The following is a 144179-nucleotide window of genomic DNA, read 5'->3' as shown; positions in this document are numbered from 1 at the left end:
AAGCTATTCAGACGCCGAGTACAACATCACAGGTTTCAGTTCAGTATTCCTCTCAGCATTATAATACAAGGTCTGTCTGGACTCTGCCTGAGTGCAGAAAACTGGAGCTATGACTATTTCATTATATTCGGTAAACTATCCAAAACCATAGCCATTTGACTCGTTATGCTGGTTAGCCAACAATTCTTTTCTTTAATCAAAAAGAAGACGAGGTGACTCACTGTCAGCAGCTTTTATCAGTAGATGTGTTTTTGAAAGGGCATATCTTCACATAATCCAAATGTCTAATAATGGGCTGTGGATTGCAGATCCATTGCACACTTCTGTTATCATTTCATACTGACATTACACAAGCTGCATGTTAATAGCATTTTACATGACTTGGTATGTTACTCATAGACTGTTGGATGATACTAGGCTGCACATCATACACAATATACACAATATTCTGTAACTGCACAGTTAATGGTGTAGCTGTTAATATTGAAGAGTTGGGGTTATTATTAGATAGGGATGGGGGCTGCAGTGTTACCTCTTGCATTTAATATTAAAAAAAAAAAAATCATTCATTTCGTTTGCCAATAAGAAAACCTAAATGTAATTAAATGTTCACTTAACTATAACAAAGATCACTCCCCACAACAAACCTCCACTTCCCTGCACACACGCAGACACTGCAAAACGAAAGTTGGCTGCACAGTTCTCGCGCTCCCCCCGAGTAAATGCTGCTGCCATGCTCACTGATCCTGGTCCTGAAACATCTGCAGGTTTTGTCTGCGCAGGCAGACCGCAAGGACATCCGAGTTCGTACATCACGCCGGCTGACGTGCACGTAATGAGACCATTTCTTTGAAGTGGTCTCCTGCAAAAGGGTGTGTTGGTCGCATTTGTTACTCGCTCTCCTCTGAAACGTATAGTAATTCTCTGGTGGGTATTCAGATTTCACCACAGAGTCCTTCGTAATAACTAGGGAGCATAATAGAGAGCAGGGTGCAAGCATAGCTGATAATGGAGAAACTACATGTGTTAATTAGCTATTTCATACTCCTCTAGCCTGTTAGTTGAACTCAGGAAGAAGGTCAGTTGGATGTACTATATATCAAATTATCCATTATCTATTTGCAAAACCCCATCAATTGCAAACGGTATAGATTTTAAACTATGCCATAAAACTGTTTTTGGGATTAGCTGTCACATCACATCATGATTTTTTGTAACCATGGTGTTAATTATCGTCAGCGGAGGGGTGAGTGGCATAAAAGGACAAAGGAGGAACGAGTATATCTCCAAGTGAAAGCAGTTTCTGCCATTTGGCATTTGGGTGACAAGCTCCCACCATCCACCTGACACAATTCCTGACCGTATTTCTACCAGGGATGGAGCGCTCATTTCCACCACGTTGGACTCCTTACAGGCCCCATTTATGACAAGCCTCCAGCCATATCGAAATGAGATCTCAGCTGCCATGTTTTAAGTGAACAATCAAATGATCTGAACTAATTACACTTAAATTGTCTCGCAAAGTCAACCCACAAAGAATAATGACATAAATAAAAAATCTTCAGTCACTGACACTGGGTAAAAGTACAAGTTAATGCTTCTCAACGGGAAGGTCAATTTCAGTCAGTTGGACTAAACTAACCAAATTGTGTTCAAATATTCATTGTCCTCAAAGGATGAACCCCACAGTGTTTTGTGATCCCCACACAGTGACACTGTGAGGTTCACCTTTGCAGTTCAGTGTGAAATACATGAACTGTATATAAGATGGATGGATTCATAAAGAGCAGTTTTGAAACCCCGTGTGGTTGCCCCAGCCATTGCCATCTTAGTAGTTTCTGACTCAACCTAACTAGCTACTTCAGAAAATACATCTGTGAAGGTTCTCAGTAATCCAGGTCATGGTATATCCAAAAAAGCGTTTAAAAAGGCAACTGGACTTGTAGAGGTTTTTTTGAGCAGACGTTTCACCACTCATCCGAGCAGCTTCAGCTCTAGGGGACTGGAAGGAAGTTTGAGGTTTAAAACTTCCCACCAGAAAAAGGAAAGGAGATGGAGTATAACTGGAGCTGGTGTGGGCAGGTGATGTCTAGACGGACAACAACCTGTGAAGGCACCACTTTAACCCTAAGAAATTTAAAGATACTGTTCTTTCTTCTTCTGAACATTTATTTATCCTTGATTCTCAAGCTATAAATTATTTTATTTTTTCAAGGTGAACATCACCGTAGGAGTTCCTTTTCCTACCAAAATGAATAAGCTTTATGATCAAAGTTTACTTTTTCTCAGCCATTTTGAATTCAAGACGCATTCATGCTGGACGAAAATGATTTTCTCTGGTCCATCCTGCTATTTCTAAGGCCATACTAATGAGAAAATGTGCACAAAAAGGATGATTTACCTGGACAAGCTGACACTGAATGCATGAATAATGAAAGCCTTGGAAGTCCCCAATGAAAATGTTGAATATGAATGCATGCCTCTTCTTTTACCTCTGCTGTTGTGAGATGATGCCTTACTTGAACACATATGTATAATGCAGTGAGCAACAGCTTGACGTTGACATCTGAACAGCTATAAGGCAAACCCAGTGTGTTGGAATATATTTCCTTATGATTTAATGTTCCTGCTGTACACCATATGTTAGGTTTGTTGATTGGGAGGGGGGAAAAAATGTTCCTATTATAAGAGTGTGCTCAGTGAATAAAACAAAAGTCCAAAATGTTTACACACACAGAGCAAGGACAACAAATTATTTACACCTAATAGAGGAGTTGAGATGTTTAATTATTGGAGCTGGATAAAGACCTTGAGGCAGCACATAGTTCCTGTCTCCAGGCTAATAAAGTAGCGGTGCACGGAATGCTCTTAATAATGTAATGATGTTAATGGACCACCGAACCTAGTTGTAAAGACCGAGCGTGCCACCACTGTGGGCCAACCTGACCCGGCACCTAGCACCCATGTTTTTTTGCTGCCAGACCAGCAGTTACTTTGTTCTTTGATTTCAGGATGTTTTAACTAGCACCCAGCCCATGTCACAGTAAATCAATCCCAACTCAAGGTTCACACTGCTTGACATGCAGATGGCCAGAGGGTACACGACAACTGGTTGGCGTCCCATCTGCTGCGTTTGACCGCACTTCCCTGTCTGCACACACCACAGAGAGAGAGAGAGAGAGCGCCACTTCCGCTCTACCTTTATAGGCTCCCCTAAGTCCTAAAACCATCCCCGTTACACAGGCATTAATGTGTTCATCGACAAAGGTGGGGCTGATTTAAATACTACCAGGTCGTTCGTAATTCTTCCCTGGGATCAATAGTCTCACCATAGTAAATTAGAGTAAAACAGAGTTTGCTTATCCTGTGCGAATGAAACACATGAAACACAGACGTTGGGGGGTCATTTCTGAATCACATTACGTCCCAAGGTAAAAATAGTGCCCTGCAAATAGGGTTTATGGGTATGCTAGTCTTTGCAGATGATGTTGCTTTGTATATCATTCTCCCATCAACCTTTACAAAGTACTCCGTTCTTCTAACTTTGTCATTATTGCCAACTTCCGAACTACTGCAGACACAGGGCTACATAGATGCTACAAACTGCACAGGCTGATATCCTGTGTCATTCATTCATTCATTCATATTCTGCACCTGCTTATTCCTGTGAAGGGTCGCGGGGGTCTGCTGGAGCCTATCCCAGCTGTCATCGGGCGAGAGGCGGGGGTACACCCTGGACAGGTCGCCAGTCCATCGCAGATATCCTGTGTCTTGTTTTACATTTGTACCTCCGCCAGTAAGAAATATTGGACTGGACTGTTGCTGGGGTCGTACAGGGGGCAGGATGGGTCTTTTCCAAGCCAAAGCTGCAGGTTTGTGGTAGAGGGCAGCTTTTGCCAGAGAGGTGTTACAGTTCCAAGACCAAGGCCTCCTCTGCCTTGTTGGACGTGGCCCACTATGTCACCATGGAGGAGAGTAGATTTGGCCTGTTGCACAGTCGTGGCTGGGGTCCACTTCCTCCCTGTTGCTAGGGTAGGAGAGGCGCCTCTCACTACTGGGTCCCAGGAGTCGGTGGGGGACATGTCCAGCCTCACCTTGGCACACTTGAACTCTTCAACCAGGCTAGGGATTGGCAGTGAATGGGCTCCATCCCTGTAGAGTCCGATGCTGCTTAAGCATATGGGAAGTCCGAGCCACTGTCGCACATGTGAGTTCACTAGCCTTTCCAGTCCGTTGGCATGGGTTATTGAGACCTCGTACATGGTCAATGGCCACAGGAGTCTGGGTAGTAGGCCAAACTGGAAGCACCAGACCTTCAGTTTCTCTGGTAGTGCAGTGTTGTTGGTCTGCCTAAGGGCGTCAGCTGTGTCCTGCCGGAGTTGTTCAGTTGCTAGGTGTCTCTGAGGTCTGCGTTATACCATCATCCGAGACTCTTAATGGGCTTCTCTAGGACCGTTGGGATTGTTTCATTACTGATGTGCTTGACATCCATTCGTGCACATTGGATGTTTTCTTGGAGTTTCTGCAGCAAGCGTCTAGTGCATGGTTTTGTTGTTGTAGACATCCAAGTAGGGTACTTGTACATTCTTTCCTCTTGCATTGCCATCTGAGGAGCTCTGATCATCGCAGCTTTGTCAGTTGCTGCTTTATTTTGGCCTGAGGAGCCACAAGTCCCACTCTCTCCGTTTCTGTGGCCTTCCTGCACTACTTTCTCAATTGTCTTCTTCCTTTCACCAACCTATCACTTTCCTGCTGCCTCCTGGACTTCGGCTGGTTTGAAAAGTAAATGACAGAAACCATCCTGTCGTATACTTTACAGCTTTAATTCAAGTTCCATCCACCAACATGGAGGGGGTGGCGCTTATAACCGACACTGCAGCCCAGCCAGCCACCAGGGGGAGCTCTACTTGCTTTTGCTTCACTTTTGAGGAGCTGTTATGGCCTCCATTTTTTTTATACAGCCTATGGTACCAACTTGAAGAAAAGCTGTATATAAATACAAGATGGTTTACTATTACTCAATAAGGACCTGATCTTTTACTGCTTTGATCTCAATATCAATGTCAGCCTACAATTTCCTGTACTGGGGCAAATATACCAAAGCACAACACCATTGCCCTCTGTAATTTGACGTGGGTCAGTATGAACTCCTATCAATATCAACTTAATTTCTAAAATCATTTAAACTTAAATGTTTTAAATAGTTTCTATTAGTTTTCTTATTTTTTAGCCATTTTAGAATCTGTTTTGAGACGATCAGGAGACGGTTTCTTTGACTGCCACACAGACACTCCTTATAAGAGAGCTTTCAGAGAAGCCACCAATTAAAGAGACAAAAGAAGACGTGAGCACAATTTGTTTGGGCAGGATGTCTCTGCAAATCAAAGTGCCTGGGGTCAACCCACTTTCTGAGTACAACAGCAGTAAGTCTGACAGAGAAAAGCTGTTATTTGTTCACTCTGAAGTTCCCGAATGAGAAATCAGCATTGCTAATAGATTTTTCACACAGTGGTTCAAGGCAGCCTCCTGCTGGGCCTAACGTACCATTGTCAACAGTCCTTGCAGTCACACTCCCCCTCGAGATTGAAGGAGTGCCTTACACTGCATTACACAGGCGTTCTCTGACAGAAAGACTCTTCTGTTTTCTATTTCTGGTAAATCAGGGGTTTGAATATCAAGTACACTTTAATCCCACAACACGGACAAGATTAAATCAAATGATTTACTGGCTTCTAGGTCACAGGAAGTCATAACAGAAACAGGTCTATTGTTTGGTATTTCCCTGCCCTAAACTAAGTTGTTTTGTGGACTCTACCTAATTAAATCAGAGATCCGAAAACAGACAATGTCATCCACTTTATACAGCTGCGGGGGCAGAAAACATTTTCTGAAAAAGAAGAAAATATCGGCTAAGATTTTTTTTTTGTTACTGATATTGGGAGAATTGCAGGAATTTGGGACACAGCTGTAGCGTCTGATAGTTCTTGGTAAAATCCAATACCAAAGAAAAAAGTTTTCCTTGGGAGAAATTGCCATTTGTGCAGAATAAACAGGAAAAGCAATAGTTGTTACTTTTTCTGAGAAGACAGAGAATTGAGCGGCACCAAGGGAAAACTCTTCTGAACAAATGACAATGATAAAGACTTCTTCAGAAAGGGACCTCATCGGAGGTAAAAGCAAACACCTGTGTCGCTGTCTCGTGGATAAAAGCTCTCTCCGAGAAAAGATCTAGCTTTCTTTTTTCTTGGACAGCTGGGATTCATTCTCATGTACTGTCTACACTCCATTTTGAATCTCTTTACTGTCTGGTATTTTACTGTATGTGTCTCAGCTAAGGAATTATCCTGGCTCTGGGCCAAAATGGAAATCCATTTCAGTTGCCTTTATTTGCTAGAAAAATGTGTTCTTTTTTTCCCCACAATCAAAAATGTATTTTAATGAATAGAAAAGGTCAGGCAAGATTTTTAAAATAGTAAATAATCCTTTCAATCCACCACATTTATGTGCTCTCAATCTGCGGCATCAGCTTCTGTCAGCCGCTGTGCGTACAAATAGAGCAAACAAAGGACAGTCAATTAATTTTCCAGCGAATTAACGTCTGCAATCATTCTTCTTTTGTGTTTTACTTACAATCATATACCACTTAACACAAACATTTGCAAGTTAAAAATTATATATATATATATATATATATATATATATATATATACACACAGTCCTTCACTGTGCCTCACACATGGAGGCATATTTTCAATGAGACGGATGGACAGAAATCGATTTGTCTCTCTAGTGTTTGAGTAAGTAATCATCTCGGAAGCACATTAAAATATCTGACAAGGGGAATGGCCCGGAAATGACAATGCCAAGTGAATCAGCCTGCTATGAAATACACATTTGGAACAGAACTGTCATTGTTTAGCTACAGATATTGGCGAAAAAGGAAAAGAAATCTTCAAATCAAATTAATTAGTTGTGGTGTTGTCTTATTTTTTTTTTAAGAGCACAGAAATACTACAAGTCTTGCTTATAGACTATTGATTGAAATTAATGCCCGGGCTTTAGGGAATGAGCTCTAAAACAATAACCCATTACGCTGGTTAATTGATCATTTTAAAAATCTATGGCAGTCCTTTCCCAAGGCAAGAATTAATGTCTCTGAGGAATGTAATTCATTAACTGCCTGGCAAACTACTTGGCATATTTTCAAGCCCGAGAAATTGAAATGCGATGGGAGGAAAACCTCCAACTGTCCTATACATGAGGTTAGATATTTTGTCAAACAGCAATGAAAGTTCACCAACTTCTCTCGTCTTATGCATTGCCAAAATAGTCCGGTGCATGACAGAATGCTTTAAAGAGTTGCAGAATTCAAATAATTTTACATGAACATTTTACTAAAACAAATATTAATATTATTTAACTGGATTAAACTCTGCATGCATTACCAGCTTGTGTGAACCTTAATCCAGGGGATGATGCTCCCCGTCATCAAAGTTTCATGATGGCATGGACGTCTGATTTGAATCGGCGTCACGGTGGAAGAAATTCAATGATCAGCCCATGGACATTTCATGGAGGACTTGGATTGCTAATGTCGCGTCTGCCAGTTCAGGCAAATTTAACTTGCCACAATTTTGTTTTCTCAAGGAGGCAATCAAATTTCAAATGTGGGGCACATCCCTCAAGGGTGCAGGAAAGCATGCTGATAAGCCAGCAAGTGATATTGTGCTTACATTAAAAAAAAAAAATCTATCAAGACACACAGTAGGTGGGTAGTTAAGTAAGTTCTAAAGTTTAAAGATAGCACTGCATGTTCTGTTACTACTTACTGGCATTTTAACGGCATTAAAGCTAACTTACTAATTTACTATGGAAACAGCAACCACATAGGCTCAGAATCTACTGCCAGACAGGACACTTTCATCATCAGAGAGCTAAACACACACAGCCAACCTCTGATAGCGAGTTAGAAGTGTCCACTTCTGGAGCTTTCTTTTTTTTTGAAGAAAAACAACCAAAACACTTACAGGACAGGGACAAAACAGTTGGTGCAGGACACTGAACAACATAGAAGGTTATGTGCTGTGTTGTGTTGTGTGGGTGTATATGAAGTCTGGAAGGAAGTTTATGTTGTAAATGAGAGATTCAATGACAAAAACATTCAATGACAAAAACAAAAAGTAGAAATAAATGAAATGCAGAAAGTAGAGATAAACAAAGACAGAAGACGGCAAGAAATGATTGCTAATTTAGTATTTTGTAATAATATATGCATAATACTATAGTAACATTGGGGTGGGACTCGATTAAAACAATCTAATTAATTAGAGGTTTTGTAATTAATTAATCTAGATTAATCATATTTTAACAATATTTGCCCCCAAAAGCAACATTTTTTTTAATTGAAATGGATTTTAGTGGACGACTGAATCAAATAGACACAGACATGAATATTGTAAACTCAAGCTCTTTTAATCTCTGGAAAAGTGAATTTAATTGCATTTCAATTCAAAACAGACCTAAAGTTAAAGTGCCATTTTAAGTACTTTTTCAGAACAGTATTGACTTTAAACGGTTAATATATATACCAACAAAATACAAAATAATTAAATGGATGAGTTGGGCTTTTTTTATTTCGCTCAATTATATTAAGATAAATAATATTTTCAATTCGTTTAGTGGAATAGTGAAGCTTTTTTTTAGAGAAATAAAACATAAGTGACAAAACATTTAGAGGCAGTTGAAAATAAAGTTTAAATAAAAACAACTATTATAACAATTTACTATTGCTCCTAAATAAATTTCAAAGCATTTAAAGACAGAAGAAAATAACAGTAATAATAATAATGATTGTAACGAAGGGCTCAGTCATTGATATGGGGGGTACTGGAAGGGTCTGAGAACATGTGGGGGACCAGAGACACCTGATGTACCTGCATGTGCCTTTGATATTTGTAAGTGGCATGTATAGAATGAGTCGATCTGTTTGTTTTTTTTTTGTTGTTTTTTTTAATGCTATTTGTCTTTCTGTCGGAATATGATTGGATAATAGAAGGTGCCACTAAGATTGTTGTTCTGTCTTTCCCATTTAGGAGGATTGTCTTTTTAGCGACTGTTAGAGCGATCAATATGGGTTGTTCATATTTCAGTGGCGGGTCAACTGCAGAAAGGTCTCCCAGCAGACGTATCGATGGGCAGGCTGGAATACTGCGACCCAAGTATTGATGACGTTTGTCCAAAGTTTTTGAGTTGGTGGGCAGAGCCAGACGGCTGTCTTTATTGTGCAGTGTGAACAGATGTTGTTTTCTGACATTCCTATTTTGTGTAAATGCATTGGGTGAAATGGACTGTGTGCAGACTTTTGTGCTGAATAAGTTGCAATTTTTTTTGGAGTTTTGTGACATTGAGAAGGTGTTGTTGTAGATGCGCATCCAAGTTTTGATATCTATGGTTGTTCCAAGGTCTTTTTCCCAGGTCTTTTTCCCAGTCTTTTACAGATCGTGGGAGGCTATTGTCTGTGTTTATTAGGTGTTTTGTATAGTTTGAAAAGGTTTTTTTTGTCAGGGTAGATGGCAATTTAATTTGATTAAACAATGGGGGTATTTGCAGAGTGTTATTTATTATATTATTTTTCTCTTTTAGACAGTGATGCAATTGTAAATATTGCAAAAAAACAGTTATATCTCTGTTTAAGTATGTCATGGGGTATGAGTGAGTTGTGATCAAGTACGTGTTCCAAAGTAACTGCAATACGTGTTGTGTATCTTGGGCTGAATGATGTCTAAGGCTGTGATGTGAGGAGCTGTTGCTATCCTAGCCTTAGCGCTGTCATGATTTGGCTCGGGGTGTGACAAACGTGAAAGGCACTAGCGGGTCTCTTTCGGTGTCCTTTGTAAGACACAGAGATTGCCGAGACTGACAAGGAGGACGGAGCAGGCTGAGCGGCAGACAAAAACTAGTTTTGCCAACGGCTCTTGACAATAACATCGGCAAACTGCAACAAGCTGTGAGAACCATGTGCTGGTAATTTATGTAGCGCACAAGCAACTGACATCCAAACTGACTTTCAAGCCAAGTTTGAGTTGTTGATTTGCAAATTGACTGAAGTAAAGCAATCACTTTACAAGAGAGACCTCTGAGGCCAAGTTAACCAGAATGAGCTGAGGGAGCAGAAGAGTTTTATGAGACGTACAATCAATCAACTACAATTCTTATTAAAGCAGTATATTATACTATAGTTAGACCGATCAGGCATAACAATAAAATCACTGACAGTTAAAGTGAATAACATTAACCATCATGCGACAATACAACGTTCTGCTGGGAAACTTTTGGGCCTGGTATTTGTGTAGATGCTACTTAGACATGTACCACCCACCTAGACCAGACCAGGCACCCCCACCTCATAGCAATGCCACTCCTTGATAGCAGCAGCCATCCCCAGCAGGATGCAGCCTGACACAGAGACACAAAAATGGTTTAGGAACAACTCAAAAAACATGAAGAACGGCACAAGGTGTTGACCTGGCCTACAAATTCACTAGATCCCAAACTGATCAAGTATCTGTGGGATGATCCACAGAGGCCCCTCCCCTCAACCCATAGGACCCAAAGGTCCCCACTAACAACATTCTGTTGCCAGACACTACATGACATCCTCAGAAGGCCCATGTCCATTCTCTGATGAGTCACAAATGTTTTGGCACAAGAGAGACCTACACAATATAAGGAAGGTGGTCATAATGTTATGTCTGATCAGTGTACATTATGATTAACACTCCACCTATGTTTTCACACTTTATAACAGCCTATCTGTATCTACAACAACATATGTGTGTGGCCACCAAGGCCTCAGATTCAGAGGCTGTAGAATTCATTTTCTCGTGGTTTTTACTTGTGTTTCTATCAGCGTAATTGGTTTTACAGTGATCCCCGGGTGATAATGACTTGCATGACTCAATTAACTTTGCAGTCGAGCTAGCTGCGTCTTATTACTGACGAGAAAGGAATCCGGCACATTGTGCACATCCACGTCTCATCTCGCATATATTCTGCGGCATTTTTAGTCATTTTCTACATATTGGGGCATAAAGAATCATTTTTTTTCTCTACTCCACTTAATTATTCGCTAGATTTCCAGCGTGGTAAATAATGCTGTAGTACATAATGCTGTGTTGAAATTAAACACATGAGAAAAGAGAGTTGGATGAAGAGCAATAACACTTACATGAATCTGTCAGGCAAAAAAAACTAATTTACTGTAGCTAGCATAATGACTGGAAACAACAGGAAACGGCTAATCTGTCTCTGCCAAAAATTAATATTAAAGATAAAGCTTTTAATGGCTGGATAACAATTTCTTGTTAAACTGAATTCTAGCAATAACTCAGCAAAGTAAGTAGCACAGCAATTTAGTTTTCGATATTCTTCCAAAATAATTCATAAATTGTCAGCTTAATGTTGCAAACAACATAACAGGAGATTACTAGTAATTACAAAACAACGGTAGATTATGATCTTGCAGAGTGTTAACTGCTTTTAATTTCTTTCCATCAGTTCCCAGCGGCCCTATACTGTATGTTGGTGTTAACTTGTTTCATTAGTTTGGAAAAAGAATATTAATAACATTACTCCATTTTCGCACAGAAGCCACTTTCTGAGCGGATGGAATGAGGAAGACTGAAAAGAATATGGCAACATTTCAGGATGTTTAATTTAAAATACAACAACGTGACTCCAGGCGGGGTTTAATTTGTAGGTGGCTGGCCAAATGACAAGGGCTTATTTGGGCTTCAAATATTGCAGACCAGCGTTTTTATTCGATTATGTGAATTTGTCATATGGTTTAAAGGGGAATTGTCGTTTTTACAACCTGGACCTTATTTCTGGCATAAAATACGATTGTTTACTCACCCATATAACTTTGGTGTCATTTGGAGTCGTTCGGACGATATTTCCGCGTATTCGCGTATATTCATGTAGTGGGAGTGACTGGGGCACCGAAACGCAGCCTCTAAATCAGTGATCCCCAACCCCCGGGCCGCGGACCGGTACCAGTCCGTGGGTCATTTGGTACCGGGCCGCACAGAGATAATAAATTACTTCCATTATTTCCGTTTGATTTATTATCCGAGTCTGAATGATGTTTTATTTTGAAAAATGACCGGATTCTCTCCATTACATCCGTCTATGACTCACTCTTGACGCATGTCAAGGCCTTGAGACCATAGATCACGTGATACGTCCCGAGATCGCAAATGACGGGGGCCTTAAACGTCTGTTCGAGACAACAACTCTGCCGGTGTTCTGGATTAAAGTCATGGCAGAATACCCCGAGATCGCCACAACAGCACTGAAAATGCTGTTGCCATTTCCGACATCTTGTCTGTGTGAAGCAGGGTTTTCTGCAGTGACAGGAACCAAAACAAAATTACGAAGCAGACTTGACATAAGCAATACACTTCGGGTTTCATTGTCTCCCATTACCCCAAGATGGGACCGTCTTGTTGCAGCAAAACAAGCGCAGGGCTCCCACTGATTTAGTGCTATTGTGAGTAGCTAGTATTTTCATGCGCTTTTTGATTTTGTGGTGTGTCTTATTTTGAAGGCATGTTTTAACGTTACCATAGCGACCAGAGGCAGAGAGGATGTTACTCATGTCATGTTCTGTTGTTGGTGTGACGTTATGAGGACGCTGTTAATAAAGTTGTACATGAATGCACAGTGGATTTACGTTTATTATTATTTTATAGAGAAAATACTACAGCTTTTATGCCGGTCTTATCATTTTATTTTGTTTTCATCTGCTACACCTTCCGGTCCGTGAAAATACTGTCTGACATTAAACCGGTCCGTGGCGCAAAAAAGGTTGGGGGCCACTGCTCTAAATAACACGTTTTCTGCCGCGAAACTCATTCATTTCACCAATATTTTGTTATGATACGCTATTCCCCACTGAGTCCGGAGTTACCCGTTATCTATTCGCAGACGTGCAGCACAGTTCATGTAAGTAGTACGCACCCCTACAGTCTAGGTGCATACAGAACTTTAGTCACTTTAATGTTTAGCCAGCATTGGTTAGTTTAATTATTTGCAAGGGATCACAAAGAAAGCATGTTACGCAAAAAGACAACTCATTTTCATATTCGCAGAAAGGGGATTTACATCATGTGTAATTGTGAGTGCGTAAATGATTTGTCTGTCCTCTATCCCAAGCTGCCAAAGCTGCCGTTTCTTTTTCTTGTTTACTTTAACAGGCTAATTTACCTGGAACCAGTTGCAGTGTTACTTGGTACGCTGTGTTCTTTTCATATTTTCATTCTTCTTTATAAGAGAGTAAAAAAAGAGTTGGCATAAGAGTTAGCTATTGAAGAAAATATTGAAAGTCATATTCAAACGGGTGACCCAGATGTAGACATCCATTTATGGAAACTGAATCTGTATTTGATGAAGTGCCACATGGTGTCTCTTTGAGGTATAAGTCGCCCCCCCCCCCCCCCCCCAAAAAAAAAGTATATACATATCAAGCTCCCTTTTAAAAGAGTCACTTGATGAATAGCTGGATTGACTGGAGGCCAAGGAAATGTTATCAACAGAAGAGAACGTCACATTCACCTGGAACGCCAACGCACGTAGGCTCAATGCCACAAATCTGAGGGGTGCCCAAGATGAAAGAATGGCAATGCAAAGAATGTATAGAGCTCAAACACCAAGGACCCGGCCCTTAACTAGGATGCTGGTGTTCCACCACTTTGATTTTTTTATTTTTTTTTTGGGGTAGGAACAGACTGAACTACCTTTGGTGGGAAGATTATTCTATTCAGCTTTGTTCCCTTTACATTTATATATTTATGGTGCCATCTATATAAACACTGACAACCATGTATTGATTTTTTTTCCTTTGTTGATACTTAATGTCGCTTACTTAGTCGTAGAGCTCCATGCAACATATCGATTTGTTCAGCTCTTTCTTGCCCCACTCCCTCTCAGTGTCTCTTTCTCACAAACACAAAGAAATGTTTCAAACCCGATGCATTCGTGTTGACATTGACTGGTCGTCTTACATTTGTTCTTCATCTATGTACGTTTTATACAATTCTGTCAATTTAGGAGCCTACCGTTTATGCCACCAATCTCAAGCTTATATTTACTAGTATATGCCGTAGAAGCGATGTGCGTGTCCTGAATGAATCGTTCAAAACTCGAGAGTCGTTTTACTAACTCGTGAGTCGTGATTTCTCGTCTCTTTTTATTTGTTCACTGACTCGTCCCTGCTACAGCTAGCTAGCCAGCTGCAAAGAAGATGCCAGACAACTATGTCACTATTGTGCGACAGCTATTCAAACTGCATTTGTATGAATATAATTGCTGTATCAGCCCATGGGAAAAGCAGCAAAAGCTCTGGTTTTCTTGTTTCAGCTCAACTCCTCCTTTCACTCCCTGCTATGAGCTGTTAACAAACGAATCACTCAGTTGCTCACAGTAGCCTGGCCGCGCTCACAAGACAACGAATCACTCAGTTGCTCACTCTCAGCCCTGCAGCAGCGCAATCGCACTCGCTTACCACTGGGAGAGCCACTCCCATACCCGAGTTATGCTCTGCTCCAGTAGTCTCTGAGTGACGCCGTAAAAAGAGATTATTCATGATACACGTTACTTTTGCCTCGCAAAAGTAATTCGTAGGCTAAATAAAAATAAAACAAAATGTTTAGTCAGTGGGAGTGGGTGGAGCTTGTTTGGGTGCCCATGGATTTCCACACACTCTGGATGACTCACTCAGTGACTCAGATGACTCAAAAACCCGATTCTCTTTGGTGAGCGATTCATATAAACTCGAGCCAGTAAAAAATAATTGAGTTTCCCGTCACTATACCGAAGCCCTTTGTTCCAGGATTTGGTCTGTCCTGAAAAGTGGTCAACTTGTCCTCCGAGACAACTAAAAAGACAACAATCTTTTGACTACTCCCACGCTCTTTCTTTATTTAGCAACGTCTGTACCTGTGAAGTTCTTTTTTATGTCTTCGTGAACAAAGCCTGATGTATTGATCTTCTGATGGCGTGTCACTTTTAGTCTGCCTACTGTGTTACAGATCAGAGGAAACCGGGTGCACTCGTTGCTTGTAAATTCAGCAGGCACGCTTTGTTGTCGCTTCTGGCTAAATGACTTGTTTATTCTCGGTTAGGGAGGTGTTCTCAGCTAACAAGGAATCAGCAGGCTGTCGTGTCGCTTTTGGTGCTGTAAGAAGATTGGCGTCTGTCCGGAACAGACGACATGGCGAAAGAGAACCACTGTCGTGTAGTCAGAAGCCAGGGCTGCAGCAAGAGAGAAGGGTTGTCTCTGAGCAAGCACATAATCCAGGTAATACTGGATTACAGTTACTAGAGGTCCCACCTGCAGTACATCGTGCTTTTTGAAACACTCTATTCTATTATTTGACACAGAGAAATCCTTTTCACTTTTAACACTTTCACCTCATTCTAATACCATGCATGTTTCCAATATAACAACACTTAGTAAGCAATGTTCAGATCCAAGTTTGATGTATAGTCACGATTATAACAGGTGAGCAGTTGCTGCAAGTTGATTTACTTGAAAAAGACATTGATGAGTTGACTAAATTGTCTATAATACATACAACTGCCTCGATATAAACAGAAACGCCTCTTTGTAGGACATCAGAACTGTTGTCAGATGAAACACCTGCACATTCACATCTCTTCTCTGTGTCTGCTAGACTGCGACCTGTAGCTAGGCACCGAACCAATTTCTGAAGCTCAAGTCATTTACACCACAACTATCAGAACCTGGTGTGCCACTGAAAGCCGCACCGTATCACCTACTCCGGCAGGGGAGAGAGAAGGGAGCTGGCAATGTGAGCCGTCCTCTTGTAAGATGAGAAAATTAAATTACACAATGTGGAAACACAAACTGCTAAATGCCCAATCATTTCTGGGGTGAAAAAACAAACTACCGTTCCCCCAGGCATACTTGGCAAACATTTTCAGTTACAAAGAACACAGGTTTAATTTCCATCCGTCAAAACCGGTGCAGCTAATTGTACCAGGCTGTACCATTTGGGCTCCTGGAGTGTACTCAATATACCAGCCAGATTTTGCCATTGTGTGTCGGTAACGCTATGACAACATGAATGATCTGTAGGGAGTGCCAGGACGATAATGAGAACTATTTATTAACACCAATCTCCTCTGCAAGAAAATATTCTTTGAAATTATTAAAAATAAGACCACGGGTCCCAAAACTTTAAGTCTTGTAGAATCGCAGTGACACATTTACCCATTCGCTCACACAAGCGCACACGCATTCACACACCAATGCCAAGCGCTGGCAGCAACTAGGGGTTTAGTATCTTGCTCAAGGACACACGCGTGGCATGTTTTGGGGATTGAACCGCCCTCTACCTACAGACTAGCATTCCCCCAGCCATCCTGATAGAAATACATCAACCTTACTTAGTCACACAAATGATTTGAAATGGCTTCTTCCCATACCTGCAGCAGTGAGAAAGGGTAATTTATACCTGGATGATATACTGAAAGCAGTGTGTGAGAGTGATGCTGCAGTTTGAAAGAGTGCGCTGAGAGACCGGTGGTAATAAGGTTGACTCTTTTTATCTGGTGTTTGCTTGTGGTACCTGGTGGTGTATTTTAAAAGTGGTTTAACAAGCTGTCATAGACTTCACTGCTGTGAAAACTCAATTAGACTTTCATGACGTTTGCCCCCAACCACAGAACACATACTAGCGCGAGGGCCAGCAGCAATTGATATTAATTAACTTTTCCTTGATGAGCTAACCTTGAAAGAAAGTCCTGAAAATGGCTTTCACACAATTCGTCAGTGAGCAGTATTCATGCCGTCAATAAGCGCATTCTATTTGAAATCTTCCACTCCACTCAGTCCCTGACCGGTTGACCCTCGCGTGACGTAGGGTGCTTTGCTGTATCAAGTGCTGAAGGAAAGTTGAAATAAACTACTTGTAAGGGCTAGAATATCCTAGAAACACAGTCAGAAAAGTGTCAGCTTTGAAATGCAATATTTGAGGAGAAAGAGGAAAGCAGGTCATCATAGATAAGGTGAGATTTAACAGTTATTTAAATATAGGCGCACACTTTCAGACAGTTTTTCCTGGAGCACAGCCATGCCGCTGCACTCATTTGTACCCATGGGAAGTGCCAGACTTAAATGTGTAAAAAGCTTGAGAGAGAAGTTCAAACCTGGCTCCTTTCTCTCCCCCAGACAGCGACTGCCTAAAGTGTCAGATTATCAGTTTTGAAACGTTGCATCATTTGTCAGAAGAAGTTCCCCGATTCAGAACGACTGATCCAACTAGCCTAGCACTCAAAAGTAGCCTACTCACTGGTTTATCATTCATATCAACCACAGCCAGAGTGTTTACGGGCAGTTTTAAAAAACATAAACAGTAAAATACACACACTCTTCTTCTTTGTCAAAACCTGGCTCTTGCATTTCCTACGGTACAACTCGGCCACCGACAGTTCTGTCAGATATTGAGGTGATGCTAGTAGCGGCTAATGTCGCCTTTAGACAAAATGATCTGATACAAAAGGTCTTGAAATGATTGACAAGCCACCAAATTTATGAATAAGTTATTCGGTTCATCTCACCTCTTTTTGTCATGTGACAAAGTATCTCACAGTTTACCTGGGTGATACAGAACAATAGAAGTTTTCCTTGAAAGCTATCCACAGCTAGTGGCTAACAGGAAGCAGCATCGCCAGGTACAGCTGATTCCCGCTCAAAAACTGGTTAAAGAGTGCACAAAACCACCCTAGATTAGATTTAGATTTTGTTTAGCACTACACTAGTGTAGCCTAAATAGGTATTTTATAACTACTGTAGGTATTTTATACCATTTAGTTGAATTATAGGACAAACTGCAGCCGCCAAACACAGAGACTATTCATATCTGGCTACTATGAAGATATCTGATGACGTCATGTAGTCAACTGGTAGGCAGCTGAAGCACTTCTGTACTCTTTAGAAAGAGGTATAAACTGTTCACATCACATTCAGTGCACACATATACACTCATACTCATCAGCACAAGCACTTAGGTTTTTGGTTTCCTTTCAGTAATTAGAAAAAAGGCCAAAATGCTTCCAAACCAGTCGTGGTGAAGCCACCTGATCTGGTAACACTGACCAGAAGTCTGCATATGGCCCTCTTAACGTGTGTATATAACACAAGAACTTAGTGATTAATCTCTAGTTCATAAATGGAACAATCACAGGTCCTGTGTTTTCAGCATGTTCACTGTGCAAAATGCTCCCTCAGATTATTCAGTTATCCTCTAGCCTACTGAGACCACTGGACACCACAGCTAATTTAATTTGCAGCTTCAGGGCAGAGAGGTCCAACTGCTCCACTCATGCAAATGTGTTTGGGCCTTCGACAATCATCTGTCATCAAGCCAAGCAGATCTGACACGTTCTCTAGCTCATGAAGGGCTGTATAAAGACCACCAAGTCACACCAAGTTAAGCCTGGTCTGACTTGCATGTGGGCAAATTGTCAACATTTAACATTTTTAATGAAGGTACGTTGTTTTGGTGAAATTGTGCCTCTCGATGCCTTACAAAGTTTAACGTCAGACCTTTTCACTACTTTGTTTTTCACTGCAGACAGTACTCTGCCTTCTTCCTCCATTCCTGTGTTTTTATCACATTTTACATAATTACAGTGAAGGCAACCCACCGACATTGACAATGTCTGCACTTCATCAATTGACTATGGCATGTTCCCACCAGCAAGTGGCCTTTTTGTGTTCACGCTTGCTTGGAACCTGTGCAGTGTGTGATGGTTAAAATGTGAAATACTAACTACAATTAACTTGGTATGTGGCGATTACATAAATTCTTCTGCTGGAAAGGTCATGCTTTCACCCATTAAGACTGTTGGTCTCCCTTTTGACAGGAAATGTAAATCGCCTAAAGAAATATTTCCATTAAAATCTGGTGGACATATTGGACCAATTGATTGAATCTTGGTAATCACATGGATGCTGGATTTCTAACATTTTTCTCCCATTTTATTTTATGAAAAAAAAAAATAACCTAGATTCTGCTCCACATTAAAAATAAGATTCCGAAAGCTCCCAGGTGCTTTGAATGAGTTTTAACATATACTAAATTATGCACACGTCACATTAACACGTCTCAAAAAGCAAACAAACACATTAACAAGAATGACATCAGATAATTATCACATGCAGACGACGAGCAACATCGGTACATCACCCGCTTTTGTCTTCATGCGCATTAGAAATGAAGTTTCCGTTCTTTTCTCTAACTAGCATCTTATTATTTTGGAAACGGCCGCGCAAGAGACTGAATTAAATAAATCAGCTGAAATGATGTGTTGGCGCTCGCTCGGTGTTCAGAAGAAGTGGAACAGAGAGAAGATACATCTCCACCTTTCAGGAGCTGACAGCGCAGACTGAAATACAATGTCAGCCCCCCCACAGCTCCCACCCTATCCTTTTCGCTGTCATCCTGTATCCTTACCCGCTGACAGCTGTGCTCGACTTCGACACCCGAAGCAAGCGGCTCGCTATGAGTGAGAGGTGAAAAGTGGACAGAGGTCAGGAGGCCTGGCGTACTGCAAATGCAGTCTCAGTTAAGGTAAAGGTTCAACGGTGGTAGTGGTGGCTATTTCATTTTATAGATATTGAACGTGTATAGTGATATAATAAAAAGTGTGGGGTACTGTTCTAATTTTTGTAAAACAGCTGTGATACAACCTCACTCGATATAGATACTACACCTACATATCTTGGGTTACAATACACAACTAGCAGATTCAAGATTCAAGAAGCTTATTGTCACATACACAACAAAGGTTACACTGAACAATGAAGTTCTTACTTTGCGAGTTATCTTCACACAACTAAAATAAACAACTTGACTAAAATAAGGGGAAATAAACTTACTCTAAGCATAGAATTTGAATAAATAAAATAAGCAAGCACTATGTACAAAAGGGTTAGGGAGTGTGGTCGGTAGGACATTCAGAATGTGCTAATATTGTTTAGGTTGTACGAACATGCAAAAAGATATGTGTAGGTGCAGCAATTACTTTTAAAAAGTAATTAGTTATAGTTACTTAGAGCTCAAGGCTTCACATTACTTTTTTGTTGACTCCACCTTATTGGCTGGAAAACTGAGGAGGTTCATGACAGTATCGCAACTACAATAACAAGTAACTGTTTAATCCTGCATTTCTTTCTCATTGTGAGTAGTCTTAGTGCTGAATAAGCAACACCCCTTTGCAATCCACGTTACAAACATTAGCCTAATTTGCCTCTATGAAAAGAAATCTGTTGGACATCGTGTTAAAAACATGCCAAATAAACAAGACACTACACTTGGAAAACGCTGGATTCTGTACCTGATACGAAGTGATCGCTGCACAAGCCAAGTCCGCTCCTTGAGGGATCCCACCGCTCCGTTTTCTCGTGCCTTCTTCTTGAGCGTTTTATTGCAGTAATCCACATCCGCCATCTTGAAGGATCTTCAGCAATCCTACAAAACGATTTCCCCTTTGCTTGTCCCCGGCTATACTAGCATCCAGGGGCACAACGGCTGTCGACAATTTTTGGATGTGACTGGGACAAGTTAGTTAGTTGCAAGCAGTTGTCATCCGAGTAGTATTAGTAAAGTGCTTTCCTGCCAATATGGCGGTGTTGTGATTCCTGGTGCAGGGTGACGTCAGCTTACAGAGCTTCATAACGCACCATATTTAATTGTCGGTAACGGTAACTTCGTTGTAATGATATATAGTAATTAGTTAGATTACCCGTTACTGAAAAAAAAAATAAATAACGCCGTTTATTTAAAGTCGTTATTCCCATCACTGGCAATGACATGTGTGGTCAAATGTTCAAAATTGCAGTCAGTCAGATGATGGAACACTGTTTTAGCTTTGGCTTTAGCTTTAGCTTTGGCTTTAGCTTTAGCTTTATTTGGCTTTAGCTTTAGCGTGCAGGTAGATAGTGGTAGGCGTAGGTTATCCTGCTGTTAACATGAAACATTTGGCTTGGAGAGTATTGCTGATACAGCAGCAGTGCGATATGATTTTTTTATTTTAATTTATTATTATTATTATTTAAAACATTGAGCCATTCAGCCTTAACCCATCTCTCGGTGAAGACATTCAACCGGTCTTCAAAAAGACATGATGCCGGCTGCCTTGCATTGCAGATAAAATAAAGTGTTTATGACCTTACATCACATAAAAAAATTAAAAAAAAGACATTCGGCTAGCCTTTGGTTGGCATGCCGAACTCATCGTGACCAGGACCATATCAGGTGAGGAGAACACGTGGAGGACGGAGCCGAGGAGATGAGAGTGACGGACAGATGTGACACCAAAAAGATTTACTGAAGAGGAGAGTATCAGATAGACAGACAAGACAGAGTTAACTGTTTTGTTACAGTTCAGACTGTTCAAAAGAAGCCCTTGGCACACAAGGCATCAGGAGCTATAAGACCAGGTTTTCATAATTTCATATTTTTGTTATAAGTAAATAAGTAATGTTCCATTCTTTAAGATGTATTAAAAACAGATTCTCTGCCGAGGTCTAGTTCAGCTCAGACGCTGCCATTTTTGGATAAATCTATGTCCTCACGCATTTACGTCAACACAGGAGGCATGTGGAGTCAGAACGCAGACAGAAAATAATCAAGTTATATCGTCTACATGGCACAATTCCTCTTTTGATTGATTTATGAAATGTTTAAACTACCCATCTGCAACCAATTGAAATTTCAATCAGTTTGAAACTGTTTGTTCTGACCGAGGTGTTGATAATGAGCAATTTCATTCTGTCTGGGCTTTTTGACCGACTGTGCAATGTAAACATACCTCCCACTGTTGAATTGTGACACATAAGCTGTGATTAAAAAAGTTTCATCTTTCGAAGACAAAAAAACATCCAACAGTGTAATTTTTATTTATTTATTTTTTTACTATAGGTCTCTATAGGTGCCATATCAGCATTCTGACGAACTCCTGTGTCCTAATCTGGATCATGGTGGTGGGACAGTCAGACTGAGACAAGAGATTTAGTTAATAAAAGCAATTCACCAATCAAATTGGCAGGGACAAAAACTGGATTTTTAAAAATGAAGGGGGGGGGGGGGGGGGGGTGTCTGCTAATTTCATCCTTTGTGTCTCCACTGAAGATGTTTGTGTAAAAATAAAAGTGTGTTGTGTTTTAGAATCAATGTCCTTCTTGAGTGTAGAGGTGCATGAACAGCCGTCAGGGTGACCACAGGGAATGATCCTCTGAGACAGACTTGGTGAAGGTCAATTTGTCCTCTTCTGATTCCTAACCTTTGTAGGCTTAGAGACAAGGTTTATAATTAAGTGTCAGCCTAACAGTTCTGTTTCATGAAAAAATGATTTTCTAAATCTGTTTTTGCTTTCAAGACAACCTCCCCGGTCATAGGCTAGTAATAACCACTGGATTTACAGCACATTTTTTTCATTGTCGATGAGCTACATAAATATAAAGATTATTTATCCTGCGAGCGATACATTTTTCTCAGTTTCGTCAGCCTCATTCGGTTCCTGACGATTGCAGCTCTGTCTTAAAGCTGTGATCAGTGGAGGGGCTTAGGGAGTCACCCCTCAAAATCTCTAAATACCTTTGTACTGAGGTGTTAGTGTTGGAATTTTGCAAAACTTTCAAAGGTATAGCACTGAAAACCACACGTGAAAACAACACCATAGGTGTTGGGAGGAAACACCACTCCTTAACACTGCTTTACATTTCCTGCAGCGGTAAAGAAGAAAGGCTTAGCACTGACTGTGTGAGTCAGTACAGCGGGGCGAAATTGAATGCAACTCAATTGAAACCTAATGGAGAGAAAACCTGAGCAGGAGAGACTCAGATTGGTCTCTCATATGAAGAGGAGCGTGCTTCAAAGGAACCTGTGAGTTAAATGCAGAGAAAACATTTGCACCACCCTGAAGAGGAAGAGCTCTCCAAGCTGAGAGGGGTCAATGAGGACTCCTGCAGAACTGGCTTAGCCTTTGTGGACAACTTTCTCTAATTAGCTAGTGTGCAATAAGTCAGTGTATTATTGAGGGTACCATGTAAAAGCATTCGAGCAGAGGAGCGACGGCTTGACTTGTATAACATTTGGCTTTTGTCTTAAAGTGATGTCTTGTATTAAATAATACTGTATGGATTTTACAGATGGCTTTTAAAGGCTTGTCAAATCACCGCAGCAACAACACAAAACTGCCTGAGTGTGTTTCTTCTCCCCAGTGTGGCCATCACTTTTAATTTAAGGTTCTGTCTTCGCTGCATGGCCATCTGAGCAAGGAGGTGTGCTACAGTAGATCAATTGTGTCACGAACTGGAGGTCACCTCAGCTCTACTTAACGGTTTATCATCAACTCCTGTTTTGCATGCTGGAGCTACCGCTTCACGCTCACTTTAAATTCCTCAAGAATCTGATCCATAGGCGTCCGACCTTGTCTCTGTGTGCAGCCGGCGAACTAAATGGCAAAACAAGGTGTTTTAGAATACCACAACACTGGAGAAGCTGTGGCTGTGTTTTAGAATATTACTGGATATTGGGTTTAATCGAATTCAGTTCATATTTATTTCTAACTTGAATTTGAGCCTAGAGTCTAAAGCCTCTGTGCATTGGTATTCAGAGGCAGAGATACACGTTTTAAGGGAAGACCAGTAGAAATATGTGAAGATTTATAGGCAGAGGTGAAAACCGAACTGCAGAGACCATGCATTTAGCAATAAATTCAGATAATTAAGCCACTTATTTTTTTTTCCTGTTATTGATTTAATGCTCCGATATCTTCCATAACCAAATATGCTGTACCACATGGATATAACAAAAGTTCTTCCTAAAGCTAGCAAAGCAAAAGCAGCAAAATAGCTGATAGAGTACCCCCTGGTGGATTTTATGTGAATTTGCACAGATAAGGCATTTTTAAATAGTTTTAATTGCTTTGAAAATGCATGCTTTAATTTGTGATTTATTTCTCAAACTAGCCCTTGGGTGCAAATGGACAAGAGGTGTTTACTTCAAACACACATCAGCACATAACATTAAAACCACTGACAGGTGAAGTAAATATCATTGACCATCTTGTGACAACACAATGTTCTGCTGGGAAACTTTTCCACCAGGCACCCCCACCCCATATCAATGACACCCCTTGATGGCAGCATCCATCCCCAGCAGGATGCAGCCTGACACAAACACAACTGGGGAACAACTAAAAAACACATGAAAAACAGCACAAGGTGTTGACCTGGCCTCCAAATTCACTGGATCCCAAACTGAGGCCCCTCCCCTCAACCCATAGGACCCAAAGGCCCCCACTAACAACATCCTGTTGCCAGACACCACAGGACACCCTCAGAAGGCCCATGTCCATTCTCTGTTGAGTCACAACAGTTTTGGAGGCACAAGGGAGACCTACACACTATTTGGATGTATATAGCCTATTATGGTATATTAATATTTTTAGATGTGATGTATCAACACCAAAGCTGCTAACTTAAGACTGCCCAACTTATACTGTATACAAAGTTGTTCGTATTTTATTCAGCCCTGTCCAGTAATGAGTCAGTTTTAATTACATGGTAGTGTGGTCAGCCTCAAGGTAAGCCAGTTTCCTCCACCCTTGGTCCTCGTCTCTCAACAACCTCTAACTACATCAGTGCAACGCATAGTGGGAATAGAATGAGCACAAAGTAAGTTTCCATCCACTGACATCAGTACAATTCTCATAGAGAGGTGAGGGAAAGGGTTAGACAACAAAGCCTTGTCAAACTGTATAACAGTAGCACCGAACAAATTCATTTACTTGGATCCAACCTTGAGCTCTCTGCTGCGCTGCACGCTGCATAAGAGTTACGTAAACCCTCTGATGATATCGCCTTTGTTTGGGTGCAACAGAGTCATCTCCATTATGCAGGCAGGCAGGATGACAGCACAGTGCAAGCCGAGGACGCCTCTGATCTCTCATTTCACTCAATCAAATCCTGCTTTAAAGTGTAAGTGTTATGCCAAACATTTTTTTGGGGGGGGAGCGCAGTGGTAGTTGGTGTCCGGCCTGCTGACATAGCTGAACTCGGAGAAGATTGCCAGCAATTTCTTGATTCCAAAAGGCAACGCTCCAATCACAGCAACACCAGCCTCCTCGCACATACTGATTCTGGGGAATTGGCTGCGGCACAGAAGCTTTTACGGGCTCTGGCAGAGGAGCCTGGACCTGGTGAACGTCTGATAAGGGCGCTTTAAATGAGACTGCTTTCTTTTGTTTTGATTACAGGAATTATAAATATGAACAGTGACCCCACTTGATGGAGCCCTAAATTATTATATTGCAGCTATCCAAAAAAAAGAAAAGAAGAGCAGGGTTAGGTTCAGCATGACTCAATGATGCCCTCAAGTGGCTTGAGACAGGCAGCTGCATCAGACAAAAAGGGCGCCACTGCAGACAGCGGATATGTCTATTTACATTCTTGTCTTTTTGTTAAGTTTTGAATCAAGTTCCCATTTCAGCTGCACTGTCGTGAAAATCCATTATCACCATCTGCCTCGTCTTTTTCTCTGTCTGTGCCAGATGGAGGATGGAGGATGGGGTATGACATGCATAGCTGTTGCTGACAAGATAAATCTGTACATATTTTTGTGCTGATGCACTTTTTTGGGGGGTAGAGCAGCTTGAACTCATAACCATTATTTGAGCTGAAGGAATGTATAAAAGATAAAGATATGCTTTAAAATGCTCCGTGGCCTGTTGTTCTGTTACTTTAACGTTAAAATAATAATAAAAAATTAATAAAACACGTTACATTCTTGCAAATTAAACTCTGAAACACACACACACGTCCTTTTGTAATTGGATTTCCAAAGGGGGCACCCGTTCATTAAAAGTCCCAGATCTGCATTGCCGTCCCGCCCGCACACCGGTGGCCCCCCCACCCCCATTACCCACCAGGCGACTCGCCGTGCCTTTGTGTCTTTGACTACATCAGAATAATTGGATGCTTTGCACTGTGGATAATTCAGGGTCGCTACAGAGCAGTGATTCTGGGTTTATTTAGCAGAACAGACACACATGGTGACACGAGTCAGAAAGGGAAAAAGTTCTATATTATTTATTACATACCGTACAGACTTACAAGCAGTTCAACCGACGACAGATGATAGCTGTGTCACAGTGCTGGAACGGCTCCAGCACTCCAGAGATAAGATTCAGAATAAATCAGGACATAATAAGAGAAACACTCAAACAGAGACTTTATACTTGTGAATTTAACTATGATGCCAGTGACAACTGGCATCATAGTTATGATAAAATGATAAAAAAAAAACTGTACATGGCTGAGAAATGTATACAGTAGAGTGATCATAAAGTAATTAATGTTAACCTTAATGAGACTGACAGATGGGCAGGTCTCTGTTAGTTAAGTTTAGCCTTTTTATGTGTTACAGTGGAGGCTTGTTTGTCACAAATTCAAATGTCACATACACAGATCAGGCATAACATTATGACCACTGACAGGAGAAGCAAATAACATCTTGTGACAATTCAATGTTCTGCTGGACACCACAGGACACCCTCAGAAGGCCCATGTCCATTCTCTGATGAGTCCCAACTGCACAAGGGAGACCTACACAATATTAGGAAGGTGGTCGTAATGTTATGCCTGATCGGTGTAGCTGTACAACTGGAATTTAATAACGAAGAAAACATTACATTAGTAATTAAACAGAATTTATTGAAAATACAGGCACGCAGAATACTGGTCAAGCAAATAATAACATAAGGCAGCAAAAAAACAAAAGATATTAATAGATAGACATAAATTATGATGATCAGTGACCTTACCTCTTATTAAATTCATGTACAATGGAACAGAGATTTACTGACTGGAATCGATACCTGTCACACTGTGTAATTTCTGAATTTATGTTTCTCACAAATGTGAATGTTCTCACAGTAGAACCACGACAGGCGTTTTTAGTTTGTTTGCTGTCCTGTGACTGGCCTTCGAGCCCTAAAATAACATCACTGGCAGACATGGAGAAAGTTTGTGGCAGCTACGGACGTCCAGCAGCTGAAAACTGACAAAAACTGACCCACTAGCATTTCTAACCAAAACAGTTTACCCTGTAATTCTAAAAGAGGCCTTTATTTTCTTTCTGTTTTGTATTCAGATCAGTGTCCCTGGATCAGTGTCCACTCATACAATGATGAAAAACTGTATACGACTGAAAACTGTATGCGGTAGATACAGTGCAGTACCCACTACCCCACTGTTGTTATCACATTGATTCAGTCCATAGGATGCCTAGTAATGACTAAATGGTGCAGCCTCCTTCAACTCATGGTACCCCTGGTGGTTTGGCTCTGTGAAGAGATAGAGAGGGCAGTTAGGGCTAGGAAGTACCACAAATCCATCTCTTCTACATTTGCCAGTGTGTTTTAAAAGGCTCTTTTAGAAATATAGGTGATTCAGTTTGGTTTTTAGACGGAAGAAGAAAAGAAAAATACAGTTAAAAACAATACAAAGGAAATATTTTAATCTGAATTCACTGCCTAAATGTTCCTCAAACTGCTTTATATTGTCCCCTTGGCTATGACATTATTCTGTATTCAGCGAGCACTGCCAGTGCTACTTTATATACAGTATAAAGCACTTGCTATTATTTTTTCGGAAGCTATGTCAATAGTCTGGATGTCACTTAATAATTTTCTGTACATCCCAAATGATGTAGATGAAAATAGCCACTAGCAGAATGCGTTTGAGTGTGTAGATCAGTGTTGTGGTACCCAGGCTCATATTCTCCTCCACCAGAGGCCTCTTCTCGCTGCAGTTTACAACTCGTCCCTGTGCCGCTCCCAGAATAGTCATGATGTCCACTAAGTTGAGCTTCCCTTCCTCCTTGGCCTCCTCCACTTCCTCTCGAAGCTCCATCGCGGCCTCTTCGCGCTCCTCCATCTCTTCTTGGGTCAGCATTGCGTGTAAGCCTTGCCCTGCGGTGGCGTTGCCTACCTGCGGCGGCGCCAAGGAGCACAAAGCCCTCACCTGCCCGTAGGACTTCAAATGGGCCACGTTGGCACGCAAGAAGAGCAGGAGAACATTGAGGTCATTCAGTGGGCAGCCGAGCTTTCGGCGGTTGAGGAGGTCCAGCGCTGGGAGGACCTCGTACACAGAGAAGAAAGTAGTGTCCCAAACGAAGAGTCGAATGAGGCTGAAGAGGACGATGGGCGCCAGCAGGACGTAGATGGCACCGTTGGCTACGCTTATCACCTGAAAGACTAGCTGGCCGATCATTTTGCACTGAACCAGTTCAGGAACCCAGTTCTGGTCACGCAGCATCCCCGTACGGACGAAGCAGCTGAATTCATCCTGCAGGAAGGCAGAGAGGTGGAAGTAGGCCAGGTAAAGGCAGGCGGCACTCATGAAGGTCAGGAGGAGGAAACCCCGCAAGAAAAGCATGCTAACGAGGAAGTAGGAGTTTTGTTTGCACTTCATGTATCTCTCCAGGAGGGGGTACTCAAAGTACCGCTTCTTCTTGGCCCTGCAATTGGACAAGCAGAAAAAGAAACTCAGCACCATGTTCATGTTAATATAGTAACACACATTCTCTGCTGGGAGCCTCCCAACACAACCACAGTCTTCTACATTTGGCTACGAGGAGCTGCCCACCACAACACTGAGAATGCTGTAGGTTAAGAGCCTTGCTCAAGGGTGTATCAAAGGTAGTCGCACGGGGGAGAGGAAAATATCACTCTTCACTTTCCCAAACTGCGTTTTCCCAGATTATCAAGAGATTCCAACTGACAGCATAACATCATTTCTAAAAGCTTTGGGCAATATTTCTTACTGGCAGATCATCTCTGCTGGCTGCAATGACCCAATTTCTCTACGGGAATCATTTAAGATTCATTCAATATTGTAGTGTGTGGGCGAATCAAGACTCATACGACCGGGTTAAAACATAAATATGTATATGAAAAAGATTCTTTTTGAAAAAGATAACAAAGACAATCAGCATGTCTGTTACAAGCCAACATCCGTAGGTTTCTTACCTCTGCAATTCAGCCTGAAATGTGAGAGGGTTCTTAGTGTTCTGGCGCATGTCCAGAATGCTCTGGGCCAATCGGATGGAGCGGTTGTACGACTTGTCTAGTTCGTCAATTACGAAGAGCAGGTCAGAGCCCAGTGTGGGCATGACGAGCTGGCGCCAGATCAGAGCTGGCAGGTACATCAGCACGGCCATGGCCAGGAGAGAGTAAGGGAACATCTGAACAAACAAGGAGGAAATGTGACAGGAAGGAGATGCAGGAGGAGGAAAAGGAGGAAAGACAAAGAAGCTGGTGTCACAGAAATGACAGATTTACAACCTAGATTTATATATGATAAAACACTAGTCATGATTTAGTATACCTGCCCTGTTGTAATATAATTGAGCCTTGGATATCACATACACTGGGTATGAAAATATTGGAGTTTCAAGGAGAGAGAAAAAAGTACCCTGGTTCTTGTTAATGGTGCACACTGATATTTCCAACTGCAAACTTTACAAATCACACTGAGGATTTCCATCAGGTATCAGTCAATCTAGGTGGAAATAATAAGTCAAGGGAGCCTGATCGGAATCTTTAAACTTACTTTGTGCACCCAGAGGGAGCGCTCCTCGAAGTTCCCTTCACTGTCAAACTCGTGATGCATGAGAGAGTCCCAGCAGTACGTGTCCACATAGCTGGCCTGCTTGATGGTGAAATTGCTGGGAGGGAAACAGCTGATCTGAGGCCCTGCAGAATAAACAAATGTTGATGTGTAACATTATTCGCCAAGATGGGAATTACTTTCTGCAACTCCCTTTGATCGTGTTTTATCGGTTTGCCTTTAAGCTACCTTAAAGCACTTAACATCTCTCTCTCTCTCACTCACACACACACCCACACACACACACACACACAGTATGCAGCCTTGGCCGTCTTTTACCAGACACGTACATCTGAGCTTCTGCCTGCCCCTTTGCTTTCAGTGGTACAAGATTTTCACTCGCGAAATAATATGTTTCCAAATGGCAACCTGGCACTTAAAAACGCTGAGCGACTCCATTCCAAATTTGCGCTCTTCCACGTTATATTTAGTTCACCTTGATATTACCACATACAGTCTAACCACTTGAATCCGTGCTCCACACCCATCTGTCGTTTCCCGAGCGTGCTCCACCCTTAAACAGAGAGCTTGGGATAGAACACACTGAGGGTGCGCCCCACCTACCTCAGAGTCTTGCAAGGGGAACGTTCTATTTTTTACTCCTGCAATCTCCACATCTACTCGCTCCCTGTAAGTAGAAACATACTGCCACAGCTTTCCCAGTTTAGGGAGGGTGATTTATCCTACCAGTCCATGTCATTACAGGCAACTGTTGAATGTCTAATTATCCTATAGCCTTGTATGTGTGTGTGTGTAATTATTCAGCTACAGTACATTTCAACATCAACACTAGTGGCACCTAAAATATAACTGACATCAAAGTCAAACTAAACATCTGTTGTTGATGTTAATGGTAAATGGTCTTCTATTTATATAGCGCTTTTCTACCTATTAGTACTCAAACCGCATCCACCCATTCGTTCACACAAGGGCACACACGTTCACACACCAGTCTCTCCTCAAAAGATGCAGTGTTACTCAGCGTCCTTGTCCTTGTGGACTCAAACAAAATCTACGCTTCATGCCCACCTTTGCAGACACACTGACACAGAAAGACTCAAGCGGCCTTGAGGGTTTTCGAATGGTCGGCCATGTTTATTGTAACATTTATATTCTTTTATATATTTACACAGCTGCCTCCGGTCGCCATCCCCTCTATCCACGCAGCGCCCTGACCTGTGCCACAATTGCCACTACGTTGTGCTGTGGTTTGGAATAAACTGCTTGCACACAGCCAGGCACATAACTTTAAAAAAGGATGCCAAAAAGATGTCAGTCGCCGTCTGTTTTTCCAGAGTTGTCACTTAAAGGGGAACTACTGTTTTTTACGACCTGGGCCTTATTTCTGGCATAAAATATCGTCGTTTACTCACCCATATAACTTCTGTGTAATTTGTATTCCTTCGGGAGATAATTAGATCAGCGTATATCTATATAGTGGGAGTAAGTGGGGCACCGAAACGCAGCCTCTAAATAACTAATATTTTGTTATTGTGCGGTAGTGCTATTCCCCGTTGAGTCCGGAGTTACCTGTTATCATCATCTGGGGTCTGTAGGTCAATCTACAGACCCCAGATGTCTTCTGACCTGGATGATGTCGTCTCTGAGCGCCGCGCGCACCCACGACGGTCAACTTGTTTACCTGTAATTTGCTACTGCTATGGCTCGTCCACAACCTCAGAATCAGAAAAATATTCAGCCATGTTGCAAAAAAACTAGCAGTAGCAAATTACGGGTAAACAAGTTATTTAGAGGCTGCGTTTCGGTGCCCCACTCACTCCCACTACATGGATATATGCTGATCTAATTATCTCCTGAAGGAATACAAATTACACAAAAGTTACATGGGTGAGTAAATGACCGTATTTGCCAGAAATAAGGTCCAGGTCCAGCAGGCTCCACAGCAAAGCAATTAATAGTTTTCCAGTGGAATGAGGTACCAATAGCTGCTTAGGTTTAACTGAGAATGTATTAAAAATACTAACTGACTCCATTGTATGTTCCCATGCTGCTGGGGAAGGGAAGGGGAAGGGAATCTACTTTTCCTGGTTTGCTTGTGATGCACGTGTCGGCCCATGTGTTGCCAAATTTCCCAAAATAAAAAAATAACAGCGAGTGCCCTTTCATGAAGCCTTGTAAAATATTCTCACATTTAGCTCCCCGCCCTGCAAGCCATTTGGCAAAACACGGGAGTTTTCTGCCACGGCTCCCATATCCTCCTCCCAGTCCCCAATTAACATCGGCGGATCGGATCGTCGTCACATTTGTGCCTCGCACAAGGATTCTTGGCTGAGAGTCCAGGTGCAAGTAAAGCAGACTCCGCAGAGCAGTGTAATCAAGCCCTGTTGAGAAACTGACAATGCGGCAGACGTTCCGCCAAGAGGTATCGGTTGCGTTCCTCATCCTCAGCCGCCACAACATGCCTGACACCCACCCCACCCCACCCCACCCCGCCCGGGTTAATCAACATATCCTCTCATTTGACTCAACTTTAGGGGAGCTGCCACATAAGAACACCATCACGTAATTACAACGTGGCAGCGTTACGGAACGCTCCTCTCAATCAACCCTTGTGGCAATTAGCATCCAGAGCATCAGGCTGATTGCAGACCAGCTCTGGAAAGAAGACGTTTCGTTCAAAGTCAAGGGAGTCAGTCTCCTTTAGTTACAGATTTGGGTTCTGGACATGCCATGTATACTTTGGTTAGCCAGCTTTCTTTTAGCACGGTTGTGGGCGTCCTTCAAACAAATCGTGTTTTTTCCACTGTAGTCTTAAACCACTTGAGCAGAAGAAACGGCAGAGGGCTCATTCATCTACTTAATGGTGCTTTAAGCCTGTTGTTATTTTGTACTTTCAGTAATTTTGTGTTATTGCGATTCTTTTTTCCTCTTTGTGTTGAGGTCTTCACGCAGTCAGCACTTAATGTGTTCCTTTTATGATAGGTGTTGTTCAAGCGTTTTTTCCCTCTTGCAAAGAGCAGTGTAATTACCACACACTTTGCTACTGCCCTTCATATTTACCTTCCTGTGAAGTGTCAAGGACGAGGTGACGTATCAAACCGCCACGACAGACGACTGAACACTATGATCAGTTGTCATGTTAACATTTTAACTGAATAAAACACATGCGGGTCAGCGGCCGAGGTCTCGTTTCACCTTGCGGCAGAGCTTTTTTGTTTTCGCCGAGACTTTCGCATTAACTTTGAGTGGAGTTCCACGAGCCCCGGGAATAATAAGTGTTTATTTTAGTATGTATGAAATTCCTCCTTATCGTGAGTCCTAAATGCAGTTTAGCAAGCAAATAATAAGCAATTCAAGGACAAACAGTACACAAATATTATACGGAGCCGACTAACAATGCGGCTGAAGCAAAGACCACAAAGCCAAAACACAAGCGGAGGAAAAAAAAAAAAAAAGAAAAAAAAAAGGCACTCATGAATAAAAGGTATAATTAAGGGCAGAGGCAAATGGAATACAAAACTAATGTCCTAAAAGCATAGAGGCGGAAAGTGACTCACCCAGCGAGATCTCGCGGGCGAAGGCCATGCACACCAGCAACAGTGGAAGGCCGACGGACACATATTTGATGACCTTGTCCAACGGAAGCTCTAGTTCCAAGTGGGTGATCCGGTGTATCCCGGAGCTGTCCTGCAGCAGGGCATCAGATAGCATGGCCTTGGCCGCCGCCTGGGCAATGGACATCTTGAACTCCTACCCAGAGATAACAGAAAGGTTTATTTTTTTGACACGCTCAAGAAGGAACACGAGATATTGTGTGGTTGTAGTGCTCCAACTACAAATCACACTCACGGACTTTGTCACATGCTATACTGTTGGTATACGTGATATTATAAAGAAAGTAGCGGGTTGCTTTTCTAATTAGGAGACGATACAATCAGAGTGAATACTCCAAACAACATTAGATATAAGCTCAAACCATCTTACCTTTTGTCTTCCAGCCTTCTCTGCAGATACTACTAAAAAATCTGTTTGCAGAAGCAAAGACTTCCTCTAAAGGCCTGCACAGAGTTGGAAAGCTCCTTAAGTATTTAGGGAGGGCTTCGGTAAATGAGAGGTTGGATCTGGGCTGGACCACGCCGAGCCGAGTCTGGCTCTAATTACAGGGAGGACATCTGGGAGCATGTGGGCGCCCAGATGGCACTGACTGCAGCAGACCACCAGTACTCAACAGTGGGCCTTGTAGCAGTGTGTGTGTGTGTTTCTCTGGTGTGTCCACACAGTGAAGTACGCTGGCTGTGGCCCACTTCAAACAAGTGAACCAGTGGCTTTTTCAACCTCTGTCATTCTGGTTCCTTTCTTTTTTTTTTGGCTGCACTTTAGCTAAGATACACTTCTCCATACAAAAAGCACATTTCTGACCCTTGCTGTAAATGTGTTTCCAAAAGCCTTGTTTGACTGAGTGGACATGCGGGGAAGAACACTGTGGTGCAGCAGAGGGATCCAATGTAATGATATTTTATGCTTGAGGAAGGCTACATATGTCATCATGTTTGTCAGCGTTATGGATGGTTTGTTGAAGTAACTCTCCTCTCTGTTGACACAAAATCATTCCCACCCGACAAATAACAGCTACGCCATTTTTCTTTCCCAAATGCTTAAAATGTTGGATTATGTTTTCCTGACAAATTGACTCTTGTGGCTCGGTCCTCCCTCAGACGCAGAGACAGAAGTACCACATCATTGTTAGAGGAACTTTCTGACGGTCACATCCTACCAGCTTTTTAGTTACCCGAGTCAAATTCAACCTTAAATCCAGGTTTAAAAAGGTTGAGTCGCATACCCTGCACCAAAGTCACACTGCACAGGTAGATCTTATCTTCTAAATTAACATGGCTAGCATTTATAGAAAACAACGTGGAAATTCATTTGGAGTGGCTTTTGTATGCGCAATATCAATTTTGGTGCAAAATCCTCCTGTTTTTATTCCAGTGTATTCATGTTTGAAACAGTAAGTAGAGCCCACACCTGTTCAAATCTGGAATTTGACTAGACCATTTGTTCCATCTCAAAGTGGTGTATTCTCTGTTGAGTTTCAAGAACTACCTTAAAATACTGCAATGAAATTTTGAGGTTCATAGAGGCTTCTTTTGGCACCAACTGCTCTGTTCTTGGGCTGAATTTGTTTGGAGTGGCCATTCTTGGACAGCTTGGCTTGAACTCTGTGCCACTTCTAGACTATTTACCTTAGAGTATAATTAGTTCTTTCTTGAGACTCACTCATTAGACTTATCCACAACCTTTATGATTTATTTTATTTTATTTTTTTTTCCCGTAAAGGCCTTTGAGAGCTCTTTAGTTAACGATACATGGCAGACCTAATCTGGAGTGTTGTGGATTTATCCAGGGGAAGTAGGACCCAAGTGCTGGACGAAGCGTGACGAGGCAGGAATGGGCAAAGAACTGAGTTTAATTAAACAAAAGGGCAACAAAAAGCGCTGCTGAAACCACAGGAACTCCAAAGGCAAACAAAAAAAACTAAACTCTCAAGAAGACAAAAACGTAACACAAGACTGGAGACAAAACTCTGGGAACACTGGAGACACACAGAGGAGTAGTAAAAAAACAGCAGAATGACACGACAAGGAACAAAGGGGAAGGCAGGGCTATTCATGGGTTTCACCAGGTCCCTTTCCACAGGTGTTTAAAATCAAGCACCTAGATTATGAATGTAGACTGCATGGTGCTTGATTAAAACACCTGTGGAAAGGGACCTGATGAAACCCATGAATATATGCACACACGAGGAACAGAGGGGTGACGAGACACAGGTGACACAAATCAGAAGACAAGGAGGAAACCAATTACCTCATCAAAAAGGAGGGAAACACAGGGAGTAATACAACAGGAAATCAAAAACTTAACAAAATAAAACAGGAAACAGGAAGACGAGAAACATGAACGAAACTCAAAACGCGAACACAGGTGAAACAAAACCAGAGCCATCACACCCAGATTCTAATTTAACACATTAGAAGACTTGATAAATGTAAGAATATAATAATGTTTTGATGTGTCTGGTCTGTTCTTTATTTATTAATTTGATTGTTTTTGATTGTTTTAGAGAGATTCAAATGTCAAACGTGCCTGTGGAACAAGCCTGATCCAAGTGCTTTTTTTAGTTGTTCCTAAACTGTTTGTGTGTCTGCATCCTGATGGGTATGGCTGCTGCCATCGAGGAGTGTCATTGCTATGGAGTGGGGGTGTCTGGCCTGGTGTGGGTGGGTGGTACATGTCTAAGTAACATCCACACAAATGCCAGGTTAATTTTGGTTGGTTATCACTGAACTGTTTGCGTCTGAGAAACTAAATGTAGGGGCTAAAAGGAGTAGCTAAAGGACTGAGCAAATCGAATGGCTAGTAAAATGAAAGGCGGAGTGAAAACAAAAACAAAAATGTGAAGAACAAGTGTCCTTTAAAATGCCTTTTTAAAATCTGAACACTACATGAATTAGCAAATTCATTTTTTGTTGAATTAAAAATGTATTTACAAAAACAACAAATAACAGTTAATAAGTGAATCATTTAACTATTTATTGATGAATAAATCGTTCACTGGTAAATAATTTTTTATAGATGATCTATTGGATGTCCGTTAAAACATAAAATAATAAATGAAATGTAATTTAGTACTTTCATTTCTACATTAATGGGTATATTTGTAATCACATCAAGTAATGCCTGTTTCTATTGTACAATTAATTATTGGTTAGTAGAATGTTTTAATTTCACTTGTGGTCCTCCATACAAATACATATGTTTAGAAACATGTCCTGTAGTCACTGGTCATTGGGCTCATCCCATAGTGTCTTCCTCCATCTGTGTATTTGTGTCACAGGTCATCTACAAGTGTTCTAGAATATTCACTCGTTGCTTTGACGGAATTCCTTTGTCTCCTTCTTAGCTCCTTCACTCTTCTTCTTGAAGTCACTCCGTATACTTGTTTTTTGAGGATTTCCTGATTGCTTTCACTCGTTTCGTCCGACTCGTTGTGAGACATTCATCGCTGGTTTGACTATTCAGTCACCTTCGTATTTAGACACAGCAGCATCCTAGCCATGGCGTTTGCTGAAGGGAGCAGAGGCATCTACAGTCCCATCAGGGTAAGGACCGGCTCGCTTGTCTTTAGTTTGATTCTCAACATTTTCAGATGTAGTTAATAAAAAATAAGAGGAATCTGATCTGATGAACAATCTGACCTTATTTCCACAGGTGTTCTTCAACACCATGGTCTATGAGCGGCCTCTTGAGAACTGCTGGCATCCCGGCTCCTACAAGTGCTATGTAAGCTCCTCTATGGTTTCAAGTCTACTATATAATATATGTATAAAAGCTAATATATCTGAATTGTGTCCTTGTTTTGCATTTACCCATCTGATCTCTTGTGTTTTATTTAGATCGCACTTATTGCTGAACTTCTGAGGCTTCAGAAGAACGAACAGCTCTCATGCAACGTATCCGTTGAAGACATGATTGAGCTGCTGATGGAGGAGAGCAAGAAGACTCTGAGAATCCAGTGAGTACCTGAGAAACTCACGCAGAAACATATGTAACGCACCACACTTGACTTTTACTCTGCTCATAAAGAGGAACTGTAAAGATTAAACTCTTGTTTTCTTTGTGTTTGAAGGATGTGGGAATTCGAAATGGACGGCTTCCACAAGACCCATGCCAGACCTCTTGCCCAGCTGGTAAGGACACACTCTTGAAAAAACTGCACACTAGTTTCAGTTGATACATATCACTTCACTTTCTCTTATAAATGTGTTCTGCTCAACACCTCTTTTCTTTTCTTGTTTCAGATGTGGGAGGTGATGAACCACATGAAGAATGGAGATGTGGAGTTTGAAGCCAGAAGGCTCCTCCACTCTTCAGAGCCCGTGCCTCCCAACTTTCAGTAAGTTACATCTGCTGCTCATTTCTTCTTAGTCAAATTCTCTGGTTATGATGTTTGTGTAACTTCCCGAAGTGTTTTAAAGCAGCCAACTCTGATAACTGTAACCCACAGAAATCCCATGATCATCAGCCAGGCTAAGGAATATGCTAGGAGGCTGACAGAGCGACAGCTTGAGGCCCCTAGCTCCAAACTGCTAGAACCATGGGAGGTGGTGGTGGAGGTGGTCCCTAAAGTCCTGCAGGGCTTTTGGGAGCATTCTCCAACCACTTCCGTGAACATGCCCTCCAAGAAGCTGTGCGAAATGGCTATTGGAGTGACAAGAGCAGTAGAGGAGCGGGTCTACGCTGCCCTGTCCTCCGTATTCCTGCAGGTCACGTTCTCCCGCACCACCAGGGATAACATGATAAAGTCCATCCAGGAGAACGTTAGACAGGCCTACACCCAGGATGTCCTGGTCAAGAGTCTCAATAGTTTTGCAGCAGACCTGCTCAACACCATCGTTGATGTAGCAGCAGCAGAGATCTGCTCATCTTTTCATCCATCTTTCCTCACCACCACTGCTGAACCACCAGTGCTGCTGTATACCTGCCTGGGTGCAGTGGAAGAACAGGAGACCTCCGTGGCTGGGGCTCCATCACCTCCCGTCCCCTCCACCGATGGATCTCCTTCCATACCTGCAGTCCATCAAAACCAGACTGAACATGAACAGCTAGCTACGCGCAGCCCAGACCCCGAGTCTGCTGGGGCTCCGTCACCTCCACCTGGACCCGTGACCGCTCCAGCTAGTGTTCGGGTTGCATCATTGTCTTGGTTTTATTTCTTGGTCATTTGTTTTCCTTTTTATTTCATTGTTAATTTACATAGTTCGTTTTCATCGGTGCATTTTGCATCGTTTCCATTTTTGTTCATTTTAATCAGTTTCATTTCATTTTCCTTTTATTCAGTTTTATTTCATTTTTATTTTCCTCAGTTTTATTTGAATTTCATTTCCATGTACATTTTTGTTTTTATTGTTCATTTCATTTTCATTTTGTGTTATTTTGTTTGATTTTGCTGTTCATTTGTGTTACTGGTGTTGAGTAATTGGACTGCAGGTCGCCAGAACCAAAGTCTGCTCTGGCTCCATCACCTCTGTTGGCTCTTGTGAGCCCTTCAACTGAGCCACCATTGTGGAATAAATTAGACCCTGGCGGGCCGCAATAGTATTAACTTTGTATGCATGTTTTTTTTGTTTTTTTTTGGCGACTAATCGTTACAGTAGTCGATGACGAGTCGTTAGTTGCAGACCTAAACTGTTATATAGCAGTGGCGGGCTGTGCATTTTCCACCTAGGCCTTCAATGCTCCAACCTTATTCAAAACACCTCTTAATATGATTGTTATGACGCCACTGCTATAGAAACCATCAACATACGGATATGCAATAAAACGTAGACAGGAATCTCATATAGCAAGATGAATGCCATTACTAAAGTAAAAAACTCACTTAGAACAATTCAAAATGTCTCCTCTTACTCACTGCAGCCACACCTGCCACATACGTCAAATCCAGCAGAAGCACGCCGACCTAATACAACGGCAAAAACATACATAAAAGATGCAAATCGAATTCATTTTACTCTCCAGAACTTAAGAAACAATTTAGAGTTCTCCTCAGAGCCTGTCAACCAAGGTTAGCGCTCATAGTTGCTGTTGCTGTTTTCTTGGCTAGGTCAGGCTAGCTAGCTCCAGGATTGGGTGGCATTTACTCACAATATCCAGCTTTTCCTTCAAAGTCCACCGTGAAAATGTCTTGAAAATGTCCTCTCCTTCTTCCCTATCGTGAGTTCAAAAGGCAGCTATCAAAACGTTAACAGGGACGATTTGTTTGTGTAGCTTGCAACAGATGGACATGAACTGCTAGCTTGGTTTAAATGGAGCGGCTCTCTGACCCTCCAACCAGAGGACACGAAAACGCTAACACTACAGTAGGCCATAGAGAAGGTCTAAGAATATGAACTTGAAATGCGATTGGTTAAAGGAACAGCGTCATTACAATGTATTTCAAGCTTCAGCCGCCTGCAGTTTTAATTGTGAAGGCCTGGGCAAATTTAATAAGATTAATGGGAAAATATTAAAATGTAAGTCGGTAATTTTGATAAAGTTTAGGTCAGCAGAGAAGAATTCGCTGGCCCTGAAAGCCCACCACTGATATATACTAACGGAAGCCTGGTAAAGCGACTGTAAATATTTCTTGAACCCTTATATCTACTCTTTATCTAACTTGTATGGTTGCAAACTATGTAAAAGTACAAAAAGGTAAGAAAACAGTCTTGCCCCGAGATGCTGAGACATGAGATGTGATATTACTGACTGTTCATACAGGGCCACTGGCTACTCGCCTTATCTAACCTGCTGCACATGGAGTCCTGGCCATATAATTATTAAAAGAAATGTTTGGGTGTCCATAGTCTCAAGAAAGTTTTTTTTTTTTTTTTTGTTAAACCACTTGTGTAATTATGGCTGATTTTCCTCCCACATGCGAGAAAATTTGAGCATTGTCTCCAAACATCGACGCGGCATCAAGCACATAAAAAGCTCACCACATGTTGCCAGTGCCAAGCCGTTCCTGTATGGCCACTATACTTCACACTCCTCCTTCCTCCTACCAGAAAACGCGGTCCAAGGAGGAGAAAAGTAACAAAGGTGGAAAATCACACATATTTAAGTGCTGCAATTACGGTTTGACCTTTCGCAGGGGGTGGGAAACAATGCAGGGAGGCAATTACACATGTACAAGCCTTTAAAAACAATACAGCGATTACCGTTTGCTCCGAGGAAGCGGACCCTACGTTTCAGAAATCCATGGTCAAAAGCTCTGCTGGGTTCTTTTATGGAGGCTGGATGAATAGGGGGGCAAGCATTTGGGTGGGCGTCTTCCAGCAAGAGAAAATCACAGGCTTGAGCGTTAAGCAGTGGGTAGGAAGCTACACGTGTGACAGGAAAATGAGGCAAGTTAAACCACTAGACTACTGACACTGTAATTCAAGATACATCACAATGAAGCGGGGTCTGAGAGGGTTACAAAATGTCACGCATAACAAGTTTTGCTTCATTTTGACGCAGTGTAGCAAAGGATCGGTGCTTTTTGTGTCTAAATATTCTCATGAATCAAACTGTGTTCCTGTGTGGGCGTTCGCAGCCTTGCGTGGGCTCCCTGAATGAATGCAGGACTTCCATTAGTCAGAATCAGTACCTTTACATGTTTTTAATTATTAAAATTGGTCTATTGAAACACAATAGATTATGACAACAAAGCATACAAATGAAATAAGAAATATTCCCTTAGTCTGTCACTTGCTCTGGAAGATCCATTTAAAAAAAAAAAAAGAAAACAAAAAGAAGGAGAAAATGATATCAATGAGCAACATACTTCACAATGAACAATCATAACATTCAATATAACATGGGTGCTTCTTTTTCTAGACGTCTTCACATTAGAAACGAGTGATTCCGTTCGCGCGTCCGAGTACAAAACAGAGAGCTGAAATTGATTCACAGTTTCTTCAAAAGCCTTCACATAAAATGGAAAGAGGTGTCGTGGCGGGAGCTTTCGCCTCTCTTTCTCGCTTTCTTCAAAATTGTTTTTTTTCTTTTTTCTCCTCGTAAAAAGTTCGCCAGTTATGCACGGCACCGGCTCCAAAGTCACCGGGTGTCTCTGTGTGATTCCTCTCAGCTCATTCCTTGAGTCTGTCGTAGCCGGCAGGGCTCGCCAGGTGAGCTGCCCGAGACAGAATCACCCAAGGTCGTAAGAAGAAACGGAAAAAAAAAAATAAATCAAAAAAAGCACAAGCAGTTTGTCTAAGAGTCAATGGTCGGAGTCAAGTACGTGTGTGCGTGGCCACCCGCTATTCCAACAGCCTTACTCTGTCATGTTGCTCCTTGAGCTACTCTCTGAGGCCACACATACACACTCACGCGCACAAAAATAATAAATATGCAAACTTTAAAACACCAGAATGCAAACATATGAAAAAAAAATCCAATATACATACTATATGTGCAGTCAGTATACACTGGTTTACTAGTTTTTTTTTTGTTTTTTTTTGCTCATTGGAGAAGAGAGGGAAAAAAAAGATTGTTTCGAAAAGACATGCTTGATAAAAAGGTTTGCTGCAGCGGTGAGTCAAGCGTCGCGCTCGTGAGGAAGAAACACGCCGAATGGAGCGCTGTTCAACCTGAGAACCTATGAGTCATTTAAAAGGCGTGAACGACGTCCCAGCAGTGGAAGCCAAAAGAACCACGTACAGTCACTTCTGCAGATATTTGGACGGCGTTACACAACGCACCACCCGCTGCTGCTGCTGCTGCTGCTTCTTTCCTGTGGCTCCTCGCTCTTATTTCGGGAAGCAAAATGACACATTAGCTGCAAGAGTCAGAGTTGGGACTGTCAGCTGAAAACAAAGAGTACTTTATGAAATGAAAGAGAAAAAAAAAAAAGCTGCAGCCCTTTTTTTCGTCACTATTTTCTGGTGCCAAAATGATACATTCAATGAAGTAGTTGTTTACACATACAGTCAAAAGTTCTCACTGTGCAAATATTGTTCGTTTTTTTTTTTTTTTTTTTTTTGATGCGTGTGAAACTACTCCTCATTCTCATGTCCGACATTTTTATTAATCAGAATACCGTGTCGCTCTGTAAGCACCCACCAGTCCTGACTGTTGCTTCAAAGCAATTTAAATGTTCTCCAATTTAAAGCTGACAGCAGCCTCTTCAACCTTTTTTAGCCCCTGTGCCATTTCTTTCCGCAAAGAACAAGAGCTAGAGTAGAAAAACTATCCAAACATTTCAAGAGCTCACTGCATGAGAACGTACTATAGTAAAATGCAACCACACAAATTCATCGTTAAACTAATATTTGTCCTCTGTAATCATAATAATCATAGCCGTGATGATCACTGTGTCTGATTAGGCTCCGTGAAAGAGTCTCCGGTAAGGACTTAAAACGTCTTCAAATGCACTCAAGAGTAACTCGGCGCTATGGCCGCACCGGGTGAGCTCGAATGAGGTCAAAGTTTCCCCCCCCCCCGCGAGGCTACTCCAGTTCCTCTCTGTGCTCCATGCTCAGATCTCTCCTCCCGCCTCCCCTGCTGGACAGTTGCCTCCCCCGTTCGTGCTCCTCCTCTCCGTCCTCCTCCTCCTCTTCCTCCTCCATCCCTTCCTCCTCTTCCTCCTCCTCCTCCTCTTCGTCCTCCTCCTCCGTGCCGTCCATGGAGTCGTCGGCTCCCAGCATGGCCTGCTGCATGGCCAGGGTGGCCGAATCGGAGGACAGCGACTGGAGGCTGTCCATACTCAGCGGGTCTGATGGAGGAAACGACAACTGATCAGTTTGTATCACAACTTAATGCATCAGGATTTATACCAGACTCTAGGAAATCTAAATAAGTTAAAAGTCTAATAATTGCAATAGAGTTATAGTCTACTCTTAGTTTTCACTTATCTTTGGATAAAGTGCATTAACATTCATTCATTCATTTATTTTCTGTAACCGCTTGTCCTCTGGAGCGTCACAGGTGGGCTGGAGCCCATCCCAGCCGTCACTGGGCGAGAGGCGGGGTACACCCTGGACAGGTCGCCAGTCTATTGCAACCATTCACACTCACATGCACACCTACGGCCAATTTAGAATCACCAATTAACCCAATGTGCCGTCCAGCATTCAGATAAAATCCCAAAACAGACTAGACGTTAACATTTCCACGCAAAAAACGACTCAAATAATCAGCGGATCTTTACACAGTTCCTGAAAGCAGACAAAGAGAACCCAATCAAATGAATGAAGTACTTTACTTATTTAGGAAAATGAGCCAATATTACATATCAAAAGTGAATGCACCTCCAGGATTACAAGTTAATTTCGGAGCCAAATTAGAGTCCATCTGTTCAGAAGTGTTTCCAATCAGTGTAATCAGTGCAGTCCTGCGTCTAAAAAAAAGTCAGGGATTCGTCACAGACTGGTCTTCACAACACATGTTTGTGAAATTGTACGACGGCATGGACAAAGCAGATGTTTGATTGGGTTCTCTTTGTCTACTGTCGGGACTTTGGAAGGTAAAAAAAAAAACGTTTAAATGGCACTGTATATGTACTGTACATGTTGCCTCTTTAGCTGCAGTATGCTGCATGTACATGGTTCATGTAAGTGTTTAGTTGTACAGTTACACAATGACACTGTACAATAGCATTACTGTCTGAATGAAAACATACCCAGATATGACTAACTGATCAGGACCACTAGAGTTATTTATGTAAGTTAACCTTCTTCTCTTGTTTTTCTGGCATCAGATGCATCAGATCATACATATATCTGTAAAGCTAAACAGCTCCCTAGAGTGACTACCACATTTGAACTACTCTTAAAAGACTTGGACTCATCTGGGACACATCTTTCTCGACAGGGAGCCTCTTTGCCCTTGACACTAGCCCTCACATCATCTAACATAATGTAATTAAAATGAACGAGTCTGCAGTGGCACCATGTGGTTGAGGCTGAAACACACAAGCTTCATACATTTTCCATGGACGTGTTCTGTAGATTTAAAACTGCCAAGGATTATATAGGGCAGCGCTGCTGGCTTACTGTCTGAGTTGTTTCCTGTCTGAGATCTGTGCGTCTGCAAGACACCGGCCACGATGGAGTCGGGCCAGAAGCGCTGCGTCGGACGGTGCTGGGACTTCATCTTCTTTGCTTTAGGAGCCGGGTCTGGATTACTGGCATCCAACATGGGCTGGAGGATACGCCTGCGAGCGTTGATGAACCTGAGGACATACGGTTCAAATGAAGCCCATCAAGATTTGGTTAAATACATCATAGTTATACCTAATTGAGACAGAAATGTCCAAAAAATAAATACAGTTAACAATAGTGGGTCCTTGAGAAGAAGAACAATGGAAGGCCAAAACATTATGAGAACTCAAACATGAAGCCAATGACCTTGTTTAATGGTTTATGTCAATTTTCGGATATATTAAACGTGCAAGAACAGTTGGCTCTGGTAGTCGGCATGTAGGAGGTGGGAGAACTGTAAAGAAGTCAGCCACTTTGATGAGAGCCAACTTGTTATGACTTGGTAGGAAGTGCTGTTGGGCAGCAGAACTTAAATGATCTGCCCCAAACATCTTGGCATCTTCAGAGGTCTGGTGGCATCCGTGCCTTTGCAGGTCAGAGGAGTCTTGACAGCACATCAGGCAAGGTGCTCATAATGTTTTAGGCCAGGGAAGGGAAGACGAGGGAAGACACAATTTCCTGCCCGGTGCACTTGATCTACATGACCAGGAGATGGCGCCACAGTGTCAGGAATGTACCGAGGAGCTCCGAGCTATTTAAGTTCAATTAAAGCTAAACCTCCTCTCATGTTTCCACTACAGTAACAGGAAACGGCTTCTTACCAGTTGTTTACTTGCAAAAGGGTGAGATTCGTTTGTGCTGCAATCTGCCTCTTCTCGTCTTCTGTCGGATATGGATGCTGAAAGAGAAAAGAGCCGCCGCCTGAGTTTTTAAGCAGTTTTCTGTCGTATCTGGCATTTGCGACATCAAAACCTTACAGCTAACCCTCCAAACCTCCTCTCTTTGACAACAGTAACCATTTCAGAATCACGCACAAACACTCAAGCCGCAGTCTAAACAGCGTTCTCTGCCTCACCATGAGATGCTGGAAGAGCCAGGAGCGCATGATGTTGGTGGCGTGCTTGGGCAGGACCCCCCTCTTATTCTTGGACTTCTTGTCTTCGCTGTCCAACAAGGACGACAGGTCCACATTTACCTTTACAGCGAAACCCAGGAAGAGAAGAAACGAAATGAAGAAAAGGAAAAAAAAAAAAAGGAGCGGGTGGTAGGGCTTAGTTATTGTTGCCACGGAAACAAAGGGAGACTACCAATTACCTATCTTTTTTTTTTTTTTTTCTGTGGCAAGGGCAGAAACACCTTCTCAAGTGTCACCATGGTAACTGAATTTGAGTAATAACACTTAAAATATATTTATAAAAAAAAGCAGCAGCCTTGACTAGTCTGTTGTCTGCTCAGTGCTTCCATGGGGGGGGGGGTTAAAGAGCCGAGTGTCAGGCGAGGCTCTCGGTCAGAAGTTTGAATTTCACAGTTTGCCGCTGAATTAGTGAGGAGGCTGATACGAAATGTGTTTGGCTCGGATTCTCACTTGTTTTGACCCAAGCCTGTCTTTCTGTTCGGCGAGAAATCATTATTCAGATGTTATTGTGTGGAGTGCTGAAGGACAAGATGCTCTCAGAGTGATGACAGTCTTTGACAGCCTGCAGTGTACATATGTGTGTGTGTGTGTCTGAGTGTGCGTCCATGTGTTTGGCCTGGCTGAGCCTAGCTGACTCTAGACTGATATCCTCGTGAGGATGCGGGCAGCATTATCGACATGGTATATATATATGATACTGATGGAACTGATGTCACATTATGGATTCCTCCAGATCTCCGTACAATAAGTAACTTTTTTACCTGTCCTTGTATAAAAGATAGGTCAAAACATAGGCAACCCCGAACAAGACAGGCTGAATGCTGGTTAAAAGGATGTTTTCTTGTGTGTGTGTACTAAAACATATTCACACAGTCACAGTGGGGATGCACCACATGTCTGGGGACAAATGTAAACCATTAGCATTTAGGTGTAAGGGATTGGGTTTCATTGTAGGTTCTGGTTCAGGTCCAGGTTAAGGTGTGGGTTGGCAATGTCCTCCCACATGACAAGAATTGTGCATCTGTGTGTGTGCACTTGTGTACAGTATGTGCTTTTATTTAATGCGCACTCTGATGTAGATTATATGTCCATATACTACCCATTGTCTTTTACTGCCTGCATATATATGAATATATAAATAAATAATATGTATTATAACTATATAACACAAGAAACATATTTTAAACGTATCATTGTCATTATTTTAAGTCTCGTAAAACCCAAAATATCTCAGTGGGTTTTGCAAAAGGTTTTGCAAGGAAAACACAATGAAAGGACTCTCCAAAGATAGACAAACATATATGCACTCATACACATGCAAGACCCCCCAACACAATGCCCATAAATACACATTCACATCAGATCCCCCACATACTCCCACGAAAAAAAAAAACAGGACTTATTGCAGTTGCAGCTGGGCGTCACGTGGAACCCTTCTCTTATCCCCCCCTTCAGCCCTAGGAGTGTATGTGTTCCGGGGGAAAGCGAGGTTGAATTAATTGGCGGCACCGAGCTCCAGAGTGTGATTACTCGGGGCTTGTCGGCAAAGTAGGGACGGGGATGTGTTCAATTCCCAGCGCACGTGTAGCACTCTGCCACGGCTGGGTCGCCGCTGCTCACCAAGGCCTCCTTTGACTGTCAAGCACGGAATTACCTGCCTGACACAGGGCTGCTCTTAAAGCCAGCACCGCTGCACGGAAAGCGCCGTCACAGGCCCAGTGTTTTAGTTACATCTAAGGAAAGTGTCGAGCCTGTCAAGGCTGGACACATTTTTCTGTTATTTTCCGAAAAAGAGAATCATTGTAGACTGTGTGCAAAATTTTTTATTTAATTACTGTAATTCAATCTCTCAAATTCTAAGTGCAGCCCTTTTGACTGCATCTCAGTGGTTCAAAAACAAGCTTAACCACTAACTGTATTCATGTTACTGTGTTTCTGTCAATAACAGACACATGTTGTGCTGAAACATTCATGTGCTCTTGTTTCCGGCCAACTTCCACACAGTATAGTTTGTCTGCGTTCAGTTTGTTAGTGTCTCGGCCCATTGTGACTGTCTTCTAATGAGACAGTACCGATTATGCAGCTCTCACTGCCTGAGTCTCTGTCGAACAGAACAAAATATTATTATTATTATTACTGAGGAGATCCTGCATCCTGCGTGCAGACCTAACAAGGACTCCTGATGGATCTCAACACAGGGGGGTCTGTGCATAGCAAAAGGGAGGTCACCACAACGCAACTGGAAAATCTGCTGTAGCTATAATACAAGTGTTATTTCTAGATGCCAACAGTCATCTCCCTCCTTGATAAACCTATCATAAAACAGCTTTTTGTTGTCTTATATTTACAAGAACGGAATGTCCTATAGCAAAGTCTCCTAGAAAAAGAAAGGTTTACAACTGGTTTGCTAATACAGCAAACACTTAGCTTAAGTGTGTTTGATAAACATGCTGGCCCACCATCCACCCCAACCACCTCCTGCCGACTCTAATGCACATTCGTGGACATCATCCAGCCAGTGTCTACTTTGGCCACCGAAACGCAACTGGAAAATCTGCTGTAGCTATAACACAAGTGTTATTTCTAGTAAACACGGTTGCAGAGACACGCAAACATCAAGAACTAGCTTTCGATTGCACTGCTTCTAGCATTCGATCATGCAGCTAAGCTAACACGGCATATTTAGCCTGACTAGCTTTACTCAGCTTGACAGCTACATTCAGCTTTAATATCCCAGACGATGCCGGACATCACGCCGTTATTATTGTGCGAATCAATACTCTATAAAAACCACCGAAGCTCGTTGCTGTTGTGTTTTTCACTCGACCGTGCCCGTGTCAGTCTCTTTTGAATGCCGAGGCTTTCAGTCAAATGTTTAATTAATCACTGGGATCAGTATAATACTCATTCATATTTACAACAGCCGAGCACTCAAAGGCGAAGTAGGCGCTGAAAAGATTGGAAGACAACCGGAGGAGCTTTTCGAGGCTGGAAATTTTTAACCAGAAAAAAAAAAAGGGAAATATTAAAACCAAATGTGTCCTTGTATCATAAAAATCCAATCAGAGGCATTCATGTGAGTTTGACTGTTCTAAAGCCGTTAATGGAAGGAGATAAAAATATTTGGGGTCCTAATATTTCCTGTCCAATAATTCCGCGCTTTCTTTTCACATCTCGGGCTGTGCCGCTCCATACGAGTTTGCCGAAAGGTAATCGAACAATAAAACGATATAAAAATAAATGTTAGTAAGAATCTTCCGCAGCAATTTTTAGTTTGGTTTTCTGTCAAAACGGTCTTTCTATAAATGAAGTAAGTCTTCTCATGACTCTCATCTGCAGTCGAACCTGACAGGATCATGAAAGCTCCCTAAACATCAGGGGAATAAACAATTTCCATTTTGTTTGGCAGCAGGGGGCTGTGTTCAGACAGAGACAATGAAAAGACACCCGGGGGGGTTCTGTGAGATGTAATGAGGCCTTTTTAATAATAACAAATTGAGACAGTGGGTGGTGAGGGCACGGGGAGGGAGCGAAAATGTCGGCCAAAGCATCACACTTCGGACGGCTTTACCTGCGAGTTCTGGATCTGGATGGTTCCCGGCGGCAGTGCCTGCGTTAACACTTGCCCTTGCGACGTCACCATGGCAACCGGCTGGTACAGGGTCCCACCTGAGGGGATAATTTGCCGCCATGAGTATCAAGTGGCTTCAGCAGCTACAGCAGCCACATCCTGCACTACCACCAGAGCCTTATTAACTACTTCTTGTCAGCCTCGCAATCAAATACACGGCAAACAAGAGACTAAATGATTAAATCCAAGGTGCGTTAACGTCCTTTAACCCAGAAAAAAATAAGGAGGAGGAGGAGGAGTGTGTTTTTGCTCCTGGCTTAATTAGCCTTGATCAAGACACTCTTATCACAGTCCGTTTGAGCTCTTCAATGTGTCGTGATCAAAGGCAGAGACATTGATTTATTTTAGGTTAAAAGGGATTTCCAGAGGGCAGGATTAACATTTCACTATACAGGCTTGACATTATAAGAACCAGGCACTCTGTGAAGGATACTTATCACGGCTCTGTGGAGCATATGGACAAAAAAACTAAAGATGCGCACTGGATAACATGTGTATACTGGATAGTAGTATTTAAATGTTTGGTTTAGATTCAGAATTCGTGTGCATGCCTGTGCAGAATGACGGCTCAAATTAAAAAACAGATTATTTTTCAGTATAACATGCTTTGTGTATTCGTATGCACATATACAGCACTATTTTGTGTGTCGAAACTTTAACTTGTGTATGGCAGTAAAAACACAAGAAAAACAAATAAATAAATACATAAATACATAAATATTGAGGCTAAAATGAATATAAAATGAAAAAGTAAAGTGTCATTTCTCCTTGAATGATAGAAGAATGATAAATTATGTCATGACCGGACAGGAGGAAGATGAAAGATGGTGAGAAAAATAGATGGATAACTAATATACAACGATCAGGCATAACATTATGACCACCTTCCTAATATTGTCTGGGGCTCCCTTGTGCTTCCAAAACAGTTGTGACTCATCAGAGAATGGACATGGTCCTTCTGAGGGTGTCCTGTGGTGTCTGGCAACAGAATGTTGTTAGTGGGGTCCTTTGGGTCCTATGGGTTGAGGGGAGGGGCCTCTGTGGATCATCCCACAGATACTTGATCAGTTTGGGATATAGGGACTAGTCGACTGTACTGCTGTGCCATGACGCTTTAAGCGTGAAGTCGACTAGTCGCCGATCACGTGACAATAACACCCCTCCAAGAAGACAGGTGAGAACCCCAGTGGGTCATTGCAGCAAACTAACAGCGGATCATCAAGTGTGTGGAAATACTTCAACTTCACTTAAGATAGTTAACTTGACTTTCACTACATATTAGTCAGAGGTTGCGCTAGACTTTTTCCTTGTCTGTCATTTTGACTGACAGGGTTATGAAAATCCTGTCATAATCTATTTTTACCCGTCACTTTAGTTTTTTAAAATGATAATAATGACATATTCACTAGTATTTAATTTTCATTAAATTTTCATTAACTTTAAGTACTTTTTCTGAACAGTATTGATTAAATGGTAACAAAAAAGAAAAAAAACAGTTTGAGCTGCCGACACGTCTTGTCCGTACTCGGACCAGGATTGCTAGTGCTAACAGCTCTTAGATGGCACCGTAGGTTTAGAGTGCTTCGGTGGTATGCAAACTTTTTTATTTTTGCGCAATTTGCACAAAACTCCGCTTTTATAAGGCTTTCATCAGTCCTAGCAACGTGCTTTCATCCAATTCTTCAATTTTAGTAGCCGTTAGCCGCATAGACATATACCGTATTTTCCGCACTATAGGGCGCACTGGATTATAAGGCGCTCTGTCAGTGAATGGTCTATTTTCGATCTTTTTTCATATATAAGGCGCACCGGACTATAAGGCGCATTAAGAGAAACGCTATGGAAAATACGTAATTAAACGAACTACAAGTCAAGTCGCTTACCGCTTACCCGCATGCTGGCGTGTACAGAACCGACCAAAATTCCCTTCGTGTAACTACAGCTCTCGACACAGCCATAGTTCTCTAGTTACGTACATTGTTCAAGACGAGAGATGTAGTTCACTAAGCGATCTCATACAAAACCTAATGTTGTTCAGCTTATTTACGTCAAATCATTTATCTCTTGACGTGAAAAATTATCTTTTAAATTCACACACATCATATGTGAAATTCATGCCACAATTCAAACGGGACCAAAAAATAATTATGATCTCTCCATAGACTGCCGTTCATATTTTTTCGAAAGATAGTTCCCATGACCCGGAAGTCGAGGGGCGGGACTTCGGCTCTCCTGACTACGGTAGCCGTAATGCTGCAAGCGGTGCGGCTTTGAGTGCCGTGAGCGCCGTGTACGACACAAAATCGCTTCGAGGTCAGTAAGCACAACCAGAATGAATCCATATATAAGGCGCTCCGGATTATAAGGCGCACTGTCGTTTTTTGAGAAAATTAAAGGCTTTTGAGTGCGCCTTATAGTGCGGAAAATACGGTACATACATATTGTATATATGTCTATGGTATGTCTATGGTTAGCTGAGCTCTGACGTGTGTAAAAGTGTAATAGGTGTACCAGGAAATTGTGCACTGGCAAAAGTTCCGCAATGTTTGGAACGCAAACTGCGATTAGAGACAAGAGACAATTAATGAGGTCACTCGCCACTAGGGTTGCAAAATTCCGGGAATTTTCAAAGTTGGAAACTTTCCATGGGAATTAACGGGAATATATGGGAATTAACTGGAATTAACGGGAATATATGGGAATAAACAGGAATAAATAACAAATTTACAAAATTGAAGGTTGGCCCTTAACAGGGAACTTAAATATAGTTGGGGGGAATATATTGTAGCATAGTCTTGGCTAAAACAACCAGATTTAATGCAAGTACACTCCTCAATCACATGCACACAGCACACTGCTTACTGCAGGGCTATTGAGGCCACGCCCCCTACATGCACTGTGCATTCCTCCATCACATGCACAGGTGATTTCATGAAGCCTGGAGGCCACACTTTTGAGCTCAAAGCACAAGACTATTGAAGCCACACATTTGAGCCCGCGGACTATATAAAGTCAAGTAAGTTTTGATAATATCATGGGGTAAATATATTTGATCTATAACGTTATTAATGTTTAACTTGCAAATATTAAATAAAAATGTATTAATACAGTAGCTAACTATCTGGTAAGTTAGGTGCTAAATGAAAGATTAAGAGTATGGGCAGCACAGCCAATGGTTGTTATATATGACAGGGGCATTCTCTCTGGAGAAGAGATTGTTGAAATCTCGGCTGTTGAAATGTCATGTTTTTGTATTATTTTGCATGGATGTCTGCTTATGACAAAAAATATTTACATTTATGTTTGGATATGATACAGTTTGTTTAAATTACCCCCAATTTCCAGTTAATTCCCATAAATTCCCATAAATTCCCAATAATTCCAATAATTCCCATGGAAAGTTTCTAATTTGGAATATTTCCAAAATTCCCCAGTTTAACTTCCCATGGAAAGTTTCTGGAAATTTACCGGAAATTTACCGGAAATTTTCCACCCCTTTGCAACCCTACTCGCCACCAAGTTTTGTTTGTTTGTTTTAATATCCATGTGTGCAGTCACATGCTTACCTGACACCACTTGAGAGTTGATGGTTGTCATCGCGACGTTGCCCTGTTGCAGACCCCCGGCGGGCACCACGATCCCTGACGGGTTAACAGAGCTGGAGACAGAGGTCATGGATGGAGAGGAGGTCTGAATTAGTTCCTGGGGGATCACAGAGGGAGACACTGGTGAGCAACCGTGAGGATGGAGCACTACTGTCTGTGTGACAGAAAATAAATAAATAAATAAATGAATAAAAAAAAAAAAAAAACCTTGACAGAAAAATCTACCTGGTGATTATGACAAGGTGCTTTTTGGGAAGTGCAACTCATAGAGGGATATATTTGAATGGTAAGATCCACAGTGTGTCCGCGACTGACCTGCTGCATGCTGAGACTGGTGTGCGACGGAGAATAGGGTCCTCCGAGGTCGTTACGGAGGAGGTTGTCGCTGTGCATCTTGGTCTTGAGGCAAGTGATGTAACGGTTGCAGAAATCCTTACAGAGCTCATTGACCTTCTCTAACTCCAGTAGGTGGATCCGCAATACCTGAATGGCCTTCACCATCTACGACAAGCAGAGGAAAATCATGAAACAGATCACATTTAGATGCCAAAAAACAGAATCTGTTTGATTAAAATGCAATTATTTTACCAATTAGCAGAAATAAACAGCAATAGATGGTGAGAGACACCTTTCATTTACCTCTATGTACTATTTCAACGAGTTTGACAAGGAAACAAAAAACAGTCAACGCTCAGAGGTTGCACTACTTTTTCGTTCTCTGTCATTTTGACTGACACGGTCATAAAAATCCCGTCATAATCTATTTTCATTTTAAATATAATAATTACATATTCAATATCATTTAATTTTCATTAAATATTCATTAACTTTAAGTACTTTTTCAGAACAGTATTGACTTTTGGAAAAAAAAAACAGTTTGGGCTGCCGACACACCGTCTTGTCCGTACTCGGACCGGGACTGCTAATGCTAACAGCTCTTAGACGGTACGGTAATCGTGCACTGACAAAAGTTCCGCGATGTTTGGAATACAAACTGCGATTAGAGACACGAATAACGTCACTCGCCACCAAGTGGTCAGGGGTGTGAATTGCAATCTCTCAAAATGACAGATGACCTTCAGATATTTCAGTCACAGTTTTAAAAAAACGGTCAATGAAGGAAAATATTCGGTTAACGCGACCCCTGGTGAGGCTGTACTAAAGCGCTAATTTGAGCCACATGCCATCTACAGTCTCAATATGACAGGCTTATTAAGATATCTAGTAGCAGACGCTGACCACCTACATTTAGTGTTGAAGCATGAAGCAACATTTGCTAATTGTCACTGAATTCAGGATTCACCTGGTGGGTTTTATGAATGTCTGACCAACATTCCAAATAATGTATATATTACTACATAATCATTATTCAGATCAAGTAAAATCAGATCAAGTTTAAGACATTTACCAGTAAAGTGAAAACTGGTTCATCCATGGCAGTACTCCAATGATCTGTTATGTAACTACCATAAAGCAGGGCGCTTTTTTTTGTTGTTGTCGTTGTTGTTTGATTGTGTTTTTTTGTGAGACTCAAGAGAGTCTTGAACACTGGGAATGTCAGCATGGTCCTTTGATTACTTTTTGCTGCAGTTGTTTGGAACTGATTTTTACAAAGCTCTAATAAGCCTTTTTCCACTTCAAAGAACCGTGATAAATGGCGTAAATTGAAAAAGACAAGACCGTGCCGTTAAATGAATTAAACTCCTCAACACCATGAAAACATATCCTTAATACACTTTATTTAAAGACGAAACATTGTAAACATTTAGTACTATACATTCCTATGGAATGAATGAATGCATTAACTTTCATTACATGACGCTTTTAATTCAGCGCAGGAAACCCATTAAACATCCTTAGCACAGGGACCCAAACATTTGTTCTAAATGTACTTATAGCAGAGTGTATGTATGCCACATTTAGTGAAATAAAAGCAGACACTGAATGCAGAACAACTAAGACATGGTGTTTCTGAAGAGAGAGAGATGTGGCGAGAGGAAGTGACATGCAGCAATTTCTTTTATTGATGAGCGCGGAGTGACATTCAATTTTAATGTTCCAGTGGTGCATATAGATTGCAAGTATACAGGGGACCGTAATCCTTTCATCCTCTCCTCTCACAAAGCTAGAAACCAACAGATCAAGCCTCGGATATTAATTGCCGGAACTTCACTGAATGTCTGTAGGTGCTGGCTTTGTGGGCGACAGCGTTCAAACAAAATACATGATAATAAGGGTGCATGAAAATGTCTGGGTTATGGTTTTTCAGGTTTTGTTTTTACTGGCTTCACCAAAAAAAATTCACTCAAATTAAATTGTACATCAAAGAGGATATCTTCTCTCCTCCTGTGGGCAAAGACATTACAGACAAGACTTTTATAGTTTTGCTCTTCACTCCTCTGCTCATAACATCTGCCCTATGAATAGAATAGAATCTGTTTTGTCGGTGACTGAGTTTTCCGTTTCACTATCTTTCCTAAAATACTGATCCTTATGAGCAAATAGTTGTTGCAAAGTCTCCACTGAAGGAAGTCTTAAGTTTCTTAAGGAGTGTCTGAGAGCAGGTGCTCAAGAATGATGCCCCATAAGCCGTCACACCCACGCCACATAAATGAGGCTAGGTTACATTTGTAGAGCCCATTCCCTACACTCACTTGTGAGTTCATTTGGTACACAAGTGAAAATGAATTGATCCTTACAACAGTCCTGCGCTAAATCTTAGCACGATCACTGATGACTGAGTCAGACATGTGGTAATTCAACTGGATGATCATTTTGAAGGATGTTGTTTGTGGTGCTGTTAAACTGGATTAAACTTTAAAATGTTTCTGTCATTTAGCCTAGCCTACTGCTACAAAACAATAGGAACATGTGCAGTGCACTACAAACTACAAAAAGTACGACAAACCACAGCCACCAATCAACAGCTCTCTCAGTTATTTTGAACAAATGCTGAATACCATAACCTTCCTGAAGCTAAGGTTTAGCGCAGGACTGTTATGTTATAATACCTTCGTTTTCACTAGTGTACCTAATGAACTGGCAAGTGAGTGTGTAAAGCAAACTGTAGTTGGTGGCTAGTGTCCATTTCAGGGTCTGGCTGTGTGGGTAACCCTCTTCACACTCCAAATGTCTCCAAGTGAAACAAGTAGAAGATAAAAAAATATTGCTTATATGGACAGGGCTAGCTGTACTTGCTTTAACCACTCTCTGCTGGAAAGAAAGAAACTGCTGTCACCGCTTCATCTGGGTTTACTCAGTGCTCCAAGCTTGTTATAAGCATGGTGAATTTGTGGTAGGAAACAGTTGTGGACGGTGTTTCCTTGCTGGAAATGCTTGGGTAACGCCAAGCTAGCAGCAAGTCTCGACTGTTTCAGATGCTTTCATTGATCATTCAGTCACTGCTAGTTGACAAATCGCATTGCTACCAGTGTGCCAGTTTTGAATTTTCATGGGATTCACCAGGTGTACTGGACACCACTGAGGAATTCACCTGGTGTTGATTAGCTTAAATAGCATTGGCTTTGACAAAGGGTTGGAAGTAAAGGCTCATTTAAAGTATTGCGGGACCTAGACGCCGTAACCTACGCACGTAGCCTACGCACGTAGCCTACGCTGGTGCGAGTCATTTATGCTTGTGCGCTCGCCAGTCTGGCTCGCTCTGTAAATATGCCACCCAAACACTAGTCTTTTTTGCCAGACAGGTTAACTTTTGTTTCTACTTCCTGGTTCACTTTCTACTTCCTGCTTCACTGTCAACAATGGCAATGGAAACTTTCGCCATTATTTCGCAGAAATTTCAGCTGAAGACGACTCATACAAATGTTTGTATCTCTGAACCTCCTCAGTTAACCCTTCTTCGATGTGTTCCATCTGTATTGATCCAAAACAATCAATTTGAAAATTGCGGAGATGGAGAAGCACGCTACTACCAAGAGGACCAATCACAGCTCTTGCAGTCTGTGTCGACACAGTGCTTGGCAGTTACATTTCTGGGGAGGTGGACATCAGCTATGGCGTTAGGATCTGTGTATGCTCTGCGCTGTCGCCATAGCTACGACATCAAATTGTCATAGAAGCCTAAACTGCCTATAACATTTATTTCTATGCACAATAGTCACAATAATCCCAGTTTTGTGTTGAGTTGTATTGCCGGGAAACATATTATTTTTCTTGACGGCTACTGATAAATACAGACAGACAAGTAAGTGTGCTATTCTTAATGCTGCTTGAAAGTGTGACATGGTTGAAGTCTATAAAAACTGTGATGAATGATGGGTTCCTATTATCAGTAATCAGTCACCGTATGTAGAATATGCATGCAATTCTGCATTGTCTTTATTTGGCAGCTTACTGATCCTCAACAGCCTGGCTCGTCTCCACACTGTGCCGTACACTTCAGCACACTCCCTCAAAGTCGCTGCTCAAGGTCGACAGAGTGGTCAGAAAAGTGCTTTGCCAAGGAGGAGATAAATCAGCTAATTAAACTGCGCCGCTTAATCAAGGGACCAGTAACTCTTGCGCCATCGCTGCCAGTCGGGCTCAGTGTAACGTTACTGCCCTCTGGAAGAGTTAGTGGCCTCTGGGAGGGACGCCTGCACCCAGTGCCTCATAAAACACACAGATGCAGGGTTAATTGACTGTTCAGCACTTGTCAGTCTGCCATCCCAAGTACTGTAATGACAAGGGTGCACATGTTTTTTTCTTATTTCTCGTCTCTTTCTTTGTCTCTGTCTGGCTCCAACTCCTCCCCCTCTTTTGTCGGTGAACATGATCAGCATTTTCATTCTCTTAATTTGTAATTACTGGTAGCTGTTGTGCAAAGAGAAGGGCAGGGGGAGGATGAGTAAGATTACATGAAAAAGGAAGGCTTGATTAGTAGCAGTAATGACGGGATTCAACGCAAACAGACACTTCTGGGGCTTCAGTTTTTTTCTCTTCCGAGCCTTGCAGAACCTGTGCAGAATGGGTTTCGTTTCGGTTTGCAAACCTGCCACGGATTCGAACCATTGCACATCTTGTACATCGCGTTCATGCTGGGATCCACAAAACAGCAGGAGCTTTAGCATGAGTCATGGCATGGTCGTCCGTGGGAATACTGTCTTTCACTCACTCATATTGCTCTGCCCAATATGCACACGTAGCTCATGTAGCTCCAGAAGTAAATGAGAATAGCAAATATGTCCAATTAGGTGCTAAAAGCTGCAGGTATATGAAACAATCCGCCATTTTGCTTGGTTTTCCTTGACCCACGTTCACTCTAACTCAAGAAGCCACTGAGAACTACTTAGCCACTGGTAAAAACGTCTTCAAGAAAACTCCAAATCCAGCAAGCTTTGTTTTAGCTATAACATAACCTGGGTAACAGAGAATCTCTACACACATGTGCAGTCTAAAACATACAGTATGTAATGGTGCTGCAATTGTCCTTTTACAAACAGGTGAAAACGCAGGCTGGTTCCAAAGATGGCGTTCCACAATGGAACTAGGTCCAGCGGGAAAGCAGTTTGGACACCTCCCTAATATTGTGTAGGACTCCCTCCAAAACAGTTGTGATGTATAGTATAGTATGTATAGTATTTCCAACAGTTGTGTTCTTACCAAGTTGTCCAGCTCTGGATCTTCGCTGAAGAAGGGCTTGTGTTCTCGCTCCTGCTGGTGCACAAAGTTTTCAATGTCCACGTCAAAGCTTGCCGACGTGATGCATTCAGATCCCTGCGTGGCCTGCTCACATTTCTCAAACAACAACGCCAACAGGGGGAACAATGGATGTCTGAGAAGAGGGAACAAGTAAAGCGACCGTCAGTTCATATATTCTTCAATATTGTATCTTCAGTTCTGTATTAGTAGTCAGTTTTACATAAATCCAAAAGAGCCCTGAAAGATGTAGTTCACAGTGGTCTTAAAATGGACTGAATTCTACACTAAAGTGTTTCTGTTATTTAGCCTAGTCCACTGACTAAAAATAATGTTGTATGTCGAACTGCTGTGGAAAAAAACTGCAATACGATAACTGTTTGAAAGTGGACTTTTCTTTGAAAGCAGTATAAAAGATTTGGAAGGTATTCCACATCCTTCTATTTCCACCATTACGTTAGGTAAAGCCTACGAATAAATTACACATTTTACCATATTCATCACGTTACAGTATCAGCTGAGTGCTTTTCATGTTCACATTGGGCACAAATTCACTGAGGACAAGGCACGAAGTATGAATTATTTATCTTAAAAAGGTAAAGTGTAATGAATAGAAATTAGGTTGAAAAAGGTGTCTGTACATTGAATTAGAGCCAAAACCTCTCACTGGCCTGAAACAAACAACGTTTCAGGCTAACGGCAGCATTCATATGACACTCGGTTGAAATGTATTGACTCATCAAAGGTATGTTCAAATACATTAAGCTGCAACCATTGTTCACTTGTTATAATAATGACTGTGCCACAAGTTTCCAGCAGCAGACTGCTTCAGAGTTGAGTAAAATCGTTATGGACAAAGAGGGACATTCTCCGCATCAAATTGTGGCTACACTGAAGGTTTTGAAGGGGACATTGCATCGTGCAGTGCACTCTAAGGAAACTGGATTAGTATCCAAAGCATGATCAGGCATACCAAAACTGACTGCACCATAAGAAGATCAATATGTACTAGCTTTACTGAAAAACAGATTTAACAAAATAATCTGAATAAAATCACAGAAACAGAATTTACCAAATAAAAAAGTCAAAGCTCCAAATGGCAGAAGTAAGTCAAAAGAAGGCTTACTAGTATTAGATATATGGTATTAGACGCTGTCAGATCCTCGGGTAAGGCTAATGCATTCCAGCATTTTAAAGAGGATAATGGAAAATAGTCATGTTTACTGATCAATCCCAGTTAGAGATTTGCGGCAATAGTGTTTTTATTATGAGATGACAAAAGGAAGACTGATATCAAAGTGAATCAAACCAACCATAAAAAATGGTGTAGGCAACATTTGCATCAGGAGTTGTTTAGCAACGCTGGAGTTGGATACCTTTACTGGATTGACGCTGTGCTGACCAAGGAGAAGTAGCATCGCTGTTCTTGAGACATGCCATCCCCTCTGGCTTGTATTTTGTTTGCATAGCAATAAAAAATTAACCCAAACACACCTCAAAGCACTGAAATACCCCAACACCAAAGAAGACCAATGAGTGCTGGCTGCCATGGTGCTTACTGTCCTCCACAGTCATACTGAACTCAACACTACTGAACATGAATGGAGAAATGATGACGAGTGACAACATGAGGCATTCCAGGAGCTCTAAATGGTCTTGTATTAACATTACGACCACCGTCCTAATATTGCGTCAGTCTACCTTGTGCCTCCAAAGGAGTGTCATTGCTATGGGGCAGGGGTCCCAGGTCTGGTCGAGGTTTGTGGTACATGTCTGAGTAACATCCACATGAATGCCAGGTCCAAAATTTTTCCAGCAGAACAATGTATTGTCACAAGATGGTCAATGTTATTTACGTCTACTGTCAGTGGTCATAATGTTCTGCCTGATTAGTGTACCAAGTGCTCTTTTATGGTACGCAAAGCTCTTTACATTCACTAGGAGGCACTCATGGGTCAGTGTCTTGCTCAAGGACACTTTGGCATGTGGTCCTTGTACAGTACCAGTGTTCGGGCCGCTAACCCTCTGGTTCATCAGCTTGAGTGCAGCTGTCAGTGATCCTGAAATTCATGCATATCTTCCAGTGATTCAAATCCTCGCTCAAATTGGTAGGCTGATCATATCATTTGCAATTAAACATATATTAAATTTGAAAAAGAATGCAAAACAGGGCTGACCTCACCGGCCGTCTCAGACATTTAACCTCACTGGGTATACACAATTCATGGAAAAAGCTGACACATGATTATGATTTGATAATCATGCCGAGTGGGATAACAAGTCAATCGTGAGAGCTTAAACAATTGGGACAGCTCTTACACATATTTCTGTCAAAATAATGTTTTGGCAAGTGGTATGAGAGAGTGGAGGAGAATTGGCTGTACTGTGGCTACGTTAACAATGCCTACTGATCTATACCCCACAATCTGGTTGTTGCTGCACTGGAGAGACCACTGCCACACCAGAATGTGAAAGACTTAATCTTGGGCTATTACAGTTCAGTTTGAAGCTCTCCACCCTGAAAGTGGGGATAATCACTGAGTTTATTATCATCTTTATGCTGGAAATGAACCTGCTGGTCAAGTCAGCACAAACAGTGCCGGAGTCCCCCTCAGCAGCCACTCCATTAAAGTAATCAGTGGGAACCAGGAGCCTTGGTAAAGAGGTGGGGGCAAGTCTGGGCACCCCGAAAGATTCAAGATCCGGGTCTACATCCAAGAATCCTATTAAGGAAAAATCAAAAAAAGACAAAATCTTCTTGTTGTAATTAAAAAGAGTTGGAAAGGGGGACCGACCAACAAACATGTCAGGAAATATTCACAGATCCCAACACTATTCTCAACAACTCTGAGATGGACCCTGTCAGTCAGGTCTGATGATCAAAGATCTCAAGTGGTTCAGGGAATTTAGAGGAAATTCAGACATCTAGCTGTCTCATTCCGTCTTAGTTGCCTCTGTAGATTTTCATTCATTCATTCATCTTCTGTAACTGCTTGTCCTCTGGAGGGTTGCAGGGGGGCTGGAGCCTATCCCAGCTGTCACTGGACGAGAAGCGGGGTACACCCCGGACAAGTCACCAGTCTATCGCAGGGCTACAATTAACCTAACGAGCATGTCTTTGGACGATTGGGAGGAAGCCAGAGTACCCGGAGAGAACCCACGCACACACAGGGAGAACATGCAAACTCCACACCCCAGTCGGCCTGATGGATTCAAATCCAGAACCTTCTTGTTGTGAGGCTCTGTAGCTTGTTTTGGTCTTAAGTTTACACTTTGGTTCCCATTAGAACTGTGTTCTTGCGGAAGCTGTAGTTACCACTCACCAAGTAATTTAAATGGCTACATGTTATTGTTTAATAAAGTGAATCCTGCAGTTCATATTATTTAGAACAAACCTAAATAAAGAACAAACTAACACGCACACAAACACACAAAATACTATTTCCAGTTGTTAGGTCTTCAGGTCATTCAAATTACAAATTGAGTTTGTTCCAACAGGATGGAATGAGTCTTTGCCATTTACTTGTGTCCCTCAACTGGAGAATCCAGGAAATAACTAATCATGAAATAATCATGAGTTCATAATGCCAACTGGATTAATTCATTTAACTCATCAAATTCAGTTACTAAGAAACAACTCTCAGAGTCAGATGATATTTTGTTTTTCAGAATCAAATCAATGTGAACTATGAAGATACTGCAAGTCTGTTTTAAGGATGTTAATGTTTCAAAACCAGTCATTCGCTGAGGCAGACTGTAGCCTGATTGTTCTGTAATACTTTGATTCTGGCAGACCAGTCCTTAAATAGGAAGCAAAAGAAGCCACTTCTGTTATCTGCTGCTATTCAATTCAAAAGGTCGTGTTTGCTATCAGTTCATTTCAGCGATAGTGGTGAAGTTGTTGAAAATTTGCACTTCAGTCAATCCTACTGTGGAATATTATTCTCGTTTCGACGAACAGATTTGAATTACTTGAACTTGAAATTCAATTGAAATACAAATTAACTTTTGAGATAATGACATAACAGATTGTTACTCAACGCGTGAAAATCCAAAGTCCAAACATTAACAATTAAGTTAAATCTCCCAAATCAAAGTTTGCTTCCTTGAAGTTTTCACACTCTTTCTTTCTTTTTACAGTTTAGCAAGCCGTATGCCTAGCAGGATGCAAGTTGGGGTTCACCGGCAGGCTGATGTTAGCATTTTGCTCAAAGCGCCGCTATGCCTAGTTACATTCTCACAGAGCTGCTAACATAGCTGTAGACTCCACTCAATTCAGACCACAGGGGTAGAAGTTGTGATCCTGGACATCCAGCATTTTAGCCTCTGGCTAATAACAAGAGTGGGTTCTGCAGTAGATTACAGAAAAAAACATGTGACTTTGATCAACGTGGGTTTAGAAATATATTTTAAATGATCAGCTCTTTGTGCATTAGCAGTTAAACGTCATTGCACATCAATCTATTTGGTTTTACAGTACACTGGTAAAATACGCAATCACCTGCAGCTCATCTAATGAACTGGGTGGAGTCATGGTTTTGTAAAATTTGAAACAAAATGTTCGATTTTGTTTGCTGTCTCGCATTGAATAGTTCATTTATTCACTACATTGAAAGTCATTAACACACAGACACCCTTGGTTAAGGTAGAACTGTTTCATCACACACGACTGGAACTGACAAATATTTCACCTATCAATATGTCAAATCATATTTTTCTTTAATAATCAACTGTCAAATGTAAAAAATAAAATAAAACAAACAGTAAAATGCCCAATTATAAGTGTATCCAGATAGAAAATTGGGAATTTTTGACATTTTAGCTTTACAAATTCATCTACAATTATCTTATTAAAATTCCTGCCAATTTATTTTGATTTAACTGACTATTTCACTAATCATTCCAGCCCATTAACCATTGATTTATTTTTTCTTGTATAATAAGGAGGCCAATAATACATGTTGGTGGTTAATACAGCCTTGGTTACGGATAGAGGGTGAAACTAAAAGACATGCAGTATGAACTCTGACCAGTGACTAGTGCAGGAAATCTAGAAATTCCCTGAAATATTCTGGAGAGATAAATCTTGTCAGAATGTGGCTTCAGTCTTATTATTTAGGTACACGTCTGCTCTCACATAGACACACTCGTCTCTATTTAATTCTATTTTAAAATCCTTCAGGGGAAGAGACACAGTAATGGACTCTCAATAGACAGAAGAATTCAAGACGTACAGTAATATAAGCTCCACTCCAAAGCACTTCTCCTGCCCTCGCTGTACTTTTAATAGCGTGGCAGCTCCATGACATTCCCTAAAGGACATGCTGAACATACGCACAAGGTTCAGGCGGAGATCAAAAAAAGATCTTTAAGTGGATAGGATATGGTCCAGTGACAGTGCTAGGCTTTAGAGTGTCACCTACATTGTTACCATCTGCCTTTTTATAGGGAATGTCACTCACATAAGATCCCCCCAGATACGCTGGGCAATGGGCCATACTGCTCTGCTGTATGTAGTACATGCCAGATTATTGGACATTTCCACTTGGAAGAAAGCCAGGACTACTATGCAATGAAATCTGAGAAGAAGTTGGACAGATGTACAAGAAGATTTGTTAAGTAGATACTGTCTATACAGTAAACCAAAAAATGCTTACTAGTCTCATTTATTTATTTTTAATCATAATCGTACAGCATATAGAGCATATCATAGCATAGAGCATATCAAGCATTTCCTAACCTGGTTCTGGATCACATTACAAGTTGTTTGTGTGGAATTTGAATGTGACCGTAGCATTTTTTAAATTACTGACTGATTGCACAGATTTTTCTTTGAAGAAAACACAATCATGGTGACAGTTGATCCTGAAGTCTGTGATGTGAGGAGGTGCGCACCATTTAAAAACAGACAGAAATCTAAGTAAAGTGTTTAAGTATTAATTAATTTAACTTTTTTATGTTTTATTATCGCCCAATTATGATAGTGATATAAATGGTGATTTTCCCTGGATAATCCTATTGTTTTGAGTCTACACGACTTCCTCACTTCCTCCCACGTTGTTGTGACTAAGAGCTCACGTGTATCTTCAAATAAAATGTTTTCTTGTGCCTGTTGTCACCTCTTTCTACATTTGAACAATTCGATAATTAAGTTAGTTCACTTACAATCAAATACATTTTAAATGTGGGATTTAATGTGACCTGAACCACCTGGAATAACGTGAAGTCCACCAGGGTCTACATAGATAGCAGCTATGGTTAGTCTGTTAGCTAGGCTAGTTAGCTCATACCAGTGCTAGTTTACGTGGCATTCCTTTATTTCTCCTAATTATTGTTTTAAGATTCAACTATATTGTTGAGAAAGCAATAAAAGTGGAAACAACAAAAAGGTTAAATTAGCTTTAGCTGAGATTATACAACAAACTAGCCCAAAATAGCTAGGGTACAGTGTTTTCATTCTTTCTTTCTTTACCTTTCTTTTCAGGTTCTTATGAATTCTTATGTTGTATTTCACATTAAATATATGATACCATAATAATATGTATGCCATAAAAGCAACTTTTTACTAAATACTTAATTTTATGTTTGGGAATGTCTACATAGCTTTATGCCACTTTCACACGTTTAGATCCAAGTTTGAATATGGGAACTATTAATTCTGCAGCAGCGGCAAAATAAAGGTTTAATGCTGAATAAAATCCCCCGTTATGGTCTCTTTTTCTGAATGTCTATTTGATTTTTACACTTACTGACAGTTGTTTGCTTAATGACTATAATCGACTGGAGGTAATATTTTTCTCATACTTTTTACCTCATACCGTGTCACTTATGTGACTGTGTGTGTGTGTGTGTGTGTGTGTGTGTGACGAGTGTATATTGCAGTGGAGTGCACTGGCATGGAGGCAGACTGGGCCCCTGCTCAGGCTCTAACCCATGGCTCTCATTTGCAGCCTTTAATAGTCCTCTATATTATACTCTAATCTGCCTGATCCCAATTTAATGCCGCTCCCCCAGCCAGCGTGGCAGGAATACTAAACAGGAGGGTCACGTGCAGACTGGAGAGCCTCTGCCTTGTCTGTTTAATATCTGCTTGTGTTGGGGTGGAGAAGAATGCGGGAGGGGGGTCTATGACTGAGAGCAAACAGGGTAACTCTCAGCACTGCAGATGGTGTCTTAACAAGTTATTTACTCTCACATTCAGTGTTATTTTTATTGCACAAAGTGACTCATTCTTCCAACGGAAGGAGATCATTTAACCGTCTATATTTTTCTTTCCATTGTCTAGAGAAGGAATATATCTGTTCACTAGTGACAAGACATTTATACTTTTCTCCATTCAACACGATTTGCTTTACAGACATCACGCAGGTACAGAAGCACATACACTAACTACCTAACACGTCTATCCACGGACATCTGCTGTCAAGGAGATGTGGCACTGCGGGACCTGAGGACCCAGGGGCATTGTGGGTAGAGCACAGTAAAAACATCACCTGTGCTGGCTGGTAACAACTGCGCACACGTGAAAGAAAGGGAGGAAAAAAACGACAGTATAAAAACAAGGGATAAAACAAGGCTAGTTCATCAATTAAAGGTGTTAACCAGATGAGAATTGAATGTCTAACATGTCAAAGACAAGAAAAACACTGTTCATCACACTTTTGGCTCACACAGTTGGATAATCAAACTTTGTTGCACATTCAATTACTGGATGTATAAGTACGGTATACACACTCACCAAGCACTTTATTAGGGTTAGGGTTAGCATTAGATTGAACATCTGTGCAATACAACCCTGCCATAATGGAGTGGAACTAATTTTAAAATCACTTTTAAGTTAAAATGCAGTCCGGCACCAACACCCCCTACTACAACGTCAACAATAAAGAATTTCCATCTTTCCGACAGTGTCTGTAAAAAATGAAATGCATGAGCTGTTGAGACTTTCTGGAGCATACGGGCAAATTGAAGGTAGAGGATGGGGATAGATTAGTTTATGTATAATAATGTATGGGAGCTTGATTTAATGTTTACATAAAATATTTCATACAGGGTGAAATGTGTTCACATTGACTTTGGGTGTTGCATGATATTTGGTTGGAGATGGACTTCTTTGAGTGTCTCTGAAAGCTTACTCCTGATGGTGTGAAGAACATGAGACTGTACATGGATACACCTTGTCGGTGAATGAGCTACAACAACAGAGGACCACGTCAGGTTACACTCCTGACAAGTCTCACTTTCTGAGCTGGAGAAGCTGGAGATGGTAGTCTCACAAATAACGGTCAACAGCATGAATCTATAGACCCAGACTCCTTTGTGTTAACACTCCCGGCAGCTTGTGGTGATGTGGTTGAATAGGTAATGCTTTCTTGGCACACTTTGGGCCCCTTACTACAAATTCATCATAGTTTGAATGCCAGCCTGTCTAAGTATTGGTGCTAACCATGTGCATCCCTTTTTGGCCACAGGTCACAATCCTCTGGTGACTACTTTCAACACCATGTCACAAAGCAAAAGTCTCCTGCAGCGGTGTCCACAGATCACCGGATCAGAATCAAGAAGGACACATTGGGATGTGGTACAAAGGAGAAATGCATGTAGCTGACAGATCTGCAGAAACTACATGACGTAATCATGTCCGCATGGAGCATTTTCCAACATCTCTGCTGGCTGTCCGAGAGCCAAATCAGGCCTGACAGAGTATTAGCATGGAGTTTCTAAAACGTTTGTTGAATGTATTGCTAAAAGAGATTTAGTAAACCACTCCCTTGATGCAAATTCTTAATTTTTGTCTTCTTGCTGCTGCTGATTCTTCTTCTAGTTTCTAAACCAGTGTAACAATGTAACATTTCTTATTTAGCGACATTCACTACAAATCACATTCAGAAAGAACATTAAACTGTTTTTGTACAACATAAATAGCTGAGCTAAAATGCGAAATCGCATAAATAACTCCTTCATGTACACGGTGAGGATTGTATCTGGACTGCAGCTGGAGAACAGCTGGACGGCAGCTTTACAAAAGCTTGATATGGATCCATTTGCATTTCATTTCCTTTCTTTCTGCCACAATTCATTTCCTTTCTTTGCTTATTAATGAACCTGCTGGCCGATGTTTCAAGGACAGGTTATGTGAAGCCATTAAAACAAAAGTGTTATAGTTAGCCATTTAAAAAGAACCTACCATTTTGCATTTTAACCATGCAAATTAAATTCTACAAGTTTGAGAAAACTACATCCTTAACGGTGTTGTCTCCTGTCTCAAAGGCAAAACTGAGAATATTTAACAGCAGGTGTTCTGTGGAGATGTTTTGGGATTAGCTTGTGTAATCTATGGCAACTGGTAACTCTTCAGACAACACCAAGATCTGGAATAAATGATGTAAAAGGTTAAAGCTATCAAGGCAATCAGGGTTTACATGAGGAAATGTCTACCCTTGACGACGTACCATTGTGCACAGTAGGACCTCACCAAGTCAGAGTGAGGTAAAAACACTACCCTTTGGCGCTTTCTATGACCTTTACACAGGAAGTCGGGATTAGGGTAGATGGTGTGTGAAAACGCATGCATTTTTATGAACGCGAATGTGTCTGCTTGTGTGGGTGAGTGCATGGTCACGCGATGTGTGTTTTCCAGTCTCCCTCTACCTCCTCCAACCATCCTGAGCACCCCCACGTCGACAGCCAGGAGCAGGTCCTATCTGCAGTGCGACGGAGTGGAGATTGCCGGCTGGGGGATCATTACAAGGGCCATAAAAGAGCGATTTACAGGACGGCCAGTGAGTGGAGTCAGCATGGTTCCCCCACCCTCCAGCACTGCAACGTGCTGGGTCACCAACGAAAAGCCCAAAACAGAGAATCAGAGGCCAGTGGGGAATTTGATGACTTAAACATGAAGGTGAGGGACGTGGCAGCCCTAGTGGCATCCGCTTTATGGCTGGTGAGTTTGAGGGAAATAATGCGCCTGTTGATTTTTGATGTTCGTTCGGATGGCAGTGCACTTCAAAGAGCTAAAACCTGGCTTGTGCTAAAGTAGGAAACAGCTGTAACATCTAAATTTAGGGTTTTCTTTTTGTGTGTCTCCCAAACCTCCACAGATTAGATTTAGACTAGATTAGATTCAACTTTATTGTCACTGAACATGTTTAAATCCTGTTAGCATCTAACCAGCGGTGCAGAAGCAGTAAATGCAGAGTATGTACACATGTACAGTGTTCCAGTGTGACTACTGACATCAGGATATGTACAGATATTACAGCAGGATGTTTAAGGTTAATATAAAATATGGCAATTACAGTACAAGATGTACAAACTATGATTAATAGAAACTACTGTATATCACAGGCCTGTCAGATGAAATTGAGTGGCCATTCATCAACACCACTTTGTGTTGTGTATGTTCAAAATTATGCAATTCATTATGTAATTTAAGCTATTTGCCAGTTGTCACTATTAATTCAATGAAAGTGGTGATAGCTGATGTTTTTGTACATAGTTTAGTTAAATTTGTAAGCAGTTAGCAGTTGTGCTACAGTAGATACTTATACTGTGTATCAGTTCTTTCTAAATATTCTAAACACTTATTCATTGCGTTCAACTTTTTCATCAATTCAGCCTTTTAACCACTCCTGTTTTAACCATATAATTGACATTTTCATCAATTTACTCTTACTCCATTTATGCATTACTTTTAGCAAACTGTTCATGCACAGTTAGTACGTTTTTGCAAACTCTAAATTGAAACAGGTGAGGTCTACTCATTCATTTTAATCAGCTTGTAATCTGTCTTTGCAGATTAGTTTTTTTCCATTAACCCTAACCCTTGTTAAAGTACCCGCACCCTAGGTTCTTGATTACCAGCCAGAATTTGCTAAATTTGCCAAAGTAGCTGCTTTTTGGCTAAAAATATGAAGTTAAATATAAATAGTTGAGATCCTCTTCCATATCCAAGGTCAGGCAGTCTATTCTTGTGTCATACCAAAAGCCACTTAATAGTCCTAGCGTTTAGGTGAGGCTTGCACAGGAACCAACTCTATGTCACTGTCATGCTATACTGTATATCACCTGGTTCCTTTCCATGATAACATATGATCTTAGAAATTAAGAGGACCTTATTTCTAGAAATTGTCTTTGGTAGATGGTCAGACAGACGGGTGGGGATGGGTGGATAGGTTGGTAGGTCGGCACGCAGATAGATTGGCTGCACTTCCATTGTCAGTGCTATGTGACTGAAAGCTCCATGACAGCTACTGAATTGTCTCTGGTGAGAGACTCACTGTCTTCCAGGAATCTAAAAGTTCCAGCTTGACTTATTCTTTAAATGTGCGGATCGCAAGGTTACAGGGTCTTCTGAAATAAAAATAAAAACATAAAATCCGCAGATGCCGACCATTACTTGAAAACAAGCTCAAATCAAGGCAGACTAGTCATCTAAGGAATGACTCATGTTTGCTTGCTTTTGCAATAATGTGGGAGGCCACCGAGGGGATACAGAAAGAGGTGGGGGTGGGTTTTGAAGGTATGTGTTTATGTGAATGTGTGCAAATTGGAGATCTCTCTCCCTCTCTCTCTCTCTCCCTCCCTCTCTCTACTCCCCACTGTTTGCCTGTCTAATCAGAGCTGCTGTACCCCCATACATTTGAAGCCAGTTTCTGGTGGAGTCCTGCTGCGTTTGCTCCCGAAAAGGCCTCATTTTCCCCAGGCTACATGTCTGAAGCACACCCCGTTTCAGAGGCGCACACACAAAGAACCCGCGGCAGTATCTGTATGAATCCTGTCTCCTTTTCTATACTTTTGAAACTCACCTTTTCATTCTCATGTCTGGTCCTGAGCTGTACTTGGAAGTTTTATATCTCTCGGGCCTCCGGAACCAGCCACTGGTCCGTACAATATCGCTCCGTCTCCTATAACCTCTACTAGAGAGTACAGTCTATCTATCTATCTATCTATCTATTATTGCCACACATGGGTGGTCATCTGTCTGAATGACTGAAAATAAGATTTATATGAACATACGTTTACACCATCTATTATTTCTGTATTTTATATCCCATGTCTGTGTGTGCAGTATACTTTCTGATGGATTTCAAGCACATACTAATTTCTCATAGGAGATTATTGTTAGTTGTCAATATTAATCTTTTATTTGTCATCCCTGTCAATGTCTGCAGCTATGCATTTCACGGTATATAGTCTGTATTTGTATCTCAAAGCGCTTTACAGTCACAGTGACATGTACCCATTTGTTCACACGCATTCATACACTAGTCCCAACTCGGGGGTTCAGTATCTTGCTTAGCATGTGGTTCATGTACCGGCTATTTCGTGGACAACTCGCTCTGCCTTCTGAACCCCGGCGGCTATATACAGCCTGAGAACCTTCATTAATAAGATAAGGCAGCCTTAATATAACCTGGGAATCAACACCCCGGGAAAAAAAAACGCGTCCATCCAACGCGTTACATGCGATAATACCCAAAAGAAACTTCTGACACCAATTCAAAGCTCCTTTCCATCTGAACTACTAAAATACACATTGATTCTAGCAGCAGTTATGTTCACTGAACGAACAAAGGAAGACAACATTTCAGTCTGAATGGACGATTGTTGCAGGGGGTATTGCTTGACAGCTGTGAAGTGCAAATTGTGTTTCCTTCTGCGTTTGCTCGAGTTCACCCCTGTGCAAGGAAAAGATATCGCAGATGTATCGCAGATACTTGTTTCCCGAGTAAAAAGCAAAAAAAGAAAGTAAATTTTTTTTTACTTCCTTTCTCATCCAAAGTCAAGCGGCGAGGAAACTCGTAAAAGCGGATATCTGAAAGAAAACAGCCAATAAAACCGCTTGAGCTTTGACACAGTTTCCTGCGTTCACGAAAGGCCGAGCGCCAACACATGCTGACCTGCTAAATGGAAAGAGGCACGGCCTGTTTTAAGCCCATCAGACAGTGAGAGGCTGCGCGCTACTGGAAGAGCGGCACAGTGGTGGAGGATACATTGATGCATTGTGGCAGTGAGGATAAACAGACTTTATGGTGCATTACGGCGGCATACAAATACGCAGTTGAGCGCAGAATGCGGCGAGCGCCATCCTCGGACGTGTCAAATTAAAAGTGGTCCCTCCCGTCGCGTGCTACATGAGCGGTCCTCAGATCTTCACTTCTTTCATGCCATTAACAACAACGACTGCATATGCGCGCACAAATACACCCAAGGCTGAATAAATTACTGTATCGTCGGGAGTTAAGGCAACTGCCAGCATGAATGCATGTTAACCTTCCCACAAACACGCACACAAACCCTCAAATCCAGTCTCAATGCAAAATACCCAGGCTGACCAGCATGAGAGGGGCTTTCAGCAAAGACCCACTATGGAGGGGAGTGAATGATAATATGCACCATACAGAGCTCTGCACTGCAACACTGGCATCTTTGTAAAGGGATCCCAACACTGTCAGAATTTAATTTTATTCCAGTTTTCTCCCAGCTTTTGGATGCACATAAAATATGCAATATGTCACGAGGAACTGCTTTGTAAGAAAAAAAAAGGTTTTTAGAAGACATTATTTTTGATTATTTGCTTCTAAAATCGTATGTAGTGCAAGGAAATGTAGAAAACACGTCTCTTACTGTATCTAGCAGATGTACGCTACAGCCTGTGAGCACATCTGAAAAGGACACTTTCTGTTTATGATTGATTCCCTACTTTAAGCTATCTACATGTAAAGCAAGCGAGTTGTTAAGTCAAGTAAACGCATAAAAGTGTCACCTTAAAGATGTGTTTTGCGATGAACGCGGCTCTTCTACCGGAGTTTTTTTATTTTTCCTTTTTAATGAGAATCACAAGGACATTTCTGCTTAAAACAGAAAGGACTATTATGATGTCTCTTTCAATTAAGCACATGTTTCCATCTCTGAGCCGAATCATCTTCCATCAGCCGCGGAAGCTGCATCCGCAACCTGATAAACAAAAGCCTCGCCGGCTTTTTTTTTTTTTTTTTTTTAATAAGATGCAGAGAATCCAGAAGGATCTTTATAGTAAATGCCACAACTCATTAAGCTAATTACCCTATCACACATTTACTCTGCTGCTAATAACAAAGTAGGCAGAGAGAGACAGAGAGAAGGGAGAGAGGAAACCACACATCTCCTCATAAAGTTGCCATTCCAGCAATTAGTGAAAAGAAACATTAAAGCCTGCGCAGACTTCCTGAGCGAAATAATTAAAGAAAAATGGCAGAGATGCTGATTCTCCGCGCTTTTTCTTTTTTTTCTTTTCAAAGTCTACAGCCCCCATATGAGCACTGCGCTCAGGCAGACACGCTGCTGGATCAGACTTCTATTAAACTAAGAGTGCTATTTGTGTCTTTTCGCATAATTTGACTCACTGTGGGAGACGGAAGTGAAGTCAAATTTAATTGTGTTTATAACAAGGTAACAAGGTGCATTTAGTCATTAGCTCTTCCAAGGGCAAAAAATAAAAAATAAATAAAATCCCCAAAAATTTAAATCTGCTCCGTCTCCTCTGAATACGGAAAGGAAAATATCTCACTTCTGTGATACAGATAATCATATTTTAACAGCACACGCTCCTCAGTTCTGACGCCGTTAATCACAGCTGGCTAATATGTACATTAACACACTCATTCTATATTCTTTTCACACAATTTAACTTGTAAGTACTTCCAGTTCCCGTCTAATTTTACCCTTTGTTTTATCACAGAAAGACGCCGATCGTCCGTAGCTGTATTTGCTCTTAAAACTGAATTACACAGACTCTCGGATTTTTTAAAAACTTGGCAGATAGACATTTAAAACTACCTCCACTTAATGATAATAAGCCTGTTGTTAAAGGGGCACTCTGAAGGCCCTTTACAGTTTGATGCACAGTGTATGGTTATACAGGCTGCGTCTAACAAAAGGTCCCCTTGAGATGCATTACAAGAACTGTCCATAAAAGTCAGTGCATCTGTGTCTCTTCAGCACCGATCTTGGTCTCTCTGTTTTGATCTTTGCGCAACCGCAACGCTAATGTGCCAGAAATCGCATTTTAACGATTCACAAAAATAACTATTAGTTACTTAAACTACAATCTAGAAGATTATACATTTTAAGATATAGGTGACACTGTAAGAAAGACAATAATGCAACATATTTAATACTGACATGGGTGTGTGTGTTGGTGTACTGGACTGCATTACAATAAGCTAGGCTAACTAAATGCTGTGAATCTGTAATAGTAGTGAGTGAATCTATTAACTTATCTTGATCAAGGAATTCAGTTTTGAGACATTTTGTCAAACCATGGACCACTTCTTTCTCACCACAGTTCAGTTTGGTTAACAAGCATGGCAAGGATGCAGTATTTGAATTAGGAGCAGAAAAGAAAAATGGCCGGATCTCAGTACGGATCTCAATGTGTGCTGGACACATTGCATTCACACTACCAAAGCAATCCAGACACCTGCGCACACATGCGACCTAGATCACCTCCAAATGTGGTCCGAGATCGGATCTCTCAAACGCGAACTCAGTGCGTCCTGGGGGCGTTCACATGTGTCTCTTACGTGATCGGATCACCCCAGATCGGATCTTAATGCAACATCTGAACAGGTTTAGACTTCTGAGTCAAATTGACGCAGAAGCTACAGCGACAGACAGACCTAGCGCCGTAACTGTCGTGCACCTCCCTAGAAATGTAACTATGTGACACAGTGACGCTGAGAATAAGAGCTGTGATTGGTCCACTTGGTAGTAGCGGGTTTCTGCTTTAGTATTTCCTGCTGCCTCTCCATCTCTGCAATTTTCGAAGTGATTGTTTTGGATCAATAAAGATGGAACACATGGAAGGGTTAACTGAGGAGGTTCGTCTTCGGGGGAAATTTCGGCACAAGTTTCAGTCGCCATTGTTGAACTTGAATCAGGAAGTGGAAGCAAACGTTAACCCGACTGGCAAAAAAGACACAGCACCGACTAGAGTTTGGGCAGCGTTGTTACAGAGAGAGCCAGACTGACGAGCGCACAACATGGCTCACAACTGGCGCTGACTGTGTGCATGGGTTATGGCGTCTAGTTCCGCAGTACTTTAAAAGAGCCTACAGCAACCTGTGGTTTAAGCCACAGCAACTTTTCTGGTGGAAACCTTGAGCAGCTGGGTGGCTGGGAACACATTTAAATGAATGTATAAATTACAGTACAAGGCCTTTATGCCATTGCCACAAACATTCGAGTTGTGTTTTGTTGCCACTGTTGCCTTTCCCGTATGTGTGGTTTAAAGAAGAAAGAGGAGAAAAGTGGAGACCAAAAACCCCATGTGGAAGAGGAAGTGGGGCGCACTACACCACCAACACCCGGAGCTGCTCCAAACATGGCTGCTCACATCAAAGGCGGCCTCATATCTCAGAGGAGCTGCTAAGGACTTTACAGTGGTTCGCCTCAGGTCTAAGTGTGGGGGCTCACACCTCCTCACACAGCAGCAGCGGATACCCGCGGGTGAGACCCGAGGAGCCGGGACAGACGGCCTGACAGTCTACAGTGTCACTGCAGCAGGACGCGCTGCGCCTGGCGGTGCAGGGCTGCCGCTGTCTCATTCAACTAGTCTAGTTAGTTGTTGGTGTGCTGCCTCAACCAGGAGATAGCCCAGCTCGATTAAAAATGTCTCTATATTTTGAATAATTTACCTCATAAATAGATAATACAAGCTCATTATAAGGGTGCATCAATATTCTAGTGAGGCGCTCAGAGAGGAGGGAGGTGTTTTTTTTTTTTTCTTTTTACACTGGTGTTTGGGTTTCACCCAGTAGTGATTTCTTTCTTATTTTCTACACCTAACAAGGTAGTGCCTTCAAGGTCTTCTACACGCTAAATAAAAAGCATGAAATATGGAACAATTGTCTGTAGGGTGATCTGTAAACATCCTAAAATAAGGCTGACGAAGGAGGAAAAATATTCTCTGCAGTTTAAAGTCAGACAGCATTTAACAATGCTTTAACTGATGACGTATCAATGAGTAACATCCAAAGTACATTTGTAGCATCTGTCATTGGGTTAAACCAGTGGTGCAAGTTTTGCGAATAAGAATGGATTTATTGAGAAAATACCTTTGATTGACAGGCATGGGTTAGATGGTAACACTTTATTTTATGGCACCTGGGTTCTCCAGTTCCTAAAGTGTAAACTCACCTTGGAAAATGAGTTACCCTACAGCCTTACACATTAGAGTAAACCACACCTCAACAGATTAATTAATTAAAAGTCATCTTGCGAGCTTTGGAAGTGTAAAATTGGAGCCTTTCAATTAATGTATACTTACAATGGCAGGTCTTGAAGAGCAAAGACTAATGTGAGGCTGAAGCTATACTGAGGTATACTGTAAATTATACGTTTACATATATACCATGTTTATCGTGTATCTAAAACAAAAAGCGAATTTTGATCAAATTTGCAATCCAATGCGTCCCGGGAAGTTTTGTTTCTCATAAACTTAAATGAATGAGTTATTCATTCATTCAACTTCTTATTTCATGTCAAAATTCCACAGCCTTGTGACTTTGGCCAAATTTCCCAAAACTAGCTGTTTCTAAAAGAAGATCTATGAAATCAAAAGAGGAAATGATGGGCACCACAGTGGCCCAATGGTTTAGACTCTAGACCCTGACCACTGCATGTCCTACCTCCTTCTCTCTCCCCACACTTACTTGAAGCTAACGAATAAAAGTTGATGCCCAAATATTCCAGATTACAAGGAAGCTATCTACGTCCCTTTAGATAATTGCACAAACTGACTTCAACTGACTGACTTCAATACACTAAATACCAGGTTGGCTTACTCTGGTTCACCCCAAAAAGAGGACAAGACCAAAAATAGACTATGCTTGACTGTACATATAATGTGGCAACGTGTGAAGCATATGAATGGTTAGCCAGCTCAACTCTCATGTCCTGCGCCTTGCCCGTCATGTGGTGAAAAGTGTGGGACGTTCAGCAGCGCGGAACGTTCGGAGCTTGACGCAGGGTATCGCCGGCTGCCATTAAAAATGCGTTGCAGACCAATAATTTTGACACATACTGAAAAATGTTCTCACAAAAATGGCGGTATATCCATCAATGTGCTTCATCTCTATACTGTGGCTCTACTTAATTCAGCACCTATAGATATTTGAACCAGCAGCTTGATTCCAAAATAAGCTCTCTACCATCTGAAGAGTGAGGCTTACCTTTGAAAATGACTGTTGGCGTGAAAGAGAAATAAATGATGTTTTACAATTTTGCTGTGGAGCCTTGCCAAAGCCTTACACAAAATAAATGCATTTTCCCAATGCAACAGCTGACATAATTTAAACAAACATTTGTGTGTGTGTGTGTGTCTGTTATGGTTTCCTCATTCCATGGGTTAAATCTAATATTCATAAGAGGCTTGAGCATATCACTCAATAGCAAATTCTTATCTTAAAGTCAGTTTATTAAATTCAAAGAAGAGGAAACCTAGTCGCCTTTGATGAGTGAAAACATTCACTGAAGGTACTTGTATATTTATGAATGATGCCGAGTTGAAAATTGAAGGAAACACCCTTCAAATACAATTTCGAAAGCTTTTATGTCATGGCTAGTTTAAAAGAACATATTAAAAACAACACTAGTGCCTGTGGCCTTCTCCTGGAAGTAGCACATCAAGTCAATTTAGTACAATTCCTTAAAGCCAGCATGGGTCTAGAGAGAAAATGTAATAGTTATTTTTGAAGAAGAACAAATAATGGGAAATTCAAGGGCAGAATGGTGCACGCTGCCAAAACCTAAGGTGGCAAACATTAAGCCAAATAGTCGTATTTATTTACCAAAACGCAAAGAGAAAAGCACAAAAAAACGCTGTTTCCCTGCTGGCTGTCCATGGTCAGTATCCTATGTGAACTATTGTTGAGTTCAGATATGTGCATTGTTTGCTAATGATAAACATATAGGTTAAATACTACAATAGCACAAACGGCTCTATAGGGAGACTGAACCAACCTGTAAACAGCCCTCTTATCAGACTCGAGCTGGGCCTGGGGGTCAAGGGTCACACTGACAGAGGCGTTTCCTGCTGCAGAGGCTGCTGGGATATGGACCTGTGGGGTCTTGGTGTTCTGCTGAGTGGTGCCCGTCATCTGGTGAAACATGAAATTCAGTGGTGGTCAGGTTAAGCATTCAAGAGAAAGAAAAACTCAACTGCCTTGCCAGCAACTTTGTGACGCTACACATATGTACAGTTTGGGGAACTATTTGTTATTTCACTGTGGGCCAAAGTGGTGAACTTACTGACTAACCTATTACATATAAATAGAAATATACACCGATCAGGCATAACATTATGACTGTCCTAATATTGTGTAGGTCTCCCTTGTGCCTCCAAAACAGTTGTGACTCATCAGGGAATGGACATGGTCCTTCTGAGGGTGTCCTGTGTTGTCTGGTAACAGGATGTTGTTAGTGGGGGGCTTTTGGTTCCTGTGGATTGAGGAGAGGGGCGTCTGTGGATCATCCCACAGATACTTGATCAGTTTGGGATCTAGTGAATTTGGAGGCCAGGTCAACACCTTGTGCTGTTCTTCATGTTTTTTTTTTGAGTTGTTCCTAAACTGTTTTTGATTGCGTGTCTGTGTCAGGCTGCATCCTGCTGGGGATGGCTGCTGCCATCAAGGAGTGTCATTGCTACAGGGTGGGAGTGCCTGGTCTGGTCTAGGTGGGTGCTACAAGTAACATCCACATGAATAAATGCCAGGTCCAAACAGAACATTGTATTGTCACAAGATGGTAAATGTTATTTACGTCTCCTGTCAGTGGTTTTAATGTTGTGGCTGTGGCTGTGTGTGTGTGTGCGCGCTTTTCAAAAGCAATAAGGTGCAACATGCATCAGAAGCTGTCAGACAACGAAGAAGGATGTACTGTAACTAGAATGAATCAGTGTTGCTTGACAGGTCAGTCACTTGTGATGAAGCTATTAGCATAATGAATGATACATTCTGTATGATCACAAATGTCAATCCAGGCTGAACTTGGACTGACGTATTGCTGTAAAATCCATAGTGCATTCTTCTGCTAGGATGAACCATAGCACTGCTCTTCAGCTCTTTTGGTGTTATAGTATTCGTGCTGTGGGGTGGCCAAGAGAATGACATGCTTTACAGACATGATCCATCTTCTTCATCCTTTACCCCGCTTTCCTCTCTCTCTCTCTCTCTCTCTCTCTCTCTCTCTCTCTGAGGAAATGAGTCTAACAACCCCCACCCCCTTCCTTTCTTGAGTCGGGGTGGGGTGGGAGGAAGCTTCAAGTCTTAATCCCAGCACCAAATGGGAAATAAATTAGCTTCTTCACACTTAACTAGCTCTCATTTGCATTTGCAGAGCGCACAGGCTGCAGCTCGGCAGTTCTCCCTTGGCACTAATCCTCCGGGTGAAAGCAGACAGCGGTGGTATGGACGAGGAGGAGGGTTAGGTGGTCAGATGAACCTGCCCAACCACCACCTCCGCCACCAAGTCCATCGCGTGTCTGCAGTGTCAGACAGAAACCAGGGTGTAACTACACTTACGCTACTTTAATTATGCTGACCTGTTGGCGGCACCACGTGTTGTGCTAAACACAGCGGTCGAGGGCTTGACCTCTTACTCTCCCCCTTTGACATACACTATGTAACACTCTTGCACTCATGACTTAATTAGAACATGCAATTTAAACTAATGGGAACTCATTTTAACAAACCTCTAGAGACATGCCGTAGTTGTCTTATTGTAAAAATATTTTACATGGTGGTTTTTCCTCCTATAATGTTATGTAATATAGACTTATTCATTATGGCCCCTCACTATAAACCATAGTGACATTTCGTTATTGCTGATTGATAGAGGGACCATTACTGTGATATTTTCTAAATCATTTTATAGTTGCAAATTTATCGTGCTCAGTCGTAATCTTCTATTTGAGATCCCAGAGGATTTCTAATAAACATGATTGTAAACTGCTACTGAACGCACTATAGAAAATGACTCATCATTTCTGTTTATGGTCGGAAGCCCCAGCAGTCAAATATGCAACACCCTTCCAAAGTCCCGTATAAATCTATTTGGACTTTTAATAGTATCTTCACAGGCGCTACAACTCTCTAGGGTATTGCAGGACAAGTGAGCTAAAACACTCTGAGAACTCACAGATGAAGCCAATAAGGTTGAGACTCTTGTAGCAAGGTCAGGATTTATTAAACACTAAGTGAACACTGGTCCACTTTTTGGAAGAAATGGGCAGGTGTAAAGACCTGTGCCACTTTCACAAGATCAAGATCCAATAGCAAAAATCTTAGTCCGGTCATCTAAGGCAAGTAAGACTTGTGGTTATGCTTGATTAAGTTTGATCCACAGTATGCCCATCTGACAAATTAAAGGAGTTAAGGGATCTGCTCCACGTCCCATTTTGAAACCCCAGTGGAGTACTCTAATAAGAATCGAGTCTGACTATGCAAGGCTAGTGGACCCCAGCAGTAAAGTACAAGCAGTTTTGAGTATATGAGTTAGTACCCTGACCTGTTGGCTCTCCTGGTACGATGGTGGAGGAACGCTCTGGGTGGCCATCATTGTCACTGCAGGTGCTGGGGACACATGTTGCATTATGGGACACCTTCACATTGAGGCTAGGAAAGACAGAAAAACAAAACAGAAAGCATGAAAATAAATCCAGCGCACGCAGTGATTGTAATTCTATTACGGCAGCAGCCACCAGGTGCTGCTATGATTAAATAATAGGAGACGGGATCCTTAAACACGACTCACTCTTCTTCTCCCTTCCCCACTCACTAATTTATTTATTTATTTTTTTCTTGCTCTGTCTCGCCTTAGTGTGCCTCTGCATGTGTTGCTCAGAGCTGACAGAACAGTCAGAATGATGTATTAATACAGAGTGATCCCAGTATTAATATAACATGCTACCAAGCAGAAAGAAAACAAAGCAGCGCAAACTCAATCATGGAGCCCTTTACAGAAATACTTTACATAGCAGCAGGTTCATAATGACACTGCAAACAAACCCGACTACTTGTTTACCAATTACAGACAGCTATGCTTGTTTACTAATTACAGCTGGCTTTAAAGCAATGCATTGCGGCGGAGTCACCTTGCTCGTCCCTACGTGTTGGCTGCTGGTGTTGTTGTTGCGCTGTAACCAAGCCAATCAAGAGGGCTAATTAGGGCTCTTGTTGGTGGGCTAATTGCTATTGGCCGGGACCCCACAGGGCTGAGGGCCGTACCCTGTGGAACTCCGCTGTAACTATCGCCCCCCCGCCCCCACTGATGGAGTTAATTGGTTCGGGGATACATTACACACAACACACACACGCACACACTTAGACCCCCTACCACTGCTCCAACTTACTATAGGCAATCACAGCTGGATCTTCATCCTGAAGCTACATATAACCTATGTGTGTATGCTGCATGAAAATATCCTGTTAATGTGAGGGAGGGGGGCTGTTTTGATGAATCTGGGGCTAAACCTCGTTAAACCTTTTTGTATAACATTATGACTACTGACAGGTGAAGTACATAACCATCTTCTGCTGGGAAAAAGCGGCCATCCCCAGCAGGATGCAGCCTGACACAGCCTCCAAATTCACTAGATCCCAAACTGATCAAATATATGTGGGATGATCCACAGAGGCTCCTCCCCTCAACCCATAGGAACCAAAAGGCCCCCACTAACAACACTGTGTTGCCAGACACCACAGGACACCCTCAGAAGGACCATGTCCATTCTCTGATGAGTCACAACTGTTTTGGAGGCACAAGGGAGGCCTACACAACATAAGGAAGGTGGTCATAATGTTATGCCTGCTTGGTGTATTTCACTGTTTTCAACCAATGACAGAAACTAATTCATTCTATCCCACTAATTATGAGATACACACATACAGATTTCATTTTGGTTCGGTTTGCCTTAAACACAGATGCGGACCATCGGATCAACTTTTCTACAAAGTCCAAATGTTCAATGGATGCCCAGTGGAGATATTGGGGAAAAAAGCCTTATAATGCCGCACAAAGCCTCACGCGGTCATGAAAGACGGGCAGCAATTACAATGAACTGGTGGACTCGGACCGAATGGTATTGACCTGGAAGAAAGCGCTTGATTATAAGCTAGTGAAATGGAACTGGAACATCTGAGCAAAGTCTCCTTACCGGTTGAAACATCCGTTCAGATCTACCGCCTCAGGAAATAAAAACGTGCAGTAAATCTGCCTGACCGCTAAAGCCGAGGATTTGCAGTATGTGACTGTGAGGTTACGGCCTGATGAAAAAGAATATAATAACCACACAGGTCTGCTATGCTAGGAACTTGGATGTACTACAAAAGTAATATTGTACAAAACATGCTGTAATGTACAATGGGACACACTAAGTAGCAATATTACAGGAACATTAACAAGATTGAACAAGGGAATGAACACTTCTACAGCAGTATTGGACACCACTCATTCTCGCTGCTTTCTGTAGTCTCTATCCCTGTGAGTTAAGCCTAGTGCTACTAAAATAAAAAGGACTCTTTTTGGGTGGATTTCAGGTTCCCGCTGCCAGACAGGAAGTGATGCAAACATCTGTACTCTCCCCTCTGAATCAGGACAATACATGTCAGACGTTCCCCGCCAGTGAGCTCATTACCCACTGAGACTCAGACCCTGGCAATGTCTCTGAAAGGAAAAGCCAGAGACAAGACAACTGGCTGAGCCCCTTCTCCGTTTGAGTGGCATCTGAATCCACCGCTTCTGCCAGCATTCTGATGTTAAATGCCGGTTTGGTTTCTAATTTTGGGTTTTAGCAGCAAATCTGCATGTTTTATCGTGTCACGCTGTTCCTGGGTGCTCTGCATGGATGTCTGTGTATTCAGTGCAGCAGTATAAGAGCATAACTGTTTGCGCCGCGTGTGTTCACACTTGTTTGTGTGCCATGCGGATGTCTCTGCAAGTCATTTTGTATACTGATTGCATCTTCTGGTTTCTGTTCTCATTCCAACTGGTATCAGCTGAAAGGCATCTTCTCCGTTATCAGTCCTCATTTTAATTGCAAATGCAGCAAGCGTGTTAGTGATTAAATGGAAAATTGCACATTAATTGATGAGACTGAAGATAAAGCAATTCCAATTACCACACAGTATTTTAGGCGGCCTCTCAAGTTTCGCCATCCCTCGGAGGAACAAGTCACCAAACGCCAAAATTGAGCAGGCAATTGTGCATCCATAAATATACATACAGACACGAGACATGTGCGCAGACACATGCCATACTATGGCTGCTGAGGCGTGAATGTACATACAAGGACAGACAAGAACGCTGTAAAAAACTAAACAAAAAAACAAGACATAAATCTTGCCTCGAGAATCGCGTAGGTGACAATAATCATTTGGTAACCAGTCTCTCTGAACTCACCAAAGGTGTACAGTTACACAATGTGTCATAAAATTCATTTTGAGGACAAATGACGTGTTTGTTCCTCAACAAAGGCTCTTGAATTATTACAGAGCTCATAATGCATATCAATTGAAAAGTGCCTGTAGTCACAATCAAAATTCAAAAGCGAGCATAAAATGGAAAATGAGAAGTAGGCATAAAATTATTCCAACAAACATCAAAGGGTTTTGTGAATTTGGATTGGAGGCAGTCACACCCTTTCATCGAATTCTGTGCAGTAAGAAACACTATTCAGCATTCAATTTTCCAACAATTCGCAGGCATAGAATGGGCCTCTGCTTTACTGGTGTAAGGTTAGTCAGTGGCGTAGCTTGCCGTCTCACCTCGTTTACCTCCGGCATTGAAATGAAAATTTATATCTGGTCACATGTGATGTGATCACTGCCTGTGGCCTCCACACTTAAACGTCTGAAGCTTTTTTTCTTGCCTGCTTGGGTTTGAAGGTGAATTCATTGTACAGTGTTCACCTTTTATCAAACCTGGTACGCTTCCCGCTACACACCAAAGCCATATAAAGAAACTTTGTGATTTGAACACACAAAAGCAGCCTCATGGAGAACATTTCTTGCACTCCAAGCTGTGACCTGGCAGGGGTTCTGCACCAGTTCATTAATAAAAGCAGACTTGTGACAGATACAGCTTTGGCCTTCTCTCATGTTGAATTATCAACACTTCACAGCAAAGCAGTGAAAACAGGTGCCGGGGCTGACAGTCACACAAGTTGTAAAGACCAGGTAATGTGAGATTTGAGTCCTCACATGCATAACTGAAAATAACCATGTTGCTGAGTTGGCTGTTTGATTAGGCTGAAGCTGTGATGTTCACATTTTTATAGCACTCTTGAGCACTACTCAACTCACTCTCTAGCCAAACCAAAGTGGGGGGGAGGGAGGGGATGTAACAACACTGCATGCTAGGCACAGTTCCACTTTGAACAAGTGAGTTCCCTGTTAACCATGTTATTTCAGCAAGTTACTAAACAGCAGAGGCTAGGGAGAAAAGATGTTAGTCGCATGAATGAATTTTAATATTCTATCGCCTTACGTGTTCAAGCACCTTTTTACATTTGTGATTTTATTAAAGAGCGGGCCAACAACCTGAAACAGTGTTGCAGAGAGTACAACATCTCTTTCAAACATAGACTGTATATAAATATGGACAATGCATCCCCACTTCCTTCCATTGGTCAAGCTGAGAGCAAGATACAGGTGGCTGATCAGAGTTTGCGCAATACGGTCGAAGAGTGGAGCCACGCGGCATCAGTGACGCGGCTCACAAGACTCACTGTCGTTTTCGTTTGATTAGTACTGCGCTCTGCTCTACCTCCACCAGTTACAAAGAAATGCTGGATTATATACCGTATTTATTTATTTATTCCTACTCTCATTAAACCACTTTACGGAGCAGTTGGCATGGTAACTGTTAGCCGTCATGATGTCACATCCTGTTTCTGTAGCATCAAATAACTAACTAAAATGAAACTTATCAGAAAAATGACACTTGAATGAACATGCTGATGAACATGCATCAGCATTATATTAACTACCTGAAATGACTGAAACTATCTTTGAAAAAAATAATTTGACGTGTACTTTAGTGTTAGTTTGGCTCATCCACTAACATGGAGGGGGTGGAGCTTATTACCTATACTGCAGACAGACAGCAGGGGGAGCTCTTTTCATTTTGGCTTCACTTTAGAGGAGCTGTTCTGTCGTCCATATGTTTCAGTCTATGTTTTCAACAAGAAAAACACCAAAGAGGCTGGGCCCACCGCCTTTAAGTGTTTCGTTGTAGGGACGGCCAGGTACCGAAAGTTCCTCTGCATTCAATGCTGCATAGGATTTAAAACTTTTTTTGTGCACGGGAAGGATGCGTCAATTAGTCTCTTTTCTGGCAATGCATAGACAGAGAATGAAGCAGCGATAGCTCATCCGAACATGTGCATTTTCATTTTATCTGACTCTCACTGACCCGAGAGCTAGAACTCATGATAAATCATGTTGATATTCATGTGTAGTATTGATTAACCAAAGGGGCTTTCAAAAAAACATCCATGCTGTTTTCAACAGACTGGACGCCCGTCAAAATCACGCCAGACAGTCCATCAATACCCGCAGAAATACTTAGAAAGAATCATGAATTGATTTCACAAACGGAGTCTGCAATTCGGAGAGAAATTGGCCCAACCGCCTTGTTACCAGTTTCGTAAAAAACAGCCATAGCTTGTCTGTCTTAACTAGTGATCAATGGGATCGGCTTCTCAGGATTCAGAGGTTTTCCATAAACATATTCATGAAAACAGTGTGCCAGAGTTTTACACTTAAGACTAGATTCATGTCCACTTTCCAAATCTTGAAACCGTGACAGACTGAAATATTGTAACCCGTTCTAATGCTTGATCTGATACCATGTGTACATGAGTCGAGTAGAGAACCAGCTCAACCAGTGTTTCTGTGCACATCCTCCTATCAAAATCTCATTTAATCTGTGCTGTTTGAATTTGCTGGTTAAGACGTTGACCTGCAGATGCAATGAATAACATTTGGAAGAGGCTATGTCACCTTGGTCAGATATGATGCATCTTGATGCCTTGCAAGAGAGGAAGATGAATAAATAAATCAGGTGGTTTTGAATATGAGTAGGATCTAATCATCATCTTATTGTCAGGCCTGATTTACAATGCAAACATCAGGAGGCGAGGCCTTGATGGCGTTGAGTAAAATGGTGGAGGGAAGGGTGGAATGGTAATGAGATTGGGGCCTTCGAAAAGGGGGGGGCCTGTGTACACATTTGTGGTCCTACTCGGCGCAGAAAATCGGAAAACACACAGATCAGAGCGCAAACACCACGCGCGCACCCAGGAACGGGCATGCATGCATGCAAACAGGCATGTGTATTAATGCAGAAATGCCAACACTAAACACAGAGATCGCAAAGCTTCAGCCAGTGTCACCCTGAGGGCAATAGCACACACGGTCTCCTGGCATACCGTACGAGCACACATACATCTGCACACACACACACACAATCTCAAAGGTTTCAGCGCATACACAGCCGGAGGCTAACAGAGCCTAACCAGTGGTCTTAGGGCTACAAATCCCCCTCAGGCTAAAGGGAGCTTCACGCATACTGCAGTCAGGACCAAGTCCACACTCCCAGACCACCTCATTAACCCGAGCCAGCAGCCCTCCCTCCGCCCAGCCGACCTAACAACACTCTGCTCCTCACTAGCCCGCACTTACAATTCATAGTAGTATCATTTATTCATCCGCTCTTGTTGATTGGACTCATTCTCGCCCACAAGATAGATAAGGCATGGATTTGGAGCTCTGTGAAGGACGTTTGCAGCGTTGTTGTGGACGATATTAAGTCTGAGTTTAGCTGAGATTATGGTGAAAGTCGGAAGGCAGTGTTGGTAGACGTGGAGCCATTGTTCGAAAGCTTTCGTCTCTTGGGCGCAAAGGGAGAAATTTGTACGGTATTCTGGTACAGTGTTCTGGAAGTTGCTCAGTCTTGCCTCACTGCAAATACTGTCGCAAGGGATACAGAGCAAGATGTACTGCTGCTGAAATAAAACATACAAAGGAGTGAGTACTTCTGCAGTGACTGCTTGGTCCAGAGTGCTTTCTCATAAAGGACAGAAAGCTTCCACATACTGTACCTACATATTGTACATTCACTGAGGAATCTAGTGTAAACAAATATGATCAGAATTAGTTTTAGGATCACAATAAAGCCACCATACTGCCTCATAATTGTAAACTCGAAGCTTCTTTGAATGAGGAACACTGAGGCGTTCGCTGACTTCCCACCAAAGGTTCCCCTTCCTCGTCCTTCCATTTCCATTTCCAATGACATTTTATGCTTGAATTTAAATCTATAACCTTTCCAGTTAATTCTTTCATGCTGAACTTCTTAATGAACGTCCTTCACATATTCAAATATGCCCACCAGTCTTAATGAAGACACAAGGATTTCCCCCGGGTGCGACGAGTTTTCCGAGATTCGCCGCCTTCTTTCTAACTGCCGACAATGGCATCAGCGCTCCAATCTGACTGCAATTCTTGTTTTCTTTGTATTTATGCAAATGTTTGTTTGGATATTACAGATTCCAGTTTGATTGTGTTGCTTCCCGCTTTTAAAATTGGATTAGAAAGTCTAAAGTAAAACGGATAGTGTTAAAACTAGAGTACAGTGAAGACATTTTTGGAATTCCCCCAGGACAGGTGGTTTGCATGCAAATAACCTTATTAACATAGCTAAAAGCTCTTGCTATAATGAGGTGCATTTTTTTTTTCCGAGGCTAAACACATAAAACAAAGATGAAAAGGGCGGTCATGCTCAGGCGGCAGGTAAATGACTGCACCATCTTTGATAATCTGTATCAAGAGGCTCCTGATTTGTCACCTTTTTTACATAAAAAATTTAGATACAAAGAAATAATAATAATAATAATGAACAGAGCAAGAAAAACAAGCATTTTCCTATGAAATACAAAAAAAGAAGACATTAAAATCGCATTTAGTCAGAGTTAGGTTTGAAGAATGCTAATTTTATGCTAATTTCTCATGACTCATTTTGTCTTTTATTTAAGTCTTGCATGAAAAAAAGCGTTTTCTTTTTCTTTTTCAGTGCATTGTAGTGATTGCTTCTGTAATTTAGGGGCTCCCAGCAATTTGACAGAAGCAAGTGAATATGAGGCATATTTGTATGTTTGCAAACCTGGAAATTATCATAAAGTTGGAGGATTTAGACACATCTACAAACACAAGAAGTTCTGACACGTAAAATGATCTATTGCTCGGTCAACACTTCGTACTTGCGTCCTTCTGTTGAAGCGGCGTTCATGATGACACTTGATTTGACTGACCATCGTTCACCTGTATGACCATTCCAGCAGGAAACTGCTTAGTAAGTAGCATTGAGGGGGTTGGAGACATGGCATCAGGATTAAGTACAAGTGTCAAAAGTCTATATTTTATTTTAAGCAAAGAGGGCCTTTCTCAGCAACAAATCAATAAATCAAGATTTGTTAATTGATAAAAAGAAAAGCTATCACAGACGCAGAACCTGTAAACTATAGAAGATTCCAAATGGAAAAGGTTCTGTCAAAAGAGGGCTGTCTAGTAGTATTCTCAAAGGACAATTATTGGTCTCTGAACCACTTCTCAGGTTGGGAAGCAAGGCCAATAGCCTTTCAAAGCATGGTGAAGAATCCATCCATCCATTATCTGCAACAGCTTATCCTGTAGAGGGTCGTGGGAGGATGAAGCATGTGCCACTGGACGAGAGGCATGGTATACACGGGTATACAATGCTGCCAGTTCATCACAGATTGATAAATCCAAGTTTCTGATCTGTGGCAGTAACAGAATGATGTATGAAAGGAAAAGAACGCGATAGAGAATGGTGACCCTAACCCTAACCCTAACCTTGACCAAACTGACACATCACTTCCTTCTTCAGAGACTTACTACAGCTTCTGGTTCGCATGTCCGTGAAGGATTCATGCAGCAGCAGGATAATAAGAGCAAATACTTGAAGACCAAAGACAAGTGAGAGTCACTGACTTCCTTCCAGAGTCACCTGACCTCAACAGGTATAGGTAGTGGGTTGGATAAATACCCAGAGCCTAGGTGGACGATGGTGCATACTTGTGCATATCAACGAAAGTCATAGTGCAACAGAGTATTCTGATTCTGATAACTGCACCACAGTATTATTACAACAATCAATTTTTATTAGAGACGTTTTCTTTATGTTTGTGCAAAATGCCCAAATGGCCGAGTGGGCAATTATTAATGTGAAACCAGCTTCCCATTGGCTGTAGCTCAAATATATCAGCGAGGAGATTTGTTTAGTCCCACTTGGCTGCAGCATGCTCCTCAATCCTCCTACATTAAAAAAAATAAATAAATAAAAAATGATAATAAGAACACGGATATGCTCCGCTACTTATACAACGCACACACGGCAAACGCAGTGCGTGGCCACCAAATGGCTGTCGGACCTGCTTCGGTGAACTTATTTTTGTTTCAGCTGTATCGTGGATAAATTTACACAAACTGGCGCTGCATCATTTCCTAAAACAAACAGAAATACACAGGCACATGCACACACTCCTGGGAAGAGGGTGGGTGGGGTAGGTGGAGAGTGCCAACACTGCACTCCCCTCCATCAACAGAAATAGCACGACAACAGCGCCTGTGTGTTGCAAGAGGCTCGGAGAACCAGAAATGAGAATATGGTTAATAGGTTCCCGATCTAAAGAGCGATTCATTCAATGAAAAGTCTGGTGTTATACAGTGCAGCAGTGGTCGCACTGTCGACTCACAGATTCTGGGTTTAAACTTGGTTGGCTAGTAGCTCTCTGGATCCTGGCCTTCTCCCAAAGATTCCAAATTAGTCATGATTACTTGCTCTCAGTCTTAACCCTGTGATGGACTGGCATGGCAGCAAGTGACCAGTACCATTGTGAAGTAGGTACAGCTGATGGATGATATTCTATATCTTTCAAAAAAGCACATTAAAAGATCACTGTACATTATATATACACTGATCAGCCACAACATTAAGTCAATAACATTGACCATCTTGTGACAATTCAATGTTCTGCTGGGAAACTTTTGGACCTGGTATTCGTGTGGATGTTCCTTAGACATGTACCACCCACCTAGACCAGACCAGGCACCCCCACAACAACATTCTGTTGCCAGACACCACAGGACACCCTCAGAAGGCCCATGTCAATTCTCTGATGAGAGAAACTGTTTTGGAGGCAAAAGAGAGATCTACACAATATGAGCAAGGTGATTTTAATGTTGTGCCTGATTGATTCTGCTGTGGACCATTGCAGCTCAGCCTGGAAGGTCCCCTTTACATCCTTATTCAAATATAAGAGAAACCATTGTACACTGTGGAGCACTAAAGAATGTTTATTTAAGCTACACTGTTTTCTATCCAAGACACTGATGGAAGGTTTTGTATGAAACGTGGACATATACAGTACATGCTCTTATTCTGTGACCCGTTCAGTCACACTCAGCCAACTCCGAGAACAGCAGCTGAGGGATTCTGAGGTTCAAAGGTGGTGCAGACTGAGTGTCTGCGTCCTGTGGTCCACACATTCACACATTCACACATTCACACACACACAAACACAAAAGAGGAGCATTTCCTCCGCTAAGCTGATAACCATCAGAACACTGAAGGTAGAAAAATTCAAGCCGAAATTGGAACATCCAAACGCACGGCGAGGAAATGTAATCTACAAGAGTTTCCCTGCTGAATCCTTTCCAGACTCTTTGCTCTGCTTCTCTTCCCCCCCCCCCCCCAAACCACCACCTCTTCACTCCTCTTCCCTGTGCTGTCGTATTTGCTTGCCGTACATTGTAACTCTTATCTGCCGCTGGATCTGCAGGGTTCCTTTTTTAAGATGAGCACTTCCTTATCACAGGGAGTGAGTGCCATGCGTGTCACTCCAGAACAACTTCAGCTACGACGTATCTGACAAGTGAATGATACGGGATGCAGAATGCCTATTTAGGTAAACAGTTAACTCTTTATAGAATAAATGACATGGTCTGGTTTGTAGATAGTATATGGTTTAGTGCAAAACACTGACAACTGAACTCCAAAGAATGTAGTATCACTCTTTCCTGGCATGGATGTTTCTCTACTGTATTTAAGCATACTGTCTGGCCATGTGGCGGAATAAGCTGTGATGACTTTCTTTGCCTTCCAAGCGTGTACAGTGGGTTGCATTTTCATGTAAAAATGAGAGAGCCCATCTCTTGAACCAGTGCTTGGTTTGTCCATTGTTGGCTACTGTAGAAATATAGTGAGCAACACAGTGAGCTCTTTGGACGAGGAAACCACATGCTGCAGTTATGAAAGGACTTGCTTCATGCACACAAGCCGTAACGAACCACAGATAGGTTACTATACTCACTCGGCAGTAAATTTTTCCTAATATTGTTAAACATGCCAGAAGCTATTCTGTAAAACCAGAGCTCATCTCTGCTCTCAACACACATCTGCTGCCTTCACAGACACATAAGCATTTCGAGTGGCAATCGGTGGAGACGCGTTGTGTAAATACAAGACTATTTACATAAAAAGAAGCAGCTCACCATGACCCAGATACTGTATGTTCCATCGTTAAGCAACAGCCATGTTAGACGGTATGCATTGTTTCTGAAAATGCATTAACGTTTGCTGTCATGTGGCAGCACCGGCTACAGGCTATTTGGGGTTGAATGGCTTCTGATTTTTCAAGGTTGACTTATATGTGGTGAAAGTCGAGTCGACGTCGACTAGCCGATGACGTCACACATTGCTTTGCAACTATGAAATCTATGTTCTAGACCTAAACACATATTGATTTGTCTCACACAAAGGAAGCTGCGGAGGCTTTTCTGCAAGGGTAATTGAAGTTTAAACACAGGCTACTGTAGGCCATAGCCCACGTCAACAGCATAAACACTGTCAGTATGACGCTTCTAATATGCATACTCTCATCTCTACCATAACTTCCATCTCTTGCACATGGCGCATTCACTGACAAAAAGGACAAAACCACAGCAACAATGTCAACTAAGAGAACACAACAAAACTGTCAATACTGTGCGCTGCAGATATGTTTAGCCTATATATATATCTCCAAAGCAGCTAAAGGTCTAATAACTTTAGATAATGAAATTCAGCAACAAACTGTTGATTTGCAGCCTCCTTTGGATTTGGACCGTTCCTCTGCTAGCGTTAGTGGATGCCTTGTGTCAGATGTCAGATGAATGTGTAATGCAGTAGTACATTTGCTGTACTTCATCGTTGGTGAAGTATTTCCACACACTTGATAAACCGCCACTAGTTTGCTGCAATGACCCATTGGGCTCCTCACCTGTCTTCTCGGAGGCGTCCATGTTGTTACTGTCACATGATCGGCGACTAGTCGTCTTGATGCTTAAAGCGTTATGGCCAGCAGTAAAGTCGACTAGTCTGTACGACCCCTACTGACTATATTAATTAAGCCAAAGAGGGAAGTGCTTCATACTCTGCACAGGGAGGAAGTTTGGGTGAATGGATGGGTTGACAAAAGATTGGGACTGGATCCTGATGGTCACTGGGCTCATTCTTTCTTATTTATTTCTGAATCTGCTTGTTTGGTTGAGCACTAAATCCAAATTAGGTTTGTTTTGACAAATACATTTTGCAAGGATTATGTTCAATAGTAATATATTTTGGAGGTATTTGTGCAAACCAGTGAGAGAATTGGTCAGGACGGTGGATGTACAAAGCACAGAACCATGACATGACACAACCAAGGTTTGCATCTTGTGTTGAGACACCATAGGAAAAAACTACAGTTTGAATTCAAAGTTAATTAAGTAAACATTTCTAATGGCAATATGTTCTGCTTGTCTTGGCAATGTCTTTCAAACAGGTAGTTGAATATCATCTGTATTCCATTAAGGGTTGGGTAGAAACTCCTGAATACTGTTACTGGAAACAGCTCCCGCTGAGCTGCTCTGCTGATGTTTAAAACTAAAATATCATTTAAAATGAACCCAGGCATCTACAGAAAGCCCTGTTGCACAACCTCACTGCCACCTCCTCCACAATGCACATGCACAAACTCTCTCGCAATGTGATCAACAGAAGGGAATATTTGAGAAGAGTGGTGGGGGATTAATGAGACGGGGATTAGCAGGTGGGTGACTCTCACTGTGTGTGTGCGTGTTAGCTTGTGCCTGTCTGTGTTTCCAGCGTTAGCCACTTGAATGTCACCAAAGCTCTGATTGGCGAGGAGAAGGTGGTGAGTTTGTCTTGGAGGGACAGGCCAGGCAGGCGTCTGTTTAAAAAGAGCTGCTGCAGGCCAGACAGAACCAGAGGATGACTGAGCCGACTGGCATGTACGACAAGTTTGCAGAAAGGAGCCCAGCCAGGGTAATGACAGGTCACACTCTCTGAGCATGCAAAGCAGAGTGGAGAGAAGGCATCTGGGAATCTGGGCTGGTAAAGGTATGGCCATGTTACTTGTAAGTGAGGCTGCTCAAGGTCATTTGTATATGACTAAATGCTGTTTCTGTATACATAAAAATGTGCTTGTATTTCACAAAACTAGTTTCTAAAGTAATGTTAGATGCTGTTTTGACTTCACAACATATGTTTACTGCTGTCAAAACTGATATACACTATGAAGAGTGTAGGTAGTAGTTATGCATGAGATCTGTGCTTGTATCGGTGTGTGATTTACACAGGATAGGGAGTAGGCCTAAAATCACAGAATTAACCACCGTATATAGCTAAATTAGCTACATTCAAATGTATTTAGGAGAATGTCAAGACTACTAACAAAAGAAAATGCAAGTGAATACCCATTTAGATAATACACAGATATTCAGCTATAAATCTATATATCATTAAAGGGGAACTACTGTTTTTTTTACAACCTGGACCTGATTTCTGGCATAAAATATGGTCGTTTACTCACCCATATAACTTTTGTGTAATTCGTAATCCTTCGGGAGATATTTAGATCTGAGTATATCCATTTAGTGGGAGTGACTGGGGCACCGAAACGCAGCCTCTAAATAACGCATCTGCTGCGAAACTTGTTCATTTCACCAATATGCTAGTTTTTTTGCAACGATTCTGAGGTTGTGGACGAACCACAGCAGTAGTAAATTACAGGTAAAGCCGACCGTCGCGTCCGGGGTCTGACCCCGGATGATGATAACAGCTAACTCTGGACACAACAGGGAATAACACTAGTTCACCTGTTCCGCAGCAGATGATGCGTTTATATAGAGGCTGCGTTTCGGTGCCCCAGTCACTCCCACTAAATGGATATACACTGATCTAATTATCTCCCGAAGGAATACAAATTACACAAAAGTTATATGAGTAAACGACCGTATTTTATGCCAGAAATAAGATTGGCCTATATTAGCTGGTGGTGCTAATTCTCCAGTAAGAGACATCCTAATCTCAACATGAAAACATGAAAGAAAAATGGCATTTCTGATTGTTTTATGTAACGATGCAAGGAAAACTGTGGAGTTCAAATGTTTTCATTGTGTATTCTTTTCCCAACTCTCCAGTGGAGCAAACGCTTCAGTGGACATCGACAGGACAAGCTTCATGTTCGTAGTTACTGCTCAACTTAGTCTGTTACATTTTAGCCATTAAATAATAAATCAAAGCTTTGAGAACAAAACTGCAACTAGAAGGGTAAATGTGACCAATATATGGAAATTACCATTGGGGGATATATTACGTCATAGCTCACTGGTATAAACTGAATGATTTTCCTTTAAAAACTGGGTTGTATATCTAATAAGAGGAGGTATTTATTTGCAGTTAGACGTTCCCTAAAATTTCAGCTCATCAGTTTCCGCTTAAATCACACGAGGTGCCGGGTGTCAATATAAGATAATGAAGCAAAAACGGCAGCTGTGCATCATCAGTCAAGTTCTACTCAACGCAACGCACAACAAATCTGATGAAAACTAGCGGAAAGTTCAGTCCTGTTTATATCACTAGCACATAACATATAAACCTGCCAGATGCTTGCTACATGTAAAATTGGTCCTAAGATGCACTCTTTACAACTGTCATCTGAAAGCTTTTAACGTGAAGGTCCAAAAGGTCCAAAACTGAAGCAGAAGAAGAAGAAGAAGAAGAAGGGAACAAACAGAAAATGAAATGGAGCTGAAGTTGTCTGAAATGTGAAGACCAAATAATGAGGCCAACAGCAGTGATGTTTGCTGCTCTTGGCTGGACAGACTCTGTTTGTCTTAGTGTCGGGGGGCAAAGGGAGCCAGCAGCTGAATGGAATTCTTGGAAACACCAAACAAACCCATATTAAATTTCCTCTGAAATGCCATGGGGAGAGGCGTGGAGCATGCATGGCAGAGGAGGACGGACAGAGAGGTGGACGGCAGAGATGCAGAAGCGCAGATACGAGGTTGGGTCGGTAGACAGCTCAGAATAAAAGCAGTAAAGGGACAGGGAGGTGAGGAGAGGCGGAGAAGGATAGTTGCAAGCTATAAAAGGGGGACGTGAGAAAAGTCCAGAGGGAAATAGGGAGGGCAAGGTCGTGCTGGAGGTAGAGGAGAAGCTCTGAGCGGGCAAAAGGAAGTAAGTAGAAGAACGACGTGTCAAACAAGGCAGAGTCACTGTGTTTGTTCCAAGCTGTGTACCTACAAAAGACTTTTCCTGGTGTTTGCAGGGAGTGCCCAGGACAGAGCTGTAACCCTCCTCTAGTAGTGGTTAATGTTATTGTTCATCAGATCTGAATACCAAATGTAGCTGGCCTGTGTGTTGCATGCATCGCTACTTAAAAAAACATCAGTGTAAACCATAGACTGTATAAATATGGACGGCATGTCACCACTTCCTTGCATTGGTCAAACTGACGCTATTTTCCCAGGGATACGGGCAGCGCCATCTTGCGACTTTGGAGCCAGAGTCTGCACAATACGGACTGAGAGTGGAGGCACGCGGAGCCGCGATATCGATGACCCGGCCAAACTTCCACCAGACTCACTCGCATTTTCGTTTAATCAATACTGCACTCTGCTCTACCGCCAGTGTTTTAGTTCAGCCCAAGTCCCATCCACTGACATGGAGGGGGTGGAGCTTATGACCTATACTGCAGCCAGTCACCAGGGGGTGCTCTACTTGCTTTGGCTTCAGTTTTGAGGAGCTGTTTCTCCATCCATGTTTATATTGCCTATTGTGTAAACCCCAACTCTAGCAATCCTGATAAATAATGATTGCAAAACAACACTCACAGTTGAGTTTCAACGCCTGGCCACTCTCTCAGAGTAGTCATACTGACCTAATTTGTTTCAACATTTAGAAAGTTTGTCATTTTGACGCCCAACTTCATGACTTCATGTGATGACCATACTCCTGCGCACACTTAGTTTATTATCAGACCAGTTTTTTTTTGTAGAATATCAAACATCCCCACTAAATGTGTGCTAATACAATACGTACTTTTCTTTTAGTTATATTTGTTTATTTGTCTTTTATTTACTGCTAGTGGAGCGAGACAGCAAGTAATGGGGTGAGAGTGAGGGGATGGCATGCAGCAAAAGGCGCAGGCCGGAATTGAAAACTGTTAACACAGTATTTCTTCATCCAAAACACAGAGTCACAGTGGAGGCTTGTCCAGTTCCTTAAACTATTAACACGCAGCCCATTTTTTTCCCATGGTATGGGTCCATCACTGCAGCAAGCTAATTGTTATCAATGGACTACACTACGCAGATCAGCAAATTTTGATTCACGTTAATGTAGCAAGAAAATCTGAAGTGATGGAGGTGGTTGGAGGCAAATACCTAGAAAAGTTCTAATTTTCCACCCTAGAAGCATCAAGCTAATGCACGGAAAATCTGCTCTATGATCAACCTGTAACTAGCTTCTTTTCCAAAGCAATGACCAAAGGCTCATGGGTACTGTAGTATGTGGAAAAAAGTGACCTGTAAGATTTCTTGGAGACAAAGTTGAAATCACCAGAACGTCAACCTCAGGGGTCGTTACATCATTTGTGATGAATAACATTTCCGCAACCGAAACCTCCCACAACTCCACACAAAAACCACATCGGACCGCAAGACGTACACAAAGATGCGATCCGTGCTTCTTCAAGACACAAAGACAAATGTTATTTGTATTGTTGTTGTTGTTTTTTTTTATGGGAAGTAACTCTCTTTAGCTATCAAAAGGCACAAAACTGCAGGTGCAGCAACAACAATCCCCCTGGGGAGAACCAGAGCTACAGTCTGTGAGCCAGCTCGAGGTCTGCTTTGAGGTACTATACCCCGTCTCCCCCCCTTTCTCTCTCTCTCTCTCTCTCTCTCTCGGCTGAAGGGACATCTGGAGTGCATTAAAGCACTAAGGACATTGGATCTCCCCAGAGCGCTTGACTGGATGGGTGGCCCACTGTAGCCCCCTTTCAGCAGCAGGACCCGGCCCTTCCTGATTGATAGAGGGAGCCCCACGCACACACTTAACACTCACACACAATGATATATCCTACACGCCTGACATGCAGCATGTTCCAGTGAAACATTAGCGGTGCTAACATGAATTAGTTTGGACACGTGTATTCTTGCCTTTCGCTGTGTGTAGTTTGGCCTATCGATCATGCGCCGACACACTTCACGATCTGTACATTCCTAGGGTGGCCTTCCATGTATAACAAGTAAATTCAAAGATTGATTGCATGATCACAATGAACTGGTTTTGTTGGAAGCAACAGTTCCTCACATATGGAAGTAATATGGGAACAAGGATACTCTGATTCTCATTGACGTCTAATGCACATTCACAGAAATGAAGACGCAAATCAAAGCCAATCTTGTTTCCCGGAATTGTACTTCATTAAAAGCACAGAAGAGATGTTTCTATAAGGTTCTTTGCTCCCCACGTGATGAGAAAACACAAACTTTTTCAAAGGGGGAAAGTTCAAAGAAGCTCCTCATTTCCAGTAAATTGCTTTGCCTGATTTGCCATTTCAAATAAATTGCAGTGTTGGCCAAAATTTGCAATTCACAGGAAGTCGTCCCCTCAGCCACACAGAAGAGGTTAATCCATATTTCACGTTTGAATGTAAGATGGAAGGGGAGAAAAAAAAGGGAAGGAAGGGGAAGATAGGTAACTCTTTGCCAGAAGATGAGGAGCGGAGGGGAGGGGGTGGCGGGAGAAGCTGTGGGAGTGGAGAAAAAGGCGAGAGAATGGGAAGAAACAGGCGTCATTTAGAGTAAATGGCATCCAAAAACCCACTCCAATTATCTTTGCCTACCATGCCAGTGAGACTGACTTAATTAAAATGACTTGAGAGGGAGGGGAGAGAGAAAGGCGCTGCCAGTGATTGAGGGGGCAGGCAGGCAACGTATCTGCACCGAAACACAAAGCTCAGGCATCGCGCAGGCTGTCGACCACTCTCCCTTTTCAATTCCCGACTTCAAAAGAGAATAAAGAAATAATAATAAAAAAGAGAGGGGGCTCTCACCATTTGCAGCCATGTAATTGCGCTATTTAAATCCTACATTTATTATCATTGTTGGAATATTGGTTTTTGGGGGGCGAATGTACAAAAATAGATAGCAAAACTGCTTTTTTTTTGTTCTATTCCGACCCCCCCCCTTCTCTCTCTCGCCTCCTATAATCCTTCTGCCTTTTTTTTTTTCCGAGAAAAACCTCTGACAGTGACCTTTTTGCATGAGGTCTGTTTCTATGGAAACAATGTCCAGCCCTTCTACGTTTGGTGTTTTCCTGTCATCGCCAAACTGGGCCACTTGTGACTAAGAGAAGGAATGCAAAGAAAGATCTGTCTTCTGTTTTGTGAAGGAAGCAGGCATGGAGTCTAAAGTCAGCATATACTGAATTATCCAGATCCTGTGAATATGAGATCAAGCAAATCGTTTAAGCTTTTTTATGGCACATACATCTGCCTTTCAGAGGAAAGTCAGAACAAAGCTAAAATACACAGTATTTGTTCTGTTATATCTGCAAAATGTCCATTTTAGGTAATATCATTATTCATGATTCATAACCAATCTAATATAAGTTTCATGTGTGATAACGTATATAACAATCATGTTAATGTCGTTAACTAATGTTCCTTGTAACAGTAGCGGCTGGTGCTCAAGAGCTTTAGTTGTTGGTTTGATATCAACAATGTTGGTTTTGTAAAAAGAAGACTCCCTTTCAGTCGCACCAACCTGAAATGGGTCAAGCAATGAGCTGCTGCATGGAGATGTGGCGCAGGGTGGGTGTGAGACAGATTTGGGAATTGCTCAATGACATGAGGTCAACGAATAGGAACACTGATTCACTACCAACAAAAGTGAAGCTAGAATTTAGAGAGTAGCCTTACAGGACCTTGAGGACCTACATCAAGGCACAAGGAACAGCGTTAGACCATGCAGCAATGCTGGCGTAGCAGCCAAATCAAGTTTGGGTTCATCATGAGGGGTATTCTGTCCCGTTAATCACAAATTTCTCAAAAGGATTGACAGGTTTTTACGCTATAGAGCATGTTCTATAGGGTCAGAAGTGTGTGTATAGGATACCTGGGTACCACTTGAGGGTCTCTCATACTATAGACGCACTCCTTTGGTCTGCGCTCCTCAAACGTATACATATTCGCACAGAAATTAACCGAGTACAGTTTAAGACCTACTTCTCATAAATGCTGACATGTCTACCAAGTAGATAGCACAACCAATGTGATTTATGGCTCTTTGAAGGGAGCCGGATCTTGTGGATGCACTCCTTTGAAAGAACCGTTCAAAAAACTGGCTCATTTTGATATTTATTTATTTTTTAAGATGCCAACCTGGGGGTAACTTATTTTATCCTCGAAATAAGCACTGTGATCGGGTAAGGATCATTCAAACTTCTGACTAATACTTATTATCTTGGGGGGGGGGGGGGTGGGTATCTGAGTCTATATCTAGAATATAGATTCTGCATAGAATTTGACACCTTTGCGCTGACCGGGATTCGAACCATCTCCGTCACCAACACGTCTCACTTAGCGGAGCAGCAAAGCAGGAGCTTCGGCTCACAACTGCGACTCGGTCCCCGCCATTCGTTTTAAAGAGCCGGTCAATAGATTCGGTTCGTTCACGAACATCACAACTCCAGTGTTCAAATGATACTAACCAGCTTGTGGTAAATGGTCAGAAAAGTGCAATATAAAAGCAAAAAAATATCCTGCTTCTTTCCTATAACTGTGTTCCCAAAAACATGTTACAGATCATTTATTCTGAAAAAAACAACAACAACTTGAAAATCAAGTTTTGATCTGAATATGATGACTGTAGCCACGTGGCAAAAAAAAAAGAAAAAAAGAAAAAAGGGAGGAGTCACATTCAAATTATGATAAAGCATGTTAAGCAGCATACCACAGTAATTAAAAAATATAATTAATTGCTGTGGTGTTCAGGGGCTGTTAATGGATGTCTTTAATATGTTTTTCATGGCAACTGCTTGAATTTTGACCAAGAGAATGAGCCAATTTAGATATAAAATAAGTCTCCTTCCAAAAGGCTTTGAATGTCGCCGGCTCAAACACATGAAAGCAAATTCAAATTCATTTTTGCACCAAAGTACATCATGAGCTGCTGATGATGTCAATAAAACAGAAAGCTCTTCTCTGTTGCGAACACACGCACGCACGCACACTCTCTTCTCACACCTTGATCGGCCAATACACACTAACCGCTCATGTGTCACAGCTAACACCTGTTACTGTGCCTTTGTCTTGAGAACTTAATGTAATGGCCCGCACGGTATCTCTCGCTGAGCACAACACAAACGCGCGGCTGTTTCGTCGTATGTGTTTGCACAGAAGGTTGGTGGGCGCTATAATTTGAAGTTTAAGTGTGAGAATGCGCTGTATAGGATGATTGCCAGGGCTGAGCAACCACTGCATCAATATACGTTGGCTGGAGCAGGCGCAGGCGGGCGGCTTGGATGTAAATCAAAGTTTAAAAAAGAAAGAAAGAAAGAAAACAAAAAAAAAAAAACGCGGCGAAGATTAAAACTTTGAAATGACCCGCTGGAGCATTTGTGTGGAAGTTAATGTATTTTTAAGTCGTTACAAAACATGACATTTTAGAAAGTACAGGAAAAATAATTCTTAAAAACAAACTAATTTGAGACAATACATTACTTCTTATTGTTAATAAAAGCAGTCTTGCAGTATTGAATTGTACATGATTCAACGCTGTCTGAGAGGTTTGGGGTCTGAAGGTTGAGAGAGTGTGTGTCGGTGTGTGTGTGAAAGAGAGACAGCGCGAGGGTTGAGTTAGCATGACAACCGCTATTTTGATGGGGCCGAAGCCAAGTATCCGCACGTATCCACTTTCCCGCTCTTACTCATCCCGTCCTTTCTGCTTTTCCATCTTCACAGCCCTCTCCTGTCTTCTCCATCCCCACTTTGTCTTCCTCATTCTTGCCGTTGCTCTCTCTCCTTTTTTTTTTTTTCCTCTTGTTTTCCCCCGTTTTCCCTGATCTCCCTTCTCGTCCCCCCTATTTTTTTTCTCTTCCCCTTTTTCCACCAGTTCTCACCATCTTCTTCTCAGGGAGCGTCACATTCCCCCGTGTTGAGCTTAGGGAGTAGTTTGAGGAACAGACAGAATATTAATACTCTCGGTGAGGTTTGAATGTGGTTGTTTGTTGGCTCGGGAGGAAAACATGACATATGTGAACTGTCTTGGCTTCCTTCCACATTATCTCAGCGAAACAGTCAGTGGCAATAGTTGCCAAATGGAGGTGCAGATAAAGTGAGGATCGACTCCGTAGCCTTAACCCCCAGTACTCTGCTCCTCACTGGCCAGATTGTTCTCCCCTCTTACACATACTGTACACACATATACAGGCGCGCGCACACACACACACACACACACACACACACCACCACGGTCTCAGCTCCAGTTGCCAGGGAGACCACCATACCAGGGCTCTGACCCAGGAGGTTTGGGACTGTTTTTCAACCCCCCCACCCGCCCCCTCAAATCAACCACCCGCCCCCCCGCTCAGCCTCCCCCTCCAAAGCAAGGAGAGATGGCAGCTGTAGGACAGCTGTTCCTACCAGGGCCGAGCCTTTAACCACAACCGTCATCCCACCATCAGTGCAGCCCGGACGGCATATTAGGGGACAAAAACACCCCGCGGCCCAGAGGATTACACACATCTGCCTTATACTCCAGAAAGAGTCTGTGGAATGGAACAGACTCTGCAAAGACCTCACTGAGTTTACTGTGTATGAGCCCAGCTGTTAAGTTTGTCTACTTTGTTAGACACTCGAAATGATCGTAATGAATGTTACATGGTAGCTCAGGTCAGTATGGATCCTTAAGACCTTAATATTAAGGATGGATGAAGGGTATTTAAAAACAACTGCATGTACGCCGATCAGGCATAACATTATGACCACCTTCCTAATATTGTGTAGGTCTTCTTTGTGTTTCCGAAGCAGTTCTGACTCATCGGTCTTCTGAGGGTGTCCTGTGGTGTCTGGCAACAGAATGTTGTTTGTGGGGACCTTTGGGTCCTATGGGTTGAGGGGAGGGGCCTCTGTGGATCATCCCATAGATACTTAAACAGTTTGGGATGTAGTGAATTTGGAGGCCAGGTCAACACATTGTACTGTTATTCATGTTTTTTAAGTTGTTCCTAAACCATTTTTGTGTGTTGCCATCATTGCTATGGGGTGGGGGTGCCTGGTCTGGTCTGGTCTGGGTGGGTGGTACATGTCTAAGTAACATCCACACGAATGCCAGGTCCGAACGTTTCCCAGCAGTTCACTGCATTGTTACAAGGTGGTCAATGTTATTTACTTCTCCTGTCAGTGGTCATAATGTTATGTCTGATCGGTGTATGTACCAATACTATAACAGGGTGAGAAGATAAGCACACATTACAATAATCATTAAAACCATGGCAAGACTAGCACTGAGAGTATTAGGGTCTGTCAACAAGTTAAAAATATATAAAGGGCTTGGGTATTTTACTTCATGATACATTAAAATATGCAACTACAGTTAACTACAAAGAACAGCGCTGCACCCTGTTTATTAGGAGTTCGCTCATGTTTAGGATGATATAAGCCGGACTTATGGATCAAAAATGCAAAAATACGAAATGATCAAACTGTGAGGCTGTTTAATTAATACGGCAGGAAATAAAAGTACATCACACAATTCCCCTATGGGCCACGGAGCGTTGTTGTTTTGTTGTTGTTGTTTTTGAGGAGGATGAATTGCAATACGGTAATTATTGACCACGAAGCATTAAAACGGGTTATTTGATTTGAAGAAGAGATGGTAAAAAGACGCCGTGTTAAAAATAAAATTATGAAGATGTATTCAAATCGAGCCCAGCTCTGAACGCCGTGTCACAGTAAACCATCAAGAAGATTCTGCCCTTGAAGTTGGCCGATAAAAATATCCAGGAGGCTGCATGAATTATGGGAATTAGAAGAAGCCGAGGCTGAACTACATTTTCTTCTGTGTGGTCCTCATTTAAAATATATGTATTTGACGTAATTATGACAAAACTAAATGCTTGTATTGTCTGTAATTTGCGCATCCTTGTATTTAAAGCTTAGATAAAACTGGCTGAATGCCTGTTTGGCTGGACACAATAATAAAATCAATCAAATGAAAAAGCTACCATATCCTTTTTAGAGAGTATTAATACAAATACAATCATCTGCCTTAACTAATCATCGTGATAATGTCCTGGGCTCCTACCCTGCAGCCATTAACAGTGAACTGAGCTGGAGAACGCAGTGAATGGAGAGCTCAGCTGTCATGCTCAGGTCACATACAATTTTTTTAGGTTAAAAACGTGGAGCTGATGATACACGGTAATATATATATATATGTATATGGTACTTCAGTAATACTTCGGTGACACAGCATCAATAACAAAGTTAATCAACTTCACAAAAATCACCACCCAGACGCTCCCTGACGTTGGACTACAGTATTGACAAGTTGTTTTACTAGGGTGAGTATTTAAGGGTTGTGACACAAGATAGATAGTTTTGCCTCTGTTCACTGCCCATAGCAAATAAAGCCAACGGGTAATTGGCCTGAATTCTCCTGTGTGTCCAGGCAGGCCGTGCGACGCTTATATCTGTTTATATCACTGAATTTCCCTTGACACCAACTCAGTGTTTCCTATTTGCATGTTGTCCCCAAAAGAGATAATTGCCTCCCGTTTGGCCTCGCTGTGAGGAAGCCATGCAAAGCCCTAAATATCCGAGTCAATCTAAGACTAACGAAGGGAAAGTTAATGTAATGCCATTTCATTGTGTTGGTTAGTTTAATTCACCGGATATAAGCTATGATCTGAAATAACTCAGTAGTTAAAGAAAAACGCTTTACATAACCTCAAAGCAACAATAAAAAATAGTCAACTACTTATCATCTGCCAGTGACTTCTGTGCGTGTTGCTCGTGTGTCTCCGCGCAACAATCAGAACCCTCACAATCAAGGATATCCAACTGTAAAAGGACTTTCAGTGGCAGAGGAACTCGGATCACTTGATGTAACGAAACCACACAAAACAAAAGGAAGACTCAACTGAAGTAAATAACATTGACCATCTTGTGACAATTCAATGTTCTGCTGGGGAACTTTTGGACCTGGCATTCGTGTGTATGTAACTTAGACATGCACCACCCACCTAGACCAGACTAGGCACCCCCACCCCAATGACACTCCTTGATGGCAGCAGCCATCCCCAGCAGGATACAGCCTGACACAGGCACACACACAAAAACGCTTTAGGAACAACTAATAAAAAATGTGAAAAACAGCACAAGGTGTTGACCTGGCCTCCAAATTCACTAGATCCCAAACTGATCAAGCATCTGTGAGATGTACTGGAACAAGCCTGGTCCACAGAGGCCCCTTCCCTCAACCCATAGGACCCAAAGGTCCCCACTAACAACATTGTGTTGCCAGACACCACAGGACACCCTCAGAAGGCCCATGTCCATTCTCCGATGAGTCACAACTGTTTTGGAGGCAAAACGGAAACCTACACAAATATTAGGTCATAATGTTATATTGGTGTTGCAGCGGGTAAATGTGTAGGGTAATTTGAATTAAGCCACTTACCCAGAAATGACTGAGTTCTTACTTCCTAATACATCCTAATAGGCTAAACAGGTTTGGCTGGAATTTAACAGATGGGCCTAAATAAAGACTATTAAACAAGGTATAGCAGATATTACATTTACGAGATTTATGTATGTTTGAAACTGCAGCTGAGCCCTTTTTACCAATGTTTGAAACAAATTAATGATTCATTTCCAGACTTCTTGATTTAACTAAAATCTCAAAGCAATGAACACAAAAGTCTGGCAGGGCTACAGTCACAGCTGAGGCTACTGGAACTCAGGAAGAGGGAAAGTAATTTCTCTCCATGAGCAGCTCTAAAGAAACTAAATAGTCAGTGTCGGTGGTGAAACAAATGTAGTAGTGTTTCTTGGTTATATTCTAGCTTGATACCCAATACTTGAAACACAAAACCACAAACCAGACGGTGCTTAACATCCAGAGGATGGCCACAAGGTGGTAGGTGTACACTCCCTTTACAGTACACTGTATATTACCCCCACCAACTCGATAAAGCTTGCTGCTCATAGGTGGACATGTTGGTTTATTCAGCGTGTAATAGAATTTGGCAGATCCCTCATCCACAGGTACCAAATAGGTCACTGAGCTGAAACTTTGCAACAGATAAACCATCAACTTTAAGATGGCGTGGCAAATGAAAGTATAGGCCAACTGATCTCGCAATGACATTCCAGCGAGGAAGGAAGAGGCTCTCCCCAGCATGGATGGCCACCTTTGAATGCACTTCAAGGGCAAACCGATCTGCATGGGACCATTACTTCTGTCAGGGATTGCTTTATTGTTCTGAACAAAGAACTTATTTGACAATCAGCTTTTGGTGGGAGTGGAAAATGCAAAAGTGAAAAATGCACAGATGTTGACTTATGAAGTTACAAAAACACAGTAGCTCCATAGCTGCTTTTGACCATCTAAACATTATTATGCCAAAATCTGTATAGTTATTTTTGCATATATATATATATATATATATATATACATATATACACACACACACACACACTGATCAGGCATAACAATATGACCACCTTCTAATATTGCGTAGGTCTCCCTTGTGCCCTCAAAACAGTTGTGACTCATCAGAGAATGGACATGGATCTTCTCCTGTGGTGTCTTGCAACACTATGTTGTTAGTGGGGGCCTTTTGGTCCTATGGGTTGAGGGGAGGGGCCTCTGTGGCTCATCCCACAGATACTTGATCATTTTATGATCTAGTGAATTTGGAGCCATTTTTTTGAGTTGTTCCTAAACCATTTTTATGTGTTTGCCTGTGTCAGGCTGCATCCTGCTGGGGATGGTTGCTGCCATCAAGGAGTGTCATTGCTATGGGGTGGGGGTGCCTGGTCTGGTCTAGGTGGGTGGTACGTGTCTAAGTAACATCCACACGAATGTAAGGTCCAAACGTTTCCCAGCAGAACATTGAACTGCATGGTCAATGTTACTTCACCTGTGGTATCTGTATGTATAGGTGTCCAGAGAAACCAGACCGTCGAGTACAGCACTGAGCCATCAGAGAGAGCCCGAACCCTAACCCTAGTTAGTTAGGAGTGGGCTGTGGACAAGTGCTACTCAGACACAAGTCAAGGATCTGGTGAAAAATGTTTGACTTTTCAAGAGCCGAAATGTCCAAAGACCGAGTGAATTTCATCTCATCTTAATTGACTAACTTTTGATTTATTAATTCTTTTTGAACATTAATTTAAATCTAGTTTGCTAGTTCAAACGACCAACAAAGTTTTGTAAAAATCTATTTTGAGATTTTTCTAAATTGTGAACTTTGAAATTAAAGTTTTGATGTTTATAGTGTTTTTTATACCATTATAATTTACACATATCACGTACTTCAGTAACAGAAAAATCTTTTGCAAGTGTTTTGAGTTTGCATCGTACCACCCATAAGAATATTTTGACAGCAATTAAAGACAAATTCACTCGTATACGCTCATACTTGACCTCACCGGTTTCTAGTTGCACTGGCTCGTGTTTAGCATATATGCGGATGTGCATTAAGTGTATCGTTGCCTCGGTCTCACGACGTGCTGCGTACAAGCCCTGCAATTACATCGATGTTTGTGCCGTCAAAGTCTCTCTCTGTCTAAATAACGTGTGAAGTATGTGGGAGGACTTGGCCTGCGTAGTCCACTATCTCTCTCTCTCTCTCTCTTCTAAAATATATAATTTATACATATCTATCACTGCTACTTTGCCAAAAGAGAAATAGTTGCCGTGAGACAGCTTCCAACATTATGAGACAAGTAAAAATAGCTACTTTCCATGTTCAAGAGGACAACCCGAATATGTACACTTATCTGTTTAGCAGTGTGTCTGTCTCTGTCTTCCACCTTAAGTCACAACAGAGTTTTCAGTGGCATTGTCTTCCCCTATAATTAGGTAGTATCTTCGAGGAAAAAGAGTAACCTGTTCGTTTTTTTTTTCATCAGACTGCCAGGAAAAGGAGCAGGCTAAGTTAGTATGGTGGTGATTTGGCTCTCCCCCTCCATCTGTTTTGTTTTCCTTCCATCTCCCTCTTTTTGATGAGCTGGGTCTTCAGTCCCCCTTATAAAATCCCATTAGCTCTTAATGAAGTCGGGCTCCTAGCCTCTCGGCCTCACCTCATTTAGCACGATTGTCTGGCGGCCATTAGCATGGAGGCAATTACAGCCGCACGACAAGAGTAATTGGAAATGCCGACAGGGACCCTGAGAAATGGGAATAAATAAATATAAAAAAAAATAAAAAAAAATATTCAAACTAATAAGCTTCCATTCAGATGGCAGGGAGGGAGCCGCATGTGTCTAAGTTAAATCAACATAATTACAATTAGGGCTGGTAGGGTAAAGAGCCCGGGTGAGAGAGAAATGGATATGGATGGATTGGAGGGAGACAGTTAAGCACAGAGGTAGAGAGTGTGATGGAGGGAAATGTGGAACCACACAGTGAGGCTAATAACGAAGAACGTAAGTGTTACCCTGAATTCATGTCACACAGAGGTCAGGCAGAGTATATCGGCATGCGTCTGTTTCAGGCTGGATGTTACACTTGTAGCCAAATTGTTTTCTTTAATGATTTAATTACCCTTACCCCAGGCCAGGTTGCTGGCCTTACAATTTGACATTTTTGCTGAAGCTGGTGCGTTATTTATCTTGGGGAAGGTCGAACGGTTTTGGCTGCGGCAAGTCGTGGAATTTAACAGATGTGCTTAAATAAAAACTATAAAACAAAGAATAGTAGATATTACATTTCTGAGATTTATGTATGTTTGCAACTACAACTGAGCCCTTTTCACCAATGTTTTAAATAAATTACTGATTAATATGCAGTTCCAGACATCTTGATTTAACTAAAAGCAAAAAAAAAAGAGCACAAAAGCCTGGCAGGGCTAAAATCACAGCTGAGGAAACCAGCTACTGGAGCTCAGGAGAAAGGAAGATTAATTTCTCTCCACGAGCAAGGCTAAACTAGGCCCTAACCACTTTACTGCCAGCATTCCACTAGCATCGTATTTGTAATAACATGCTGTGGTGTGAGATGAATTCCTGTGATGACAGCAGGTTGGATTATTTTGTTACCATGGCAGGTAATGTTAGTTGGCGGGATATCTAAGTAAGAACTGGTAAAAAGTTAGGCCATTTTTTTGGCCTTTTTTTTCCTGCAGAGTTAATTTCTTCTGGAAAAATTCAATTTTTTTTATTTTACCATTTGTTTGCAACAAGATTTACCATAACTGGCTACCAGATTCCTCAGGGACATACAGTGCATTGCTGTAACACAGCATTTAATGGCAATTCACAGACAGGTGATGCTGCAGCACCCAAACAGTCAAATCGTCAAAGAGGATTGTCCAATAGTTTAAACTGAACTGTTGCACAATTCATCATTGTGTAAATGTGTACTATATCAGTAATTTAGATATAGTGTAAAAATCTGTTTAACCGGCCATTACTGTGTGCATTTCGATTTACCCAAGCTCAGGTTGGAGTCCTTTGTTATTAAAATTGCACAGTTTGAGCAGACATATGTCCTCTTTGGTCGTTTTCTAGTGCGGGTATGAAAAGTAGATATGCAAATCAAGTAATAAAATGCAAACTGTGCCCAAGTAAGATGTGATCAGATGCAATAAGCCTCAACGAAAAGCCCTTTGTCTTTCACTGGCAGCAAAAACAACGAAACGGACAGAAATGTAGAAATGTTCACCGTAGCCGACGTGCATTAACATTTTCAAGGGTTTGACCTTGGAGGCCATAGAGTGAACCGGATTGCATTGAATGTGTTCTTTTCCACACACATGTAATTTGAAATATAACTTGAAGAATACATAAAGTGCACAGGATGTATGATCTCATTTTTTTTGATTAAAAGAGAAACTCGCCACTACGAGGAAAGCGACTTGTTGAGAAATCTGGGCGGTTCTAAGACTACTGAAACAACAGCAGGCTGCAGGCTCAGCGCCAGATTGCCATGGCATCTCTCCTGTCCAGTACCCCCCCCCCCCCTGCCCACCGCCTCAACTCCACCCCACTCCCCCTTTCCTGCCTCCTAAGCTGAATGACAGGTGGCAGAAACCTGATCAGCATGCGCCTTCATCAAGGAAGCACTACCATCTGAAACAGGCGCGCTGCCCACTCGCCCACCCGAGGGCCACAGCACAGAGGCTTATGAGGCTGAACGGGGAGTGTGTGTGTGCGCGAATGTGTGTTTGTGTGTGTGTGTGTGTGTGTGTGTGAGCGCATAAATGAGGCAAGGGATGGGGGGAGTGGGCTACAATGGACACAGAGGCATGAGAGGGGAAAGGAGGGGTGTGTGTGTGTGTGTGTGGTGTGTGTGTGAGGGGTATAATGGACTTTTTGGCTGAGGAGCTGAGTGGCAGAGCTGGCACTGGGTGTCCAGGGCTCAAACGGGAAACGGGAGGCTGGCTCCCACAATAGTCAGCGCGAGAGTCCCAGAGGGCCGTCCACAATAGCAGGGCAAGCGGCTGCTGTCAACAATGACCTCCAAGGCCTCGCTGCTGGAACTGAGAGAGTCCCACCCTTCGGCACTTCCCTTTTAGCGCAGCTATACGGCTAATGCGGGGATTATTATTAGGGACCTGTATCTGGAACATGTGTGCATTTTGTCAGTGAAGACATGTCACTTGGGTTAGCTTTAGAGCTTGGGCTGCCACGCTACAACATGTGACTCATCCTTAAATCCTTAAAACTGAGAATGAGATTATAAAGAATTACGTGCTGCAACACCTCAACTTTCTAATACAACAACATCTAGATGAACTTGACAACTACTTCCTAACCTCACAAACCAAATCAGGTATGATGATCTGTCGGCTATCGCAAGTTCAGCAGAGCATCTTGGCGCGAAATTGGAAATCTATACAGTAACAATGGAGTGTCCTTGTGGAACCCAGACTACCTGTTCTTACCCCCCAAAAAAAGTTTTCTTTGTCTAAAATAGCTTCACGAAAATCACTCCATGCAGTTGGAGTGGTTGTAAAAGAGAGGGAGACGATGTTGTGGATGGGGGTGCGTCTCCAACCAGGAGGAGATTTAATTAGTGAAATCTCATTAAGTCTAACAAAATTAAGTGTAAAACAATCCTTGGTGGGGAATCGAGGTGGAGGTTTTGGGTGTGGAGGGGGGGAGAGGGGAGAGCGGGAGTGGGGAACACTTAGGGGCTGAGAGGACACGGAGACAGGCTGTGCGATTAGTCTGGCCTGTGTGTGGGAAGAGACAAATGAGTTAGTATAAGCGGACCTCCTCTGGCAATCAGCTAGAGACTGCCGTGTGTGTACACATCCTCCATTGTCCTAGCCGTTATTCTGTCTACAGATCCTTCTCAATCTTAGGGGCATTTACAGAATTAAATGCTAAGACTAATTAGGATTTAGAGTGACGCCACATTTAACACGAAAGGGTTGATGTTACAAAAAAGGGGAAGATGATAGAATATAGCAAGTATGAAGCAAAACGCCAGTAGAAATATTGTCGTGGAGCAGCCCGACCACTGGTCAAAGGAACGTACTTAGACACATATCGCAGTTACATTTGGCCAAATAAATATAGTGTACTTTTTGTAAAATACATTTAATAATTTTGCTTGTAAACGTCTCATTGCAGATCTTTATTATGATAATTATTTGACACATTTCAGTTTCATTACACCCCTAAAGTTTATTATGCACTCACAGATTTTTCAATTTAGGAGCACATGTGATCCTCCTGGGGAAAAAAACAGTATGCACTGCTTCTTGCTGCGATGGCCACACCACAGTGTGCCACCCCAGGTCATACGGTTCTATTTCTAGTTAATACCGAGCTGTGTCAAAAAAAAAAAAAAAAAAAAGAGCATGTAAAATCTGTCCCTCAACCGTGCGACTGCCACCATTTGCTTGAGAAAGAATAATTAATCCACAGCTCTAATCTTAACCTAAAACCTATGTAACCCAGTAAATATGTAAAAAAAAACAACAACAACAAAAAAAAGACTAAATCTGAAATGAACCTGAGGACCAGCGCAAGCCATTGGCATTCCATCTGCCACCTTCCCGTATCCAGTTGCTGCAGCCGCTAGATACATTCGACAGGCCATCTGTGTGTGTTCGTTCGGTTATGAGCAGTGTGTTTTGGTGCCTGTGCCAAGTTCTTGGACCATAAAACAAATACTGTTTAGGGGCAGCAAAATCCTAGCTCTGCCTCGGCTGTGGACCATCAGACCTGACCTGGGGTTAAATATGAAGATGTGACCACAAGCAGCAGGACGATGGTACGACACAAGACGTGAGTTTTCATCTGCAGTGATAGGACTAAAGCACGGTTTGTGCATCTGCGGGACATAGGTGGTGTAACCTACGTACATAGCCTACGCCGGTGCGAGCCGTTTATACTTGTACGCTCGTCAGTCTGACTTGCTCTGTAAAAACGTCACCTAAATACTAGTCGCTGCTGTGTCTGATTTTGCCAGTCGGGTTCATTTTTGTTTCCATTTCCTGCTTCGCTTTCAACAATGGCGACTCAAACTTTCACCGAAATTTCGGCGAAGACGAGTCAAACAAATGTTTGTATCTCCGAACCACCTCAGTTAACATTCCCTGGATGTGTTCCATCGCTATTGATCCAAAACAATCAATTTGAAAATTGCAGCCATGAAGAAGCAGCCGGAAATAGTAAAGTGGAAACACCCTTCTACCAATATACGTAGCTACGGCGTCAAACTGATGCGGAAGTACAAACCGCGCAATAGAGTTGAGTTTGATGCGAACCCTAACGTTACCAGCAGCAAGTCCCGGACCCCAGGACTGGAGAAATAGAATGTGACCTGACCTAGATGTGATTAGACTCATATAATGTAGACCTGCACAGATTCCAGGTTAAAAGCACCAGCATTAATTTTACATGAAAGTTGTGCTACATGGAAGCACAAACACCAGTAGTTTCAAGGGTTGTTGTGTGCCTTACCACTCTAATTCAAGCACCACTAAATAATTTAAAAGAAACTTTCAGTAGAGAGGACGGCACAGTGGAATGGTGGTTAGCACTGATGCCTCACAGCAAGAAGGTTCCGGGTTCGAATCCATGGGCCTTTCTGTGTGGAGTTTGCATGTTCTCCCTGTGTCTGCGTGGGTTCTCTCCGGGTACTCCGGCTTCCTCCCACTGTCCAAAGACTTGCTCATTAGGTTAATTGGTGATTCTAAATTGTCCGTAGGTGTGAGTGTGAGTGTGAATGGTTGTCTGTCTCTCTGTGTTAGCCCTGCGATAGACTGGCGACCTGTCCAGGGTGTACCCCGCCTCTCGCCCGATGACAGCTGGGATAGGCTCCAGCAGACCCCGTGACCCTTCACAGGACAAGTGGTTACAGAAGATGAATGAATGAATGAATCACTTCCAGTTTGGCATGGACAGCCTTATTGTTTCCTGATCTTCAAAACTATTTGCAATCAGTTGCAAACATGGAGGAACAGAGGACTTAAAAGACCTTGAGTTATTTTAATCTGAAGCATAGGGACAGGCGGTAATATTCAATCGCTCCAAGATAGCAATTTACACCTAATTTCTATTATGATTGTCTCAGTCACAAACAAGACAGTTCTGGCAAACAGTAACTTAGGTAGGAGCTAACGCTTCCTGTCTCTATCACAATTGTTAAAATCCTAACAGTAATAATATAATGAAAATAGTCCTTGGAGTTCCTTCAGCTACTTAATTGTCATGTAATTATCACTGGCTTTTAAACATAGATTTTGTACTGACAGCTTTTTCAGCTGCCGGGTTACTTAAAGTCATCACCTCCGTCTACATATCGGTGCAGCTACAGCAACACGAACGCTTAATTGTCTTGTCTGAGAAATAATGTTAGAGCTGTGAAAGCGTTTCTGCTGCAGCTATTAGTGCCCGGAAATGACTGCATTGAAAAAAGTTAATTCAATGTGAGCTGATTTTGGCATTGTTATTGAAGCTCCAGTTTAGTTTTTACTGAGAGCAGTCCAGTATCCGTATATCAGATCTGCCAGGGACAGAACGATACGGGCCTTGGACTTATTTCCATAGCTGCCCCTGGTGTTTCCACACGCCGCTGATCTCATCAAGATGGTGGCTGGTATCAGTATCCAACGGTAAGATAACAGAATAAGAGAAGACAGCATCCAAGATTCATGTATTTATCCAGGTATAAAAGTTTGGTGGCACCAGAATGTAGAAGAGAATCTCTTCCTTTCTTAGACTGAAAGATATAAAGCATAGCTACATTGGATTTGGTGGTGTGGCTGTGGAGTCCACCCACCTTCCTCAACCAATACTAAAATAAATAATTATAAAAATAACCCGCGAACCATGTACAATCTCAATACGACCCATTTTATTATGATAGGTCTACATGTCAAGCCAGATAACTTGAAGTGGGCTACTACATTGCCACCTCACTGCCTCAGTGACTGAGAAGCAAAGAGTCTATTTGTAGGAAGAACTCAAGCTCCAAAAATCATTTGGGGACATTTTACAGATCCTTTAACGTCACCTGGTCTTATCTTGTGGATATTGTTCATGAGTATGACATTATAACAGCCAAATCCGTCAAATGAGTCTTCCTCATCGTCCCAAGGAGTTTGCCAAAGAGTGAGTCATCAATAATTGAAAACAAGCACAGCTAAAGATAGAAGTTCCAGTAAGAGCTGAGCAAAAGATTGAAGTTCTCATCAAAAGGGTTAAGAAATGTTGAGAAAATGCTTCAAGTGACGTAAATGATCATTTGGTTCCCATTGATTCCAGTGAACTGCAGCAGGCCAATCATTAACCGTGTACTCTGGCATGACGCTGTGTTTATACAATGAATTACATCTGATTGTGTGCTCGTAAATTATTACACTGGTGTTGGTCTCCGTAGAAAGAGATTAGCTTTGCCAGGTATGTTGTTACTGTGATCTTATCAAAAACGAACAAATTGGAAATGGCAAATGGTCTCGTATTTCTAGAGCGCTTTTCTACTTTTCTATTCCGCGAGTCACGTCAAATGCATGTTCTGTTCATGAAACACACTTAAAAACCGCATGCAGCTTCACATCCTGGATGCATCGTATGGTTTATGCAAAACAACAAGGCAAAGGGCGACTTACAGTTCGATTGCCCACAGCAGTGTAGCAGCTTTCAGTTTTGTTGTGTCGTCCGTGGGCCAGTATCCAAATGTCCGCTGTAGGCCAGCTGAGGGATGAAAAGGGTCAAGTTCAGCAAAAAAAAAAGTTTGATACAGTGTTGAAGATCGTTTTTTCTTATTGACACCCGTTTCAATGAAAAGACGAAATTCTTACAAAGTGTTTGCCCTTATCTGTCTTTGGCTCTCAGCCCCAAGCCCACTGGTTCAGAAAAGGCTCAGTCATTTCCTAAAAGCAATACTCACTATTGGTTTTTATCAAGCATTACTCAGGATTACTCAATAACAGGTTTCGGTCGGGACCTTTTTCAGTGGCAGATTTACCCATGTTTGGCGGCCTATGAGTATTTCTGACTGCAGGACGGTGTTTGTGTTATTCAAATTTTTTTTATATTTCCTTTATTGACCCCTAATGAGGAAATTCTTTCTCTGCATATAACCCATCCATTTGTTCACAAAGCGGCGCACGCTCGGTGCGGAGCCCGTGCAGCGGTTTGGGGTATACTGACATGTGACCTTACGGCCTTAAAGCTGCTTCCGTAACCACCACAGCACGACCACCCGCACCAGACATTGTGTGTCTGTTCATGGTGATGACTAAACGTGTCACCCAGTGCAACAGTGTGAGCCACTGAAGTGTATTACTGTTTTTTAGGACAATTACAGAGCCCCATGGCGAATAATAATAGGATAGCATATATCAGAGCGTAGTTAGACACAATACTTAATAGCAGGATATATGAAGCACTGATTTTGGTCTTTTCTATGAATTTAAGAGAAGAAATGGGAAAAATAAAAGATAAAATATGGAACAACATCCACTTTGGGGGTGTAAACCAGAAATTAATATTATCTGAATGTATTACATTTACACATATAACCATACAGGCCAGTTACAAACTGTTATTAATAAGAGGGACCACCAACAGAACAGACCTACAACTGTTACTGACACAACAAAAGCCTTTTTGTGTCAGGACGAGACAAAACATTGGACTTAATCGCTGGTCTGTTCCACTTTCAAACCAACAGACAACTTCGGTTAACCATGGCCGCTCCATTACCTTAACTGTTATGATTAATACTGTGGAAAATGTAGGTCTAAGATTTGAGTGTTGGATTAAACTGTGAGGTTGTCATTCCCTCATAATGAACAATAACTCCGCTAACAGAAGCGCATCTGACTTTAAAAATGACATAGGTAGAAACGGGGAGGTCAGTAAACTTGAATGCGACTCAAATTCCACGCAGCAATTGACTGGCTGGCCGCGTGTGAGCCTCATAGAGCACAGCACATGCGAAAGATTTAAGTTAAATCAAGCATTCAGGGCCGGACACCTGATCTTTCGCTTAAAGCTCCTCCAGAACAGTGGGAGTGTGGTCGGGCCTCACAGCGGGCCGCCTACCTCCAGCAATCTGCTAACACAGAGTCTCTGAAGAGATGGTATTTATCCAGTCCTGCGCAGCTCAGTGGGGACTACTGTGTGTGTGGTACTACCAGAGGCCCCGAGTGGATATAGGATGGGGGTTGGAGTGAAAGCTGTGGAGATTCAGCGAGACCAGCCCAAACATTTCTCTTTTTAGACTGTTATCAGTCCTCAAAAAGATAGGAAAGGGGGGAAAGTAAAATAAATACATACTTGAGCTATTACTCTGTCTGTCACGCAGCTTTTGAGGAAACTCAGTTAGGAGTGTAAAAGATATAACACATAGAGTGGTTAATTTAATAAAATATTACTAAATTCTATTAAAAAATTACAAAGCTGTTATCGTTCTGTGGTGTGTGGCATTTTACTACTAACAGTTATTCAAGCACTTCACAGTATATGAAAAAATAATTAGAATAATTGATGCCATTGTATTTTTAAGACAGACATTTGCCATTATTTCATGAACAAATCAAGGTTTTAGCAAAAACTAACCACTGAGTTGCATTAACTTGGTGAGAGTCCCAGTTATAGCCCTGGTGGAACCCCCAATAGGCTACTTTTCTTACTACTACTACTACGTACTATAAAACATCAACAGCTCCAAACTTCTGAAGACAATAGCATGTCAATGATTGTGAAGAGCAAGGCTTGGGAAATGAAAATAGTCTCTAGAATCTTGACTCCTTTCTAAACATCCCTCTCAAACCAGAGGAGATTTAGGTGAGAGCATTTCTTAGGTTTCTTTCAGCCACAAAGAAAACATTTTAGCTTCTCAGTAATCCTTCCTGAAACCCTCCCTAAGCTCAGTGGGCCCTTCCTCCCTTGGTCATCCCTCCGGCCCCTGTCTGGGATCTTCAGGGAGCGTCTCTGTATACTAAAGCCTGCCACACAAAACATTCGCCATCCCTCTCTCGCTCTCTCTCTCTCTCTCCACATGACCCCTAGGGGACCCAGCTGACCTTCCTGTCAACGTCAAAGTAAATCAGAGCGGGAGCCGGAGCGACGAGGGGCTCCACCCAGGGGGCTGGAGGTCTAATCACTGCGTTCCTCTAAAAAAGCCACAGAGGAAACATTAGCATTCCTGGATCAGGCCGGCATCAATCACACCGCAGCCTCCGCATGCGTACACACAGGTACACATATGTCACTTGCTTTGTGTTTCCATTTTCACTTCGGCAAAGATGGAAAATCCCTCGCTCTCTTTGTAGAGGATGAGAACAAAAACGCATTCATAAATCCTTGAAACGGCGCGTTGAAAGTTTCATATGGGCTTGCGCATGAAGATAGACAACACGCCACCCCTTCCTCCTGCAGTATAAAAAGTGAAGGAAACGTAGGGATGAAATGGTCGTCTCATTTTACGTACTTGCAAGCGAAGTGGCAAATTAGAGTTGGAGATGTGGTACAGAGCTCCGATCTAGACTGTCGTGAATACTTGCTTCTGAGTGAAACAAGTGGGAAGACGTAGAAGTGACTGACAGCCACCCTGCTACACATACTGGTACATACATGGTACTCTTATATGAGGTCTTTATATGACCTTTGAAGCCGTATTTGTGAAAATTTTAATCAATTAATTTTCAGTTCTATTCAATTTTATTTATATAGCGTCAATAGCAATGTAAACTGTCTCAAGACGCTTTACAACATCCGGTCTGAAATCAAGGTGTACTGCTAACGTGGAAGGTGTAACCAGGCATCACATGGCAAATGGAAAGATTTAGATTAGTATGTTCACATATTGTTTTGCTGATGGTGAAAAGTTTCTTTCCTTGAAGTGTGAGTGGACCAGCGATAAGATAAGGAGTCAGCCGTGGTCCAACCAAACTCAACAAGTGTGATGCAGAAACCCTCAAGTCAGAACGGACTTGCAAGTGATATAAGAGGCTTAGATTAGGTCCGAGATATTCCCCCCGCAGGCCGATGATTCAAGTCGACACAAAAGAAGATAAAACACACCCCTGCTCTCAGTCAGTTCGGCGTGAACGTGCAGGGATGCACTCAGTCACCGAGTGGGTGATTCCAGTGATTTGTTCACCGAGGCCTTTCTTTTTTTCCCTCCGAGCTGACGGCTAATGAAGCTGAGAGTTGGCACAAAAGAATTCCTAATTCCACATGTGGTTACTTTTACAAAGCCGCATGAGCACAAATGCAAACAAACAAACGTCTCTGTCTTGTTTTAACAGACTTTTAACACAAACTCAAAATGGCAGGCCGACTCGCATTGGGCGTAGAGGTTCAGCGGCGCTGCTGCAGCTGCAATGGGAAGAAAAGGCTGCGAGGGAATGAATGAATGAAAACACAGCGAACGCGAGCCCTGAGTGGCAGCCTGCAGCTCGAACTGCCAGAATGAGGCCCAGCAGGTTGAGGAGTAACGCCTCACTGTAGGCCAGTTAAAACCAAAACCAGCGTTCGTAGCTAAACAATTAGTTATGTTGTCAATCGACGGCAGAAATTTAGATGTTAATGTCAGTATTTCATGAGAAAAATGTCACACACTCACTCCTTCCAGCAACTGTTGAAGATTTCTTGAATTTTATACAGGCCTATTTGAAAATTCAATTTCTTGGGAGGCATTTAAATATGTCATCTAGACACGACCACTTTCAGATTTTGCGTATTCTAATCTTTAATATAATGAAACTAACTGCTTTTAACAATATACCAGTATGAAATGTTCCATTCTCCTGCGCCTTTCTGTGTACTTGTTTCTGTAGTCATATGTAAAAGCATATATTTCATTGGGTTACAAGAGGTGCGCACATCCCTAGTCAGTGAATTCTCCATTAGATCAGACAGTGAGAAGGTGAGATCTTAGCTCCTGGGTTATGGTTCAGGCTTTATTATGGCTGAAGGACTTGGACTCACAGGCGGCGACTCCCTGGACAAGTCGTGCGTCTTGCGAAATGATAGTTTTATCGGCGCGCTGTGTACAACATTTGCTCATATCAATAATGGGATACGCTTCAACGCGCCAGGCAAAAACCCTGGGAGAGAACGTAGCCTCATTTGATTCATTCAATTTCACCCCTCGCTTTCGTGGCAAAGCAGGTGTGGGGAAGACACGGGATTGATTGAATATTCACAACCTACGGCTCAAACTTTCTCTCGGTTCGTATGGAATCCGTGCACAGGGAAGAGAGGGAAAACTCCAGATGGACGTCTTTAAGATTCCCAAATCCTGTGTTCGCTAGCGGGAGTTTTGGGGTCAAGGTGTGAAGGGAGGACCAAAAGAGCCATTTCCCACAATCCCTCTGCAGCTACAGTCCCCCAGCTGTTCAAGGGCTTCCATAACAACAGCTGCGCAGAGGTTTAGTGGTTCATGTTGCTATGACAACACCAGGATCAATTGGCATGCACAGGCACTCGGTGCTAATAGCGAAAGTGACATTATGCCATAATTTAATTTCAATAAAACACAGGCAGGTCTTTTTTATTGCACTAAGATTCAGGGGGACATAAAAAAAAAAAAGGGAGGCAAATAATTAATTTTGCATGATAATGCGAGTGGCTTGCACGCAGAAAACTTGCGAGAATCTCCCACGCATATTGACAAACCAACCTAGCAACCTCACACTTCAAAACCAATCCCTGGCGTTAAAGATTACGGAGTGCGATTGTTTCCCAGCTCATACAATAGAGGCTAAATAAGTCTTCATGCCTGGCAGCTGTATGTGCCACAGATCACTGACCGGCAGGATGTGCAACAATCAGAAATATTTCTGTTCTCCTGACAAACAGGATATCAGGTCAGTTGGCCACCTTTACAGTGAGGAATTAGACTCTATGGGGGGGATTTTTCAAGTATTGTGCAGGGACGCGGAGAAACAACCTCAGCCGCACAAGAGCTTTACGCGTGTAGGACAATGGACTGTCAGGCTGTGCATCACAAGTGGCCTCATTTATTACTACAGAGATGTACTCAGTGTTCCCGCTCACTGTTCCTTAGCTTTCGCCACTTTTATCTGGTCGGCCCAACTTCAACCATTTCAGGCTAATTCCTGAGAAGTATTCAGGGCTCACAATGACAATAGCAGGTATTCCCACGGGCGTAACCGGAGCTGGCGCGGCGTCACCCCGGGTTTAAGCCCAACATTTAACGAGCACGCAGCCGATAGAGGCAGCTGTGGCAGACAAAACACAGCCCAAACACTCGCATTCAGTTGACGCGCACATCGCGAGCACATTACCCAGCCTCTCAACAACTTCCTGCGTGACCCGAGATTCGCCAGCGCTGCGCGTCTGCCACTAATTGACTCTTGGCTGATATTTGACATTGATTATTCCTCCCTGTCTCGCAGAACATGATAGCCCCTTCTGAATGGCGCGGGGAAAGCCAAACAGGAATCCACAGCTAAAAATACCCACGTCGTGATGAGTCAGGATGGACTGAGCAAACAAAAAGAGACCAGTCTCATTTCCTCCAGTCTGGGCTTTGGGTGAAGACTTTTGAAAAAAAAAAAAAAAAAAAGAAAATTCCAGTCCTCTTTGCCACAAGTGGATTCCTCCAGTTAATGAATCAATCTGCATCGGGAAGAAGAAGAAGGGGGAAAAAAAAAAGAATCTACAGACGGGGATAAAAAGAGATTAACCAAATGGAGGCTAATGATGTGGAAATAATTCACAGACAAAAAGAGAGTAAAGGTGCAAGAAGATAAAAGTGTTTTGTACTGACATGTTTGGGAGGCGTTAAGTGATGTTGAATTACTCGGGATATACTGAAACAATCCTCAGTCTAACATATTCTAGATGCCCTTTGCTTGAAATTCAGAAAAAAGAAAATATTGGTCAATAAAATTTTATAACAATGAGTCAACTGTGCAGCTAAATGTATCAGTAAATGCCACTGTTGGTTGAATAGATATTTCCATCACATGAATAAACTTGATCAATGCATTAGAATGTAGACCTGTGAGAAAGCTGACAGAAACATGGCGACAGTGAGCAGCCTTTATAGGAATTCATTAAGCGCCATCATAGAACACAGTATCCAATTCTCTTTGATACGTCCAGGTAATGAGGTAAAAAAAAAATAAAAAACTCTTTAAAAACTTCCCTTCTCACTAATTTTTTTGCAGCAAAAACTTAGTCTGGAACCCCTCCATCGGCAACTGATTGCGGTGCCAATGGAGGGGTTGATTTTGTTTCCAACAGGTTTATCCAACTGCATGCTGGGGTATTTTTTTTATTTTTATTTTTTTACTGAAATCCAAATGGAGTGTTACCAGAATCATGTTCTGATGGGAATTAAGCCTGGCTTCACCATGCTAGGTAATCTTAGTAAGGCACACATCCTCTCATTGCTGTGTTTGCTCTTCACATGCACTCACACAGTGATTTGTACGAGGAATACGACAGATAAATAAAACTGTGAAGAATTTACGCTCTTTAGCTACTGAGCCCTCTTGACTGATCTTGTAGACTTTCACTAACACGAGCGTGCTGCCCTTCCCTGCATGTAGTTTATCATATATATCGCGGCCGTTGTCAAAGCCTGCATGGACACCTTTCGGCCATATTAAAACTCAAGCATGCTTTCCAGTATTGCATATTTCACCCTGTCCAGTACAGTTATTGCATTTTTTTTTACCCAACTTCCCAAATGCAATAAAAGTAAGGTAAGCTTCTACACGTAGCATCAATCATCAGAACCATGCTCCTCAAACCCCTCTAGGCTCTGCTGAAACTCTTGCGCTCATATGCTCTTTCACTTACACGCAGGCAAAGACAAGGATCTGGGTTTCAGGTGTGTCTCGGCGAGTCATTCTGCCTCGTTTTCAAGGATGCTACTCTTTCGAGTAACATTAAGGTTATTTTAATAATCTGATACTATTAACATTACATTTTGATAACATGCTATTGTTAAAATACTATTAATCTGTGCAAGTTCTACTTGGAAAACGAATACTTTTCTGGAGCGTTTCATGTTTTCATACATCATACAAACTGGCCACTGTGGGATAAATAAAGGATTATCTCATTTTAAGTCACCTTGCTGATGTACTTTACATCTTACATTAACAGAGGTGGTGTGTTTTTTTGCCTAACTCATCAGTGAAAGTGAGTGAAATTAATCAGCTTGTTGTATTTGGGCTTCCATGATGAAACTGTTCAAACGCAGGGCTTAGCGGAAGGGAGGTATCAATATATAAATGCACAGATTATTAACTAATAGTGCATTAATTGTAAGATCTCAATTTAGATTGTGTGTCGTGCGTGTGAGCCTGTGAAACGTTGCCACGACTACGCTATACAATGACGAAATCATGGCAGATTCAAATTTTCACTATGGAATAAATAGTTCCCCATTGCAGTGTCTTGAACTTTATAAATACGGAAAGAAAAAGAAAAAGTGTGACTTTACACTTTGCTATTAACACAAACTGTAATATAATATAATACATGATTGATATGTAAATGTCTGCAATCTGTCTATGTGAAAATTCAGGTTTTATACCGGAACTGAATTTCCGAAACAACTTTCCAGGGCTCCTTCTGGAAACACTGCTTCCAACTTGTACATTAAAGGAGACGGACGACGCCTCTTTCTGGAAGCACAAAGAAAGCTTCACTTAGTCGCATTCTCTTTGTGACAGGAATTTAAACAACCAGTGTCTGCACATTATTCCCACCGTGGCCTCATTATTTATATAAAGGTAACATTTCTTTTTTCTTTTTTTTTTTTTTTTCTTTTTTTTGCAGTGCATTTAAACATTCTTTCATTGTCTGGCCATGAAACAGCTAGGGGTAGGCAGGGAAGACGGGAACACAATGGACTTGGCAGATACAGCCAAGGCAGTGAGGAATTCCCCATCAGTGTGTCTGAAGTGAGCTAACCTTGTTTTTTTTTTTTTCTTTCTTTCTTGCTACCTCTTCACTCCTGGTGAGAGTCCAAAGGAAGAAATTTAACTCTTTCCCCGACAAGCTGAACGTCTGCTTTAGTTATTTGTTCAGTGTGCATTGCTCCTCATAATGATGCGTTATGTCCCCGCGGACCGAGCCATGCAGAATACACTGATGGCCGTGCGCTTTCTGTGGTCTCCGCAATGCATTTCCCCACATTAGAAATGCACCGCTTATTTCACAGCCTCCCTCAGCTCCATATCCAGGTAGTTAAATACAAAGTACTTTCTGTCCATTTCCCAGGGGAGAAAATAGTGTCTTTAAATTCAAGGTGCTCCGCCATCTGTATTAAATGTCTGTGGCGGTTTATAAATACCACTGACCGCGGGGGGGCAGGGGGGGCGGAGGAAGAGGGACGGCAGCGTGCCTGTTCTCTGAGACGGAGAGATTCACACAAACACGCAGGCTTTTGGTTGAAAAAAAAAAAAAAAACTCAAAGCAGCGAAAAGTCAGACGCCGGATTCTCAATCAATTTCTCCCCTACGAGCACAAGCGAGCACGCTCTCGCGCACCCGCAGCAGATAAGTAGGCCTGTTTTGAAGTGGGCGTCGCGAAGGCAGGTGCAAGCCGTCCCTCATCTCCTGTCGTGGTACATCTCACCTTCACAGTCCAACTGACAGCACTGAGAAACTCCCCCGTGCCTCTTTGTATACATTTAAAGACTGGTCAACTTTGTTCTTAAGAAATGAAAACCAACATTATAAAAAAACTTTTGAAGGAATATTTTGACATTTGATATTCACTTGATTGCCAAGAGGGGGGAAGGCTGCGTACGCTCAGCATCACACTCCACAAGGCCACTAGGTGGGTTAAAGGTCGCATCTGGAGATCTAATCACGTATCATAACAGCGTGATAGCACGGACTCTGATATCACTTAACATACAGTAAGCTTTAAGACTGAGCGCGGAGCACTTAGGGCTGATGGTTTTATTTCAAAGCTTCGCCGACCAACTCGTCCCTGCAATTCTTTTTCTCTCTCTCTAAAGCTAAATAAACAAATCTAAACCCACAATCAGCGCTATCGCGTTTCAAACTCCCATTTACACCGCACTGACACTGCAGCAATGCCAGAGCAGTGCCAGCAGAGAGACGGGCACAAATACCACGGGGGTATCGAGACCTTGACCAAAGGAGAGCGGCCGAGGGGAGGGGGGAGCTGCAAAGCTCTCTCTCTCTCTCTCTCTCCCCTCTACCAGACGAGAGCCTCGTCATATAGGAGCAGTCTTGACATTGCACCGCCTCCGGGCTGCCGTATTTACCCGCCCGCCGAGTCGGGCAGCTGTTTATAACTCAGTTTTAGCACAGAACCATCATCACTCTTTGGAGATGAACCTTTATGAAGTTACACAGGGAGTGGGAGGTGTGCGTGGGTGCGTGACTGCATGTCATTTTTCACTCTTTTATCCAATATTTCTTTTATTCTGTGATAATTAAAGTGCTCTAAACTTTCTTATGAATTCCACGGAGGTGCTTTGTCACGTCTGCTGCAAACTGCCAACTTTCATATTGGGTGGAATGGAGTTTAAATAACTTCCAGATCCTACTGTTATGTTTATTTAGAAATAGTGTGGGTATTATTGATGTATCTGTATAATGTACTCTGTAATGCTGGGTGTGCTTGGCATGGAGATACAAAGGGGCTTTTAGCTGATCTTTTAGTCAACAAACACAAATATATACTCAAACCTTCTACAAAACTTTGTAATTAACTGTGTTAGTGTTCATTATGTGTGTCTCTGCCATTTATTGATAACAGCAGAAATCACATATTAATTGTTATCTGTTTTTGAAATAATGGCTATAATCACAACCTGGATATCGGATGATTTTCTAAATTTTTTTCCTGTCACTGAATGAAAAAGAAGCTTTTTTAAATGCTGAAAATAACTCATTATGTTTGTGTTTTACAGACGCAGGCTGGTGAAAGGTGCCGCTGCCAAAAATGGTGCAGGGCCAAAAAGATGCAGCTGAAACATTTAGCGTAAAAGAAGTTGTTATTTAGTAGAGATATCATAAAACACGAGCAATCAACAATCAACTCTTTCTACTTTCAAAGAATCTACTGCAGGAACAGCATTATTGTTTGTACATCCATACTGTGTAAGAGGTTAAATATATGATTTAAGAAGCTTTAAAATCGCTTTGGTTCAACCATTTTGACTAAAGTCCGCTACATGTTTCCTCAAGGTAAATGTAAAACCCTTTTAAAGCCTTTTAACTTCACGTGCAGACTGTAAATTTAGCCTCACAGCTGGTTCCCCCACCAGAGGACCAACGTACACCACGGTTAAGGTTCGCCTCCATTTATATGCATAACTGTCAATGGTGTTTAATAAAGGCACTGTGAAAATTGGACTTTAATGGAGTCGTAATATCTGAAGCCGTTGCGTTTTCAAAAATGTCCGTCTTTATAGGCAGTTCAGGCTAACTCCAGGCGAGGCATCGCCACTGGACTCGCTCCCGATTGGCTCCCCTCGATAAATAACTGTTGAACTGCTTCCAAGCGGGGCAGCGTTCAACTGGAAAAGCATCCAGCGGTGGGTTCACCTCATTCAGATTGGAAGAGCTGCTGTTGTTGGCCAATAAGAGCCCGGTATTTCAAATCAGCCTTTGACTGACCTTAATTTATTAGTGAACTATGCAAACTATAGGAAATCAGCGATCTAAAAAAAAAAAGCACAATAAGAACTGTTTCTCATGCGGAGCTGTTGTGGATTTAAGAGATGAAAACTGACTTTTACAAAGTTTAGGAAGCACCTATAAATGCCTGGAAATTAAGTCTTTCACGTCAACAGTGCACCATCAAGAGCTGCCTACTCGTTGAAACCTTGACTGAAGTGCCGCACATCTGTCATCCGGATTGAACAAGATCCATAGTGCCACTTGACTTTGGCAGCTGTCCACTCTATCTTCCACGGTAGCCTCCATTTTCCTACCGTGTCATGTTATACCTGCCGCATATAAACTACCGTCTGCCCTGGACCCCCGAGGCATAATTACAATAAAAAAGAGAACAAAATATAATAAAAGGGAAACCCCTTCTTGATAGATACTTTACAGTGTCGTTCAACTACCCCGATGCATTTCGCATTACTCACTTTTCAGGAATGTCTTGAACAATGCAATCTTTGAGAGAGACAACCTCTTATCGTGGCGCACATCCTAACATGCTAATTACCCCACGCACAGTTTGAGTTCATTTATTATGCATGAAATAATCTAATATGATGACTGTGATAATTATGCGCACATAGATAAGATAAAAGAGTAGTAACCAATTATGGCACAGGAGTTGGGAAAAGTAATTATTCTTTGTAGTGGAAAGAAGTCTCGCCTCGGAAAAGGGGGTTCAGTCTGTTTTTCTCTTTCTTTTTTTTTTTTCTTCTCTCTCTCCCCCCACTCAGTTCTCAGGGCTGCAATTAACATGTGGAACCATATCTGCAAGCCCTGATAATGTTTAAGGAGTATTTTTTGGATGAAGCATACCAAGATACGTCTTGTTGTTCTAACCATTTAAGGCTGTAAGGAACCTTTCACTGAGTGGCTAAACTAGAAATAAAGCTATAAAGGTAAACTGTTTTCTTCATGGATTCGTTTATAGCGGCGTGCCTGTTATGATAATTCCGCGCGCTCGCTCCCCGAGCCTCTTCACACGCTCCAGAAATCTGACATGTTTACATTACGACTTGAAAGGCAGCATGACTCGATGCCTTGGGTCTCGTCGGCATCAGCAAATCAGAAAGGACAGTAACAGGAAGGAGTGGTGCTCAGAGTCGAGCGCTCGCAAATCAGACGCGTGTTGTAGAGTCATTAAATATTACCACTTCTAAAATCAGAGCTGGCGTGCGGTTAGCCCGCGCCACTATACAAACACACTTAACACAGCACAGCTTTCTTTGACAAATTATGTGCCTGCCACCGCAAATCACAGGAAACAGAGCCACTGCAGTAATTCAATTTTTCTGTGACTGTTTTGGCTGGAATTTTCCTCTGAATTAAACTTTTATGTGATGGAATGCGGCAGCGAGGAAACAAAGTTTGACAGGGCTTATAGGCGAGGAAAGAAATAGACTTACAGCGTTTGCTAAAAACACAGCAAACGGGGATTATATAACACGACACATAAATGGATTTTTTTTAGACAGCGTCAGGACATTATCCGAAGGTGTTTTGTCTCTCTGACATCTAACTAAAACCACATTAAAGTGACTCAGGAGTGCACACGTCATCCTTGCACTCATCCGGAAACCTGTGTCACCCATTTCCCAGTCCAAGACTCCCTTGGACCGCTTTACGTGACTCATGATTACTTGCAGAGTCTAAGCTTCAGGCCAAACATGATACTGTGAGACCGGCTAACAAAGCCCAGAATTGTCCAGAAGGCAGCTCTCACGAACAATACCACATCGCTTCTAATAGGATTGTCAGGTTTTTTAAATTCACACTAAAACACCAGGACAATGCGGAACATTTTCTTGGAAGGCGCGTCTTCACGTAGGTGTTGATCTCCCGTTCGCATTTCAGACGAGGAGGAAGGCAGAAAACGCAGGGATGTGTGTGCGCGCTCCGTAGCTTTAAACTGGAGGTTAATGTCAGCGGCGCTCGTGTTTCCTTACACTCTCAGCAAAGTCGTAATGTTCCAAATGTAATGAAGTGAGGAGAGGAGAAAGCAAGGGCGATGCGTACGGCCAAGACGGCAATCATCGCATGCCATGCGTTTCATATGAACAGCTGATGTTCGGGAATAATCACGCTACTGTATAAATCTGCAGAAATTACTTTTTCACAGATGTGTATTTTCCAAGTGTTAAGTCGCGGAAAAACACGTTTGCGGGCGAAAATGTTAACTTCCAAGATACCCACAGCGCCCGTGTATCAATACATTATACATAACCTGGCAAATAAAGGCGTTCCAGCCATTTCAACTGCACCACTACATGTTCATAATTGTGATAAAAAGTTTTCCAGGGAACCAGGGAGTGTTTATGTACTTTATTTATTTTACCACAAGAGAGTTGTAAGTGGCTTTGGAGGATGGCAGCGACACAAAGTGCATTATAACACTGGTTTCTATGAGTGATAGAGCTTAACAAACAAAGTCTTGGGTCAAGGTTCAAGAAATATGTTGAACACTTTCTATCTCAAGTTACTGTTGACTTTTTCAGTGCGTAACCAAGTTCTTTTCCTACCTTAAAAACGGCTTTTGCTTCCAAAGCATAACCATAAAAGTCTTTTACGAGTCTTTAACTACGGACCTATTTCAAACAAGTTGCCAGATTCCGTCTGTCGGGTTTGGCACACCTGCCCATTTCTCACACATGTATTAGCTGACTATGAGAGCTGACGGATGACTTTCTGTCTAACCTTTCCATGTGCAGCCGTGACAAGATAATCGACTTCATCCACGTCATCTGTGGGTGGTCAGAATGCTTTGGCTGGTTTGTGGGTTTGTGGGCCGGATTTTCCGCATAAAACATTTGCAGTTGCAATTTAGCAAAATATTCACAGTGAGTGATTTTATTACTTTATCCCATTTCTTGTAAAATATTACTTAAAATGCAGATAGCTTCAAGTTAAAAGCAACTGGCTAAAGAGTTAAACTGTAAAATGGGAATCTGAGAGACACCTTTTGGACGTGAAGCTGTGAATCCAGCCGAACTGAGACAGGATGTGAGTAGGCTTAATGAAAAGTAGCACAAGGCTAAAGCACTGCAGGCCTCCCTCAATATATTAAGAATGAAACATCTTAAGAAACAGTAACAGATGTAGCCTCCCCACGGAAAATGAAATGCACTTCAACTGAAGTCATAAAATCATGACACTTTTATAGCAGGGGACAAGACTACATAAAAGAAGTCATTTGCAGTTAATAAGAGTGATCACTAAAAAGCATTAAGGAAGATTATTCCGTCCTTGCCACTGTTCAATCCGTTCACTAAAGTCTGGTGACAAGCTGCTGTTTCACCTAAGAGCCTGCACGCCAACAAGTGTTTCACCAGGCATCTGCAAAAAGAGATTAACAGCGAGGTATACAAATGGATTTGAAGAGACAGCCGCTTTTGTTAAAGTCTAATGTCAAAAATAAAGGAGCAGCTATGGACCGAGAGAAAATATTGTCCTTCAGATCAATGGTGTCCTGGAGTGCAATAGGCTGAAACATTCAGATGAGATGTGAGTGGCAGAAAGAGCAACGCACTAGAATAATATCGTCGGGGAGGATTGTGGAAAATGGAACCGTGCTCCAGTAAACAGCCTCTTGGAGGTCACAACTGGTGCATTTCAATTCGAAGTGCAGCGGACTTCAATGGACAGCCCTGCCAATAATCAAAGTGCGGTGGTTTTAAAAGGCCATATACCACCATTTCAAAGAGGCACATTTTTCATCTCGACTGCACCCTTCTCACGTGCTGCTTCGTGTCTCATTCTGCAGCTCGGCCCGGCAATTAATGTAACAGTTCAGGAGGTAGTTAAAAACAGGGATATGAGGTGGCTTCGGGGATTGTGTGTACCTCGCTGTAAAACTTTGCCTGTTTGTCTTCAGCTTTGTCATTAAAGTTACTCTAACTCAGAGGAGAAACAACAGCTTTCCTGCCGGCCAGAGCACTGCAGTGCCGAAAAACAGCTGGTGCTGTACCTACAGCACAGAAAGACTGGCGTTTAAGTGTGAGAGAGAGAGAGAGAGAGAGAGAGAGAAAAAAAACTGTAGCAGTGCGATAGGAATCTTGCTAAAATTGTCAAACTGCAAAATTACACTTGTAGTTTGCGAGAAAAAGTCACCGCCGCAGTTTTTATTGTATGAACATGGTGAAAAGTATTTGCCATTAACATGAAAAAAATATATTAAATTTTTTAAGAGTACTGCACTGTGGGAAATTCTCAACAGCAGCAACAACATTTTGGCTGATGCATTTATTCATTTTCGGAGGGAAGCACAAATATGCAGCCACACAGTGCTTGCTGGGATTTTCTCGGCTATGATCTGCCGTTGAATTCAAATCAAATATTTTGAACCTCACCCAGCTCAGCTGTTACCAGGACTCTCAAATATAATAAATTCAGGATTTACTGGCAGGCTTCATATTTCTCTGTGTGAAGCTCTACTCATTTATTAGGATTATCTACATTCCGCCAGAGATAAGAACCCAACGCACAATGAGGTTCGTAGTCTTGTTAAAGGTCTTCAAATGCAGAATATATAATAAGCCGTTGCTAATTTGATTGTGGGCTTGATCCTTGAATAATAACCACTGATGTCTAAAAATAATACGGTTTAATTGTTTTCACCGGAAAAAATAATGACATCAAAAGCAATTTATACAAGAAACAGTGAATACATTAGTACGAGTGGAGCCAGCCTATTTCTGGTGCATCTTTAAAGTAGATTTCTCCGCCAGTAAACACTGTATCTGTGTGTGCATCCTGCTGGCGAAAAACCTAAGCCGTATTGGACTTTTCCATTCTATGCCATGACTTCGACTCATTTTAGGGAATGTGTCCCTGCTGGGTTTTCATTTCCTCTGCTTGAGAAAAAAAAAAAAGGAATGCAATCAGAGTACTGATGCTAAAATCATTACCTAATGACTGGAGCCTTTGTATAACTCCTCGCATGCTGCGGTGTTCAGTGCCGAAGCGCGTATCTCAGATAATGTGCGGAGGAGAAGACTTCGAAAAGTTTGTTTGAGGACTGTCTGAGCGGCTGGTTGAGTCGAATGCGCAAAGACCCATCAGTCGGTGGATCTCGTTCTGGAGGCCGACATTCTTTTTTAGAGGAATACGTTTTAAGCACAGGCTAGGGGCTAACTTCCTCGTATGATGAGGTAATCACATCTTGTGCGGTGAAGCGACGCAAGAAAGAGGCCACAGGATCATGTATTGCTATAAAACCAAACAGTGTTTTCAACCACCAAACTGATGCTTGAGAGCGATGTGATGCAGGCTACATATCAACAAATGTTTGGGGATGGATGGCCAACCATGGATGGCACCAGATACCAGGTATTTAGATCAAGTGTCAAATGTGTTTGACGAAGGGAGTTTGGACAACAAAAGCAGCTATTGGTCTTAACATAACCAAAAATTGCTGTCATCAGTGTAGGGTGATACCGTGCCGCAATACGTTGCCAATAAATCATATCAACAACTAGGCCTCAGTGTCTTCATGCGATTCAAAACCTATTTGATCCTGAATTGTAGTTAGTGTTTGCTGCAATGCCACTGAAACAACATACGCCGCTATACACACCAGTGCCATCTCCTGCTGCAAACTCTGTTGCTAATCCGTAGCTATTGCTATGCGGAAGTTCACAGAAATAAATGAATCAAAAGCAAATTCTGCAACAAACCCTGTGTTCCTAGATCTGCTCAAGTCTCGTATAAAATGACTGCGATAGCGGCCGATTGTGGATTTCAAACACGGCTTGTATTTAATTACATCTCTATGTCCTTCCAGAAATAATGCTTTGTGATGTTTGACAATATATGGGGAATCATTAAATTTGCCTGCCTGCTGCTCTTGAAGCATAAATCAACCCAATCCATCTCTCTCCGACCCCTCTCCCTGGTGGCTTACTTAGAGCCATGCCAACGCAGCACTGGCTGTGGAATGAGCAGGGGTAAGCATGCAAGGGCTGTCCTTAAGCTGTGCTGTCTGACGGCATAAACAGGCCTCTGCCTCCTCTTGAGAGCAATAGGGATCAAGCGAGCTTAGTGGGCATGACCTGCGAGGGCCCAGACGGGGCCAGAACATGCAACGCAACACAATTGTCTTAAGGTCTGCCCCGCTATTGAACATGAGAAATCTAGCCTACATCACATTGCTCACGGGCCGGAACAGGACCTAGATGCACTCCGCTGAGGATACCCAGCAGACTAAAGCCTTATGAATAATTCTGAACATCCACTCTTTTTTTTTTTTTTTTTTTTCCCAGCCTGATTTAAGAAAGTGAGGCCCTCAAAAAAACAAATGAGATATCTCACAATCTGATGGCTAGGAAAGGGAATCCTGCAAAGCAAGTCCTATTAGTCGTACCCCCCAAAAATCTGATCTTTTCTCCAAAAATGATGTATTGGTTGCCGTGGCACCATGCAGGGCGGAATTAGGGGAAAAGGCGAAGGAAATGACAAGACATTTGCTCATGGTTTAATTTCCTCAATTGCTTTTTGGCCATACATAAACGCTTAAATTGGTTTGTAACATATGCTCTCCTCGCTCTGTTTACTCCCTTCATTTAGTGTGACTGAATCACTTTATTAGTGATTATCCCCCCAAAAGCTGCAGGAATGCACAGCATCACATCTCATCATGTAATTTACCCATATAGTAGGAATGGGAATATGCAAATAGTGTCAGAGTATTTTGCGGCCCCAAATGTGCCCCTGGGCTGCTTGTCCAATGACACAAATCATCAATTAAGATCTCAGCAGGGTTTTGGAGGATAAACTAAATTGACATTATCCCATTCCGACTACGTGAAGAGCTGCGCGGGGCACGCCACAACAAAGAACAAACATCTCTGAGGGTGGCTGGTAGTGGTGCGTTTCGCCTCGCGTTTGCGCGCGTGCACCGTCGAAAAACCCGCTCCCAGCTGAATCGTCCACTGACAAAGGTACACCAAACCATTTGAACGCTGTAAAAGGTAGCAGGCCCTCTTTTTGCTCTTTCAGCGGCGACGCGCAGCAGCGACAACAGCGTCTTTCAAAGCATTTGCTTTCACAAGGGGCGCGAGTTCAGCTCCTCGTGGGATTTTTACACTCGGCACTCTGCACCTGCTGAATGTGTTTGACGAAGGGAGTTAAAGTGGTCAAAATGGCCATTGTGAATTCTGAAGGGAAGGAGATGATTATTAAACAAATGGTTCAGGCATATTTAATTAAGTTAATGCACTCCCAATGCTGAGACTATGATCTTAGCTATGGGGGACGCTTATTTTGTAATATACAGCGGTAATATTTTACCACTGACAGACAACATAGACAGTGAGTTTGTGAAAGTAAACTTAACATTTAGCTACTTGTCCTTTTTTGCATGCACATGTACTGGGTGTGTGCAATTTTGAGTAGCACAGAGCAAAGCTGACGACATCTGAAAAGGTGAGCCTACTGATTGGACGTACCGAAGCTATCAAGTCACCTGGGAATCCGTGCCTTTCCAATAGCAAGGCGCTCGAAATCAAATCAAACAAAAGCGGCCTGACAGACAAACGCAGGCTTTCGACAAATAAACACGTCGACGCCGGTTAAACGTCTCCCGTGAGCGAAATATAGCCATTCAACCAAATGGGCGAATAAACCGGTCCTCTGAAATAGAAAGTGGTGAGTGGCACACACAAAGAAGGCCAGTGTTCAGCCTGGGGAAGGTTTTACAGGGCAGGGTAGGCTGAGGGTAAACATTAGACCTCACTCAGATGCAGAAACACTTCAACCAAGAATTCGTGGAGAAAATCAGACCGGATCAGACTCCCAGAGCAGTTTTTACAGAGTAAATGTAAACCTGCACACAGCTTTGTCTGTGAGAAAATAATAAATAAAAGAGTGTAGTTTTAGGTCACTGCTGTTAATGACTTGCAAATAGAAAACTAAGAAGAGAGAAAGTTACAAATATAAATTTACACAAAGCCTTTTTTAAAATGGTCACTAAAAAATATCTTGAGGTTGTTTTTTTCTTTTCTTCTCAGTGTGATATTATTATGCCTGGGTTATTTTTTTTTTTTATTATGTCACACACACATGACACACACAGCCACACAATTGTCAAGAATAAAATTAATTCTAATCAAATTTGAGTTGCTGGAAAACGTCGTCCCGTTTTCTGTAAACCCCGTCACCCGCAACTTTCCGAGTCAAAATCAAAGCAGCGACGGTGAAAAAAAAACATGCACAAAAATCTGTGTGTATTTTTTTTTTTTTTTTTTTTTTTTTGCACGGACACCGGCGCCTGTTCAAAAATTCACAAACACAAATAATCTGAACGCGACCGTGTTTTTGCGGCGCCGACTGACGGAGCCGTGACAAAATCACAGTGACAAAAAAAAAAATCAAACGCCAGCTTCCCGCGGCTCCACGCGCTCGCTCTGCCCGAACCGCTCGCTGATTTTTTTTAATTTATTTTTTTAATTCTTATTCTTTAAAACTACAACCTTTCGCACAAAAACATCCGCAGCAAAAAAAAAAAAAAAAAAAAACATCCTAGACATCTGCATCACAAACATTACCGCGACAGTTTCAAAAATCCAAACGCAGCATCAAGCATAACGAGAACATATGAAAAAAAAAATAAAAAAATCCACTGGTCTTTCAGTCCAGCACAAAAATGCATCTCCTCTCCTTTCCCTCTCTCTTTTTTCTCCCCCTCCTCGACTGCCCCCCTCCCTCCCTCCCTTTTCTCTCTCTCTCTTGCTCTCCCTCTCTTTCTCTCTCTCTCTCCCTCCCTCACTCTCTGTCTCTCTCTTTCCCTCCCTCTCTCTCTCTCTCCCTCTCCCTCTCTCTCTCTCTCTCACTCTGGCCTGCTGCCTGTCTGACTGTATGAATAATGTCCTGCCTTTTGTAATGAAGGGGGGGAAAGGGGAAAAAAGGACGCTGAAGTGGTAAAGCCCTGCTCTCATGCACTGACATTGAAAATGAATGACAGCTTACCTGCATGCCAATCTTCATCAGACTGACACTGGGCTGACAGCACAGCCTATACTCCTCCACACAGCCGGTGACGTCAGCGGTGCCAGGCCCCTCCCACCTCCATCTTCATCTCCGCTCCCCCGGTTTTTTTTTTCCCAACACCGGGCTGCTGATGCCTTCCAGTGTCCATGGGAAATACGGCAACCACGTGCTGGGCTCCACCAGAAAAACACAACCTGGGAAAAGCACGGCGTTACGTTTGAATTCAGGGAGTGCTGACACAGTGCTGCTTCAAAACTACAAAATAAACAAAATACTTAAGAAAATAGATATATATATAGCTAGCCTGTACAAGTCTGATAAATTTCAACATCTCGTTGTGCATCATCATTGCATTCTGCAGGAATGGTGGCTAGCATAGCAATACATTAGAATTATTGCAAGAATCACAGTTTATCTCTTTATTTTCAGTTACTTTAATTACACTGGAGGAAACTGCTTGCTCATGATGTGTTTCTACTCTGCATGGTAAACCTCTCCAGAGAAGTATTACACACAAAAGTGTGGACTGAGTTCAGATCGTAACAAAGTTACAGCTGGAAGACCAAAAACTGCCGTATGCAATCCTTTTTACACTTGCTTGTTTATTGTTCTTCCTAATTAAGTTATTTTCTTATCTATTCGGGTTCACTGCTATCCCGGCCTATTAGCTCAAACAGAAACAGGACCCCGGGCATCGGGTTACCAGTCAGGGCCCACCAGAATGAGTGACAAACGCTTGCATTTCCTGCGTTTTTTTTTTAAGCTTTATTCTGTTTGACAGTGTTCGAAGTGCAGAAAAACTACAAATCACTTCAAGGACAGTCAGGTAAATTCAGCGAGAACGTCAAGAGTATTGAGGCTTAGCTTTTATTTTTACTGTTTAGCGAATTCATTGCTCTAAACTGTTTTAAAATGTCCAGTAATCTACTGCCTGACTACTTAATTAAGTATCCGAATCCTTAATAAACGCCTGATCTGTGGATCGTACGAGGGTCACCTAAAGGCAACATGTCTTCTTCCAGTAAGCACTCAGACACCGCCACTAGGAGCGCGCGCGCGCGCACACGCACACACGCGCGCGCTTGGCTGGAACCCGGCTGGAACACACGTGCCTTTGATTCGCGGGTCTGGCCGGCCCCCTGTCGGTCAGCATCAGTCATTACACAGAAACTGTGCTGCCAATAAGAGCCACAGACATTTTCCACAATTTCGATTCCTGTTAAAAACATACAGACGAACTACCTCTTGGAATGAATGAATAAATAAATAAATAATAAAATCAAGTTTAGATAGGTCTAAAGGACTTTACTGAACAAATCTAATTGATGCAATCCAGGGAACGCATGCAAGAGCCACACAAACTTTTTTTTAAAGAGGCTCGTCAGTGGATATCTGATTCGATCACACAATCATTGACCAGCACAATTGTTATGAATAAAAATGTGAAAAGAACACATGCTGCTAAGTTGCACTCGTGACCACTGATCAGACGGACAACAGCAAAGCCAGCTAGGCTACTTTGTGCAGTGAACACCTGTGGTGTAAATTGTAGCCTCGAAATGTGCCTGGATTGAATGTGTTTTATGCTCTGTTGCTCCGCTGGCTTTAAATAGCCACTAAAGTAGCCTGCCCATGCAGATTCTGGGTATGTGTGTAGAATAGGGTGTATTCATCGGGAGTGGAAATGATTAAAATTAGAGAGAAGGTGTTTAACACGTTTTCTTTGTTGCATACAGGCTGTGGCTGCAACTGTATTTTTACCTGGGGTTTATTGTCCAGGCAGCCGGCGGGCAGCCATCGTTGTTTTGATTCGGCCTACTATCTCAGAAGTATCCCCTATTAAGGCATACCTTTAAGAAAGAAAGTCGCCATTGTTATGAAATAAGATACTAAAACATGGTCACATATTACAGGCTAATTATAACCCAGTATCTTGAGCTATTACGAAAATAAGTAGGTTCCATTTCTCGACAGTAATTTGTTGTTCTATGTTCTGAAGTTTTACTACAAGAAAGCGAAAACAGAACACGCGAAAATAAAGATTACGCACAGGCAAGCTTTGCTAAAAAATCTGTACCTGTTTCCCGCACATGTCTCCACTTTAAAGCAAGGACGCATTTGATTGGATAGTTCTCTTGTCCACTCATCCAATTACATTCCAGTTTGTTGTAACCAGGAAGCGCCGGACGCGACGAAGAGAGATTTATTTATCCAGAGGCTGTAATTCACCCATTCGGGCGGTTTTCCACTTTGCAAATGACGGATTTATCGGTAACAAGCGGGCACTTTTATGTAAACAAAACGGTTTAACAAGCATGACTTATATTTTATTTTACTTTGTCGGTGTCAGCACAGCAGCTCGAGCAGTGACGGCTAATTTCACCACGTAAAGGTGTTTAGTTACCGCTAGCTTCCTTGCTTGTTCTACTAGAGTGGTATAAATAATGTCACGAACATTGTTAGTAAAGTTATATTTTATCCACAGTATAGACTAATCGTTCTTCCCATTGAGAAAGCTACAATACAACGTTGCTAAACAGGAAAAAAAAAATGGCAAATACTGTCCTCCAAGTCGGTACTGGCGTTTTCATCATTGCTGTCGTTTGGGTTGCGGCTCTTGTGTTTGGGATGATGCTACTGAGAGCATCAGGATTAGCAAAGTGAGTGAGACAAGACACACTCCTTATCTAAACCCGGTTTACGCAGAAAATACCAGCATGTATGAAGTGATTTCAGTGTTATGTGTAGAACGCATCTACACTTTACCTTAAACCGAGATAGTGGTGTTTTCTTGTAAAGTTAAGTCATCAAGTAACTATGTATTACAGTAAAACGAGTAGAATTTTAGTGTGGACCCAAATTTGTGAAGGTAAATAAATGATATCTAATATGAATTTGATACATTGCCTTTTTTACTTTCATATCTAACACATTGTTCTACCATGTTTATTTTGTTGGCTACCTAAAGCGATCAACATTTCCTGACTGTTAAATTCTAGCGAACCAGTTAATTATTATATACATTATGTACTGATCGATTGCTTTTACCATTCACTCTGCATTCTCTGCTGATTAACACTTGTGCAGTTACCCTTCATCAAACATCCTGCATAAATGTAAATAACTATGTGCAGGATCTTTGAGTAGATTTCACCCACGTTGCTATTTAGAAAGTTGGCTTTAAGTTAACTTTAAAAGCACAACAAAGACTGCCTTTGTTTGGACTGGTACTTGGGTTATTAATCCCAAACTGGGAAATTTCCCAGTTGCAGCAGCAATGTACAGGCACTAGACACCACATATAACAAAAATACTAAAATAAACAATAAAAAAAAAATAGAAAAACAAAAAATCTTTATACACAGTATTTAAAGAATTATAAAATAAGTGAATATTAAAATATATGAATATTAAAAAAAAGCTGCATTTACTGCAAGTCTTACAAAATGTAATAAATCTGTAGTGGGAGTCCTCATGCTGTCCTCTTTGTTTGGATTTCATATGTTTTGCCAGGTTTGGGGTTATCCCTCTGTTCCTCTTGGCTCTCACCGTCACTTTGGTGCTGGTGTTTTTCCCTCGCAGTCCAGAGACGCCCCTCCCTTTCAAAGACATAGAGGTGAGCTCTAGTCATCTATCACACTCACACATTTGAACCGGTAGGACAGTTTCTCCGTGTCTGCTGAGCTGCATCGTCAGCTAACTTGTGTTTTACAGCTGAAGACCGGAATACGAATCACAATTTCATTAAGAATATGAAGAGGCAATTCATACTTGTGTACCACTGCCAAATCCATGACAAGAAAATATTACAAATCAGTCCATTTATCGCATTAAAAGCACAGAGAATTTCTTTGTTATTGTCGTCTGTTATTATAGCTCTTGCTGAGTGACTGCATAATGTGGTTCATTTGAAAATAAAAACAAGGCCTGGGATGTTTTCCGTATTGATGCAAAGCCATTTGGCATTCATTACCACCAAATGTTTTGGGTCCGGAGTGAAACTTGAGGTTTCAGTGCCCACAAATGAACAACTAACTTTAGCTGAATGGTCATCAAATGAACACGGAATGCCATGTAATAGCATAAAGTCCCTGTTCTCTAAGCGCACAAGTGACTACAGTATCAGATGTGTATTTGTCACAAATATTTTAACATCTGAAAGGGATTTTTATATTTTGTCGTGGTCACGGATCGTGCAAGGGTTGTGAAAGAGCAGAATTCTTTTATTTCATTTGTTCTGACTGAGGATATAGACTGTAGCTAAATTTAACGTTACCGTGCACATACAACCTGTCCCAAATGAAATCTCAACTCTGCCACACTGTCAGTCAGTATCAACAGTACTGTATGCCTGTAAATAGTGTCACTGTGTGCACTTCTGTGCATGTGCTTGTCGTCAAGGCCTGTTCTGCTTTATCTTAGTCCAACAGAAACACAGAACAAACACTCCCCCATGTTGCCTCTGGGTCGTGCCAATAAGCCGTCCAGATCTGCCAAGCAAGCTGCCACCCCATAGAAATAGCAGAGCAGAGCCTCGTTGTGGCCAGCTCATGTTTTATAGCCTTTGTGCAAAGGCAGATACCAGACCAGCAACACGGAGAGGGAGGCAGCAAAATGTGACTTCCTGGATTTTGGTACAAGGCCTTTGAGTAAAATTAACTCATGCGTGCTTTAGAAACAGACTCCGGCGTTTTAAAGAGGTTACACGTAAAATCACTTCAAGACCCTGCTTTGCTCTCTGTAGAGTACTCAGGGCAACATCAAGAGGCCTGTTATTTTTCTAAGTGGGTGCACAATACATAAAAAATGTCATTTAGTGTGTGATTTAGAAATGAGCTCACATGAATGTAGTGTTACAATTAAAAGGAGACTTCTCAAATTATTATCATTGATTTGATATATCAGTCCTTTGTTTATTTAGATAGAATAGAATAGAATACAGAATTAAACAATACAAAGGATACATTAGTTTTTGTTGTACATCCCCTTTGTAGCCAAATGTCATGAAGTTCTCTTTGTGACTCCTCTTTGATTTTTTTTTCACCCTGAAATAAATCTGTGTTTTATGCATAACAGTGTTTAAACAAAGACAAAAATACAGGTGAAGGTGAAAAATCCAGAAACCATAAAAATAATGTGTGAGAGAAATGTCTAACCTTTTGCTGTTAAACAAAAGTAAAAAAAATATCATAATGCCAATTAGGCCAGTCCCACACTAAGGGTGGTTTATAACACCCACGCACATCCCCCCCTCCATATTTCAGTTCCACCGCCAGCCCACCCGCCTCTCTTCTCCTATCCGTGCGCCCAGTGGCACATTAATAAAACATGGCCCACACTTTGGGCTCCTGCTTGCTGTGTAATTGGCAAATTAAAAAGCGAGATGTGTTAAATGCATCCATAAGAGACGGCATACATCATCCCCACATCTCCTAGGCTGTAGCACGTTCACATGCGAGCGCACACACCCCTGCTCTTACTCTGCAGTCCCTGTGAAAGCACTCTGCAGACGACAGAGGGGCTGCTGTTCTTGTTATGTCGCTTAAGGGTGGTTTCTCGGTTAGTATTCTTGTATTTATGGGTTCATCATGATAGATATATTAGCTCAGACCGTGGGGCATCGGTGAAGTGTTGATTAAATCTTTTCATGGCAACTTTAAAAACTTTCAGCGATTAGTAATGCTATGTCTTCAATCACATATTAATCCTTGAACAAACTTTGTGTGAGTATTCCGCACACTTATTGTTGTTTCCCCACAAATTAACTTATTTTAAAAATTACAGTTTTGTAACAGCAGAGACTAAGAGACAGGATTTAATGTGATTTAGTCACCACAGGCCAAAATGCAATCTGTTAAATGAGATCAGTATTTGTGCAGATACCCATGTTGTACATTGAATCAGTGCATTATTGTATCACCTAGTGTCAGCGAGTATAGAAGTAATTCAGTCTAACTGTGAGTTACTGTTTCAAGCATTCTTTCAGTACATTGTGTCAAACAGAAGACATAAAAAACACATACCGTTATGCCTCTGCCTCTCTGCATATGCAAATGATTTACAGGTTAATATCTGACCTGCTAGATAAGTTGTCCACCACTTCATTCTGTGTACGTACCCTGGAGCTTTCAAGTTTCCTCATCACGCTTGTTCAAGTTTAAATTGCACCACAGTTATTCTAAAAAGCTGTAATGTCAAACTGTGTAAACACAGAGAAACTGTCCTCCTTCTGCAAAACTCTACACAGCAATCACTCAGCAAAGGAGCAATAAACAGTATGCAATCACATTAAATTAACAAGTTATTGTTGATGTGGCTTTGTGTGTGTTTCTGTTTGCACGAAGCCTTCACACAGCCTCTCTGAAGGCCACAGCACTTGTGTTTGTACACAAAGCCTTTGTGAAAGCCCTCTCACGACATCTAGTGGTTAATAGAGGAATACTGCTCAGTCTGCCATGTCTTTCCCATTCGCCACATACTGTTTCAGTATAAACACTTTTATTGTGTTGTTTGTACGAACTACTAACGGATTCATTCTTTCTTTTCAGATAGTGGACACTTTGTTCATCGGCCGCTACGTGCTTCTGGCCGTGGTGAGCGCAGTTTTTCTCGTGGTGTTCTTCATGCTGCTCCCCTTTCATTTCCTGGAACCAGTGTATGCCAAGGCCTTAAGAACGCACTAAAGCTGCCAGGGTCAGAGCTGGCACCGGGATCACTCTGATGTACACAACTTAAGACAAGCGGGTCTTGTAGTGAGAAGTTCCCCTTCGTGTAGAAAACAGACTACAGGATGTGTCCTAAACAGAAACAGCAGGAGGTCCAAGGTTGTGTTCATGGACTACTGTTTGCGGGTTGTTGAAGTACAACGAACAATACATGGTTTGTTTTTGTTTGTCCTTATATTTTGTATTAATTAACACAAGCAGCGAACAGTAATAGTTTGTCAGTAATTTTATCAGTGATAACACATTCAGTCTTATTGTAATTTTACATATTTTTTAGTACTTGTTCATTCATGTTGTACGTGAGACGTTGTGTTACTTCCAGAATGTGGTACACATTTAACTGGAGTGCATCTTTTATGATGTGTCATTTACAGCTGCCAGAGGCACTGAGATCACATTAGTGTCTCCTCAAATGGCCTGACTGATGACCAGTGTTAATCTGGTTTATCTATTTTTTTTTTTATTTTTTTTTTTTATTGCACTTATGTTGGCTAATGCCAATAGAAATCCATAACTCCACTTGAATGGTGACCTCAAATCAGTCATGGGTTTGTATCTGTTAGCATTTTCTATTTTCATTTTTCTATAAGGTACTTCATATTAGCTGAAAACGAAATTTTGCAGATATTCTTGCGGACTTCCATTTAATTCAGTTTGTCTGTTTTCTTTATTTCTTAGTGTGTAGTTTGTCTAGAATAAAGACATTATTTATTAATTCAAAGACGTTTATTCAGATCGAGGCCACCACACACTATTTACATCAAACACATGTCACAGAGGTACTTCAAATATATATATATTATTGATAATAATCTAACTTATTTGTTTCTTCTGGACTTAAAGAACACTCTACGTGGCTCTCATTCATGCTACAACAACGTGGAATGTGGTTTCCAGCAAAGCATAAAGCATTACATGTCGACACAGTAACTGAATATTTGAAAATCATTGAAATAACATGTGAAACGAGTAAAGGTAAAACAAATTGGCATGGTAACCATAGATTTTATCCAAAAGACGGACAGAGCCTCTCACTAATTAAACCAAGTGTCTTCTCAAATCGAAATAGATAAAGTCTGGTTTGCATCTGTTGTTGTTGTCTCCTTGTTAATAATCAAAACAGTAATGTTGCTGGATCAGATCTGATGAAAGCATATTGAGAATTCATCATACCGTTATGCCAATAAACTGCTGATTCCTGAACTATGTGTAGTAGTTTATCCTATGTGTTTATTCTATCGTGGAGGATTCTTCCATGCTTGTTAGTTTACAGTTTTTGTACTATTTGTCATTCTGCTAGTAATGCCACAATGGTATTAAGTGACAGAAATCTAGAAAGTGCAAAGTGTAAAAAAAAATATATATACAGTATATCTGCAAGAGATACGCACTTTGAATGTAGTGGGAACATGTCCATGAGTGTGGGCATTATGATTGGGCCACAGCACTTGGGCTTAAAATGTGACAAATCGAAATAAACAGGAATTAACTGGTAAGGATGGGTTGGCCAGCTGATGAATGAAAAGACGAAATCTCACAATTCATTCAAATCATTTTCGTCACAGAACCGATAACATCTAAATAACCAACAGTTGAATTAAAAGGCTGCGGGCATCGTTTTGTTCTCCCATTGTGCACTGCTATTTCTACATTTTGTTACACAATTTGCCATCCAATGAATCATATCCTACACTGTGTTGTCAGTGCATTGACAAACACCGGGCTGTATTCACATGGTCCTGATGCTGATTCCACGGGGTTTCAATAAGCAGATGATTCCATAGAGAGTAATGAGCTTTTGCAGTGGAGGCTCAATTATAAACACTTACCCCCCTCCCACCTCCATTTTAAAAGTGTGAAGCCCGAGGAGACGTGGAGTGGAATTCCAACCAGGATGATGAAAGAGAATCTAATGAATCAAAACCAATCCTATTAGTTCCGGCCCACATCTCCATACTGTGGTCCTTTTTCTGCAAAACAATCCACCACATGATTTCACACAAGCTGGGGAACTAGGGGGGGATTTCATCAGGGTGGGATAGGGGATCTAAAACCTTTCAACCTGGAGAGACTTGTTGCCCGTAATTGACCGCATGAGTACCGCAAAACATGATCTTAGCCCCCCACCAGAAAGGGCCGCCGAGAAACAAGCAGCTTTAAGAGCAGTGAAATTGAAGGAGAAGCTCAGCTGGCAAAGACGTTCCCATTAACATATAAGTTCTTTTACTTGGACTTATCAACAAAATTGCCTTTTCCAAGACTTTCCACTGCAGTTTATAATCCAAGGTCATATTGAAAAAGGTGTTTACACCAATTCTCCACTGTCTTTACCATCTACAAACTCAAGGTCTTTGCAGTTCCCTTAAGTCTGGCTCTAGAAGATCTGACATTATTCCTTGGCTTACTCTCACATTCTCACACACTCTCCCACTACCTCACCTTTTTAATCTTTCTCCCCCATCTTTCCCTCTCCCTCTATCCGTTCCTCATTTTAATTTTTGCTGCTAAACTCTGTCTCCAGGGAGTGGGAAAATGAGCAGAACAAAGCGTGTGGGGGTTTGAGGATCATTCGGAGCTGGGAGACACAGTCTTTGTGGCGCAGCCAGCTGGGCATATAAAGAGATGGGGGCGGGCGAGATAGAAAAAGAGAGAGCAATGCAAGGGCAAAGAGGTGTGAGCAGAAAGCTCAGGGTTCTCGGTTGTGAAACTGCGGAGGGGACGGGTCGCGCTGCTCTCTGGGTAGATCCTGCATTCAGATGCGCTCAAGCGGAACTTCTGGCTTGCCGTTCACATCCTCAGCCACCTCACACTCTGTTTGTGATATGGACCCCGTCACCGCCCCACCCAGCTCCCACAACACTGAAAATCCATTAAAGATTTCAGGCAAAGTTGGTGCACTTATCCCAAAAGAATGCGATCTGTTCATGTTAAATCAAGCAGATGGCAATGTTTGCCATCCTTTCAGAAAGTTTGGTAAATAAAACCTGATGAGGGCTCCATGGGGTATAAAACTAAAATGAGCAAGGTGATTTTAAATCCTTGTACAGGCTTGAATTGTGTAAGCGTTTATCAGCCAAGCGAGTGGGTGTTTGGCAAACTTGAAGACACCAAAGTTCACTGCCTGAGCATTTCACTAAGCTATAAAACAGTTAGTGATAGAATGTGAAAATGAACCAAAGCCTTGTCGCCCGAGCAACGAACTATGCAGTTGTGGGGCCAAGAAGAGTTTCTTTTCTCAGCACTGCCCGGTTGTGCTCTATTATGCACTTTTGTATACAGCTAGTGGATGCTATCATTGCAACACACACTAGGGGGGCAAAATCCTCAAACTGAGATCTCGGTGGTGCCTTGGCCTTTTACCTCACTCTCGGGAAAGAATGACC

At 42.0% G+C, this 144179-nt stretch overlaps 3 protein-coding genes across 4 annotated transcripts; 1 reads left to right on the top strand and 2 right to left on the bottom strand.

Annotated features, from left to right (window-relative positions):
- Positions 1 to 26155: 26155 nt before the first annotated feature.
- LOC311502273 (pannexin-3-like) lies at positions 26156 to 33765 on the bottom strand. Of its 2 annotated transcripts, XM_084564419.1 has the most exons (6): positions 33710 to 33765; positions 33283 to 33475; positions 29708 to 29850; positions 29125 to 29339; positions 27862 to 28613; positions 26156 to 27438 (listed from the first exon to the last, which is right to left on the bottom strand). In XM_084564419.1, exons 2-6 carry the CDS (start codon positions 33464 to 33466, stop codon positions 27380 to 27382), a joined length of 1353 nt encoding a protein of 450 aa, XP_084420545.1. In that variant the 5' UTR covers positions 33467 to 33475; positions 33710 to 33765; the 3' UTR covers positions 26156 to 27379. The 2 variants fall into 2 exon arrangements, with proteins under 2 accessions (XP_084420545.1, XP_084420544.1); XM_084564418.1 differs by lacking the exon at positions 26156 to 27438 and having other exon boundaries at positions 27456 to 28613.
- Positions 33766 to 41068: 7303 nt separating this feature from the next.
- pknox2 (pbx/knotted 1 homeobox 2) lies at positions 41069 to 134103 on the bottom strand. Its single transcript, XM_084564086.1, has 12 exons — positions 134051 to 134103; positions 114050 to 114134; positions 79844 to 79950; positions 77300 to 77436; positions 58259 to 58430; positions 52973 to 53158; positions 52619 to 52754; positions 48993 to 49090; positions 45362 to 45481; positions 45108 to 45184; positions 44299 to 44477; positions 41069 to 43019 (listed from the first exon to the last, which is right to left on the bottom strand). Exons 3-12 carry the CDS (start codon positions 79925 to 79927, stop codon positions 42754 to 42756), a joined length of 1455 nt encoding a protein of 484 aa, XP_084420212.1. The 5' UTR covers positions 79928 to 79950; positions 114050 to 114134; positions 134051 to 134103; the 3' UTR covers positions 41069 to 42753.
- Positions 134104 to 136303: 2200 nt separating this feature from the next.
- tmem218 (transmembrane protein 218) lies at positions 136304 to 142050 on the top strand. The gene is made up of 3 exons (XM_084564085.1): positions 136304 to 136731; positions 137585 to 137687; positions 140620 to 142050. Exons 1-3 carry the CDS (start codon positions 136622 to 136624, stop codon positions 140752 to 140754), a joined length of 348 nt encoding a protein of 115 aa, XP_084420211.1. The 5' UTR covers positions 136304 to 136621; the 3' UTR covers positions 140755 to 142050.
- Positions 142051 to 144179: the final 2129 nt, after the last annotated feature.

This window comes from Chelon labrosus, assembly GCF_963514085.1.
Source record: "Chelon labrosus genome assembly, chromosome: 17".
Taxonomy (NCBI): domain Eukaryota; kingdom Metazoa; phylum Chordata; class Actinopteri; order Mugiliformes; family Mugilidae; genus Chelon; species Chelon labrosus.
The sequence above is the reverse complement of the archived record's forward strand: the minus strand, read 5'-3'. Positions and strand labels throughout refer to the sequence as shown.

Bases quoted from the DNA above. Each gene is read 5' to 3' on its own strand.
- pknox2 (XM_084564086.1), bottom strand. From the start codon at position 79,927: ATGCAACATGTGTCCCCAGCACCTGCAGTGACAATGATGGCCACCCAG. The intron at 53,159-58,258 runs GTAAGAACACAA...TGCTTGTCGTAG, and splicing joins ATCCAGAGCTGGACAACTTG to ATGGTGAAGGCCATTCAGGT. The intron at 52,755-52,972 runs GTCAGTCGCGGA...GTGATCCCCCAG, and splicing joins CCAGTCTCAGCATGCAGCAG to GAACTAATTCAGACCTCCTC.
- LOC311502273 (XM_084564418.1), bottom strand. From the start codon at position 33,466: ATGTCCATTGCCCAGGCGGCGGCCAAGGCCATGCTATCTGATGCCCTG. The intron at 29,851-33,282 runs GTGAGTCACTTT...TTTATTCTGCAG, and splicing joins CGCCCGCGAGATCTCGCTGG to GGCCTCAGATCAGCTGTTTC. The intron at 28,614-29,124 runs GTAAGAAACCTA...GTCCAATTGCAG, and splicing joins TTTCAGGCTGAATTGCAGAG to GGCCAAGAAGAAGCGGTACT.
- tmem218 (XM_084564085.1), top strand. From the start codon at position 136,622: ATGGCAAATACTGTCCTCCAAGTCGGTACTGGCGTTTTCATCATTGCT. The intron at 136,732-137,584 runs GTGAGTGAGACA...ATGTTTTGCCAG, and splicing joins AGAGCATCAGGATTAGCAAA to GTTTGGGGTTATCCCTCTGT. The intron at 137,688-140,619 runs GTGAGCTCTAGT...CTTTCTTTTCAG, and splicing joins TCCCTTTCAAAGACATAGAG to ATAGTGGACACTTTGTTCAT.